The sequence below is a fragment of the Henckelia pumila genome, chromosome 1 (genome assembly GCF_033568475.1).
Source record: "Henckelia pumila isolate YLH828 chromosome 1, ASM3356847v2, whole genome shotgun sequence".
Taxonomy (NCBI): domain Eukaryota; kingdom Viridiplantae; phylum Streptophyta; class Magnoliopsida; order Lamiales; family Gesneriaceae; genus Henckelia; species Henckelia pumila.
In genome coordinates this window covers 133141026-133285204 of record NC_133120.1, presented here as the reverse complement: position 1 = coordinate 133285204, position 144179 = coordinate 133141026, and the positions used below count along the sequence as shown (strand labels likewise).

The 144179-nt window shown below is 36.8% G+C and overlaps 4 protein-coding genes, 1 long non-coding RNA gene and 1 other non-coding gene across 7 annotated transcripts; 2 read left to right on the top strand and 4 right to left on the bottom strand.

The window, feature by feature from the left end:
* Positions 1-10372: 10372 nt before the first annotated feature.
* On the bottom strand, positions 10373-15335 carry LOC140890391 (signal recognition particle subunit SRP54 2). Its single transcript, XM_073298153.1, has 9 exons — positions 14762-15335; positions 14381-14480; positions 14019-14172; positions 12971-13121; positions 12741-12889; positions 12160-12260; positions 11841-11998; positions 11121-11235; positions 10373-10882 (listed from the first exon to the last, which is right to left on the bottom strand). The coding sequence occupies exons 1-9, from the start codon at positions 14990-14992 to the stop codon at positions 10554-10556; spliced, it is 1488 nt and encodes a 495-aa protein (XP_073154254.1). The 5' UTR covers positions 14993-15335; the 3' UTR covers positions 10373-10553.
* Positions 15336-44041: 28706 nt separating this feature from the next.
* Positions 44042-50674, bottom strand: LOC140874033 (uncharacterized). The gene is made up of 9 exons (XM_073277313.1): positions 49772-50674; positions 49388-49664; positions 48766-48929; positions 48557-48670; positions 48248-48382; positions 47862-48142; positions 46355-46387; positions 46168-46236; positions 44042-44180 (listed from the first exon to the last, which is right to left on the bottom strand). Exons 1-9 carry the CDS (start codon positions 50672-50674, stop codon positions 44042-44044), a joined length of 2115 nt encoding a protein of 704 aa, XP_073133414.1.
* Positions 50675-51223: 549 nt separating this feature from the next.
* On the top strand, positions 51224-51330 carry LOC140876814 (small nucleolar RNA R71). Its single transcript, XR_012149046.1, has one exon. It is a non-coding gene; the product is annotated as a small nucleolar RNA R71 (small nucleolar RNA).
* Positions 51331-85848: 34518 nt separating this feature from the next.
* LOC140874032 (uncharacterized) lies at positions 85849-86283 on the bottom strand. The gene has a single exon (XM_073277312.1). The coding sequence runs from the start codon at positions 86281-86283 to the stop codon at positions 85849-85851; it is 435 nt and encodes a 144-aa protein (XP_073133413.1).
* A 7278-nt stretch (positions 86284-93561) lies between these two features.
* Positions 93562-105492, top strand: LOC140870028 (serine/threonine-protein phosphatase BSL3-like). 2 transcript variants are annotated; one of them, XM_073272996.1, is made up of 22 exons: positions 93562-94389; positions 94830-94890; positions 94970-95048; positions 95146-95222; positions 95362-95456; positions 95531-95630; positions 97708-97777; positions 98541-98642; positions 98749-98830; positions 98928-99107; positions 100213-100483; positions 100575-100809; positions 100903-101073; positions 101405-101643; positions 102456-102540; positions 102633-102731; positions 102814-103013; positions 103097-103172; positions 104397-104532; positions 104629-104768; positions 104888-104951; positions 105067-105492. In XM_073272996.1, exons 1-22 carry the CDS (start codon positions 93981-93983, stop codon positions 105078-105080), a joined length of 2985 nt encoding a protein of 994 aa, XP_073129097.1. In that variant the 5' UTR covers positions 93562-93980; the 3' UTR covers positions 105081-105492. The 2 variants fall into 2 exon arrangements, with proteins under 2 accessions (XP_073129097.1, XP_073129092.1); XM_073272991.1 differs by having other exon boundaries at positions 104888-105492.
* A 7503-nt stretch (positions 105493-112995) lies between these two features.
* On the bottom strand, positions 112996-113765 carry LOC140874539 (uncharacterized). Its single transcript, XR_012148139.1, has 3 exons — positions 113510-113765; positions 113399-113422; positions 112996-113054 (listed from the first exon to the last, which is right to left on the bottom strand). It is a non-coding gene; the product is annotated as an uncharacterized lncRNA (long non-coding RNA).
* Positions 113766-144179: the final 30414 nt, after the last annotated feature.

The following is a 144179-nucleotide window of genomic DNA, read 5'->3' as shown; positions in this document are numbered from 1 at the left end:
CTGATTATATATTTAATTATTTTTATGCATTGAAGTTATTTTAATATTTATATGTTAGTAAGAAATTAAATTAAATATATATGAAGGACACACATTTTATTCAAGTACATGCATTCATGAAATAATATTTTATGCATGATTTAATGTTTAAGGTTGAGCAAGTAAATATTTTATGTTGGAAGTTGAAGTAGTGTGACAATTTAAGGGGGGATTCGTCCCCATATGATTGAAGGGCAGTTTACTGCCAATTTAAGAGGTGATTCGTCACCGGCCACGTACGTTGGTTTCCACGCTGATCAGTATTTAATGTATGATTTAAGGTTACACTACGGATACAACCATGCGATGTTAGAAAATTAATTGCTCAACAATGTTATGTATTATGTTATTTAAGTTTATTTAAGTTAAGTTATGTTATGTAATTTTTAAGCATGCTCATTCATGTATATGTATGTATTAGTATTTAATTGTTTTAAATTATTTTAAACCCTTGTTATGTTAGCATGTTGGGCCTCTAGGCTCACTACACTGGTATGGTGCAGGTGAGTACGTTGAGGAGGACGTTGTACCCACCGGAAGCGAGGACGTATGAGCGGACATGCAGTGACCCCATGACCGTGATAGATGTCTGAGTCACGTGCATGTTTATTTATGTCAGCATGCTTCATTTTATATTATTTTTTCAGTGGTTGGGAATTTCGAATATTTTTATGGAATATTGTTAGTGCATGCAAATTTTAATCATTTTATTTATGCAGTATTTTTTTTAATTAAATATTTGACTCAGATATTTATTTTATTTTAAAGAATGCATTTTTTTATTTAAGTGTTTAATTGTTTATTTATTTATTTATTTATTTATTTTAAAACTATTTATTCTGTGCATATATGTATGGGCATATATGTACATATTTTATTTAGTAAGTATAAAAAAAAAAAAAAATTCCGCATATATATTTATTAATTATAGAGTTAGGGTCGTTTCATGCGCGGCTCTCTTCATCTTAGCGCTATATATAAGAGCTATAGTGCTTTCTTCAAACCTACCACGCATCTTCTTTTCTTTTTTTTTCTTTTCTTTTTTGCTTTTTATCCTTTCTTCCCTTTTTTCTCCTTTTTTCAACACCAATTTATTAATTCCTACATCCACACAAACAACAAAAACAAGGCATAAATCTGCTCGAAACAAAGCAATTAGCAATTAAAATCATAAACATATTAAGCGCATAAAATGCACTTATCAATAATGGACTGAATATTTGGTAAACTGATGGATAGAATAAGAGTCTGAATATATAAACTGATCTGATACATCAATTGTAGATGAAATAATATCAATATTCTTCTATCTTTGACCCTGGTTGTGCTGGCTATTGTGAGAGCTTTGGCCCTAATGGCCTGAAATGTCTCTTCTATGGTGACCCTGGTGACCTCTTCTAGACTGTTCTTAAACCCTTTTGGAAACACCAGGGGTAGAAACTAAAAAATGTTGAAGGGTATGGGACACCGAAGACATTTGTGCAGACAGTACATTAATCTTTGAAGAAAGAGTTCTCTGTATAGAGTTCATTTTGGCAGATACCACATCGACCTTGGTTGCAACTTAGTCTACTTTGAAGTTAAGCTCTTTTTGAGAACTGACCAGATGTGGAATTGAGGTAGTAGACTTGTTAACAATTTCAATAAGGAGTTCATCTTCCTTTGCAGTCTAGCAAGTTCCATAGTCATCGTATCTCGAAGAGTGTTAGGGCAATCATCACTCAGTTGCTGAGTTGTCCTCATAGATTGAACATTTGTAGAAATTACTGAGAGAATGGTTCATTTCTCTCAAGAAATTTATTATTGTTTAAGATATCATTACCGGTTTAAATATCTACCCAAAACTTCTCAACTTCAGTGATATTGATCTCAGGCAACTTCACAGATGTATATTTGCCAACAGTCTTGGATAATGGTTCATTGACCGTCTTATTCTCTAACTCAGTTTTGTTCTCTTCCTTAGCTTTGGTCTTCTCTATAGTTTCATCCTTCTTATCAGTTTCATCCTTCTCATCTTTTGTAGTTTCTACCTGAATATATGTTTCATTAACAGTCTTGGCCTTTAACTGCTAACTGGTTTCATTTTTTGTTTCACCAGACTGATTTAGGACTTGATCAAAAAATTGTTTCCAATATTTGCATTCATAGACTGCTTAGTAAAATCAATCAGCTCTTTGGGATTTAACCTCAGGTGATCGATTGTCTTCAAGAACTACAACCTTAGTTTGTGTTATTTCTGACTCCACATCTTTGATCTCTGGTTCCTTTAGAACCTCAGCCTCAATCTCCAACTCTTTTCTTGCGTCCATTTTGTTGAATTTAGTGGCAATTCCCTTGGTGACATTTTTGAGACGCATTAAGAGCTACTCCCATATCATAAGAAATAAGTGGACTATCCGAACCCAAATCCAAGGCATCCATCCATAAAAACCTCGGGGCTGAGCAACCCCTCTATAGGTAATATCAAGGTGTATGCTCAACGTGATAATGCATGTAGCGTAATAATCGTGAAATAATAAATGCACATAAGTCATGCCATATAACTCATGCAAATATAGAACATGCATACTCAACCAGGGTATCTCAGATAGTACGTCTGTACCTAAGAATAAGCAACCTAGCGATAATGGAACTCTAGTCCAAGCCTATAAGCAGACAATCACCATATCACTAAACATCCACAAAAAGTCTTAACTAGACTAATAGCTACTCGCCGAAACTAATTAGAGTCTAGTGGTATACCTGCGTCCGTAGTCAGCTATTTGATGGAGATGACCTCAAAACTTAGGCACAACTTCGTTACGATCCTGGTAGCTCCTTGCTATCGACTGGCCTCCGAAACGATGTTTGAAATATGCCTAAAACCGACTAGAACAGCCTAAAATCAAGAGAGAAACTGAATAAAGGAGTGAGGGAAATGGCTGCCTCGAACCCCAATTCATATACCTCAATCGGAATGTCCGGTCTCAATTTCAGAGCTTCCGAACGCACTTCGAAACTACCAATCTCCCTTCCGAACTCCCTCTACCGAACGCGTGTCTATGATTGGACAACGCACTGCTTCCGACACAATTTAGATCCACCGAACTCTGGTTCAGGACTTTCGAACTCTCTCAAGTCCAATCACCCAATCAAAAGTCGTGTCCTATCTGACTGACACAATAACGGAGCATCCAATCGCCAGTTCGAAGCTTTCGAATTGCTCGGTACGTCCGATCACTAACTCTGGCTTCCGAACTGCTCTTCGAAGCTTTCGAACGCTCTCAACACTAGAAGCCATCAGAACTATTTTTTTATCGTTCTGAATTCGATTATCAACTTCTTAAACTCAAATTATAATCCATTAATCATGTTTAGGCAGTAGATTAACTTAATTAGTAGTTGGGCTACTACAATAATAATATTTATAAAATAAATATTAATAGAGATCAAATCTTCATAACATGAGATTTAAACATCTACAACATATTTTGAAAATATATTAAAAATATATAAAGTACTCTAAACTTCTAATTCTTCATGTTTACGTCATATTTTTCAAGAACTTACTCCGTATCGGATTCAAATTCAAAATCCATGATTTTTTCCTCCTCTTCATCCGATACAAATTCTTCTTCGTAATGTTCTCATACATCTTGTCTTAGCCAATGCTCTTCCAAATCCACCCTATTTGTTGATATACTTCAACAACTCAACATTTACTACATCACTTTGGCTATCAATATCATTAGGAAAAACGATTCAACAGATGTAAAAAATACATCTGTGACCACTTCTTCGCTTCCTATGCTCCGGTCATTGAATGATTAATAAGGGTTCAAGAGGTAGGCGGCCAAATTTAGTGGAGTATCAAGCCTATTACGACTTTTATCATCAATAACATCGATAATCGGACGATAGTGAAGCTCTTTATTTTTTTTAATGTCAATCTTTCACTCTAAGTAATTCGCCATACAAAAAACTCATAGATGGTTTCTTATCCCCATTAAAAAGAGGAATCACCTTAACTAAAGGTGCAAACACCTTCAAGAAAAAACTTACCTCATTCCCAAAAGAGGCACTCAAAAAGATATTATATGTCGTATTTCCATTTACACCCTTTGAATGTTTGCACATTTCATTCTTCACTAGCAACTCATAGCTCTCAATTAACTTTCTTATCCATCAAGCTTTGCAAAGTTATAAAAGCGGTTGCAAATCTTGTTACTCCGGACCTCAGAGTTTTTTTTTTTTTTTGGTGAATTTCCTCATCATTGGCAATGTCTTGCGATGTGCATAAGTAAAGATGGTGACGCATTTTGCCTTCTCATTCACCACTTTGAATTTAGGTTGGTTCCCAATTTCTTGAAGCATACGATTCACCATGTGAGTTGAACATGAATTCCAAAATATATGTGGTCTTTTCTCCTTCAACAAATCTTTCGCCGCCATATTATTTGAAACATTATCCGTTACCACTTGAACTACATATTGTGGCCCAACTTTTTAAATACACTTATCCAAATATTCAAAAATATAATTCTCGATGTGTGCTTCATCGATTCTTTTCTAGAAGAAAGGAAAGTCATGTTTTCCTTACAATTGACAAACAAATTCATGATACGTCTTTTTATGTCGGTCCAAGCATCGGTCAAAATTGAGCAACCCTTCAAAACTCATTCTTCTTCATGATTTTTCAATAAATTTTTAGTTTTATCTACATCTTCCTTCAATAAGGGTTTCCTTAATAGATATTGAGTTGGAAGACGATAACCAGGGCCAAATTGACCAACCGCTTCCACAAACCTCTTGAAATTATCATTATCAATGGCATGAAATACAATACCTGGCTCACCCATGGAGTTAAATATTGGTGAGTAAGTGAGTTTCTTCATGTCCATAGACTCCCTTCTTCTTTCTCATATTCTTCAAGAACAACTTCTTCTCTCACTCCAAATTCATTTGTATTCTTTTGTTTCTTTTTTTTTTTCCCCTTCTTCAATTGCATTCTTACACTTTTCTTTATCCTCATCCGAAGATTACGGACACGGGACAACATTTCCCTTGATATGGGCAACATGTTTCATCCAATAAATTCCACCACTAGTAATTTCACCACACAACTTACATTTTAACGTATCCAAATATTTAGGATCCACCAAGTCTCCAAATTCCCATCCAATATCTTTCGAATTACTCTTCAAAGGGTTATCAATCTCGTGCATTAAATTAGATGCTTCAGAAGAAATAGTACCCGTTATTTTTCTTCACAAATATCACTTCACACCAAGAAATAACATACAAGATCTAATGTCAAAGAAAAAAAATATTGAAAACTACACTAACACAAATTCTATATTCAAATTTGAAATTTTATGAGATTGAATTCAATCATATTTCATATGAAAACAATATGCGATTAATTCAAATATTCAAGCCAACCAAATTTAGCCTAACTCAAATTTAAAATTCAAGAGAAAAACATATAAATCCTAGCCCAAAAAAAACAAAAGTATGAAGTTTAAGCAAAAAAAACTAACAATCTAACATTAGAACATAGTCACATAAAACTTTTCAATGTTAGAATTAAATCACCATAAAATTTGAAATGCTAGAATTAAATTGCGTTTCAAAATCCACAACTTACCCGAAAGATTTAAAGTTGTGACTGGCGGGGAGAGGGTGGCAACATGAAAGTGGCGGGGAGAGTGGAGATGGCCGACAACAAGAAGTTTGAAGATAGAAGACTGTCTATGTAAGGCACGAAAATATTAAATTATTAATTATGGGATTTGAGAATTAAATTTCATATTATGGGCTAATATTGATTTGAGCAGTTATGGAAATGATAGATTTAATTTCCGAGTCGAAAATATTTAATTTGAGAATTTACGGATTTTGAGAATTAAATTCCGAGAATTCTTAAATTAAAAGAATAAATATTCGATTTGAATATTTATGGAATTTAAGATTTACTTCCATGTTTCGAAAATTAAATAAGATTGATTTTGACAATGAAACCCGATCAGAGACTGATTTGCACATATCGAAGTTTGAAGGGCTAAAATGCAAAAGGCTGGGATTATTTAATTAATCCAAATTTATTTAATTTTAATCCGAGTATATTTAATTTGAGAATATTTAGAGTTTTGATTTAAATTCTAATATTCTTAAATTATTTAGGATTGAAATTGAATTAAAAAGAGGGCCGAGGACTGAATTGCAATTAATGAAGACTTGAGGGGTTAAATTGCAAATATGCAATACATATCCGATTAAATCAGATTTGTACGCATGTCACGTGTATGTTTGATATGGAATTCTGAAAATTGAACAGAGGAGCCGAAGCTTTTCCATTTCTTTTGATTTTTGATTTTCAAACGTCGATAACTTTTGATCCGATCGTCTGATTTTGATTCCGAAAAGTGTTCTGGAATCCTTGCAACGAAGCCTTCGATTTGATGTAAGTATTTAATCATCTCGGCAAGTTTTGAAGAATGAAATTTGGCAGAGATCAGTACTTTGATATAGTTTCATGTTCTTGATCTTATATGTGTTTCGTTATCGAGACCGGAACGATGATTTATTGTTATATGAACTTTTGAGTATTTCAGCATGTATTTGTATTGTTAGCATACGATTATAGCTGCTGATATGAGGAGTATGAATGATATGAGTTGATTAGAAGTTGGTAAGAAGTTAATAATGAATTCGATACCGAGTCGATTGCCGATTTTCAATCGCTACGCCGCCGGATCGGAATTTGTTAAACTTTTGGCATGCTGTTTGTATCAAGAATGACTTGAGCTTTTAGCTGATATGTTTAGTCTATGTATACCTCATTTTCAGATTGATAATGACGAGTTAAGACTTCGATATCACAAGTTTTGAACCGAGGAAGGATTCGATCAAAGTTAAAATTTTCTAGACTTGAAGTGTAGTTGGAATTTGTATGACAATTGATTGGTTGATTGAGTTGAATATGAGATGAGTTGTTGTTGATGTTTAGAACTTGTTATCACTTCATTTTCAGATTTATATTGATGTTTGATGACTTGAGAATGCAAACCTGGAATCGATTAAGATCATCTCAAGGTTTGAAGTTGTTCTACCTTGAAGATTGAATGTTGTTTGAATGAGCAGATTTTCTATGAGTTGTTGTACTTCCTGTTCAGATGTGGAACATCGCAAACTCGAGAATGACAGGTATAAGATGACATCGAGAGTCAGGGATTTGATACTCAAGAATGATACTTCTTGAGTTATCCCGAACAAATCACATACTTGTTTAAGTACTTGTTTAAGTACTTGTTCTTGAGGTAGAACTTATGTTATTGTCGATCCATCACAGGTAGTGGATCTTTATTGCTTTCGATATGATGTGATAATATATTGAATTGATTCTATGTCAAGGTTGCGATTAAACTTATTTTCTAGCCCGGAATGGCTACGATAGATGGATATCCATGTCAAGATCGGTTACGAATCTTGATGGCAATGACGTGATAAGAATCAATTCTTGAGATAAGCGCGCTATATAAATTGAAGTCTTGATTTGAAATTTGAGTCGATATATGCGTTATTTTTACTCTATTCTTGAGTTGACATGTTTAGAGTAGATATGAATTTATTTAATGCATTTATATGTCGATTATACTGAGAATGATTTCTCACCGGAGTTTATCCGGTTGTTGTTTTGTTTTGTATGTGTGCATCACAACAGATGGGGCAAGAGCTGGTCTGAGATGACATTGAAAGCTTGGGAGCGAGATTTAGCACGTGAGGACTCGGGTTTATAGCTGAACGAATATGTATTAGTGTACATCAAACCTAGTAGAAGACTTGAGACTTGAAGCTCACTTATGTCGTTGGTGTAGCTTGTGATTTAATGTCTTTTACGTTATCTATTTGATGTAAGAATTGTATGATTATATGCTCAAGTCGTTATATATGATTATATGCATGTTCCTAGATATTGTAGCATGCTTTTGGTGAATTAGATTGTTGGTGCACGAATTTGACAGCACCAAAATTCTTCTGAAACATTTTTTTTTTTTCAGAACAGAGCTCAAGGATCGATCCTGGAATTTCACAGGATCGATCCTGGCACAAAATGATGATGGGCAGAAACTTTTCTAAAGTCCCAGGATTGATCCTGGAAGTTCCTAGGATCGATCCTGACCAAAATTTTTTTTAAAAAAAATTCTGCTCTTGATTTATTATCTTTTAATTGTTTGATTAATTGTTTAATTAATCATTAGTTGCCCTAAGACGAGATTAGCAATCCGAGGTCCCCACAGTCTAGGCCGCTTGGGCTTTGTTTTCTCCGTTTCTGTGCTCTTCGTTCTTTTTGCTTCTATCTCACGTCTCTCTATTTTATTTTTTGATTTTAAAATATTTTTTATAATTAATAGTAACTGAATAGGCGTATTTATGCCCGCCTAAGCGGAGCCCAAGCCGTCGTTGCGACGCCTAGCAGGAAGGACACGTGAAAATCAAGTCGAGGGCTACGCGTCTAAGCGCGATACACAGTGCCAAAAAAAAAAAAGGAAATCGTAAACTAAAAAAGGAAGGATGAAATGTGTAGACTCTTGGGAGATACAAAAGACAAAAAATTAGGTTTTGTGGGAATTTTTTTGGACGGCTGCTTGATAGGATCGGGTGATTACATAGAAGGGTGGTTGAATAAACAATCACACTAATTATTCTATAAATAATTCAATTGGGTTAGTAAATAGAATTTGAGATTCTCATACAATATCAGTTTGGCTAACAAAGTAATTTTGTGCGGAAGGTAGCCTAACTAATAGATTTCTAATTGCAAATTGGCTTGTGTATGAAAATGAGATAGGCAAACTAAAAAATAATGAACACCAAATTGTTTCTAGATGTCCGAACATAGCTGTCCACTTAGGTTTCAAGACGACGTTGACAAATCACTGAATGCAAGAGTTTGGATCTTTCAAACTGGGTCGGATCGTCTGATTTCCAGGTCATAGTTTCTCACAATCAGTGCATGTGTTTAGGTTTTTTCTTAGTCCAGTGTATATTTCGAGTGATTTCAGCCATAATGTTGATGGTCAGTCAACAACGATGTGCTACCAGAGCTGTAGCGAAGTTGTGCTTGAGTTTTGGACTTCGACAGCAAAGGACTAGCAATGGACGCAGGCTTGGACCTAAACCCTATGCTTCAAGGATTGTTGAATAGAGGTAAAAAGTATTATCCGAGATATTTTGGTTGAGTATGCATATTCTATGTGTTGCATTTTACATGACATGTTTTTATTTGCATATCTTATGCCACGACTATTATGTTGCATACATTTCATGTTGAGCTTCCCTCATTGAAACAGTCTGTTAGTGAGAGTCTCTCAACCCTCCTTTCTTTGAGTGGATGGTCGAACCCATTAGTACGGGTCAGGTCATGAATATCCCATTAGTACGGTTCAGGTTATCAATATCCCAGATTATATGGTATGAGAACCACCTCCTTGTGTGACGGCACAGAGTGTTACATGCCATGACGTCTATTGACTGAGCAGCGTTTGATTGATCTTGATCCTAGGTAAAAAAAAAAAAAAAGATGGTCCTCCCTCTATGAATTTTTTGAACTGGTATAATGAGACTTGACCGGGTGGTCTGCACACATCCAAACAAGAAAGGTTAGTGGAACACGGAAAGATTTTTTGTTATGACCACTCCGATGCTCGATCTAATGAAGTAAGTATTCATGTAAGGTGACACGGGCTTGTAGCCCAATTGGTCTCACCTGTCCGTCAATTGACGTAGACTCGAGTTCGAGTCCTCCCCCTCCCCTTTGTATAAAAAAAATATTCATGCAAGGGAAAAAAGAAATATTAAAGAAAATAAATATAGCGCATTTGACAAAGTGAATACAAATCCCTAATTTTACCTTTGCTACGGGTATTTTTAGGTTTTAGGGTCCCAAAATCGATGACAACCCCGGGGAACCCGAGTAGTGGCCATGATGGAGGAACGTGGCCCATGTCCCGACCTTAGCGGGGTTGGTGAATATGGATAACGTATTCCCAAGTTATCAAAATACGGAGTCCATAATCAATCGACTTAGTCTTCATATGATGTCCGGCCAGGGACATGAGTCGGGGCTCATATTAGTCCGAACAGTTGGGTATACTTCCCAGGTCTACCTCGCCCTGTCCATGTTAATTCCAGACCTGTCTCTCTCCGGCCCACTGGAACCAGCATTGAGAGGGTCTTATCTTGACCTTTCCTCCTCCGCCCGAGCCCAAGTATGACTCAGGCCCTTTCCGGGACATAATGTCTATAATGGGTTATTATATACTTTTTATTCATAAAAATCTGGTCTGTGGATAAAAAAAAAGTCATATCTCAAAACTAACTCAAGACGTATAAGATAATTGTACATATACATGTACACAGAGTGGGGGAGAAAGAGAAGAATAGAAGAGACTTGGTAGAGCAGAACAGCGCAGTGTAGCTACAGAATGTAAACTCGACCCCTTTTTTTTTTTTTTTTGACATTGGTGAAAGTTCTATTTATCCCCACCACCAAACATGCCCATCATGTCCTTGGCAGAACCCATTTGCTTCATCAAGTTCTGCAATCCACCCATTCCACCAATTTGCTTCAGCATCTGAGGGGGAAGCACTTTGCTCATGTGTTGCGCATTCATGTTTCTCGATAAGGCACTCATTTCTCCCTTCTTTGGAATCTTGAGTCCCTTCATCTTGCTCCAAATCTTGGCCAGCCGCTTGTACTCTTCCAGCATTTCCATTACATCCCTCACAGGGCGACCACATCCTCTAGCTATCCGCATGATTCGTGATTCATTCATTAGCTTCGGATTGGAACTGTCCAACTCTGGAATATTTGCCATTGTGATATTAGAAAAATAGACTTGCAACCATTAAATTGATTCAAGTGTGGCATGGTGATTGGTGAGTTTTGCAGGAAAAAATAAAAGAAAATAGCTTCCGGTACAAATTATTTAAAAGTGAGTCAGATCATAGGTGTGCCAATTATAATTCTTTACAACTTTTACACTCAATCAACACCCATATAGATAATTTACATATATTATTTAAGGAATCACATTTACCTTCATTAGTCATCGAATCCATCATGGTCATGTATCTTTTAATCTTTGCCTGGCTTTCCTTCTCCTGGCCTTTGGGCATCAACTCCTGACTAAATCCTGGAAGCATAGAGAAGACCTAGAAAGAAACAAGCATGTTAGTATGTTTGGAATTGGTAAAGTTATTTTGGCTACATATACCCAGATGCATAAATATTTATGCATTAGGTACCCAGATGCATGCATGGAGCAGTTAAAGAAAAAGGATGAGTAGAACTACAGCAGTAAAAGAAATTCATTGGACCGATGAATGGCATTCAAAGAAGGTAACATCCATTCAAACAAAAGTCATGCCATCTTTTTTAAAACTATAAAGACTATATCTTGATAGTAATACTTAAGTTAACATCTCAAATTAAATGCCATAGACCATAGTGACCAAAATGTAGATCTTAAGGCTGCCACTTTAGAACCCTGTAAACAATCATAATTACGTATAATTAAAGAATACCATCAAGTGCACTCTAAAGCAGTTGTATGAACCAAAAATGAGAAGAAATTTATCGATGGTGGTATATCTGATATCTATCGAGACGAATTGAACATCGGAAAGAAGCTAAGCTAAAGGGACGAGTGATATAATTGATAAGAAAAAAATTAATAATCAATTTTTCTCTAGAGGTAGCAAACACTCCCTAAATTAACAAAAATCAATCAAACACAAATAAAGTAAAAATGACAAACCTGGCCAATTGGACCCATTTTTAGTATATTCTGAAATTGCTCGTACATGATCCTCAGAGTGAAGTTTCCTTCTGAAAGCTTCTGAAGGAGTTCAGGCTGTTGATCCATGGGAACGACTTCATGAATTTTGTCCATGAAACCAGACCAGTCACCCATGCCTGATAAAATAGATAATAGATTACTAATTGAAAAAAAACAAACAAACAAACAAAACAAAACAAAACAAAAAACAAAAATTCATTTTGCACGTATTATTAGCACAAATCCAATTAAAAGCAATAATATAGGAAATTAGGAACTATAATTGAGGGATGCAAACCTAAAAGGCGACTAACAAATGGTTTGACATCAAATACTTCAAATTCATCCATGTGTTCACCCGTCCCAATGAATATGACAGGACTTTTTGTTGCTGCAACTCTGCAAATTGAGAGGAAAGATCAATTACAGCCACATTACATGGTGTCATCATTATCGACTCCCGTGCAACATAGGAGTTTTATTCACCTATGAGATGAGATATAACTTAAATTTATCAACAAAGTCAAAGTCTTCACAAGAACAATACTTCAAAATTATTATGTCATCCATCTAAAATCAATAACAGCTGCATCTTGCTATACTTCTTACTACGATAAATCTAGCAACCTATACAATATATATTTAATAATACACATCTATAATTTCCCCACTTCCGAATCTTGAATAATTTGTGCTCATGGTACAAGAATCAATCTCTCCACACACTTGTATACTCTGAAAATACAGAAAAAACAGCCCAACCATTCAACAAAAAGATGCTAGAGTCCAGAAGCACGATACTAGATGTGCAAGCATCGATTCCAGGTTTAAATATATTGCTAGAACTAGAAAATTTAAAAGAATTATGTTTAAACTTACGCACTAAGCGCACCACCTCCCTTCGCATGACCATCCATCTTAGTGACAATCACAGCACCAACTGCAACACTTTGCTTGAATGCCTGAGCTTGATCAAAGGCGGCTTGACCAATGCTACTATCCATGACAAATATAACGAGATCTGGTTTCTGGAATGTTCAAATGGAAATGTGAGTAGAGTAAATAGAGACTCTGAACTAACAAAACAGGATAAGAACAGAAACACTAACTGTTGCTTCGGAAACTTGACGCATCTCTTCAAACAGAGCTGCCTCCTGTTTGTGGCGTCCGCTTGTATCAACAATTATAAGATCACAATTTTCTTTCTTAAATCTTTCAACTCCTTCTACAGCAATACTTACGGGATCTGACTCTGTATAGCTGTCATAGAAAATTAAGCCAAAGTACTATATGAATTAAAAATAACCCGTGATTCATGCATAAATTATAATCCATGCATAAAAATAAAGAAACATCAAGGTTCAGAATACATAATCAGTAAAATAAAACTGAAGCATCACACTGTTTCCCCACTGTTGATTGAAAGATTTCTTTTGAAACAACCACAGCGATCAACAATTCAACACAAACAGAACTAGACAAAGCACGTCTACCATGAAATATTTTTACGTAATTCAATATGGTATCCACCTTCCAAACCTACTAGTGCCTACATCGATCAAGATTTCGTATTTATTCTACCTCTGAACAAAGGAGAAAAACATAGAGCAGTAAAGAGTCTCAAGGCGTAAGGGAATAGGAGCCAAAATATTCTCTCTTTAAAGAAGAGTAACAAGAATACAAGGAGTGTTATCAACCAATTCGCAAATAAAGCATTACCCCAAAACCTTACAAGCAACTTACAACATCTACAGCCAAATTTCGTGCCAAATAATACAAAATTTAAGAGTATATCTCCCTACAGAAATTTTTTTTATTACATAAGCAAATGTAACCGGAGCTTTGTTAACGCAAACCTAGAAGAAATGACCCCCATATTTTCTTCATTTTCTGTGATACTTGCATTAGAAAGTCGAAACTGTCATAGTAATTTAATTGTTCAGTTCTATCAGTGGAAACAGGCAAACACATTTTCTTTCTAGGTAACTTCACAAAACAAACGTATTAATTCGTGTTATGTGTCACAATCTTTTCTGGAAAGGACTAATAACGGGACTTTCTTCTCTCTAGTGTCAACTAAACAATTTCAGAAAATCATGACATTTAGAAAAATTACAAAAAAAAACGAATCCATTAAATATTGAAGAAAAAAGGCACCTTCCATAAAAAGGAATTTTAGCTTTTGTGGCATTCTGCTTCAACTGGTCAAAAGCACCAGCCCTGAAAGTATCTGCACAGACTAGTGCAGGTTTCCATCCTTTCTTCTGGTGGTAGTAAGCATATTTTGTACATGTGGTTGTTTTCCCCGATCCTGTTAAAAGTACACATGAATAAGTAGATCCGGTTTCTCAAAAAGAATGGAAGGAAAGAGAGAGAGTGTGCGGTCAACCAACTAGGCTAAGTGGTGGAGCAGGTCCACAACCGTAAAATACGAGTGCAGATGACACATATTTAGTGCAGTAGCACCGATGCATAAAATCCCACAACTAACTTACAGTTACTCAAGTACAAGCATATACCTTGCAAACCAACAAACATAATCACGCTTGTTTTTCCTTTTTTTGGAGTGAATGAGGGCTTCCCAGGATCCAACATCTTGCACAGCTCATTAAAAATAGCCTGCACAAAAGCCAAAATTTTTTTAAAACAGCGAAGAAGAAAGAAAAAAAATGCTTGAGCTTAAAATATCATAGAACATCAGTGGATAAAGTCGAAGCAAATTTAGCAAACAACCACTCGTAAATACACCTTGCTCTTAACATCCCATAAAAATTCCACCTCCAAAAACATAAGACAAAATATTTCAAAGAGAAACAAGCCAAACATTTTTGTCAGCGAATTCCCCATTCAAATGCTTAAATCAAGGATTAACGAAAGCTAAATCCTATCTTTCAGTTCACCTGCTGGATGATTTTACGCTTATTATGGCCCGCAGCGAGATCATCGAGGTTGACAATCTTTTTAATATTGGTCTGCATATCACGGACGAGCTTGAACTGCACATCGGATTGAAGGAGAGCGCGCGTGATCTCGTTGAGGCAATCGTTCAGCACCTTCTCGTCAATGATGGTCGCATTGCTCATCTGCTGAAGAGCGCGGGAAATACTTCCACCCAACTGCGCGAGCACCATCTTTACGGCTTGTTGGCTCCTCCGTTCACTGTATTGATTAGCAAATAGGAGATTTGTAGAAGGGGCAAAATTAGGGCTTTGAGTTCGCCGATGGGTAATCAAAATCAAATGATTCCCAATTCTATTACAAATCGACGTCCAATTAACAAGGCCCCGAGTTCTGAAGGTTAACCGAATGACCGAACCGGGATCAGCAAAGCCGAACAAATCGTATGTCTGTTCGAACCGGGATCGGCAAAACCGAACAAAGCGTCTCTGTTTGAAGATGAAGAAGACGCATAAGTCGCAGACAATGTCAAAAAGAAGTTGGGTGGTACAAATCGGTTTTCTTCTTTGTTTAAGGCCGGTTGTTGCTCGTTACAACCACAGACGCCAAAAAATCTCAATTGAATAGTTTATATGTAATCATTGTTATTATTATTTTTTGGAAAAGTGCAATTTTGATTTGACATGTTTGTCATTGATTTCGATTCTTTATGTTTTTATATTTCAGTTTTAGTCCTTGTATGTTTTGATTTTTGACAATTTTAGTCATTTTACGATTTCGATTCTTTATGTTTTTATATTTCACTTTAAAACATAGTTTTTTTTCTCCAAATGGAAATGTATTTTTATGATATATTGAAAAGTATTCGAAATCATAACGATTAGCCATAATAACATCATCACACGCTATAGTTGATGCACGTCTTATTAACTCAGCAATATCTTTCTGTTTTTTGATGGTGCAAAGTGTTTCTACCGTTGGACTAAATAAAATTTCGAGACGTGAATGTGATGTTCTTCCGCCTTTAACAACAGCTTTTTCAGAAGTTGCTACTACAATTACAATTTTAACATTCTTTCTTAAATGAGCTAATATTGAGCGGTATGAGAATGTTTTTCCAGTTTTTCCTGACTGTCAATGAAAAATAATTTTGAATGATTGCTCATAATACTTTCAATGATAGAGCCAAACGACATCCTTTGTTGAGAATTCAAATGTTGAACTGATCTCAATTTTTGATCTGTAATTTGATTATATAGCTCATCCTCTAATCCGAGGGAGTGGGGGAGTGGCAAGGTATCAAGAAACTCTATACTTATTGACGTCAAGTCAAACTCTTCAAGTATCTTTTTATATTGATGCAACAATTTTCTTAACTCAAGCAACAATTTTTTTTGTAATGAAATAATGATTTGATGTTGTTGTGTCAACCATAATCCTCATACATGTATATTTGGAATTCATTCCAAAGTTTCGAACTTCTGTCGACTGACAAAACACTAATATTAAAACAAACAATCTGCATACTTATGATGACATTTTTACAAAACGTGATTTTTATAACCATTGACAAACATAATCATCATGCTAAAATAATCCTCGTCTTTCAGCTGCGTTTTTAAATGTAGGACATATGATTTCATCCATATTCTTCAATTCTTCAAAATACACGGGCCCTCTAACATGGTTTAGAATGATACGAAGATAGAATATTTCATCTTCAGATAGTGAAACGACATATATTCTCCCTATAAACTTACTCGAACCTGTTAGTGGAGCCCATTTATTTTAATTTTTTACCCATTGGTAATGTTGTTGGAATTAATGAAACAAATATTTTTTTCTCAAGGTAGGCTCACATTTGATGTTGGAAAATTACCTGAGCATGGTTTTTGAGTTGCCATCATCTGCAAGTATATCACTTACATGTTCACGTGAATTGAAAATAATTGACTATTGATTTGGTAATGTACTTGCAAACTGATTATACAAGGATGCATTACAGTACCCGACCTGGATCATTGATAAGCATAAAGAAATGTATATTTATGGAATGATTTATAAATATATTGTAGAATTTTGTGAATAACTAAATTTTATGTGTTTTATAATAAATTATATTAAATATAATATGTTGTGTAATTTTAATGTTTTGCTACAGGTTTGCACAATTTTACTTTGGCTTTGAAAATGAGAATGAGATGATTCTTATACCTATAAAAAGTTGATTTCAAGATCTATAATATTGGTGAAAAACATGAGATAAAAATATTCTCACAATTGAGATCAAATTAAGCAACAAGTAAAAGTTATACCGATGGAATTATGATTTTACCATGCTTCAGTATTTTGATCATATCTCTCAAATTACTTGATCAAATGGTACAAAAAATTACTACAATTCATAAAACTCAATTATCTACAAGTTTTGTTTTATGTGAAAGTTTAAAATCGGATGGAAAGATTGTCAAATGTGGAGTACAATATCACATAAATACTTGGACCATTTATGAAGACCTATATGTACAAAAAAATATTTTATTCGTTGTTGTCTCCCTAAATTTGGTTATAAATAGGAGTGTATGTTGATATATAAATATATCCCTCATTCTATGAACTAAACTTGAGTTCATATTTTTTTTTATTTATTCTTTTTCTAAATTCTTCACTTAAATATAATTATCATGTTAATTACATGCTCCAAGTGCTACACTTTCATTATGATTAGCTAATCTTCCAAAATTAAGATGAAAATGTGAAGCTCTTGGTATGATAATAAAGTTATTAAAAGATAATAATATATGCTTAATATTATTTAATCTTTATTTATTTCTTATGTTATATTTAATTTCTTTTATTTAGGCATTATTATACTCTACTTATAAGTGGGAGTCTTGATTACTATTGCTATATGTTACACAAAATTCTTGATACCATTAAAATGTTAGTTTGGTTTTACCAACAATTTAAAGTGGACACTTTGATTTATTGTATATGAATTATATCATAACATTAAATTCTTTGTACCATTTAAATATTTTCTCGGTGTTACCAGCAGTTTAAAGTGTGAACCTAGATTTGCTGTTAACAAATATATTTATATAGCACAATAAATACTTGATAACATTTATAAGTTTTGGTATATATAATATACTTATAAGAGGATAATATATAACATAATATAAATATTTTTTATTTAATATATTGAAACTATTTTATATCCTCTAATCTCGTTACTTACTTTAAAATGTGAATACATCATAATCATCTTTTAAGAAAACAAAGACAAAAATAATAATAGAATTTTAATAGATTTGTGATTTCCTTATCTTCCCTGTGGATACGACATTCGGACTCACGAATTATACTAATTGTGGACAACTTATTCTTGGGTGTGCAACAATCAAAGTTGAGGCAAGTTTTAGGCGTCGTTGCCGGATAAGTATAATTTAAATTCAAGTCTATTAGAATAAATTTTTATTTATTGATTTTCTTTGAATTTTTATTTTTATTTTTTTCTTCATTTTGTTTCTTTTGCGTTTGCATGAGAGTTTGGTCACGTTCTCTTAGTAGTCGACTCATTCGAAACAACCCTTTATCTTTACAAAACCTGGAGAACAAAACCAATCAATTTGAAAATGATGGAAACAATCATAATGAAATCATTCTTAACATGATCACGATAGACGGAGAACACTTAGAAAAATCCTATACGAACTAGTGCACCTTCATGTCTATTTTTTCTCCTGATGCATGTCATTTTAACTTGAAGTCTGGTATTATCCAAATTTTACCCAATTTTAATGGCTTAAATTCTGAAAATACATATATGCACTTGCGAAAATTTGAAGAAGTGTGTAATACGTGTAATGATCTAAATTGTAGCATGAACACCATCAGATTAAAGTTTTTTCCTCTTTTTAAAAGATAAAGCTAAAACTTGTCTAAAAAATCTTAGATCGGGATCTATTCGAACTTAGGATGAAATGCAACAATAATTTTGAAGAAATTTTGTCCATCTCATAGAACAAATTCTTTCAAAATAAAAATCAACTCTTTCACTCAAAAACAATGGGAAACTTTTTATCAGTGTTGGGATAGGTATAAAGAATTGCTTAATCTTTGTCCACATCTTGATTTTGAAACTTGGAAAGTTTTTCTGAATTTTATGAAGGTCTGAAACCTAGAGATAGACAAACTGTTGAGTTAATGTGTAATGGAACATTCGAGAATAAAGATCTAAATGAGGCTATCAAGTATCTTGAATCATTGAGTGAAAATGCGCAAAATTGGGACACCATAGGCACAATCGAACCATCAAACAAAACTCTCGCCTATTCCTGTATTTGATGAAAATAACTCTACAGGGCGAGAGCAAGAGCCACCAGTCAAAGACAATGATCCAACTAGAGACGTTGATGTTGTAATAAATCCTGAATATGAAGCACAACATCACCAAGATGCAAAATTCTTGGACCTTATTTCCGATGAAATAGAGATCATCCACTTGAATTGGTCATAGATGACCTTACTGCTCTTCTTAGAACTAGAAGACAAATGATTGATGAAATATTTGCATACAACATTCATTTCACAATTACGAAGATTGATGAAACATTAAAAGATGCAAGCAGGATTGAAGCCATGTAGGAAGAACTCAATAAGTTCACAAGAAGTGAAGTATGGCACTTGGTCTCTTGCTTGTTAGATCAAAATGTGACTGAGACCAAATGGGTGTTTTGCAAGAAATTGGATAGGAATGGCACTTTTGTAAGGAACTATGCTAGATTGGTTGCTCAAGATTATAGACAAGAAGAAGGTATTGAATTCGATGAATCCTTTGCACCGATCGCCAGACTTTAAGCTATCAGAATATTTATTTCATATGCTGCCTACAAATATTTTATAGTATATCAGATAGATGTAAAGTCAACCTTTCTCAATGGACTACTACAAGAAGAGGCTTTCGGTTGAACAATGTACCTCCATGTTTTGTCAATCTTACTTCTCCGGATTATGTTTTAAAGCTTGATAAAGCCCTGTATGGCTTGAATCTAGCTCCACGAGCATGGTATGAAACCCTTCTAAAATTTCTACTCAATCATGGCTTTGAAATAAGAAAGGTCGGCAAGACCTTGCAAATTTTCTAAAGGGGATCATGCACTGCTTGTGCAAATAGATGTTGATGATATCATTTTTGGGTCAGCTAATACCAAGATTTGTGTGAAATTTTCCAAGATAATGCACGAACATTTTGATATGAGCATGATGAGTGAGATAAATTTCTTTCTTGGATTGCAATTCAAACAACTCAAAAAGGGCATATTCATACATCAATCCAAGTACGTCAAAGAGCTCATCAAGAAATTTGGAATGGACAACTGCTCACTTGCTACCACCCCCATGAGCGGATCAACCAAGTTAGATAAAGATGAAGGGGAAATATCGGTCTAGGTAACTATGTATCATGGTCTTATAGGATCATTATTGTATCTCACTGTTGATCAACCAGATATCATGTTTGTAGTATATTTGTGTGCTAGATTTCAAGATGCACGAAAATAATAACATGAAACTGTGCATTACCAAATATCTCAAGTGTACCACTAACATGGGTCTTTGGTATCCCAAAAACTCAAGCTTTAATCCTATTGGTTATTCAAATGCAGATTATGCAGGTTTCAAATTTATAGAAAAAACACTAGTGGACCATGCCAATTTCTGGGAGATAGATTGATCTCAAGCTTTATCAAAAAGAAAACTTCAATAGCTACCTCGACCGCTAAAGCAGAATATCTAGCAGTCAATAGTTGGTGTGCTCAAATCTTATAGATTCAACAACAACTTCATGATTATGGGGTCCGGTCGAGTGAAACTTCCATTTTATGTCACAACACCAATGTCATTGCTATTACCTAAAACCCTGTGATACATTCTAGAACAAAACACATTGATGTTAGACATAATTTCACCCTGGATCATGTAATAAAGAAAGAGATCAAACAAGAATACATTTTCACTGATCAATAGGCAGCAAACATCTTCACTAAGCCTCTACCAGACGCTAAGTTTTCCTACTTTAGAAATATCATTGGCTTAGTTGATTTTTCTTAAAACTCTTGCATGTTTGTTTTAAAATATTTTTTAATTAAGGAAACATGTGACATGCCTGATAAATTAAGTGTCACCTGGTACAATGATTTCCTCACCCACCGGTCGAGGGAATTTTTGGAAGGTTGTGATTCCTCAATGGTTGTCATTAACTCCATTCATTAATATAGAAAAAATGAATTTATGGTAGTTTAATCGCTTCATTGTTTTTCATCATTACCAACATGTATTTTTGCTTAAATTTAGGTGATTAATTATCCTTAAGCATGCGGTTATAACTGCTTCGACGCCTATTTCAAATATTTAAAATTCAAATCCATAATCGTACTGCCACATGGACTTAAGAGATCGACCCATAAAATCATATATATTCTCTGTCAACCGTCTTGTTCATTCTTTACGCTCTCATATTTCCATTCAAGCCTTTGCAGACTTTGATCTTTCTTGCATTCATGTTCTTTCACTTGCTGTTTGCGATTTTCATCTCTCTGAGATCATAGAAAACATTTCAATCCAAAATACTTGTCTCGCATTCAAATTCGAATTTGTTCAATCAGTCAAGAATGGGGGTATCTCCAAGGTGCTTAACATGTTGAAAACATATGGGTTGAAGAAATTTTTGAGTTGAAGCTTTGTGATCAATTTGTCTATCATCAAGCAGTTCTTCGCCTTTGCTCTTATGGAGCATGGGAATGTGGTTTGCACCATGAATTGGACCAACTACTTATTTGATCAGAAGTACCACGGCAATGATTTCGAGTTTCCCACCAAGAGTTTGAGCAAATTCTCTGAGTTTCCCAATGGAAATACTGCAATATGGGCCACTAAGTTCACTCTGGATGGTTCTCTGATCAAGATACCAACGACCAAACTCAAATTGAAGGTGTCTTATCTCCTGTTGGACAATATCATGGCCAAAACTCTTCTCGCTCGAGCAGGCTCGAATGAAAAGTTGACTCTGGAAAAATTCCAATGTATGGTTGATATTGCTTCCAAAATCAATCTCAACATAATTTTGTATGGTACTCTCTGCGATATGACCAAGGGAAAAGGTCAATATGAAGGATATGCTCTACAAATCTACCACATACTAGGAATGCTCGGTGTTGATTTCTCAGAAACTGAGCCTCTCCATTCCTCCAAATGGCTCAATGTGGCAAACATTCAAAAAAATTTAAAGAAAAATGAGGCTACTACTGATGACCTTAGGGCCATCAAGAAAGAGCTTGGTTTTGAGTAGGAGGCTTAGGCCAAGAAGAAGAAAAAAGCCCCAAAACCACTAAAAAAGAAAGTAATTTTTGAATCTGGTGAAGACGAGGATTAAATGGACAAAAATCCTCTGCTTCAAGTGTTTGGTACCCCTTCGTCTGCTCAAGGGAAAGGTGTAGTGACCCATTCCGAAATCACTAACTAATCAAAGCTTAAGAATGCAAAATAACTTAAATACAATAATCAATTAAACCAGCGTAAACTTAAATAATTCAACTAAAACTACATACAAGAATACAAGCAGTCCCAAATACGAATAATGATAAATATTATACAACCCCATGGAAAGTAATACTAAATTCCACAAATGGAAACTTGGAACAGAACAATCCACCCTGCTGCAATTCAACGACCGCTACCTCTCGGTCCGACCAACCTAAGTCATGCCCAGTATAATGGTGTTAGGATCGAATATGTGTGTAGAGGGGGGTGAATATACACTTATAGTATTTTAAAAATATTCTTCAAAACTTTTTGCCAGCAGTCTTGATAGAGCTACCTATTAAGACTATTTTCTTTAATTCTCAAAAGCGATTGGACTAATAAAATAGTGCGATAAATAGTCCAAATAATTTTGTCATATTTTCAAATAATGAAAGATAATAAAGTAAATAAGCAGTTGAAGTTAATGAGACATGATATATGGATGTTCGAAGCAAACTACTTCTACATATCCCCTTCTTCCACTTAAGAGAGGAATTCACTAGAAGACTTTGGTTTATACACTCCTTTGTATACAACTCACTCCAACCATAGGACTTATCATTTGCCTAGATCGAAACTCCTAGTATCCAACACAACTTAAGACAACAAGTCTTAAACTCAAAACGTGAAGTAAATAGAGTCTGAATGAATCCTTAGATTCAAAAAAATTGAGAAACTCCTCTTTGACAAATCTGGAATCAGCAGTTTGGAGTTGACTCTTCGCCCTTTTTGATCCTTAGGAATTATTGAGCAGTAGAGATAATTATATGCAAAGTTCTCAGAGAGTATTTGATAGATTTTTGGTTGTCCGTATTTCTATCTCTTGTTGTTTGAAAGCTTCTTGCAACGTTCATCATTGATGACTCCATAATTGTTCTTCCGAACTATTTATTCTTCCAAGATTCTTCATAAGTGTCTGACTGCATGTCTTCATAAATGTGAGACAATATCTTTGACCAAGATGGATAATTTTAATTCTTGGGGCTCTTTAATGTATTTGACGACTTGTCTCTTTTATTGGTATTTGAGCTTTGTTTCTTTAGAGCAGTCTTGACTTTAATAGTCATATAGAATTTTTTCTTGGAATCTTTTCTCAGAAATCTTCAAATAATCCGAAAAATCTTCTAGAGCAGTTGAAGATTGATCTTTAAGCCTTTGAGCAGTTAAAAGATACTGTTGAGCAGTTCGAAGATCTGTTGAGCAGATCGAATATCTTTTTACCTGTTATACAATACTTGGAAGTTCATTTTGTAATCACCAAAACTAAGGGTCGAACAATTTATCCCTTTTTGATGATCACAAAACCTATGAAATCCTTATAAAAATTAAGATCTAAATAACAGTTCATTATAATAAATAAATTAGGTAAAATCAAGCAGCTTAAAATGTTATGACATCACAATGTAAAAACTCAGTTATTTTTGAAACCATGATGCTCCACTGCTTCCTGTTTTCCTTTTATCTACTTCATTTTTCTTTTTCTTTTTTCTTTTTCTATCCTCTTCATGAACCTTTTTTCCTGGATTCCTCTTCCCCCTTTTTGACATCATCATTTTGCATATTTAATATGATTACATGGAACTGGGTTCCAATCTTAGCTTCCATTTGATTTATCCTATCTGTAGTTCTTTTCAATGATTGATGAATTTGAGCGGATAAATCAGCAGCAGTTAGAACTGTTTGATTTGAAACTGTGTCAATATTTGCTTTAATATCAATTTCCATAGATACCAATTTGGACAAGTTTCTCATAGCATGAGAATCATAAGAATTTCTTGTTTTTGTATCTTTAACTAAAATTCGAATGGTTTCTAATTGAGATTAAACAGTAGCAATTGAAATTGGATGATCATCTGTTGAAGGGTCAGGATCAGAAGCATTTCTTGTTTCTGTATCTTTCACTAAGAGTTGGATGGTTTCCAATTGAGATTACACAGTAACATTTCTCGTCGAAAGTTCTCCATAGCATAAGAATCAGAAGCATTTCTTGTTTCTGTAACTTTCACTAAGAGTCGGATGGTTTCCAATTGAGATTACACAATAGCATTTGAAATTGGATGATCATATATTGGAGAGTCGGGATCAATTTCTATAAAATACGACGAGATAACAACTCTTTACCCGTCAATTTAGGTATTTTATCCTGAGTTTCTGATGTCTCTGGACTCTCTGGTTTTTTAAATTTATGAGGAGAAGAGATTATTGAAGAAGGATCCCTAGTGAATTCCGGTTCAAGAGAGGGTTCTTTTTCTGATTCAATTATTGGTGACTGAACGATCATTGATTCTTCAATAAACTTAACTGGACTGGATGGAGATATTTATGTTTGATTTTCATTAGAGATGAGAAACTCTTTCACTGTGTCTATTTCCATGTGTTCGGGCTGTTTCTCAAAGATCTCTAATTCGAAAAAAGATCGGACAACTTCATCAACAGAAGCCATAGATACTTCTGGAATAGATATCTCAACGGGAACTGTGGATGTACAAGCAGTCGTCACAGCAATAGTTGGAATTTCTCTATCAAGGAACTTTCACCAGTAGGAAGAATAATACATTTTTGAGGTGGAACATGTAACTGATCATCAGAAGTTGGTGGAGCAATATGAGAAGATCATAAAGATGCAGAAGGTGACCTGTGAGTATCAACAGTTGGTTATTCTTGTTCTTTTGATATAGTCTCATCAGAGTCAGACATCCCTTATTCAATTTCTTTCATCCTTTCGGCTCCTTCATTGTCTACAACTTCAAGATGTTTACCAATACGTGGATTTGGTAAATTTAGATCATTTCCCATCATCTGGATGATAGTAGATATGTGATGAGCATCCATTTCCATTTGAGAGATAACAATTGTATCATCGATAGCAGTTCGAGTTGTAGAGACAATTTTCTCTTTTATTTTGAATGACCATTATAAGAAGACTTTCTCTAAGTTTTTGGTAAACTAAGTCTCGTCTAAGCATAGCTTCTGCCACTTTTTGGGTTTCTGCCCATGTGAGCAACAGATCTTCTAGCTTACTTAGGCGACCAAGTAGCTTTTCTACAAGAATTGTTGAATAGAGAGTATTGTTCCTATGATCAACCCATGTATAGCGACATTCTCTTTTCAATAGACTTACCTATCAAAGAACATAGTAAGATCAATTGTTGTTTGAACTGTGGAGGTTTTGGCTGGACTATCTTGAAATTTTTCTTTGCCTTTGCCCTTTAGTTCTGGCAGTTCTAAGTCCATGGTGATGATATCTGATTCAAAAATCCTAATACCTTTTAGACTGGAACTAGAAGGAACAGGAGCATGTCTGATTGGTTCCTTTAGATGCTTGATCAACTTAAGCTTCTTGATGGATCTTTGAGGACTGGTTCAGTACCAATTGACTTTAGTGAGACAACTTCAGCTTTGGAAAGCACATCAACAGTTGCAGCAGTCTTCTGTGGTGTAGTGACCCTTACCCAGATCACCTACTAACAGAGCTTAGGCATGCAATTAACTTAATAAAACAGATATCAGAATAAACTGCGGAAACCATAAACATTATACAATCCCAAGTAAAGGAATCTGTAATTTATCCAAATAATATACAAACAAATCGAATAGCTGTATCAACCTCAAAACAACATAAATAAAACCTAGACGAAGCTCCAGCTGGTCAACCACTGACTAGCCCCTCTTGGATCCACCCGCCTCGTCCAATCGCAAACCTGCCCCATGGAATAGGGTGTCCAGAAACACAGAGTACGAGACGTGAGCATAAAACGCTCAGTATGAGAGTATGAGTATACATGCATGCAAAGTGAACTCCCTATAAACTCGAGGTCAAGGATCAGATAACAGAGATAGACCGGGCCCTGGTATGTAGCACGTTGTGCCGTCGCTTCAGGAGGTGGCTCTCATACCATAATACAAGTGGATATGCCGGACCCAAATCGATGGAAGTCCAACCACTAACAGGATAGGGAAAAACCCTACTAACAGACATCTCGAAGGAGATAGCTCAGTATGCTATTGAATGCAGCATAAATCAATGACATATGAATCATGCAGTCACATAATACATGCATACTCAGTCAGGATATCTCGAACAGTACTTCCGTACCTCAAAACAGTGCAAGCTCTACCAACTCTAGGTCCACGCCTATAGTCTGCTCTACACTGCCAAATGATACTACTATCATTATAGTGCTCTAAAAGCCTTAACTAAGCTATTGCATACTCCTAAATATTTATAGGAAGCAAAAGCTATACATTCGTCCGTCGTTAGCCCTTTGATGTCGATGCCTCCAGAACTTGGGCACAACTCTGCTACGACTTTTGAACGTCTCGCCGACCGCCGGGTCAAGCCTAAGAAGGCTAGAACAACTCGAATAGACTAGAAAGGAGAGGAAAATACTCGGAATTGGCAATTGGAAATGAAGCCTCAGCCCTCTATTTATAGACAACGATCGGAACTTCCGATCCTCGATCGGAATGTTCGAACCTCGATCGGAACGTCCGATCCTGCCATCGGAGCTTCCGAAGATCCTGATCTGCCACGTGTCAAAATATCACTTGTTGACTTCGGATAGGGGTGATTGGAGCTTCCGATCCTGATCGGAGCTTCCGATCTAGCCAATCGTCATGCCTGACGTAATATGATCGGAGCTTCCGATCCTGCATCATAGCTTCCGATCCTGTTCGGAACTTCCGAACCTACCTTCGGAGCTTCCGAACTCTATTCAAGTAATTATGATTAATTCCTTAATTATTGATTTTGGTTTCGGGCTACTACATTCTCCTCCACTTAAGATATTTCGTCCTCGAAATCAGATCTTAAGTACTGAATGCAATACAGAAATCAGGAACATTCTTTATTCAAATCAAACGTTTACAGAGTTTGCAACTGAATACAACTTAAGAATGAAATCAAAACAACTCAGGATGGTCTTCACGCATCCTGTCCTCAAGCTCCCAAGTAGCTTCCTCAGTGCCTCGGCGCTGCCACTGAACTAAAGCCAGAGGGATGACTTTGTTCTGCAAAACCTTATCCTTATAATCCAGGATACGAATAGGTTTCTCAACATAAGTAAAATCCTTGTTCACCTGAACCTCAGACCGCTGCAAAATATGAGATTCATCCGCCACATACCGTCGCAACAGAGATACGTGGAACACGTCGTGAATACTGGATAGATGCGGTGGCAAAGCTAGTCGATAAGCCAAATCGCCAATGCTATCCAAGATCTCAAACGGACCGATAAACCTGGGAGACAACTTGCCCTTAAGGCCAAATCTGAGAATCTTGCGGAAAGGTGACACTCTCAGAAACACTTTCTCCCCGACATCGAACTGCAAGGGCCTACGCTTGATATTAGCATAGCTGGCTTGACGATCCTGTGCAGTCTTAATCTGTTTCTTGATCTGATCAAAAATGTCTATCGCCTACTGGATAAACTCCGGTCCCTCAGCCTGTCTCTCCCCCACTTCTTCCCAGAAGAGTGGAGTACGAAAACGTCACCCGTACAACGCCTCAAAAGGTGTCATCCCAATACTAGTATGATAGCTGTTGTTGTACGCGAACTCAATCAACGGAAAATGATCCTGCTAGGCTGAACCAAAATCCATGACGCACACTCTAAGCATATCCTCCAAAGTACGGATAGTGCGCTCTGACTGACCATCAGTCTCCGGATGATAGGCAGTTCTCAAACTGAGAGTAGTACCCATCGCACGCTGAACACTCCCCCAAAATCTAGAAGTGAACCTGGGGTCCCGATCGCTGACAATGCTCACAGGCACTCCATGAAGTCGAACGATCTCCTGAATGTACATCCGTGCCATGCGATCCACAGAGTACTCTCGGCTATAGGCAATGAAATGCGCTGACTTGGTGAGTCGGTCCACCACAACCCAGATAGCATCACAGTTCCTCGGGGATACCGGCAAATGGGTCACAAAGTCCATTGTGATAAACTCCCATTTCCATTCAGGAATAGGCAGACTGTGAAGCAATCCTCCGGGTCGTCGGTGCTCTGCCTTGACCTATTGACACACCAAACATCTCGAAACAAACTGATAAACACTGCGTTTCATTCCCTTCCACCAGAAACGAGTACGTAGATCCTTGTACATCTTGTTGCTCCCAGGATGAATACTCAACTTAGTGCGATGTGCCTGAGACAAAATCTCCTCTCGCAACTCTTCATCCTGCGGAATCACAAGCCTACCAGACAAACACAGAAAGCCATATGACTGATAATGAAATCCAGACGAGCTACCCTCGTTAGCTAGACGAGCTAAACGCTGGGTTTTTGAATCAGACATCTGAGCATCTCGGATCCGCGAATACAAGGCTGGCTCAGATAATATCGCAAACATTTGGATACTCTGCATACCTTTCTTATGCTTGAAGGTATAACCTGAAGTACAACAGTCACTGATCGCACTAGACATCGAACAAGTTTGAAGTGCGGATAGTCGCACCTTGCGACTCAAAGCATCAGCGGTGAGATTAGCAGCTCCCAGATGGTACTTAATTTCGCAATCATAGTCCTTAAGCAAGTCCATCTAACGTCTCTGCCTCATGTTCAACTCTGTCTGAGTGAACAAATATTTGAGACTTATGGTCGGTGAAGATCTCAAATTTCTCGCCATACAGATAATGACGCCAGATCTTCAAAACGAACACAATGGCTGCTAACTCCAAATCGTGGACTGGATAGTTGTCCTCGTGAAGCTTCAGCTATCTAGAAGCGTATGCGATCACATGCCCATTCTGAGTCAGAACACAACCTAACCCCTGAAAAGAAGCATCAGTGTATACCACATTCCCTCCAGATCCTGACGGTAATGCCAACACCGGCGCAGAAGTCAACCGCCGTCGAAGCTCACAGAAATTCTCCTCACACTCGGAGGACCACTCGAAGTCCATACCCTTGCAAGTAAGCTGCGTCAACGGTCGAGCTAGTTGAGAGAAGTTCAGAATGAAGCGACGATAATACCCTGCTAGACCCAAAAAACTACGGATCTCAGCAATTGTCGTCGGACGCGACCAATTAAGTACCGCTTCAATCTTTCTTGGATCAACAGAAATCCCCTCCCTGGATATGATATGGCCAAGAAAGACCACTCTATCCATCCAGAACTCACACTTGCTCAGCTTGGCGTACAACTGCTCATCTCGAAGAGTCTGCAGTACCAACCGCAAGTGAGAAATATGCTCTTTCGTATTACGCGAATACACCAAGATGTCGTAAATGAATACCACGACAAACTTGTCCAAATACTCCCTGAAAACACGGTTCATCAGATCCATGAATATAGCCGGCGCATTAGTCATACCAAATGGCATTACTAGAAACTCGTAATGCCTATAGCGAGTACGGAATGCAGTCTTGGCTACGTCCTGATCACGGACTCTCAACTGATGATACCCAGATCTCAAGTCAATCTTGGAGTAAACTGACGTGCCCTGCAGCTGATCAAACAAGTCATCAATATGAGGCAATGGATACTTGTTCTTCACAGTGACTCGATTCAGCTGCCGATAGTCAATGCACAGCCGCATCGACCCATCCTTTTTCTTTACAAAAAGAACAGGAGCTTCCCAAGGAGATACACTAGGATGAATGTACCCCTGGTCCAAAAGATCCTATAGCTGATTCTTCAATTCACGCATCTCTGACGGAGCCAGACGATACGGTGCTCGAGAAATAGGTGAAGTACCCGGCATCAACTCTATGCCAAACTCGACTTTCCTAGCAGGAGGAAAACCCGAAATCTCATCAGGAAATACATCTGGAAATTCATCCACAACAGGAATGCTCTCTATCCCAATGCTTTCAGCGGACAAATCAACTGCATAGATAAGGTAGCCTTCCCCGCCAGACTCTAGAGCTCGACAGGCTATCAAAGCTGATACCAAAGGCATCGGAGGTCGCACTCCCTCACCATAGAAAAACCAGCTCTCACTCTCCTCCGGATGAAAACGTACTAATCTCTGATAACAGTCCACTGAAGCTCGATAGGTAGTCAGCATATCTATTTCCAGAATGCAATCAAAGTCGTCCATCGCCAGGACCATGAGATTTGCTAACAGAATGTTCCCTTAGAACTCTAAAGGGCAACCCATCACTAGACGCTTAGCCAAAGCAGATTGGCCCGTCGGAGTAGAAACAGACATCACTACGTCTAGTGCAATGCATGGTAACTTATGCCTCTTAACAAAACGTGCAGAAATGAAGGAATGAGATGCACCAGTGTCAATAAGTACAAGAGCAGGTATACCATAAAGCAGAAATGTACCTGCGATGACTTTCTCATTCTCTTCCACTGCCTGATCATGTCTCAGGGCAAACACCTGGCCAGAAGCTCGTGGCCTCAAATGAGAACTCCCAGCAGGCTGTCCCTGCGACCTCTGCTGTACGGTGGCCTGAGAACCAGATCCTGAACCAGATCCAGAACCGCCTCCCCCAGATAGTGGACAATCTCTCCGGATATGACCAGTCTCTCCACAACGGAAACAAGCTCGAGAAGCTCTACGGCACTTGTCGGATGGATGGTTCTTCCCACAGTGATTACACTTGTCCTTCTTACCAAAATGGACAACACCTCCAGAACCAGAGGAAGAAGTAGATCCAGAATTCTTGAAATATTGGGCACGGGGACCCAAAGAAGTAGCAGGCCTCGACTGAGGGAAAGACCTGTTCCGCCGAATGCTGTCCTCCGCCTGGTGACAACGGCTCACCAAACCCTCGTAGGACATGTCATCGCCAACCGCCACACGGTCATGGATCTTAGGGTTAAGGCCCTGAAGGAACAGATTATACTTCATCCCAGAGCTGTCAACAATCTCGGGGCAATAGGATAGCAGATCAAAGAACTTCTGCTGATACTCATCAATAGACATGGCTCCCTGTCGCAGACTCAGAAGCTCGCCTGCCTTCGACTGACGGAGTGCAGGAGGAAAATACAGCTTTTGAAAAGCTGTGCGGAACTCTGCCCAGGTGGCCACTCCTCTCGCCGCAACAAAAGGTGCAGAAGTAAACCTCCACCACCTGCGTGCACGTCCATCCAGAAGATAACCCAGGGTCTCCATCTTCTGCTCCTCGGTGCATTGAAAAGTCTGAAAATTCGTCTCCATGCGGTCTAACCAATCCTCCGCATCCTCCGGAGACTCACCTCCAACTAAGGGCTTAGGACCCATAGCTAAGAATCGACGCACAGTGAAACGCTCGTCGTCATGATGACGATGACACCGTTCTCGACGAGGCTCCCGATCGACATCACCCCAACGCCCACCAATACTGACATGAGAACTCCGGTCGTCACGATCTGCCATCTACAAAAGTACCTCACAGTTACCTTACGCAGAGTCTAAATCCCAAAAATACTATGCATGCTCTGATACCATAAATGTAGTGACCCTTACCCAGATCACCTACTAACAGAGCTTAGGCATGCAATTAACTTAATAAAACAGATATCAGAATAAACTGCGGAAACCATAAACATTATACAATCCCAAGTAAAGGAATCTGTAATTTATCCAAATAATATACAACCAAATCGAATAGCTGTATCAACCTCAAAACAACAGAAATAAAACCTAGACGAAGCTCCAGCTGGTCAACCACTGACTAGCCCCTCTTGGATCCACCCGCCTCGTCCAATCGCAAACCTGCCCCATGGAATAGGGTGTCCAGAAACACAGAGTACGAGACATGAGCATAAAACGCTCAGTACGAGAGTATAACTATACATGCATGCAAAGTGAACTCCCTATAAACTCGAGGTCAAGGATCAGATAACAGAGACAGACCGGGCCCTGGTATGTAGCACGCTGTGCCGTCGCTTCAGGAGGTGGCTCCCATACCATAATACAAGTGGATATGCCGGACCCAAATCGATGGAAGTCCAACCACTAACAGGATAGGGAAAAACCCTACTAACAGACATCTCGAAGGAGATAGCTTAGTATGCAAATGAATGCAGCATAAATCAATGACATATAAATCATGCAGTCACATAATACATGCATACTCAGTCAGGATATCTCGAACAGTACTTCCGTACCTCAAAACAGTGCAAGCTCTACCAACTCTAGGTCCACGCCTATAGTCTGCTCTACACTGCCAAATGATACTACTATCATTATAGTGCTATAAAAGCCTTAACTAAGCTATTGCATACTCCTAAATATTTATAGGAAGCAAAAGTTATACCTTCGTCCGTCGTTAGCCCTTTGATGTCGATGCCTCCATAACTTGGGCACAACTCTGCTACGACTTCCAAACGCCTCGCCGACCGCCGGGTCAAGCCTAGGAAGGCTAGAACAACTCGAATAGACTAGAAAGGAGAGGGAAATACTCGAAATTGGCAATTGGAAATGAAGCCTCGGCCCTCTATTTATAGACAACGATCGAAACTTCCGATCCTCGATCGGAATGTCCGAACCTCGATCGGAACGTCCGATCCTGCCATCAGAGCTTCTGAAGATCCTGATCTGCCACGTGTCAAAATATCACTTGTTGACTTCGGATAGGGGTGATCGGAGCTTCCGATCCTGATCGGAGCTTCCGATCTAGCCAATCGTCATGCCTGACGTAATATGATCGGAGCTTCCGATCCTGCATCGGAGCTTCTGATCCTGTTCGGAACTTCCGAACCTACCTTCGGAGCTTCCGAACTCTATTCAAGTAATTATGATTAATTTCTTAATTACTGATTTTGGTTTTGGGCTACTACATGTGGTGTCTTTTGTTTGGAGAAGACTTTGATAAGAGGAGTGATCGAGCAAATACTAACACTTAAAATCAATATAAATATCTCTCAATTATGCTCAAAATTATCGCAAGTGCACGAATCAAATTATAGTAAAGTGTACTGAGTACGAGTAATATCCTCAAGGACTATGTCACAATAATTCAATTATTTTATTTCTCTACCCAAAGTAACGAAATTTTGGTGAATGATTATACTAAAATGATAAAATAATAAATTCAACTTAAAATACTTGAACTAAAATAAATTAACCACAACAATTTTTAAAGCTGAAAATATAATATGAGAATGTTTTGTTGGAATCTCGGTTCACTTTCCCCTAATTGAACTAGACGATTGACATTCAATTTTATACAAATAAATTCGACAGGAATTCCTGAAATATTGACACTCTCTATCGAGTTAATGCCAATCTAATTCAAGTTAATAAAACAATTAATGAAACATCCTAGAACTTCTACATAATTTTTTTTTTTTTTTACTCTCTGATAATAAAACAATGGATATAAACATATATATATGCCCATACATATATATATCATACTTAAAAATAACTTTATTTAATTTAAAAATACAAATACACAAAAGATACAATAAAAGTACACGCATGCAATTAAATACTTAAAAATAATTACTAAATAATAATTTATAAGAATGCCATAATTAAACTCCTAAATAATATTTCTTTCACAAAAATTCATGAAAACTTAGAAAATAAATACTTAAATCTAAAATTCATGCATATACTGAAAATTTATAATAATAAAACATATGCGAAAATAAATGTTCTAGTCTCAACATAAAATTCATCTTAGAGCAATGGTCACGGGTAATAGCCGCCTGGATACTCATACTCCCTCGCCGCCAGTCGGGAACACATTAACTTCATTAACATTCTGCTCACCTGCACCATTTAAATCTAGTGAGCCTAGAGGCTCAGCACGTTCTATCCTTACATAACAAAATAAAACCACACACAAGCACACATCATATAAAATACGTGAATAATAATTATACGTGCATGATCTTAAAATTATATGAATATAAACATAAATAAATAATCATACTGATTTATCATAATGCTAAACATGTATCATCATACTTAATAAATCTCATAAAATAACTTATCATGAATTCTTAGTTCTCAACAGGTCGTATCCATGACGATGGCATCATACTGAGTGATTGATCAATCTATAAACCAACATACGTGGCGGTGAGATTTCCACCTCTGTGCTGCCACTTCACCAGCCCTCTCAGCTGGATCCATAAGTTCATCATACATAAACATCATTAGAAAGGTCACCGGACCCAGGTATCCCGGCCTCCAACCACATCACTTTCCACCTTCACTTCAACTTCCATAAAAATATATTTTTCTTAACATGCAATTAAACTTATCATAAAAATTCTTAATGATGCATGAATATAAAAATTCTCATTATTTCTTTATTTTCATGAAAATTTGTCCGTAAATATATATTTAATTTATTTTCTTAAAAATCATACTATATACCTAATAAAAATGCATGCATGAATTAAATATATATTTACGGACATTTATTTTTCCAAAGACTTGTTTGAGCTGCTGACCACTTAACTTAAACCCATAAATTCCTAGACTGACTCAAAAACCCAAAAGCCCAACCTGACCTGGCCCATTAAGCTTCATGGGCCCCCAGGCCCATGAGAAAATAATGGGCTCACTTAAAATATAAATTTAAGTTCATTAACTAATTAACTTAAAATTAAATTAATAAAATTATTAACTAACCATTAACTTATAAATTAGACCGATAAAATTACCAAACCCGACACAACCTGGCCCAATAATTCTCATGGATCACACGACCCATGACAAATTAGTGGGCTCACCTCAAAAATTATTAAAGCCCATTATATTCAATTAATTAATTTGTCAATCTCAACCCATTAATTAACTACTTAAACTCTTATTTAATTAAAATAAAATACTCAAGCCCAAATAATAAAAATCTAGACCCGGACTAAAATTATTTGATCCATTAAATTTAAGACCCGACCCGGACCCAAAAACAAAAGCCCGACCCGTTTAAAACCTAAAGAAAAGAAAAACACTACCTAACCCATTACATCTCTCATGAGCAGCCCCTTTCCTCCTTGCTACTGCCTAGTTCCGGCCACCCATGGCCGGAGAGCCACTGGAAGGACCTCACCAGGGTCCTGCCGGACCGACCAGACCATGCCCTGGTCCAGCCAGCCCCCAAACCGAGCAACCCGATCCCATCTTTTCTCCCTTGCTGCGCAGACTGCGCAGCCCACAAACCATAAAATTTATGACAAGCTCCGGCCACCACCGGCCGGAGCCCCGACGACTGGACCCTCCCAGGGTCCAGTCACAACACGTGACCTAGCCCTGGCCCGAGCCAAGTGATGCATGGCTCGGCCAAGGCCCCTAAATCCCGTATTAAAATCTGCTCGCCTAGCTGCTGTCAAAGCCCATTCTTGCATGGTTCCAGCTGCTTCCAGCCCTGAACCAGCCTTCCAAACCCGACCTTAAGGACCCAAGATCAGACCCCTAGCCCTTGGTCAGCCCCTCGAACCAGCCTTAAGCAGAAATCACAAAATAAACCGGCCATGCACATGAAAAACGTGAGTAACTTCATGATCTTCAAAGAACTTAGTTCAAAACATAAGTATCATGCATTAACAGAACATTCATGCTAAAAAAACATTGTATATGATTTAAACGGTATTCAAAGATGGATTCGAAACGTGCCTTGAGAATTATTTGGACGAACGACGTAAACGATGCGTATCGAGCTCGCCGGGACGAACGAATCTTCTAAATAACCCAAAAACTTTTAACGCTCAGCTATGGGGCTAAGAAATATCTGATGGAACAATGAATATGGTGGAGAAGAGGGTGATGGAGGCGGCGAGGGGATACGATCGTAGGTTTGGGAGGGATTTTGGGTAGATACTTAGGATAAACTAGGTTAATTAATTAATAAATAATTAGGATAGATAAATACTATAATTTAAACTTAAAATAAATACATGATAATTTGCTAAAAACTTAATAATCTCGAAATAATAAAATAGGAGATTTTTAAAGGTTAATAAAAGTAATTAAAATAACTTATTTTGGGTAAAAACTAGCACATAAATAAATATATATATAAATACCATAATTTTCTTCAAATTATACCTTAAAATAATATTTTAAGGCTCTTAAAAATCTCATAAAATATTTTGGGTGAAAACAACACCTCGTCCGTCCACGGTCCCGCCTACGCGATCATAAAATAAACTTTCTCAAATAAATTCATAAATCACATCATACAAATTTAAATGCCGAAATAATATTTAAAACATGCAAATAAATCAATTAATTTAAATAATCATTCATAAAAATAATTTAACACATTTTCACATTATTATAAAACTATAAAATCCCCTAGTTATGCATGCGAATTTACGTGACGAATTTCTGGGCATTACAATTCTCTCCCCCTTAAATGAAATTTCGTCCTCGAAATTGAAACAAACTCTAGGCAAGAACAAGTTTCCTCGTGTAGTTCCGAATCAAGCAATCCAAATGCGACAAATTTAATGCGTTAAATAAAATTACCCATGATGCGCAAAGTATTCGGTACTGCTTCCTCCGCCTGCATCACATAGACTCGTCCCGCAGCATTCTTCTTGGGACAGTGCAGCATAATGTGTCCCGGTTCCTTGCAATGGTAGCACATGCCTGATCCCTTCATGCACGGCCCTGGATGGGGCTTCTGGCATTTCTGGCAGAGAGGTAGTGTTTCTGCACGAGGAACGATAGATCCTTCCTGTCTCAGTGGATTTGGGCCCTTCGACGGCCCAATGGCCTGCTTCTTTGCATCTTGCTGTGGATACGACTCCTGGTACGATGGTTGGAACTGCCTCTTCCTCTGCTGCTCCCTCAAGATCTCCTTCCTACCATCCTCGGATTGTAGTGCCCTACTCACCGCTGCCTCATAAGTGGTGACGTCTATCATGCGTACATCATGCTTGATGTCCGCCCTAAGTCCATCAACGAACTGTCTCATCTTCTCCTGCGCACTATCAGCAATCAGGGGCACAAAATGACACCCCCTCTCGAACTGCTTGATATACTCAACCACCGTCTTGTCCCCCTGCCGGAGACTCATGAACTCCCGAATCATTCGGCTGCGCACATCCTTAGTAAAATATTTGGCGAAGAACATCCGCTTGAACTCCTCCCACGTCAAAGTCTGTGGGTTCACACCTCGAACTGCGCCCTCCCACCAAAGGGCTGCATCGTCTTTCATCATGTACACCGCGCACTTTACTTTATCGGCATCAGTGAGTCCCATATAAGCAAATATGGTCTCCAAGGAACGGATCCACCCCTCAGCCATGAGTGGATCAGTGGAACCAGAAAACTCCTTCGGTCCTTTCTTCTGAAACCGTTCCGCAACGTCCTCGTCATGTGTAAGTTGGGGTCGTGCTGCATGTTGCTCCAACAGTGCGGTGATCCCTGTCATCATATTAGCACTGGCCTGCTCCAGTGCTGTGAGCGAATTTTGCTGAGGAGGAGTTGGAGGATTCCCGCGTTGGTTCATCTGTCTAGGAGGCATACTGCACCACCACATATTTCCCCCCGTAAATCGCAATGCATAACTAATATTTTTGACTTTAAGACTGTCGTAACTTTAAATTCTATTTTTCATAAATCATTAAAAATATAACTCCTGTGCCCCATGCATAAATCATAATTTAAAACACTTAAAACTTACAGATTGGCAGTGCGGCTTCTGAGCTCCGAGAAGCAGACTAGTCACCCTCCAAGGACCATGGCTCTGATACCAAATGAAACATCCTAGAACTTCTACTGAATTTTTTTTTTTTACTCTCTGATAATAAAACAATGGATATAAACATATATATATGCCCATACATACATATATCATACTTAAAAATAAGTTTACTTAATTTAAAAATACAAATACACAAAAGATACAATAAAAGTACACGCATGCAATTAAATACTTAAAAATAATTACTAAATAATAATTTATAAGAATGTCATAATAAAACTCCTAAATAATATTTCTTTCACAAAAATTCATGAAAACTTAGAAAATAAATACTTAAATCTAAAATTCATGCATATACTGAAAATCTATAATAATAAAACATATGCGGAAATAAATGTTCTAGTCTCAACATAAAATTCATCTTAGAGCAATGGTCACGGGTACTAGCCGCCTGGATACTCATACGCCCTCGCCGCCAGTCGGGAACACATTAACTTCATTAACATTCTGCTCACCTGCACCATTTAAATCTAGTGAGCCTAGAGGCTCAGCACGTTCTATCCTTACATAACAAAATGAAATCACACACAAGCACACATCATATAAAATACGTGAATAATAATTATACGTGCATGATCTTAAAATTATATGCATATAAACATAAATAAATAATCATACTGATTTATCATAATGCTAAACATGTATCATCATACTTAATAAATCTCATAAAATAACTTATCATGAATTCTTAGTTCTCAACAGGTCGTATCCATGACGGTGGCATCATACTGAGCGATTGATCAATCTATAAACCAACGTACGTGGCGGTGGGATTTCCACCTCTGTGCTGCCACTTCACCAGCCCTCTCAGCTGGATCCATAAGCTCATCATACATAAACATCATTAGAAAGGTCACCAGGCCCAGGTATCCCGGCCTCCAACCACATCACTTTCCACCTTCACTTCAACTTCCATAAAAATATATTTTTCTTAACATGCAATTAAACTTATCATAAAAATTCTTAATGATGCATGAACATAAAAATTCTCATTATTTCTTTATTTTCATGAAAATTTGTCCGTAAATATATATTTAATTTATTTTCTTAGAAATCATACTATATATCTAATAAAAATGCATGCATGAATTTTCAAAGACTTGTTCGAGCTGCTGACCACTTAACTTAAACCCATAAATTCCTAGACTGACTCAAAAACCCAAAAGCCCAACCTGACCTGGCCCATTAAGCTTCATGGGCCCCCAGGCCCATGAGAAAATAATGGGCTCACTTAAAATATAAATTTAATTCCATTAACTAATTAACTTAAAATTAAATTAATAAAATTATTAACTAACCATTAACTTATAAATTAGACCGATAAAATTACCAAACCCAACACAACCTGGCCCAATAATTCTCATGGATCACACGACCCATGACAAATTAGTGGGCTCACCTCAAAAATTATTAAAGTCCATTATATTCAATTAATTAATTTGTCAATCTCAACCCATTAATTAACTACTTAAACTCTTATTTAATTAAAATAAAATACTCAAGCCCAAATAATAAAAATCTAGACCCGGACTAAAATTATTTGATCCATTAAATTTAAGACCCGACCCGGACCCAAAAACAAAAGCCCGACCCGTTTAAAACCTAAAGAAAAGAAAAACACTACCTAACCCATTACATCTCACGTGAGCAGCCCCTTTCCTCCTTGCTACTGCCTAGTTCCGGCCACCCATGGCCGGAGAGCCGCTGGAAGGACCTCCCCAGGGTCCTTCCGGACCGACCAGACCACGCCCTGGTCCAGCCAGCCCCCTAACCGAGCAACCCGATCCCATCTTTTCTCCCATGCTGCGCAGACTGCGCAGCCCACAATCCATGAACTTTATGACCAGCTCCGGCCACCACCGGCCAGAGCCCCGACTACTGGACCCTCCCAGGGTCCAGTCACAACACGTGACCCAGATCTGGCCTGAGCCAAGCCATGCATGGCTCGGCCAAGGCCCCTAAATCCCGTACTAAAATCTGCTCGCCTAGCTGCTGTCAAAGCCCATTCTTGCATGGTTCCAGCTGCTTCCAGCCTTGAACCAGCCTTCCAAACTAGACCCTAAGGACCCAAGATCAGACCCCTAGCCCTTGGTCAGCCCCTCGAACCAGCCTTAAGCAGAAATCACAAAAGAAACCGGCCATGCACATGAAAAACGTGAGTAACTTCATGATCTTCAAAGAACTTAGTTCAAAACTTAAGTATCATGCATTAACAGAACATTCATGCTAAAAAAACATTGTATATGATTTAAACGGTGTTCAAAGATGGATTCAAAACGTGCCTTGAAATTTATTTGGACGAAACAACGTAAACGACGCGTATCGGGCTCGCCGGGACGAACGAATCTTCTAAATAACCCGAAAACTTTTAACGCTCGGCTATGGGGCTAAGAAATATCTGATGGAACAATGAAGATGGTGGAGAAGAGGGTGATGGAGGCGGCTAGGGGATACGATCGTAGGTTTGGGAGGGATTTTGGGTAGATACTTAGGATAAACTAGGTTAATTAATTAATAAATAATTAGGATAGATAAATACTATAATTTAAACTAAAATAAATACATGATAATTTGCTAAAAACTTATTAATCTCGAAATAATAAAATAGTAGATTTTTAAAGGTTAGTAAAAGTAATTAAAATAACTTATTTTGGGTAAAAACTAGCACATAAATAAATATATATATAAATACCATAATTTTCTTCAAATTATACCTTAAAATAATATTTTAAGGCTCTTAAAAATCTCATAAAATATTTTGGGTGAAAACAACATCTCGTCCGTCCACGGTCCCGCCTACGCGATCATAAAATAAACTTTCTCAAATAAATTTATAAATCACATCATACAAATTTAAATGCCAAAATAATATTTAAAACATGCAAATAAATCAATTAATTTAAATAATAACTCATAAAAACAATTTAACACATTTTCACATTATTATAAAACTATAAAATCCCCTAGTTATGCATGCGAATTTACGTGACGAATTTCTGGGCGTTACAATTCTCTCCCCCTTAAATGAAATTTCGTCCTCGAAATTGAAACAAACTCTAGGCAAGAACAAGTTTCCTCGTGTAGTTCCGAATCAAGCAATCCAAATGCGACAAATTTAATGCGTTAAATAAAATTACCCATGATGCGCAAAGTATCCGGTACTGCTTCCTCCGCCTGCATCACATAGACTCGTCCCGCAACATTCTTCTTGGGACAGTGCAGCATAATGTGTCCCGCTTCCTTGCAATGGTAGCACATGCCTGATCCCTTCATGCACGGCCCTGGATGGGGCTTCTGGCATTTCTGGCAGAGAGGTAGTGTTTCTGCACGAGGAACGATAGCTCCTTGCTATCTCAGTGGATTTGGGCCCTTCGACGGCCCAGTGGCCTGCTTCTTTGCATCCTGCTGTGGATACGACTCGTGGTACGATGGTTGGAACTGCCTCTTCCTCTGCTGCTCCCTCAAGATCTCTTTCCTACCATCCTCGGATCGTAGTGCCCTACTCACCGCTGCCTCATAAGTGGTGACTTCCATCATGCGTAAATCATGCTTGATGTCCGCCCTAAGTCCATCGACGAACTGTCTCATCTTCTCCTGCGCACTATCAGCAATCAGGGGCACAAAATGACACCCCCTCTCGAACTGCTTGATATACTCAACCACCGTCTTGTCCCCCTGTCGGAGACTCATGAACTCCCGAATCATTCGGCAGCGCACATCCTTAGTAAAATATTTGGCGAAGAACATCCGCTTGAACTCCTCCCACGTCAAAATCTGTGGGTTCACACCTCGAACTGCGCCCTCCCACCAAAGGGCTGCATCGTCTTTCATCATGTACACTGCGCACTTTACTTTATCGGCATCAGTGAGTCCCATATAAGCAAATATGGTCTCCAAGGAACGAATCCACCCCTCAGCCATGAGTGGATCAGTGGAACCAGAAAACTCCTTCGGTCCTTTCTTCTTAAACCGTTCCGCAACGTCCTCGTCATGTGTAAGTCGGGGTCGTGCTGGATGTTGCTCCAACAGTGCGGTGATCCCTGCCATCATATTAGCACTGGCCTGCTCCAGTGCTGTGAGCGAATTTTCCTGAGGAGGAGTTGGAGGATTCCCACGTCGGTTCATCTGTCTAGGAGGCATACTGCACCACCACATATTTCCCCCGTAAATCGCAATGCATAACTAATATTTTTGACTTTAAGACTGTCGTAACTTTAAATTCTCTTTTTCATAAATCATTAAAAATATAACTCCTGTGCCCCATGCATAAATCATAATTTAAAACACTTAAAACTTACAGACTGGCAGTGCGGCTTCTGAGCTCCGAGAAGCAGACTAGTCACCCTCCAAGGACCATGGCTCTGATACCAAATGAAACATCCTAGAACTTCTGCTGAATTTTTTTTTTTTTACTCTCTGATAATAAAACAATGGATATAAACATATATATATGCCCATACATATATATATCATATTTAAAAATAACTTTACTTAATTTAAAAATACAAATACACAAAAGATACAATAAAAGTACACACATGCAATTAAATACTTAAAAACTATTACTAAATAATAATTTATAAGAATGCCATAATAAAACTCCTAAATAATATTTCTTTCACAAAAATTCATGAAAACTTAGAATATAAATACTTAAATCTAAAATTCATGCATATACTGAAAATCTATAATAATAAAACATATGCGGAAATAAATGTTCTAGTCTCAACATAAAATTCATCTTAGAGCAATGGTCACGGGTACTAGCCGCCTGGATACTCATACGCCCTCGCCGCCAGTCGGGAACACATTAACTTCATTAACATTCTGCTCACCTACACCATTTAAATCTAGTGAGCCTAGAGGCTCAGCACGTTATATCCTTACATAACAAAATGAAACCACACACAAGCACACATCATATAAAATACGTGAATAATAATTATACGTGCATGATCTTAAAATTATATGCATATAAACATAAATAAATAATCATACTGATTTATCATAATGCTAAACATGTATCATCATACTTAATAAATCTCATAAAATAACTTATCATGAATTCTTAGTTCTCAACAGGTCGTATCCATGACGGTGGCATCATACTGAGCGATTGATCAATCTATAAACCAACGTACGTGGCGGTGAGATTTCCACCTCTGTGCTGCCACTTCACCAGCCCTCTCAGCTGGATCCATAAGCTCATCATACATAAACATCATTAGGAAGGTCACCGGGCCCAGGTATCCCGGCCTCCAACCACATCACTTTCCACCTTCACTTCAACTTTCATAAAAATATATTTTTCTTAACATGCAATTAAACTTATCATAAAAATTCTTAATGATGCATGAACATAAAAATTCTCATTATTTCTTTATTTTCATGAAAATTTGTCCGTAAATATATATTTAATTTATTTTCTTAAAAATCATACTATATATCAAATAAAAATGCATGCATGAATTAAATATATATTTACGGACATTTATTTTTCCAAAGACTTGTTCGAGCTGCTGACCACTTAACTTAAACCCATAAATTCCTAGACTGACTCAAAAACCCAAAAGCCCAATCTGACCTGGCCCATTAAGCTTCATGGGCCCCCAGGCCCATGAGAAAATAATGGGCTCACTTAAAATATAAATTTAATTCCATTAACTAATTAACTTAAAATTAAATTAATAAAATTATTAACTAACCATTAACTTATAAATTAGACCGATAAAATTACCAAACCCGACACAACCTGGCCCAATAATTTTCATGGATCACACGACCCATGACAAATTAGTGGGCTCACCTCAAAAATTATTAAAGCCCATTATATTAATTCAATTAATTAATTTGTCAATCTCAACCCATTAATTAACTACTTAAACTCTTATTTAATTAAAATAAAATACTCAATCCCAAATAATAAAAATCTAGACCCGGACTAAAATTATTTGATCCATTAAATTTAAGACCCGACCCGGACACAAAAACAAAAGCCCGACCCGTTTAAAACCTAAAGAAAAGAAAAACACTACCTAACCCATTACATCTCACGTGAGCAGCCCCTTTCCTCCTTGCTACTGCCTAGTTCCGGCCACCCATGGCCGGAGAGCCACTGGAAGGACCTCCCCAGGATCCTGCCGGACCGACCAGACCACGCCCTGGTCCAGCCAGCCCCCTAACCGAGCAACCCGATCCCATCTTTTCTCCCTTGCTGCGCAGACTGCGCAGCCCACAAACCATGAACTTTATGACCACCACCGGCCACCACCGGCCGGAGCCCTGACGACTGGACCCTCCCAGGGTCCAGTCACAACACATGACCCAGCCCTGGCCCGAGCCAAGCCATGCATGGCTCGGCCAAGGCCCCTAAATCTCGTACTAAAATCTGCTCGCCTAGCTGCTGTCAAAGCCCATTCTTGCATGGTTCCAGCTGCTTCCAGCCCTGAACCAGCCTTCCAAACCCGACCCTAAGGACCCAAGATCAGACCCCTAGCCCTTGGTCAGCCCATCAAACCAGCCTTAAGCAGAAATCACAAAAGAAACCGGCCATGCACATGAAAAACGTGAGTAACTTCATGATCTTCAAAGAACTTAGTTCAAAACTTAAGTATCATGCATTAGCAGAACATTCATGCTAAAAAAACGTTGTATATGATTTAAACGGTGTTCAAAGATGGATTCGAAACGTGCCTTGAGAATTATTTGGACGAAACGACGTAAACGACGCGTATCAGGCTCGCCGGGACGAACGAATCTTCTAGATAACCCAAAAACTTTTAACGCTCGGCTATGGGGCTAAGAAATATCTGATGGAACAATGAAGATGGTGGAGAAGAGGGTGATGGAGGCGGCTAGGGGATACGATCGTAGGTTTGGGAGGGATTTTGGGTAGATACTTAGGATAAACTAGGTTAATTAATTAATAAATAATTAGGATAGATAAATACTATAATTTAAACTTAAAATAAATACATGATAATTTGCTAAAAACTTAATAATCTCGAAATAATAAAATAGGAGATTTTTAAAGGTTAATAAAAGTAATTAAAATAACTTATTTTGGGTAAAAACTAGCACATAAATAAATATATATATATAAATACCATAATTTTCTTCAAATTATACCTTAAAATAATATTTTAAGGCTCTTAAAAATCTCATAAAATATTTTGGGTGAAAACAACATTTCGTCCGTCCACGGTCCCGCCTACGCGATCATAAAATAAACTTTCTCAAATAAATTCATAAATCACATCATACAAATTTAAATGCCGAAATAATATTTAAAACATGCAAATAAATCAATTAATTTAAATAATCACTCATAAAAACAATTTAACACATTTTCACATTATTATAAAACTATAAAATCCCCTAGTTATGCATGCGAATTTACGTGACGAATTTCTGGGCGTTACAATTAAATCTCTTTAATCATTTATCATTACTGATTTCTTTGCGTTCTTTAAATTCCTACAACTTTCAACCTGGTGGTCTATGGTTATCAACATGTACTAAATATCATATCTCTGTGCATATTTTAAGTCCATGGATTGTGTCATTCGTCCTAATCATGAATTTATCTCTTGATAACAATTCACGACCTACGAATCTATGCTAAAGTTAGCTACTTCTTAACATAGAATAATCAACCATGATAAAATCAAATAATAGTACTAAGAAAACTCAATTCGTCCAACAAATTCAATCACACATACATGTTTTGGGGTTCGGATCCCCTAAATTCCAACAAAATAAAGTTTAGCTACTACAACTCATAATAAAAATCAAACTACAAATGTTTTCAACATAGAATTTCAAAGTTTGGAAGAGAAGAAAATTCAAAACAAGCCGAACAATCTTCCAACTCTACACAGCTGCCGTCCCTTGTTCTTCTGCGTGTCGAACCCTCATAAAGTCTGAAAATCTTCTATTTATATTACCCCACGAGTCCTTTCCTTTTGAAACACCTGAAACAATTATTTCCCAAAAATACGATGGTGCGCCCGAGCGGTAGAAAGTTGCAGCTCGGGCGCTCAGAATTCCACCAACTTACTGTCTTTGAATCTCTAGCTTGCCCTCGAGCGGTAATAAACTGCCGCTCGGGCACCCAGTTTCTGCCCCTCTTTCTGTTGTTTTCGTCATGCATGCGCTCGAGATGAAATATTTAGCAGCTCAGGCGCACCTTGTTGATTCCCAAAAATTACTTGATTCTTTTATTTTCCTGCCAATTAAACCATAAATTAGGAGGAGTGAACAAAACACAAGGGAAGGTACTAAATGCAAACAAAATGAAATTAACACGAACAAATTGACATAAACGAAAGAAAAAAACAAAAACAATCAAGCAATAAAACACGCAAAAAGGACTCCTATCAACCTCCCCAAACTAACCTTTTGCTCGCCCTCGAGCAAAATAGTTGACAACTAGAACGTACCCACAACACGAAACAGAAATAAAACAAAACACAAATGGATAAACTCATATTTTCCAAGCCTCAGATAATTCATTGTCTTGCATTAAAAATTATAGTGTGCCCTCCGAATCTCATGTGAACGTGAGTGTGTGGATAGTGACTCCAGTGTTATGCACCTCGAAGAGACTCAATTCACTTGGGCTATAAGATCTAAATGACACGTCAAGGTAAATATACCCCTTAAATACTCGTTCTCTCAGTTATGCCCTCTACCTTTTTACCTCATTTGGAATTTGCAAAAAAATAGTTACCAATGAATGATCCATAGATATCAATTACGCAACACTAGATTTTACATCCATTAAATTTTTAACCCCGTTTAACCCGCAGACTTAGCTATAACTTTGATAGGATTCGAATTTCAATCCCCTCTTCTATAGCCCGGATGGAGTATCTTTGTTAAAAATTCGGATTTATTTTTGCAAGAAATCAGTTTTTCATGCCCCATTAAATCCGCAAACTTAGTTGTGATTAAGGTATTAGAATTTCAATCCCTATCAAAGCCCGGATGGAACATAAAATAAAAAAATTACGGGTGCGCTATGAATCATTCAATTTTCCAAAATCATCAGTGCATTAGTAGTGTGACGTCCGGGGCTGAAGAGGCAGGGAGTGATCGCCGATGCCAAGAGGTTGCACGGACAAACGGCTCCTGGTAGGCTTCTAGGTGGAGGGAGACATGAATGAACCGATCCCATGCCGGAATGAGAGCGATTCTGAGACTATGTAGGTATGGGACTACATGGTTGAGGAGGGCTTAAAAGATTTCATATGTACTATTCATATCAAGAAGGTGCATCTTCTTTTCGAAAGCTCATCACATAAGAACTCCAAAGTTAAGCGTGCTTGACTTGAGGCAATTATAGGATGGGTGATCCCCTGGGAAGTTTTCCAGGGTCCGTGTGAGTGAGGACATAAGAACGATGAAAAGACTCGTCTTGATACAGTGGGGCGTTACAAAATCGATGGCGATCAAAATGTTTTTTTTTGTAGAAGAGTTTTGAAATGGTCCCATAAAGTCGACTCTCCAAACATCAAATATCTCACACTCAATAATATTATTCAATGGCATTTCATGACGGTTTGAGATATTACCTGTCCGCTGACATCTATCACACTCAATGACAAAAGACCGCGCATCTTTAAAAAGATTGGGCCAATAGAACCCACATTCAAGTACCTTAGTTGCCGTTTTGATTGGCCCAGCATGTCCACCTACCTCACGGTCATGACAATGACTGAGGATACTTTTCATATCTCCTTCTGCCACACATCTCCGGATCATAGAGTCAGCACACATTTTAAACAAGAAAGGTTCTTCCCAAAAATAATTCTTTACAGCTGACAGAAACTTTTTCTTTTGATGAAAAGACAAATTATGTGGGAGTGTGCCCGTGACCAATTAATTTGCAAAATTAGCATACCAAGGGGAGTTTTCTATGGCAAACAATTTTTCATCAGGAAACCAATAATCTATATCCTCAGTATCATTCTGTGCACAATCAAGAATGCATTCTAGTCTAGACAGGTGATCAGCTACAACATTTTCTATTCCTTTCTTATCCTTTATCTCTAAATCAAATTCTTGTAAGAGCAGGATCCACCTAATCAACCTAGGTTTTGCATCTTTCTTAGCCAATAGGTGTCTTATTGTAGAGTGATCAGTGTATACAGTGATTTTCAAAAGTACAAGGTATGAATGGAACTTGTCAAGTGCAAAGACTACAGCTAGAAACTCCTTTTTAGTGTTGGCATAATTCAGTTGGGCTTTATTCAAGGTTTTGCTAGCATATTAAATAGTACGTAATACCTTGTCTATTCTTTCTTCAAGTACAGCGCCAACAACTGAGTCACTTGCATCACACATGACCTCAAATGGGAGATCCCAGTTAGGTGATGTCAGTACTGGTGCAGTCACCAATATTTCTCTTAGAGATTCAAATGCCTGTAAACAATGGAAATCAAAATTAAAAGGTGTATCTTTCATCAATATAGGAGACAGAGTTTTTGCAATTTTTGAAAAATCTTTAATGAACCGCCGATAAAAACAGGCATGACATAGAAAACTTCTGACTCCCTTGATCGTCGTCGATGGAGGCAAATTATGAATGACTTGCACCTTGGCCCTGTCCACCTCGATTCCCTGCTCGAGTATTCGGTGCCCAATACAATACCTTCTGTCACCATGAAGTGTCACTTTTCCCAGTTTAGTACCAAGTTCGTCTCCTCGCATCTCATCAAAACAGTATTCAGATTATTCAGACATGCATCGAAAGATTGACCAAAAATGGAGAAATCATCCATAAATATTTCTAGAAAATTTTCAACCATATCATGAAATATAGCAGTCATGAATCTCTGAAAAGTTGCAGGAGCATTACAAAGACCAAAAGGCATACGTCTATAGGCAAACGTACCATATAGGCAAGTAAAATTTGTTTTATCCTGATCTTTAGGTGCAATCGCAATTTGATTGTATCCTGAGTACCCATCTAAAAAGCAATAAAATTCATACCAGCAAGTCTTTCTAGCATTTGGTCAATGAAGGGGATGGGAAAATGGTCCTTACGGGTTGCGTCATTTAATTTCCTATAATCTATACACACAAGACAACTTGTAACTGTCCTAGTAGGTATCAACTCATTCTGCTCATTCTTAATGATAGTTATCCTACCTTTTTTCGGTACACATTGGACCGGACTCACCCATGCACTATCAGAAATGAGATAAATAATACCTGCATCCAGAAGTTTTATCGTTTCAGCCTTTACTACTTCTTGCATCTTGGGATTCAATCTCCTCTATGGTTGGACCAAGGGGTTGATGCTCTTTTCCATTAAGATTTTATGCATGCAGATAGATGGATTAATGCCTTTGATATCTGCTACCTTCCAGGCAAACACACTCTTGTGATTTTTTAGAACATCCAGCAGTCTGGCCTCCATCTCACCTGTCAAAGAAGAAGAAATTATGGCAGGTAAATTTTCATTCTCACCTAGAAATACATATTTCAGATGGGCTGGTAGTGGTTTCAATTCAACAGTCGGTGGTTCTTCAAGACTTGGTTTCTGGAGGACTAAATCCTTCCGGTCACCAAAATCTTCGAGTCTGAGCTTGCCACCTTTTCGCCATGACTGGTTATCATTCAAGTAAGCAGTCATCTTTTCTATCCCTACATTGATTATGTCCTCATGAGGAGGAGATATAAGTGCAGCTTCTAACGGTTCCTAAAATGTATCATGCACATAATCATACAGAAGTGAGTCCACTGTATCTTACATTGTGAAAATTTAAGTTCATTAAACACATCAAAGGAGATTTTCTCCTCTCCCACTCTCAGAAGTAGTTCTCCCTTTTGGACATCGGTGAGTGCTTTTCCTGTTGACAGGAAAGGTCTTCCCAGAATAAGTGTCATGTCCAAGTCTTCCTCCATATCAAGTACAAAAAAATCCACCGGGAAGATGAATTTGTCGACTTTCACCAGCACATCCTCTATTATCCCTCTTGGATATTTGATTGACCTGTCCACCGATTGCAACGACATCCTGGTGGATTTCGGCTCTCCCAAGCTCAATTTCCTGAAAATAGAATATGGCATTAAGTTTATGCTAGAACCCAAATCACACAAAGATTTATGAAATTGCACATCATTAATAACACAAGGAATAGAAAAACTCCCTAGATCTTTTTGCTTAGGTGGGATCTTGTTCTGAACTAGTGCATAGCAATTTTCTGTCAGGCTGATCATTGCATGCTCCTCCAATTTTCTCTTGCTGGAGAGAATCTCCTTCAATAATTTAGCATAGCTGGGCATTTGCATCAATGCATCAGCGAAGGGGATGTTTATATTCAATTTCTTGAATACTTCTAGGAATTTAGCAAACTGAGAATCTAGCTTGACCTTCTTGAGAGCTGCAGGAAAAGGTGGTGGAATAATAATATTTGACTGTGATGTGGGTGGTTGTGTAGAAGTAGAAGACTTACCTGCAGTTTTATCTAATATTGATGGTTCTGGCTCTTTCTTGCCTTGTCTCTCAGGTTCGATTCTCTTCCCACTTCTCAATTCAACTGCCTTGACCTGCTCCTTTGGATTCTTTTCCGTGTCACTTGGCAAAGTACCCAGCTCTCTGCTGTTCATCGCTTTAGCTAACTTCCCTATTTGATTTTCCAAATTCTTAATCGATGCATCCTGATTCTGCATTTTGGTCTCAGTGGATGATATGAACTTCTGCATCATCTGTTCTATGCTTGACTTCTCCTCTTGAGGTTGTTTTCCATAGTTCTGATTCTCATAGGGCCTATTATTCTGTCCTCCCCACGAAAATTTTGGATGTTATTTCCACCCTGGGTTATATGTGTTTGAGAATGGATCATTCCCAGGGGGGTTTTGATTCCCACATGGTTGACCATGCCTCCCTCTGGTTGATATGATGGATTTCCAGTCTGACAATATTTCGTGAAGTGTTCGGCACCACATTTCTCACACCACACTTCTTGAATACACATCGCAGAATGCCCTAAAGTTAGCTCTTCAATCCTATTATTCATGACCTCAAGCTGATATGCTACTGAGGTGAATGCATCAACTTGATGAATTTCTACGGATCTCCTATCTGCACTTCTCTCAGATTGAGGGTGATAACTACTAGATGACATCTCCTTAATTAACTCATATCCTTCCTCTGGTGATTTTCGTAATAAATTACCACCTGCAGCTGCATCTAGCATGGTGCGATTAGAGTGAGGAAGACCATAATAAAAATTTTGTACCACAAGACCATCTGGTAATTGGTGGTGTGGGCATCTCCTCAATAGATCTTTGTAGCGCTCCCATGCTTCATAGAGTGTTTCCTGTTCTCCTTGAGCAAATGTTGTGATGTCAGCTCTTAGCTTTATCGATTTAGATGGTGGGAAGTATTTGGTGAGGAAAGCTTTCGCAAGATCATCCCAAGTGGTGATGGAACCTGCAGGTAGATTCGTTAGCCATGCTTTAGCCTTATCTCTTAATGAAAAAGGGAATAAACGCAAACGAATAGCGTCATCAGAAACTCCCTGCATCTTGAAAGTATCACAGATTTCTAGAAAATTTGTCAAGTGAGCATATGGGCCATCGATTGTCATCCCACCAAATTGGAATGTGTTTTGCACCATTTGAATGATAGCAGGCTTTATTTCAAAATGATTCGCTGCTATGGTTGGCCTGATAATGCTTGGTCTGGCATTTTTTATGGATGGCAAGACGCTATCCATCATGGATCTGTAGACTGGCGGTGCATTATTCTCAGCCTCTCCAACATTCAGCATCCGCTGCTCCTGTTCTGCCATTGTTTCTCTCTGTTGCCTTCTTCTCTTGCGAAAAGGTTCTTTCGATTTCAGGATCAAAAGGGATGAGTTCCAACTCAAATGGATGTTGCATGCACTGTAAGAGAACCCTGCAGTTCACAGATGGAAAAAGTGATTAAAATTGGTATAAAGAAATGTAAATAAAAACAAATTAAAGTAATCAATATCAACGGCGCCAAAAACTTGATCGAGCAAATACTAAGACTTAAAAAATCAATATAAATATCTCTCAATTATGCTCAAAATTATCACAAGTGCATGAATCAAATTATAGTAAAGTGTACTGAGTACGAGTATCGTCCTCGGGGGCTATGTCACAATAATTCAGTTATTTTATTTCTCTACCCAAAGTAACAAAATTTTGGTGAATGATTATACTAAAATGATAAAATAATAAATTCAACTTAAAATACTTGAACTAAAATAAATTAACCACATCAATTCTTAGAGCAGAAAAATATAATATGAGAATGTTTTGTTTGAATCTCGGTTCACCTTTTCCCCTAATTGAACTGGACGATTGACATTCAATTTTATACACATAAATTCAACAGGAATTCCTGATATATTAACACTCTCTCTCGAGTTAATGCCAATCTAATTCAAGTTAATGAAACAATTAAATCTCTTTAATTATTTATCATTACTGATTGCTTTGCGTTCTTTGAATTCCTACAACTTTCAATCCGATGGTCTATGGTTATCAACATGTACTAAATATCATATCTCTATGCATATTTTAAGTCCATGGATTGTGTCATCCGTCATAATCATGAACTTATCTATCGATAACATTTCACGACCTACGAATCTATGCTAAAGTTAGCTACTCCTTAAGATAGAATAATCAACCATGACAAAATCAAATAATAGTATTAAGCAAACTCAATTCGTCTAACAAATTCAATCACACATACGTGTTTCGGGGTTCGGATCCCCTAAATTCCAACAAAACAAATTTTAGCTACTAAAAATCATAATAAAAATCAAACTACAAATGTTTTCAACATATAATTTCAAAGTTTGGAAGAGAAGAAAACTCAAAACAAGCCGAACAATCTTCCAACTCTTCACAGTCGTCGTCCCTTGTTCTTCTGCGCGTCGAACCCTCATAAAGTCTGAAAATCTTCTATTTATATTACCTCAAGAGTTTTTTTCTTTTGAAACACCGGAAACAATTTTTTTCCAAAAATACGCGGGAGCGCCCGAGCGGTAGAAAGTTGCAGCTCGGGCGCTCAGAATTCCACCAACTTACTGCCTTTGAATCTCTAGCTTGTGCTCGAGCGGTAATAAACTGCCGCTTGGGCGCCTATTTTTTGCCCCTCTTTCTGTTGTTTTCTTCATGCATGCGCTCGAGAATTTAGCAGCTCAGGCGCACCCTGTTGATTCCCAAAAATTACTTGATTCTTTCATTTTCCTGCCAAGTAAACCATAAATCAGGAGAAGTGAACAAAACACAAGAGAAGGTACTAAATTCAAACAAAATTAAATTAACACGAACAAATTGATGTAAACGAAAGCAAAACACAAAAACAATCATGCAATAAAACACGCAAAAAGGACTCATATCAAGGAGTATTCTCAGAGTTTTGCTCGTCATCTGATACTATCAATGCAAATTTTCTTTTAACTAATATTTTTGGCTTTTGGCTATTTTCGAATGACCAGTTTGAATCGTGGACTGGGCAGTTTGTTTTTCACCTTCTTCAATTTTGACCTGAAGCAGTTCTTTAGTAGTCAAGTTATTTTTCTTGATAAAACTTGTAATAAATGCATCATTCATTATCTTGGCATGTGCATGTTGTTAATCCATAACCACATTTGCTCCTAATAATTTCAGCAAATAACATATTTGAATTTCAAAACTTTGAGATTGGTGCTTACCTCTCACCATTTCAAAGAAGATGAGGAACAAATATCTGACCAGTTGACTTGGATTTGAGAGGCAATCAAAACCATTTCTTGAAGTTTTTCCAGAGTAATTTTCTCAAACATTCCAGCTTTTGCCACAATGTTAGCAAGACATATGTATACCATCTTCAATTCCATCTTGTAGCATGGAGCTTTGAATGGAGCACATGTGAGAGAAAAGTTTTGCATCCAAATGCCCATGTTTCCATCAAGTACATCGGAGAATTTTTGCGCTCCAGCAATAGTCAACTCAAGATCATCTCCAAAGAATTTATGAGATATAGAGTGATTTGCTCCCAATACATTGCTACATACGCATCCATGTTGCTCAAAAGCATTCTTGAACAACTCAGTTATCACTTCAGTAGAATAATTTGATTCACGAGTCAGAAAATGTTTCAATCCAGAGGCTTCAAGCATTTCCAAGACATTGTTGTTGTTTTTATTCTGAACACTCCTGCTTCTTTCAAAATCAAAATAGAGGTCATTTGAGTGGAAAGCCATGGATAAATTCCTGCGACAAATTACGAAAGAGTGCACACAAAGTGTTTGATAATATGAAATTTCCAAGAGTAAGATTGCCGAGATAATAAGTTAGCGTAAAGAGAAGTTTAGAAGTCGTATTTAGGACTCTTTTAAGAACTTCAAAGATTTAAAGATGAATGGTTCCAATTCTTCATCGGGTGATCTTGCTGCTGCGTTCAACCAAACGCTCCTAGAAGGCTGAAAGGCTAGGTATCAAGAACTCGTATTTAGGAAGACAGTGCAAACATAGTTCCAGATTGAGAAGCTGTGAAGTTTCAGAACCATCCCTTTTCCTATGTTATCTCGTTCTATCACTAGGCCACTGGTGGCAAGAGAAAGAAGATTCAAGAGGTTGTTGGGCACTAATAATGCTGAAGAAATCTACAAGCCCAATGGTGTCTTGCTCCTGATGCACTTTTGAGAGAGGAAGGAGCTTAATAAAATTTGTGCCTCTGATGAATATTCCCAGTTTGCTCTAGGCTGTCTTACTACCTGGATGAACCCCATGAAAATTTAATGTGGAGAGGGCAATCTCCAGTATTTCTATTTAAATAATAAAATTTCCTTTTAAGGTTTACTGTTTGTGTTAATTTTTGCAAAGAATTTAAAGCAAAATTCCAGAGAACAGATAAAAGTTAGTTAAAAAATCAAGAGTAAGATATTCCCCCTAAGTTAATGCATATGACGATAAATAAATTAAAACAAGTGCATTTATAAAGAAAGAAAACTTAGCGTCTGGTAAGGGTTTGGTGAAGATATCAGCATTCTGAAGTTCGGTAGACATATGTTCCAGTTTGATCTTCTTTTCACGACATGATCTCTAATGAAATGATGCCTATATCAATGTGCTTAGGGTTTGGTGAAGATATCAGCAGTCTGAATCCCGTTAGACATATATTCCAGTTTGATCATCTTTTTCACGACATGATCTCTAATGAAATGATGCCTAATATCAATGTGCTTAGTTATTTAGTGTAATACTGGATTATTTGTTATGACAATTGCACTAGCGTTATCACACAAAATTTGAGTTTCTTTAGACTAGATTCCATAATCCCTTAACTGCTGTTGAATCCAAAAAATTTGAGTACAACAATTACCAGCTGCTAGATATTCAGCTTCAGCAGTTGATGTTGCGATAGAAGTTTTTTTCTTGCTAAACTAGGAAATTAATCGATCTCCAAGAAATTGACAAGAACCACTTTCCTTTTTTATCAATTCTACAACCTATATAATCTGCATCAGTGTAAACAATTAGATTACAACTTTTAACGCCTCAATTTTATCTTAATTGAGTTTATTTGAGATAATAAGAGATTACAGATTTGAAAAGCCGACTTGATTTTGATCAGGGTCTATTTTGCAAATTTTGGATTTTTCAGGGACTAAAAAGCAAAAATGGAGTTTGTTACATATTTATAGCTTGGATTGACTTTTACTTTACTCCATCATCCCCTCCAAGCCGCCTCCCTCCATTAGAGATGCCCCATAGCTTCTCCCAAGATTTGTGATTTTGGTTTCTGCTCGATCCGTCCGTTAGAAATTATTTCTGAAGGCAGATTAGCGATCACATCAGCGAGAGCTTCGTTCTATCGTAAGTATTTCTCCGATCAGATGTACTTTTATTTTTGGATGTTGTTAGAATCGATTGAGTTTCGGTTTTGTTGTTCTTGAACGAGTTCTTATCGTTTATTCTCAGTCGGTTTTGAATTAGAGCGTCGTTCGGAATTGTTATGATTTTTAGAAGCCTATTTCGGAAATGGGGATTTTGAGATGTTTTGGATTTGTTTTGTTGTTGTTGTTTTAGCATTGATTTGAGTTGTTTGCAATGCTGTACTGCTGTCTGCGTTTCCGGTTTGATCTTTTTATAGTCGTTATGCCGCCGGTTTGAGTTTTGAGATTTTGAACCGTTTGAATCGTATAACTTTGGCAAATGGATTTGTTCATCATTGTTGATCATCTTTTGCCTATGTACAGATTCTATTGGAGTTTGTCGAGCCCAGAGTTAGTAAAATTCGATTGTCGAAGAGTTGGACGAAGAGCGGTAAAGAGTTTACCTTGAGCGATGTTGTTGTTGTTTAGGTTGTATAGTTTTTGATATAACCTTTTATTGTAGCTTATCCAGAGTTGGAGATATTCGTATCGAAAGGTACAAGCAGTCATCATTTTAGCGGGATAGCACACTCGAGACAGTTGGTCCTTGAGTTTTCTTTAAATCACATACTTGCATCAATACTTTTTCTAGAATGTGGGACTTGTATTTTGTTGTTTGAGCTTTTATTATATGGTTTAATGCTTTATTTTTTCTTATGCAATCATCTTGAGCCAAACCTTTGATTTCAGCGGGCGGAATGACCCTTTTTGTTTAGATGATTTGGGGGCTATACTGTGAGTGGCCTGGGTTGTAGAAGTTCACCTAGCGTCAGCATACTCCTTATAGTCGCACCAATGTCTAGGGGATTGGGATACGTGGAACCACCTCGATTGGAAGAATCGGTGAGTCATTACGTGATCTCATCCTTGGGATCCCAAAAGCATTGCTGCAATCCCTTGTTTATCAAAGTTGATATCCCGATTTTAAATACATGCATTTCATTCGTGTTAACATTGAATATGTTGTTGTCTTGAAAGCATGTTGTTTTTATTTTACTTATTATTGCATGTTATGTTGCTTTTACTGGGAATATCATTCTCACCGGAGTTATCCGGCTATTGCTTTGTTTTGTATGTGTACTTGGCAACAGGTGGGACATGATCTAGTCAGAGGAGGCTTGGTTAGCTTCGAGATCAAGAGATAGAAGTGATACTCGATTTAGAAGTCGAATCAGCATGTCAATCTAGTATATGTATTGGAACATGTTTAGATCTCAAACTTCGTTGTTTATGTTGTATCAACTTTGCGGGTATTCAGGTTTGTATGTTGTCGTTCCATGTATTATGAACCTTGTTATGTTTTGAATGTATTGGACTTGCGCTTTGGCAAGTTTTCTGCTGTTTATTTTAGCTATGTTTTGTCATCGCTCGATCAATAGAGTTTGACCGATCGAGCGATGGAAATTGTGCCAAGTTTCTGTTTTGAAAAATGTTTGCCCGCTCGATCGGTTGAATCTTACCGATCGAGCGGCGCTGGATTCATCCGGACAGTGAGTACCGATCGAGCGAGGCAATGTTTATTTTTTAAAAAAATTCTTTATTGCTTTTAGTCTTGGATCTTGTATTCTTAATCATTGTTCATATTCAAAATTAGATGTTAGAACTGAGGTCTCATATTAAATGGTATCAGAGCAATAAGTTCTTGGTTGAACTAGAGTGAGCGGGGTAGTTCGAGTCCGCATGTTTTGGCTCCTCGCATGTGATTGAGTTTTTTGTTTGATTATTTAAATTACATGCGAGCATGCTTTATTATTTGAGAATTATTTGAATTGCATGATTATGTGATTTAATTTATAAAGCATTAACTATTTGAGATATAATTATTTTTGTTATCGACTGGTATCCGATTTTCTGAGAGGTTGAAAGGGCACCGATTTTTAGCAATTGAGATATATCGTGTCCTAACCTTTGATTATTAGATGGGTCATCGTCGAGTTATTAACAAAAACCCACCGTCAGTTACTCTTCCGAATGAGCAAGCTAGTACTGAAACTGATCAGATGGATGCCATAGCGATGCCTATAAAAACCTTGCTCAAGAGGTTTCAGTCGTTTAACCTGCCTTTGTTGCTGGGTACAGAGAACCCTGTTGACTGTGAGAGCTGATTGGACGATGACCACTTATTTCGGTATTAAAAATAATTACTGAAAAGCGTATCAGGTCAAGTTATAGTAAGTGGACAAAGAGTCCAAGTATCGATCCCACATGGACTGTTGTCAATTCTCAAGAATTAATTATTTTACTTAATCTAGACAAAATAATAAATAGGAGACAATAAATTAAATAAAAATTTAATTATTAAAAATAATAAGAAATAAAATAGCTGAAAGATAAATTTAATTAAATTGAGACACGAAGGTACCGAACAATGTATGCAAACAAGTGGCAAATCTAAGATCCAGATTTAATCTTAAATCACGGCGAATTATCCTATCTTGTTTAACAGTCTATTTCTAGAACATGTTAAACCTATTCAAGTTATGACAGATTAATTTTCTTAATTCTAATCAAACATGAATGTATTCAATATTTGTGATAATTTAGTTTTCACCTAAAACCGCATACTGAAACCGAATACTATTTCTAGTCGGTTTAACCATATGTCAATTATTGGAGTGATCAAAATCAATTCCTAACCTTTCGACTCGGAATTAATTAACAAGCAAGTAAATAATTGATCAGGTTATTCACAAGACAGAATTTAAATCCAATAATCAATAAATTGAAGAAAGATCTAAAAATCTCAAATCAAAATCCACATATTCAACATAAAATTGTTCGGCTCAATCTCGCCGTCTTGGTTGAAGAAAAACTAATCAATAAACGAAAAATATAGTTCAAAAAAAAAGTTTAATAATCAAAAGAACAAGGGAGGAAAAACTCGAATGGAGAGTTCTTCAATCTCCAAGCCTCCTAGACGCCGTCTATCTGATGCGATTCGAACCCCCCAATCTGATCTCAACTCTCCTATTTATATGTCTTTGAAAGCCCACGAAATAAAGCCCGGAAAGTAAGACTTTTAATTGCCGAAAATTTTATTTTTCTGATTCTGCGACATGCACCCACCTCCGGGTGCCCTCTGCCTCAAATTATTTTTTTCCCTCGCGACTTGTTCGGACCCCGTGCCACATCCGTGCATAGGTCCATGCATACATATGAGCCAGCGCGCAGTTTTTTTGAAAAAAATCATATCTTGAGTTCTAACCATCGGATCAAGCCGAAATTTGGACAGCAGCTTTAAAACATCTTGAACTTGATTTTGAACGGTGAAGATCGGATTTTATCTCTCTAAAATTAAATTTGATTTTTCAAACAAAGCTGCTCCGTAATTCACACTTCAAAAATCCATTTTCCTACAAAATCGACCCGAGGAGTGAAATACACACACATTCACTAAAACACATAAAAACACATAAAAATAATATGAATACACACAAAATAGACATAAACCTATCACAAAATAATGCATACAAAATGCACTTATCAACACCCCCATACTTAAATTTTGCTTACCCTCGAGCAAGTCAAACAATGCAACAATAACACAACAAAAACAACAAAAATAAACTAGGAAAAATTCATGAGAATTTGCCTCAGAGAAGTCACATGCCAAATTAAAAACCACAAACGCCCTCAACTCTTCACGATACACCTTCGGTTTAACGTGAACGTGTGTATGTGTAATGTTATTTCAGTTACATGCAACTTAAAAAGAATCCGTTTTAAGACTGCTTAGCGACCTATGACGTATCAATGCAAGTTTCTCAATCAAGTGTCTCTTCCTCCCAACAACCTCTAGCACAAAAACACCTCCCTTGAGAATAATTACGCACCGTCGGATTTTGCACCCGACATTTTTAAGTCCAAATAATTACCCTCAAACATAGCTATAACTTTGATAGGATTAGAATTTCAATCCCCTCGTCTATAGCATGGATGGAGCTACAATCCCATGAAACCCGCAAACTTAGCTATGGAAAAGTGATTAGGATTTCAATCATTATCCAAGCTCGGATGGAATTGTTATTAAAAATTCATGCTATCTTTAAGAGAACACCCCCATTTTATCCGCAGACTTAGCCATAGACTAGATAATTAGGATTTCAATTCCTAGTCCAAAACCCGGATGGAGGTGATTTTTTTTCATAAAGTTTGCCAATTTTAATTTTTCAAAAATTTAGGTGCGCTCAAGATCATAAGTGCAATGCTATACAATCATTGAAACTCAAAGAACAAAATCAAGATCAACAAACACTTATTGTCATGCAATGGTCAAACAAACACAACATCATCAATTATATCGCTACAATTCACCGGTCTAACATAAGTGCTTAAAAGAATATTCACGGTTCAACCTACGGTTTCTCATGTCAAGTCAAGGGCAAAAACAAAAAAAATTTCCAAAAATCATGACTTCATATCATCATTGGCTCCCATTCATTATCCTACTTAATACACATGCACACAACTACGAAAACGTTACGAATGCAACACAAACACGACAAACAACCACAAAAAACAACAAAGATGCAAACAGAAATGAAACAAGACAGATGCAACACAACACAAAACATTAAAATAAACTAGTCTATCCCCCCATACTTATCCAAAGCATTGCCCTCAATGCTTTAGAAACAATGAACAATATGCAAAAACGAACAAATGCAAAGAGGACAAACAAAAATACAATAAAAACAAAAATAACACTCCCCTGGTTTATGATGCATCTTCTTCCTCCATCTTCAAAATTTCACAGCAACTTTCCTTAGCGGGGCCACATACTGCACATATAAAAGAGACGGGCAAGGCATTGGATTGCAAAAAAAAAACAAAAAAACAAAACAAAACAAGAACAATAATAAAAAAAATTAAAGGAAAGAAAACACTGGGTTGCCTCCCAGTTAGCGCTAAGTTTATAGTTTATAGCCCGACTATGCAGAAGCAACAATCAAAGAGCGGCTGCCGCCCATAGTAAGAATCATACGACTCTACATATGGGTCTTGATTTCCTACGCCCTCAAGCTTGGCGTGATATTGACATTGAAAACTTGTTACTCCAACAACACTCGACATGAACTGATATTCCTCTTCATCATCAAAATTCACTTTTGTCTCATCTTCGCATGCGAGCTGGTGGGTAAACCTTGTGAAAATCCGTCGATTAACCATCTCCAAGTACCTCACAAGGTAAAATAAATAATTAAATAAACAAAAGGAAAATAATAATAATATTTAAAATAAGTCTAGACTCAAACAAATAATCTATCCTAATATTAACTAAATAGTCTCCGGCAACGGCGCCAAAAACTTGACCGCTTATTTCGGTATTAAAAATAATTACTGGCAAGCGTACCAGGTCAAGTTATAGTAAATGGACAAAGAGTCCAAGTATTGATCCCACAGGGACTGTTGTCAATTCACAAGAATTAATTATTTTACTTAATCTAGACAAAATAATAAATAGGAGACAATAAATTAAATAAAAATTTAATTATTAAAAATAATAAAAAATAAAATAGCTGAAAGATAAATTTAATTAAATTGAAACAACCAAGACACACGAAGGTACCAAACAATTTATGCAAACAAGTGGCAAATCTAAGATCCAGATTTAATCTTAAACCACGGCAAATTATCCTATCTTGTTTAACAGTCTATTTTCTAGAATATGTTAAACCTATTCAAGTTATGACGGATTAATTTTCATAATTCTAATCAAACATTAATGCATTCAATATTTGTGATAATTCAGTTTTCACCTAAAACCGCATACTGAAACCGAATACTATTTCTAGTCGATTGAACCATATGTCAATTATTGGAGTGATCAAAATCAATTCCTAACCTTTTGACTCGGAATTAATTAACAAAAAAGTAAATAATTGATCAGGTTATTCACAAGACAGAATTTAAATCCAATAATCAATAAATTGAAGAAAGATCTAAAAATCTCAAATCAAAATCCACATATTCAACATAAAATTGTTCGGCTCAATCTCGCCGTCTTGGTTAAAGAAAAACTAATCAATAAACGAAAAATATAGTTCAAAAAAAAGTTTAATAATCAAAAGAAAAAGGGAAGAAAAACTCGAATGGAGCGTTCTTCAATCTCCAAGCCTCCTAGACGCCGTCTATCTGATGCGATTCGAACCCTCCAATCTGATCTCAACTCTCCTATTTATATGTCTTTGAAAGCCCATGAAATAAAGCCCGGAAAGTAAGATTTTTAATTTCCGAAAATTTTATTTTTCTGATTCTGCGACATGCACCCACCTCCGGGTGCCCTCTGCCTCAAATTATTTTTTTTTCCTCGCGACTTGTCCGGACCCTGTGCCACATCCGTGCATAGGTCCGTGCATACATATGTGTCAGCGCGCAGTTTTCTTGAAAAAATCATATCTTGAGTTCTAGCCGTCGGATCGAGCCGAAATTTGGACAGCAGCTTTAAAACATCTTAAACTTGATTTTGAACGGTGAAGATCGAAGTTGATCTCTCTAAAATTAAATTTGATTTTTCGAACAAAGCTGCTCTGTAATTCACACTTCAAAAATCCATTTTCCTACAAAATCAACCCGAGGAGTGAAATACACACACATGCACTAAAACACATAAAAATAATATGAATGAACACAAAATAGACATAAACCTATCACAAAATAATGCATACAAAATGCACTTATCAACACCCCCATACTTAAATCTTGCTCGCCCTCGAGCAAGACAAACAATGCAACAATAACACAACAAAAATAACAAAAATAACAAAAATAAATTCATGAGAATTTGCCTCAGAGAAGTCACATGACAAATTAAAAACCACAAACGCCCTCAACTCTTCACGATACACCTTTGGTTTAATGTGAACGTGTGTGTGTGTGTAATGTTATTCCAGTTACATGCAACTTAAAAAGAATCCGTTTTAAGACTGCTTAGCGACCTATGACGTATCAGTGCAAGTTTCTCAATCAAGTGTCTCTTCCTCCCAACAACCTCTAGCACAAACACACCTCCCTTGAGAATAATTAAGCACCGTCGGATTTTGCACTCGACATTTTTAAGTCCAAATAATTACCCGCAAACTTAGCTATAACTTTGATAGGATTAGAATTTCAATCCCCTCGTCTATAGCCCGGATGGAGCTACAATCCCATGAAACCCGCAAACTTAGCTATGGAAAAGTGATTAGGATTTCAATCACTATCCAAGCCCGGATGGAATTGTTATTAAAAATTCATGCTATTTTTAAGAGAACACCCCCATTTTATCCGCAGACTTAGCCATAGACTAGATAATTAGGATTTCAATTCCTAGTCCACAACCCGGATGGAGGTGATTTTTTTTCATAAAGTTTGCCAATTTTAATTTTTCAAAAATTTAGGTGCGCTCAAGATCATAAGTGCAATGCTATACAATCATTGAAACTCAAAGAACAAAATCAAGATCAACAAACACTTATTGTCGTGCAATGGTCAAACAAACACAACATCATCAATTATATCGCTACAATTCACCGGTCTAACATAAGTGCTTAAAAGAATATTCACGGTTCAACCTACGGTTTCTCATGTCAAGTCAAGGGCAAAAACAAAAAATTTTCACAAAAATCATGACTTCATATCATCATTGGCTCCCATTCATTATCCTACTTAATACACATGCACACAACTACGAAAACGTTACGAATGCAACACAAACACGACAAACAACCACAAAAAACGACAAAGATGCAAATAGATATGAAACAAGACAGATGCAACACAACACAAAACATTAAAATAAACTAGTCTATCCCCCCATACTTATCCAAAGCATTGCCCTCAATGCTTTAGAAACAATGAACAATATGCAGAAACGAACAAATGCAAACAGGACAAACAAAAATACAATGAAAACAAAAATAACACTCCCCTGGTTTATGATGCGTCTTCTTCCTCCATCTTCAAAATTTCACAGCAACTTTCCTTAGAGGGGCCACATACTGCACATATAAAAGAGACGGGCAAGGCATTGGATTTCAAAAAAAAAAAACAAAAAAACAAAACATAACAAGAACAATAATAAAAAAATTAAAGGAAAAAAAAACACTGGGTTGCCTCCCAGTTAGTGCTAAGTTTATAGTTTATAGCCCGACTATGCAGAAGCAACGATCAAAGAGCGGCTGTCGCCCATAGTAAGAATCATACGACTCTACATATGGGTCTTGATTTCCTACGCCCTCAAGCTTGGCGTGATATTGACATTGAAATCTTGTTACTCCAACAACACTCGACATGAACTGATATTCCTCTTCATCATCAAAATTCACTTTTGTCTCATCTTCGCATGCGAGCTGGTGGGTAAACCTTGTGAAAATCCGTCGATTAACCATCTCCAAGTACCTCACAAGGTAAAATAAATAATTAAATAAACAAAAGGAAAATAATAATAATAATAATAAAAATAAGTCTAGACTCAAACAAATAATCTATCCTAATATTAACTAAACAGTCCTCGGCAACGGCGCCAAAAACTTGACCGCTTATTTCGGTATTAAAAATAATTACTGGCCAAGCGTACCAGGTCAAGTTATAGTAAGTGGACAAAGAGTCCAGGTATCGATCCCACAAGGACTGTTGTTAATTTCAAGAATTAATTATTTTACTTAATCTAGATAAAATAATAAATAGAAGACAATAAATTAAATAAAAATTTAATTATTAAAAATAATAAGAAATAAAATAGCTGAAAGATAAATTTGATTAAATTAAAACAACCAAGACACACGAAGGTACCGAACAATTTATGCAAACAAGTGGCAAATCTAAGATCCAGATTTAATCTTAAATCACAGCGAATTATCCTATCTTGTTTAACAGTCTATTTCTAGAACATGTTAATCCTATTCAAGTTATGACGGATTAATTTTCATAATTCTAATCAAACATGAATGCATTCAATATTTGTGATAATTCAGTTTTCACCTAAAACCGCATACTGAAACCGAATACTATTTCTAGTCGGTTTAACCATATGTCAATTATTGGAGTGATCAAAATCAATTTCTAACCTTTAGACTCGGAATTAATTAACAAGCAAGTAAATAATTGATCAGGTTATTCACAAGACAGAATTTAAATCCAATAATCAATAAATTGAAGAAAGATCTAAAAATCTCAAATCAAAATCCACATATTCAACATAAAATTGTTCGGCTCAATCTCGCCGTCTTGGTTGAAGAAAAACTAATCAATAAACAAAAAATATAGTTAAAAAAAAAGTTTAATAATCAAAAGAACAAGGGAAGAAAAACTGGAATGAAGCGTTCTTCAATCTCCAAGCCTCCTAGACGCCATCTATCTGATGCGATTCGAACCCCCCAATCTGATCTCAACTCTCCTATTTATATGTCTTTGAAAGCCCACGAAAGAAAGCCCGGAAAGTAAGACTTTTAATTGCCGAAAATTTTATTTTTCTGATTCTGCGACATGCACCCACCTCCGGGTGCCCTCTGCCTCAAATTATTTTTTTTCCTCGCGACTTGTCTGGACCCCGTGCCACATCCATGCATACATATATGTCAGCGCACAGTTTTCTTGAAAAAAATCATATCTTGAGTTCTAGCCATCGGATCGAGCCGAAATTTGGACAGCAGCTTTAAAACATCTTGAACTTGATTTTGAACGGTGAAGATCGGATTTGATCTCTCTAAAATTAAATTTGATTTTTTGAACAAAGCTGCTCCGTAATTCACACTTCAAAAATCCATTTTCCTACAAAATCAACCCGGGGAGTGAAATACACACACATGCACTAAAACACATAAAAACACATAAAAATAATATGAATGCACACAAAATAGACATAAACCTATCACAAAATAATGCATACAAAATGCACTTATCAACACTCCCATACTTAAATCTTGCTCGCCCTCGAGCAAGACAAACAATGCAACAATAACACAACAAAAACAACAAAAATAAACTAGGAAAAATTCATGAGAATTTTCCTCAGAGAAGTCACATGCCAAATTAAAAATCACAAACGCCCTCAACTCTTCACGATACACCTTCGGTTTAACGTGAACGTGTGTGTGTGTGTAATGTTATTCCAGTTACATGCAACTTAAAAAGAATCCGCTTTAAGACTGCTTAGAGACCTTTGACGTATCAGTGCAAGTTTCTCAATCAAGTGTCTCTTCCTCCCAACAACCTCTGGCACAAACACACTTCCCTTGAGAATAATTACGCACCGTCGGATTTTTCACCCGACATTTTTAAGCCCAAATAATTACCCGCAAACTTAGCTATAAATTTGATAGGATTAGAATTTCAATCCCCTCGTCTATAGCCCGGATGGAGCTACAATCCCATGAAACCCGCAAACTTAGCTATGGAAAAGTGATTAGGATTTCAATCAATATCCAAGCCCGGATGAAATTGTTATTAAAAATTCATGCTATTTTTAAGAGAACACCCTCATTTTATCCGCAGACTTAGCCATAGACTAGATAATTAGGATTTCAATTCCTAGTCCACAACCCGGATGGAGGTGATTTTTTTTCATAAAGTTTGCCAATTTTTATTTTTCAAAAATTTAGGTGCGCTCAAGATCATAAGTGAAATGCTATACAATCATTGAAACTCAAAGAACAAAATCAAGATCAACAAACACTTATTGTCGTGCAATGGTCAAACAAACACAACATCATCAATTATATCGCTACAATTCATCGGTCTAACATAAGTGCTTAAAATAATATTCACGGTTCAACCTACGGTTTCTCATGTCAAATCAAGGGCAAAAACAAAAACTTTTCACAAAAATCATGACTTCATATCATCATTAGCTCCCATTCATTATCCTACTTAATACACATGCACACAACTACGAAAACATTACGAATGCAACACAAACACGACAAACAACCACAAAAAACGACAAAGATGCAAACAGACATGAAACAAGACAGATGCAACACAACACAAAACATTAAAATAAACTAGTCTATCCCCCCATATTTATCCAAAATATTGCCCTCAATGCTTTAGAAACAATGAAAAATATGCAGAAACGAACAAATGCAAACAGGACGAACAAAAATACAATGAAAACAAAAATAACACTCCTCTGGTTTATGATGCGCCTTCTTCCTCCATCTTCAAAATTTCACAGCAACTTTCCTTAGCGGGGCCACATACTGCACATATAAAAGAGACGGGCAAGGCATTGGATTGCAAAAAAAAAAAAACAAAAAAACAAAAAAAGAACAAAAATAAAAAAATTAAAGAAAAGAAAACACTGGGTTGCCTCCCAGTTAGCGCTAAGTTTATAGTTTATAGCCCGACTATGCAGAAGCAACGATCAAAGAGCAGCTGCCGCCCATAGTAAGAATCATACGACTCTACATATGGGTCTTGATTTCCTATGCCCTCAAGCTTGGCGTGATATTGACATTGAAAGCTTGTTACTCCAACAACACTCGACATGAACTGATATTCCTCTTCATCATCAAAATTCACTTTTGTCTCATCTTCGCATGCGAGCTGGTGGGTAAACCTTGTGAAAATCCGTCGATTAACCATCTCCAAGTACCTCACAAGGTAAAATAAATAATTAAATAAACAAAAGGAAAATAATAATAATAATAATAATAATAATAATAATAATAATAATAATAATAATAATAATAATAATAATAATAATAATAATAATAATAATAATAAGTCTAGACTCAAACAAATAATCTATCCTAATATTAACTAAACAGTACCCGGCAATGGTGCCAAAAACTTGACCGCTTATTTCGGTATTAAAAATAATTACTGGCAAGCGTACCAGGTCAAGTTATAGTAAGTGGACAAAGAGTCCAAGTATCGATCCCACGGGAACTATTTTCAATTCTCAAGAATTAATTATTTTACTTAATCTAGACAAAATAATAAATAGGAGAAAATAAATTAAATAAAAATTTAATTATTAAAAATAATAAGAAATAAAATAGCTGAAAGATAAATTTAATTAAATTGAGACAACCAAGACACACGAAGGTACCGAACAATTTATGCAAACAAGTGGCAAATCTAAGATCCAGATTTAATCTTAAATCACGGCGAATTATCCTATCTTGTTTAACAGTCTATTTCTAGAACATGTTAAACCTATTCAAGTTATGACGGATTAATTTTCATAATTCTAATCAAACATGAATGCATTCCATATTTGTGATAATTCAGTTTTCACCTAAAACCGCATACTGAAATCGAATACTATTTCTAGTCGGTTTAACCATATGTCAATTATTGGAGTGATCAAAATCAATTCCTAACCTTTCGACTAGGAATTAATTAACAAGCAAGTAAATAATTGATCAGGTTATTCACAAGAAATAATTTAAATCCAATAATCAATAAATTGAAGAAAGATCTAAAAATCTCAAATCAAAATCCACATATTCAACATAAAATTGTTCGTCCCAATCTCGTCGTCTTGGTTGAAGAAAAACTAATCAATAAACGAAAAATATAGTTCAAACAAAAGTTTAATAATCAAAAGAACAAGGGAAGAAAAACTCGAATGAAGCGTTCTTCAATCTCCAAGCCTCCTAGCTGCCGTCTATCTGATGCGATTCGAACCCCCCAATCTGATCTCAACTCTCCTATTTATATGTCTTTGAAAGCCCACGAAATAAAGCCCGGAAAGTAAGACTTTTAATTGCCGAAAATTTTATTTTTCTGATTCTGCGACATGCACGGACCCTGGATAGGGGTCCGTGCCCACCTTCGGGTTCCCTGTGCCTCAAATTATTTTTTTTCCTCACGACTTGTCCAAACCCCGTGCCACATCCGGGCATAGGTCCGTGCTACATATGTGCCAGCGCGCAGTTTTTTCTTGAAAAATTCATATCTTGAGTTCTAGCCGTCGGATCGAGCCAAAATTTAGACAGCAGCTTTAAAACATCTTGAACTTGATTTTGAACGGTGAAGATCTGATTTAGATGTTTCTAAAATTAAATTTGATTTTTCAAACAAAGCTGCTCCGTAAATCACACTTCAAAAATCTATTTTCCTACAAAATCAACCCGAGGAGTGAAATACACACACATGCACTAAAACACATAAAAACACATAAAAATAATATGAATGCACACAAAATAGACATAAACCTATCACAAAATAATGCATACAAAATGCACTTATCATACGACATTGATCAGTTGTTCGATTCCCTTGATTATTTAGATGATCGTCGAACTAGGTTAGCCATTCATCAGCTTCGTGGTGTTGCTAAGAACTGGTGGATCACGACGAAGAGAGCCATGGAGAATCGAGGTACAGTTATTACTTGGACTCTTTTTAAATCTGAGTTTTATAAGCGGTTTTTCCCTATTTCGTATCGAAAGGACAAGGGAGCCGAGTTTGCCAATCTAAGACAAGGAAACTTGAACATCGAGGAGTATGTAGCCAAGTTTGACAGTTTTCTGAGATTTGCACCGCACATTGCCGACAATGAAGAAGCAAAAGTCGATCTGTTCATCAACGGCTTGAACCCCGACTTATCAACCCGAGGAGTGAAATACACACACATGCACTAAAACACATAAAAACACATAAAAATAATATGAATGCACACAAAATAGATATAAACCTATCACAAAATAATGCATACAAAATGCACTTATCAGATGACATTGATCAGTTGTTCGATTCCCTTGATTATTTAGATGATCGCCGAACTAGGTTAGTCATTCATCAGCTTTGTGGTGTTGCTAAGAACTGGTGGATCACGACGAAGAGAGCCATGGAGAATCGAGGTACAGTTATTACTTGGACTCTTTTTTAAATCTGAGTTTTATAAGCGGTTTTTCCCTATTTCGTACCGAAAGGACAAGGGAGCCGAGTTTGCCAATCTGAGACAAGGAAACTTGAACATCGAGGAGTATGTAGCCAAGTTTGACAGTTTGCTGAGATTTGCACCGCACATTGCCGAAAATGAAGAAGCAAAAGTCGATCAGTTCATCAACGGCTTGAACCCCGACTTCTTCACGTTGGTAAACATAGTTAGGCCTAATAACTTTGCAGATGCCATGAATCATGCAAAGGGAGCTGAACCAGGTTTGTGGAGACAGAGAGGAAATCATATGGTACCTCAGCAGCAGAGACAGTCTCAGAATCAACCGTCTTAGTATTAGAATCAGTCACCACAGTATCAGAACCAACCACAGAAGTACGAAGGAGGAAGCAGTGGGGGTAACATAAAGGATCACTTCAGAGCCAAAACAGTTCAAGAAGCAGTGGAACACTTCTTCTAGCTCTAGTGGCTCCAAACAGTTTGATTTAGGACAGAGTTCTGGATCTTCATCTTTGTTCTGCAACAAGTGTGGGGGTAGACACTCCCAAGATCAGTATGTAGGAGTTTTCGGGAACTGAAATATCTGTCAGCAGCAAGGACACTTTGCTAAGGTATGCCCTCAGCGAGGTAAAGATCGAACTCAGAGTGGGAGTTATTCTAGACCTGCAGCTCAGCCTGGGAGGCAGACTTCTGTTGTTCACTTCTTCCAGCCTCAAAATTAGAACAGGCAAGGAGGTAACCCGAGTGCGAACCAGCCTCCTAGACAGCAGGAACGAGTCTTTGATTTGACTGAGGACCAGGCTCATGCAGCACCTGACGATGTTATAGCAGGTAACTGTTTGATTTTTGGTTATTCTGCTCATTTATTGATAGATATAGGTGCTTCTCATTCCTTTATCTCTGAAAAATTTGTGTTGATGCATGTTTTTCCTACTGAGCTTTTGCCTACTGTAGTAGTTGTTACTTTACATTTGGGTGGAGAAATTGTTTCTGTCAGATTAGTCAGGAACTGTGAACTTTGTTTTGAGGAGAATTTGTTAGAATTAGACTGTATTGTGCTTGGGCTGTCAGATTTTGATTGTATTGTTGGTATAGATGCTTTAAACAAGTACAGGGCAACCATCGATTGTTTTCAGAATGTTGTCAGATTCAGACCTGAAATGGCAGACGAGTGAAAATTTTTTGGTAAGGGTTCTTGATCTAGAATTTCTTTGATTTTTGTGTTATCGATGACTCGTTTGTTACAGAGAGGTGCAGAGGGATTTTTGGTTTATGCAGTTGACGTACTGAAATCTAGCCCAGAATTGGTTGATATACCAGTGGTTAGAGAATTTGCTGATATTTTTCCAGAGGAGATTCCTGGATTACCGCCTGTTTGAGAAATCGAATTTAGCATTGATTTAGTGTCAGATACTCAACCTATTTCCAAAGCTCCTTATCATATGGCACCGGTTAAGTTGAGAGAATTGAAAAAACAACTTGAGGATTTGATTGACAAAGGATAAATCAGACCTAGTGTATCGCCTTGGGGTGCTCATGTTCTCTTTGTTCGAAAGAAGGATGGTTATATGCGACTCTGTATTGATTACCATCAACTGAATCAAGCGACGGTAAAGAACAGGTATCCTTTACCCCAAATAGATGACCTTTTTGATCAAATGCAGGGTTCTTCTATCAATTAGAAGATTTATCTGAGGTTGGGTTATCATCAGCTGAGAGTACGTGGGAAAGATGTTCCTAAGACCGCATTCAAAACGAGATATGGTCATTTCGAGTTTATAGTCATGCCGTTCGAGTTGACTAACGCTCCAATGGTTTTTTATGGGTTTGATGAACCGTATCTTTCAGTGCTATTTGGATGAGTTTGTTATTATATTCATCGATGATATTCTTATCTATTTGAAGATCTGTACTGACCATGCAGAGCATTTGAGGATCGTTTTGCAGATTTTGCAAGTTGAGCAGTTGTTTGCCAAGTTATCTAAGTGTGAGTTCTGGTTGGATTGAGTTGTCTTTCTCAGTCATATTATTTCCAGAGATGAGATTTCTGTCGATCCTAGCAAGATTGAAGCGGTTATGAATTGGCCTAGACCGACATCAGTGCCTGAGATCCGAAGCTTTATGGGTTTAGCTGGTTACTATCGCCGATTCATCAAGGGATTCTCAGCTATTGCCAAGCCAATTACTCAGCTGACTCAGAAGAATGCGCCTTTTATCTGGACTGCAGATTGTAAGGCTAGCTTTGTTGATCTGAAGAGAAGAATAACAAGTGCTCCAATTCTATCTATTCCATCGTTTTTGCTTTGAAGATTTGGCGTCACTATCTCTATGGTGAGTCTTTCGAGATCTTTTCTGATCATAAGAGCCTTAAGTACTTGTTTTCACAGGCAGAGCTGAATATGAGACAGAGAAGATGGTTAGATCTGTTGAAGGATTTCGATTTTGAAATCAAGTATTACCCGTGAAAGTAAAATGCAGTTGCAGATGCCTTGAGCCGAAAGGTTTGTTCTTTATCTCTTTCTACTATCGGTGTTTCTCAGTTGATCGATGATTGTTGCACTTCTGGTTTGGAGTTTGAAACAAATAGGAACACTATCAGAGTATTTGCTATTCAAGCCGAGCCAGAGTTGTTTATTTTGATCAAAGAAGCACAAAAGTCTGATCCGAGCACTCAGATTTCAGTAGAGAAAGTCAGATCAGGGCATCAGTATAAATTCCAGGTTAGAGATGATGTTTTGTTTGTGAATAACCGTATTGTTGTGCCTAATATTTCGGATTTGAGGCAGCGTATTCTCCGAGAGGCACATTGCAGTCGGTTCAGTATTCATCCTAGAGGCCGTAAGATGTATAACGATCTAAAGAATCAGTTTTGGTGGAAGAGAATGAAGAGCGATATTGCGAGGTTTGTATCTCGATGTTTGAACTGTCAGCAAGTGAAAGCAGAGAGGAAGAGACCGGGTGGTCTGTTGCACAGTCTATCTGTTCCTAAATGGAAATGGGATCACATTTCCATGGATTTCGTCACTAAGCTACCGCGATCTGTTCGAGGATGCGATGATATTTGGGTAGTGATCGACAGATTGACGAAGTCTGCTTGCTTTATTCCGTATAGGATGACGTATCATCACGATCAGATGGCTGAGTTATATGTTAGCAATGTTGTGAGAATGCACGGTGTGCCGAAGTCGATCGTATCAGACTAATACCCTAGACTCACTTTGCACTTTTGGCACAGTCTTCAAGAGGCACTTGGTACTCGATTGTATCTGAGTACAGCTTATCATCCTCAGACCGACGGACAGTCAGAGCGGACTATCCAGACGTTAGAGGATATTCTTCGAGCAATAGTGCTAAACTTTGGCACTAGTTGGCAGGATTCTTTGCCTCTTGTCGAGTTTTCTTACAACAACAGTTATCAAGCGAGTATCGGTATGACACCTTTTGAGGCTTTGTAGGGTGAGAAGTGCCGATCTCCTTTGTTTTGAGACGATGTGTGCGAGTTACCTGATTTGGGACCGGATATGCTTAGAGACATGACAGAGCAAGTTAAGATCATTCAGACTAGAATGAAGTCAGCTCAGGATAGACAGGTAAAGATGCAAATATCAGACGCAGACTCTGAGTTTCGATCAGGGAGACCGAGTATTCTTGAAGATTTCTCATTTCAGAGGCACTGTTATATTTGGAAAGAGAGGGAAGTTATCTTCGAGATTCATCGGACCGTACGAGATTCTCGAGAAGTTAGACGATCTTGCCTACAGGCTTGCACTTCTTCCATCTTTATCTGATATTCACGACGTTTTTCACGTCTCTATGTTGCAAAAGTATCATCAAGATCCTTCTCATATTCTTCAGCCTCATGAAGCCGAGCTTGACGAGACTCTAAGCTACTTTCAGCGGCCGATTCAGATCCTTGATCGGAAGGAGAAGCAGCTCAGAACCAAGTTAATTCCTTTGGTGAAAGTGCAGTGGAGCCGTCACGGAGTCAAGGAAGCGACTTGGGAGACAAAATCTGACATGAGATAGCGTTTTTCTGAGTTATTCGGATGACGTGAGTCCTTCTTACTGTCTTTTGTTCTTTATTCTATCTTATGTGATTGACTCTTATTGATTTCGAGGACGAAATCTCTTCTTAGAGGGGGAGAATTATAACGTCCCAATATTATCTTAATTGAGTTTATTTGAGATAATTGGATATTAAAAAGTTCAAGAGCCGACTTGATTTTGATCAGGGTCTATTTTGCAAATTTCGGATTTTTTAGGGACTAAAACGCAAAAATGAAGTTTATTAGATATTTATATCTTGGATTGAATTTTTCTTTACTCCATCATCCCCTTCAAGCCGCCTTCCTCCATTAGAGATGCCCCATAGCTTCTCCCAAGCTTTGTGATTTCGGTTTCTGCTCGATCCGTCCGTTAAAAATTATTTCTAAAGGCAGATTAGCGATCACAGCAGCGAGAGCTTTGTTCTATCGTAAGTATTTATCCGATCAGTTGTACTTTTATTTTAGGATGTTGTTAGAATCGATTGAGTTTCGGTTATGTTGTTCTTGAACGAGTTCTTATCGTTTATTCTCAGTCGGTTTTGAATTAGAGCGTCGTTCGGAATTGTTATGATTTTTGGAAGCCTATTTAGAAAATGGGGATTTTGAGATGTATTGGATTTGTTTTGTTGTTGTTGTTTTAGCATTGATTTGAGTTGTTTGCAATGTTGTACTGCTGTCTGCGTTTTTGGTTTGATCAGTTTATAGTCGTTATGCCGTCGGTTTGAGTTTTGAGATTTTTAACCGTTTGAATCGTAGAACTTTGGCAAATGGATTTTTTCGTCGTTTTCGATCATATTTTGCCTATGTACAGATTCTATTGGAGTTTGTCGAGTCCATAGTTAGCAGAAGTCGATTGTCGAAGAGTTGGACAAAGAGTGGTAAAGAGTTTACCTTGAGCAATGTTGTTTTTGTTTAGGTTGTATAGTTTTCGATATAACCTTTTATTGTAGCTTATCCAAAGTGGGATCTATTCGTATCGAAAGGTACAAAAATTCATCGTTTTAGCGGGATAGCACACTCGAGACAGTTGGTCCTTCAGTTTCCCTTAAATCACATACTTGCATCAATATTTGTTCTAGAATGTAGGACTTGTATTTTGTTGTTTGAGCTTTTGTTATATGGTTTAATGCTTTATGTTTTCTTATGCATTCATCTTGAGCCAAAACTTTGATTTTAGCGGGTATAACGACCCTTTTTGTTTATACGTTTTGGGGGCTATACTGCGAGTGGCCTGGGTTGTAGAAGTTCACCTAGCGTCAGCATACTCCTTATAGTCGCACCAAAGTCTAGGAGATTGGGATACGTGGCACCACCTCGATTGGAAGAGTCGGTGAGTCGTTACGTGATCTCATCCTCGGGATCCCAAAAGCATAGCAGCAATCCCTTGTTTATCAGAGTTGATATCCCGATTTTAAAGACATGCATTTCATTCGTGTTAACATTGAATATGTTGTTATCTTGAAAGCATGTTGTTATTTTACTTGTTATTGCATGTTATGTTGCTTTTACTAGGAATATCATTCTCACCGGAGTTATCCGGCTATTGCTTTGTTTTGTATGTGTACTTGGAAACAGATGGGGTAGGATCTAGTCAGAGGAGGCTTGGTTAGCTTTGAGATCAAGAAATAGAAGTGAGACTCGGTTTAGAATTCGAATCAGCATGTCAATCTAGTTTATATATTGAAACATGTTTAGATCTCAAACTTCGTTGTTTATGTTGTATCAACTTTGCGGGTATTGAGGTTTGTATGTTGTCGTTGCGTGTATTATGAACCTTGTTATGTTTTGAATGTATTGGACTTGAGCTTTGGCAAGTTTTCTGTTGTTTATTTTAGCTCTGTTCTGTCATCACTCTATCGGTAGAGTTTGACCGATCGAGCGATGGAAATTGTGTCAAGTTTCTGTTTTGAAAAATGTTTGCCGGCACGATCGGTTGAATCTTACCGATCGAGCGGCGCTGGATTCATCCGGACAGTGAGTTTGGAATTTCTTGCTCGCTCGATCGGTTGAGTTCTACCGATCGAGCGAGGCAATGTGTATTTTAAAAAAAAATCTTTATTGCTTTTAGTCTTGGATCTTGTATGCTTAATCATTTTTCATATCCGAGATTAAATGTTTAGAACCGAGGTCTCACACAACTTGAGTCTTTGGGATACCAAAGACCAACGTTAAATTTTCCTTTTAAATATCTCAAGATACGCTTAGCTGCAATATAATGAGATTGTTTTGGAGCAGTTTGAAAACGAGCACATAGGCAAACTACAAACATGATATCAGGACGGCTAACAGTAGATAAATTAATGAGCCTGTGATTCTTCAATATATAGTGACGTCAACTGGTGTTCTTCCTTCATCTTTATCCATTAATAGATGCACTCATAGGGGTACTAGAAGATGAGCAGTTTTCCATTCCAAAACATTAGATAAGCTCTTTGGAATATTTGGACTGGTTGATAAATATTCTTTTATCAAGTTGTTTTACTTGCAGTCTTAGAAAGAATGTTAACTATCTCATCATACTCATCTCAAATTTGTCCTGCATGAGTTTGGAAAACTTTTTACTTAGTTTGGTGTTAGTTGACCCAAATGTGATATCATCAACGTATATATGAACAATTAAAGTGTGATCTCTTTTAGCATATTTAAAAAGAGTTTTATTAACAGTGCCAATAGTAAAGTTATGATCAAGAAGAAATTTAAGTAGGGTATCATACCAAGCTCTAGGAGCTTGTTTGAGACCATATAAAGCTTTATCGAGTTGAAAAACAAAATGAGGATAAGTAAGATTTATAAAACCTGGTGGTTTCTCAACATATACTTTTTCTTGAAGAAGGCCATTTAGGAAAGGAAACTTGACATTCATTTGATAAAATTTAAAATCCTTGAAGGTAGCGTAGGCAAGAAAAATTCTTATAGCTTCCACTCTTGCAACTGGTGCAAATTATTCATCAAAATTGATGCATTCTTTTTGCATGTAACTTTGTGCAACAAGTCTTGCTTTGTTCCTAACCACCGTTCTATTTTCATCCAGTTTCTTTCTGACATTTTTCTTTGTGAGTCGAGGAACTAGATGTCATACTTTATTGCGTTCAAACTGGTTGAGTTCTTCTTGCATTGCTTCAATCCACCTTGCATCAGCTAAAGCTTCATCAGTATTCTTAGGATCCATTTGTGAGCTGAAAACTGCATTTAAAAATTCATCTAAATTCTGTCTTTTGGTTCTAATAGGAGCAGTCGGATCACCTATAATTAGCTCAGGTGGATGATCCTTATTCCATCGAATATTTTCTTCAATAGGATTATTTATAACAGGTTCCTCAATTTGAACTATTTTTTCTACTTCAATAATAACTGGTTCATCAATCTATGGTTGTGGAATTTCTTCGACTGTTTCATTTTCAACTGTTGGAGTAATAATATCTTGATATAGTGGTTCTGAACAGTCTTAATCGTCACATTCATCTATCATAGTGTTTTCCAGTCTGTGACTTAGCTTGTTCATATTTATATCTTTTGATGTTGTACATATATAAGATTAATCAAATACAACATGAATGGTTCTTCAACAGTTAGAGATTTCTTGTTGAAAACTCTATAAGCTCTGCTAACTGCTGAGTAACCAATAAATATACCTTCATCAAATTTAGCATCAAAAGAAGTCAAATGATTTTTACCATTATTGTGAATATAGAAAGTACACACAAACACTTTGAAATATGAAACATCGGGTTTCTTGCCAGTCCATATTTCATAAGGAGTTTTGTTGTGTTTCTTGTTAATAATAGATCTATTTTGAGTATAACAAGTTGTATTAACTGCTTCTGCCCAGAACTTTTGAGAGACATTAGCGTCAGTAATCATTATTCTAGCTGCCTCTTTAAGAGTTCGGTTTTTCCTTTCTGCTACACCATTTTGTTGAGGAGTCCGTGATGTTGATAACTCATGTTTAATTTCATGATTATCTAAGTAAGAAGTGAGGGTTTTATTTGTAAATTATATACCCCTATCACTTTTGATTCTATTAATCATATTAGATTTTTCATTTTGTGAAAGTTGCAAAACTTTGATTAACTGGACACTTGTTTGATCTTTTGATGATAGAAAAATTAATCAAGTGAATTTTGAATAATCATCCACGATTACGAGAGTATATCTCATTCTCCCTAAGCTCTTTATAGAAATAGGACCAAAAAGATTCATATGTAGCAATCCTAAACATTGAGAGGAATAGTTATAGCCCTTATTTTTTAAAGTAGATCATACCTGCTTTCCTAACTGGCAGGCTGTACAAATATTTTCCTTTAAAAAGTTTCCTTTGGGCAGTATAGTAACCAAGTCATGTTTACTCAAACTAGATATTGATTTGAAGTTCAAATGATTCAATCTTTTGTGTCATAACCATTGTCTATCATTTTTAGCAACAAAACATATATGATAGAAATATTGATTGTTTTCCCAATTTATTCTGTAAGTATTTTTATCTCTCGAACCAGTCAACATGATATCACCATTTTTAGACTTAATCATGCAAGTTTGTTGATGAAATTCGACAGCATAATCATTATCACATAATTGGATAACGCTAATCAAGTTGTAACAGAGATTTTCAACGAGTAATACATAATTAATAATGATATTACCATGCATAATCTTACCTTTACCCACGGTTCTACCTTTAGGGTGTTCACCAAAATTAATTTTTGGACCTTTGATTTCAATTACTTCAGTGAGAAGTTCTTTATTTTCAGTCATATGTCTCAAGCATCTACTGTCTAGATACCAAATAGTTTTTCCAACCTGTTATCAATAATAAACTTTGGTACTCTTATCTTGTTTGGGTCCTGATAGATTAGTCCTTTCGAAACCCATACATGAATTATTTTAATAGTTCAAACATTATTTGTATTAAAAAAATTTGTGAATTTATTTTCTTTTCGGATATACGTTTCCTTAGATTTAACCATATGTTGTGCGGGCCTTTTATTATTACTATTCAGTTTATACCTCTTTTGAACTGACCTGCAATTAAAGAACTATCTTTTATATCCCCTTTGAACATTTGGTCTAGATTGGGCTGGTTTCTTCCATGACCAGGTGGAACTTGACTGATTACTTTTATAAATCCCATGTGGTCTTGAATTAAACCGAATCTTTCCAGAAGAGATGTTTTTGGGTTCTTCATAGCCTATTCCTTTATGCTTAGCTTTGTTTTCATGAGATATTTTTTGATATGTAATTTTTTGGGGCATATCATGATCATATATTGTACTGGATCTAAGAAAATTTATCATACTGACATTTTCCTTGTCCATTTTCAGTTTAGTGCTTGTCTCAGTAACGGTGCATTCATTTGAATCAAAACCCAGGTCAGTCTTATCACCTGCCTGCTTCTGATTATCTTGCATTTTACTGAGTGAGACAGAAGACTTGTTCCAAGAATTTATAGTTGTAAGCAACTTTTGGTTTTCTTTAAATGTAGCTTGGAACATTCTTCTCATGTTATTATTCTCAGTATCCAACATGTTTAACTTTACTCTTAGACTGTCAGGTTCTTTTCATTGCATGCAACTTGATTCGCTTGAATTATCCTTGAGCTTAGTATTTTATGTTTTCACTTCCTCGAATGACTAATATAGTTTCATATAATATTTAGCCATCACATGTAATGCATTTACTAGATCTTCACGAGTAAATTCAGAGGAGCCAAAATCGAATACCTCATCATTGTTCTCTTCTTTTTCCAATTCGACATTTGCCATTAAACATTGAACTTTTTCATCTTTGCTTTCACTGGAAGATTCCTTATATATGCTTGATTCAGAGTCTGGATCATCCCATTTCTTGATCTCTTCCGCCATTAGCATTTTTTTATCTTTCTTATTTTTGAAGTGCTTCCTATCATCTTTGGACTGTCTTTTCTCGAAAGACTTCTTCACGTCTATTCTTGGCCTAGTACAATCTGCAGCAAATTGTCATAGTTAGAACATGTAGTACCATCACTTGTATGGTCCTTTTTATTATAGGGTTTTGAAAATTTAGATTGATTTTTTCTCATAAATTTATCAAATTTTCTTACGAATAGAGACATAGCTTCATTAATGCTTTGCTCATCAGTCTTCTTTCCAGACCCTTCTTCAACCATTGGAGCAACAGTACTTGCAGCCAAAGATTTTGTTGTTTGAGGAGTTGATGGTTCTTCTTCAGTGCAAATTCTTAGCTCAAACTCATAAGCCTTTAGGTCAGCAAACAAATCATGCAGTTCAATTTTGCTCAGGTCCTTAGACTCTCGCATTGCTACAGCCTTTACATCTCATTCCCTAGTCAAAGCACACATAACTTTCATAAAAAGTTCATGATTAGAATAAACAATACCTAGAGTAACATGTTCAGATATTAGGCTGCTGAATCTTTCATCAAATTCTGCCATAATTTCTCCTGGCTTCGTTTTGATTTTATCATATTTTTTAATAGCCACCGTGAGCTTATTATCATTGGTTTGTTCATTTCCTTCACATAGCTGAATAAGCTTTTCCCATACTTCTTTGTAGTTGTACATGTCTTGATTTTGTTGAACATGGTTTTGTCCAAATTTTTGTACATAATATCTTTGGAAACATTATCTAGATTTGTCTTTTTTTGTTTTCAGTGGTCCATTCAGATATGTGTTTTTCAACAATATGAGGTTCACCACTTGTCATAGCTACGTCAGTGTTGATCTTTGTGATTTTCATGGGACCATCTTTGATAACAAATCACATATCATCGTATTGAGCTGATAGATGTGTCTGCATACGAATTTTCCAATTATGATAGTCTTCTTTTGAGAACATAAGAATTTTATTGAAAGCAGATGCCATTTTTAGAGTTTAAAAGATATCAACGAATAAAGAAAAACCCTCTCTGATACCACTTGTTAAGATCGAATATGTGTGTAGAGGGGGGGTGAATACACACTTATATTATTTTAAAAATATTAAGCAGTCTTGATAGAGTTACTTATTAAGACTATTTTCTTTATTCTCAAAAGTAGTTTGGACTACTAATATAGTACGGATAAATAGTCCAAATACTTTTGTGATATTTTCAAATAATGAAAGATAATAAAGTAAATAAGCAGTTGAAGTAAATGAGACAGGATATATGGAAGTTCAAAGAAAATTGTTTCTACGTCTCCCCTTCTTCCACTTAAGAAAGGAATTCACTAGAAAGTATTGGATTATACACTCCTTTGTATACAACTCACCCAAATCGTAAGACTTATGTTTTGCCTATATCGAAACTCCTAGTATCCAACACAACTTAAGACAACAAGTCTTAAACTCAACACATGAAGTAAGTATAGTTTGAATGAATCCTTAGATTCAAACAAATTGAGCAACTCCTCTTTAAAAAATCTGGAATTAGCAGTTTGGAGTTGACTCTTTGCCTTTTTTTGATACTTAGGAAGATATGATATGTAGCTTGTATGTGTGGGCTTATTGAGCAGTAGAGATAAGTATATTCAAAGTGATCATAGAGTATTTGATAGCTTTTTGGTTGTCTGTATTTCTGTCTTGTTGTTTGAAAGCTTGCTCTCTTTATATAGTCATATTCTTGCAGCGTTCAACATTGATGACTAAGCGTTCTTCCGAACTGTTTATTCTTCCAAGAATCTTCATAAATGTATGACTGCGTGTCTTCATAAATGTGAGACAATATCTTTGCCCAAGATGGATAATATTAATTATTGCGGCTCTTAATGTATTTGACGGCTTGTCTCTTTATTGGTCTTTGAGCTTTGTTTCTTTAGAGCATTCTTGACTTTAATAGTCATAAAGAATTTTGTCTTGGAATCTTTTCTTGTAAATCTTAAAATAATCCGAAAAATAATCTAAAGCAATTGAAGAATGATCTTAAGCCTTTGAGCAGTTTGAAGATACTATTGAGTAGTTCAAAGATCTGTTGAGCTGTTCGAAGATCTTCTTACCTGTTTTACAATGCTTGGCAGTTCATTTGTAATCACAAAAACTAAGGGTCCAACAAATGGGGTGTCCAGAACTAAAATCGAGAAGTGAGCTAACAATGCTCAGTACGAAGTATGAGTAGATACATATTATGAATGCAAAATGCAAATGAATGGGTACCAAAAATCTATCACGGTAGAAACTCATGCTCAAATAATGACGTCATGGTATGTATCACACTGGGCTGTCACATCAGGAGGTACTCTCATACCATAAGAAATAAGTGAAAGTATCCATACCCAAATCCATGGAATTCATCCACAAAACATCGGGCTGATAAATCCCTCTAATGGTAGTATCAAGGTATAGGCATGCTTAAGGGTCCCGACGGTCCGGTTCTGGCCGGTTCCGGTCCTTTCGGTCAAGGAACCGGTCGGAACCGGTGATGAACCGGTCCGGTTCCGGTTAGCTTGGAACCAATTCGAACCGGAACCCCTTTCTATGGGTTCCGGGCCGGTTCCGATCCGGTTCCGGCCGGTTCCAGACCAGTTCCGGCCTGTTCCGGCTTGGTTCCGGCAGGTTTGAACTTTTTTTTAAAAAAATATCCCAAAGTTTAAATTTTTATTTAAGATTATTTGTTTAATTTTTGAAAAAAACATTGAATTAAAAATTTTATTTAATCAAAAAAAAATTCAAATGTTATATACGCATTTTGAATTTTCAAACACAAATTTATTCATTTACAAAGTAATATAAGTTTCGAATTACATAATTTAACATCTAAAATTCATCATGATTAACTAAAATATACTTCGAATACTCCGGATCTTTGTCGGAACTTGAACTTTGAAACTCGTCGAATGCTCCAGTGGTCCTATTCTTTTTTCCGCTGCAAACCAATCTTGGAGGCATGTCAACATACTAAGTGTTTCTGGCTTTAAATTGGTTCTTTGATCACCAATTATTCTTTCACACACTGAAAATGCCGATTCAAAAGCAACACTAGAACTTTGAACGGCTAGGACGTCATGTGCAATTGCCGCTAGCACTGGATAAAGCTGAGAATTTACTTTCCACCAATTTATAACATCAAAAGTCTCAGTAGTCTCAATATATTTGCTCAGATAAATTTGGATCTCATTGTAATTAGTTGTTGTAGTTTTTCCCTTCAACTTTTGTCTTTTCAAACTTTGAAAGAAGTTGATTGCTCCACTTTTGCCTATCTCCATCGGTCTCTCATCCGACTGTGCACTCGGTTCACCCTGTTCTCTTGCATACAAATCAAACAATTCTTGGAGAGAATGTGTTATTGACTTCTTCTGATCGTCAACATTCTTCCAAAGAAATTTAGCGTAATATTCAAAAAATATGTCTAACCCACCTTGGCTTTGACTAGGATCAAGTAGTGTTGCTAAACCATGCGAAATTGGGATATTCTCCCAATATTTCAAAAATTTATCTTCCATGTTAGAAATAAAATCATGCATAAATGAATCACCACAATGTTCCATAAATTTAAAAATCATATTGAAAATCAAAGGCAAAAACATGGGAGAAGTGGGGTAGTGAATGCCAGAAAATTTTTTGGTTGCTTCTTTAAAAATTTTTAACAAAGAAACAACATGACTCAAAATATTCCAATCATCGTCAGTCAAGACTAAAGCATTTGCAGCAATATTATTATAGTATGGAGTAACTAAATCTTTAAAACGTAATAAAATTTGAAGCAAATGATATAAAGAATTCCATCGAGTGTCAACTGGTGCAGGAAATTTTTTAAATCTAATCCCATTTGATTCCACTAGTTTTTTCCAATCACGTCCATATATTCTTTCACGTAATAATTTTCCACATGTTTTGAATTTTTCTATTATAGTACACAAGCGATCATCCAATGCACATTTAACACATAAGTTGATAACATGACAAGCACATCTAACATGAAGCAACTTTTCATCTAAAATTGGTTTTAATGAATCCTTTATGTATCTAATTGCAAGAGTATTGGCACTCGCATTATCTAATGTAATAGACATTATTTTATTTTGTATTCCATAAGTCTTAGCAATATTAAAAACATATCTAGCTATAGTGTATGCATTGTTTGACGATTCTAAATAATCGAGTGATAAAATTATTTTTTGCATACACCAAGTTTCATCAATCCAATGACATGTAACAACAAGATAAGATTCAAATTTAATATTAGTCCAAATATCAGTTGTCAAACTAACTCTACACGAAATATTTGAAAGATGCGATTTTAGTGTTTCCTTATACATATCGAAACAATATTTTTTAAGTGTATGCCTAGAAATATTATGAAAACCCGGTTGAATAGTACTAGTAAATTCAACAAAACCTTTTTGTTCGGCTAGTAGGAAAGGTTGACAACATTTCGTAACAAATTTAACAATGGCTTTTCGAGAAATATCTTTAGTAATCGTAAAAGCTCTACCACTTGAAGGATTAATTTGTTGTTGAGTTGGTTCTCTACCGAATGGTTGTAGAGTATCCGGGTCAAGTTTATGTACCTTGACTAAATGTTTTTTCAAAGTACCAGTACTACCGGAACCACCGCCAGTTTTGTAAGAATATTTGGTTTTACAAATTTTACATACGGCAAAAGAGTTGTTCGTACCTTGTTGTTTGATATCAAAGTGATCCCAAACTTTACTTTGTTTTTTCTCGGGTTGTCGTCGTACTCGTTGAAATCGTGTTGCTTTCCCGAGCGGAAGATGGTGTCCCGGCATCTAAATTGGGGATTTGCATTGCTTCTTCCTCCTCGTTCTCAGGTTCGACTTCATCAAAGTCGGGTATATAGGGAAAATCTTGATCAAGATCGAAGACACGTTCACCACCACGACCACCACCACGGTTTGAAGATGATGCCATTGAATGTAGAGAAAGTAAAATTTAAATAAATATATATTTGAGATATAATTATAGAGAAAGTAAAGTAGAGAATTGTGAGAAAATTGTTGTGTCAAATTAATGAAAACTATCTAGTATTTATAGAATTTTTTTGGGTATAAATATAATTTATTTTTTTAAAATGGCCCCCTAATTTGGGGGCCAATTTGCAATTAAACCATGCAGTAGCCATTGAACGGCTACTGCATGGTACACAATTGACAATTGTCAATTGTCAATTGCCAACGGATACAATGTATCAGTTGGCCAACTTTTCTATTTTTTTTATTTTTTTTTAAATTTCCGGTTCCGGATCCGGTTCCGGGTAGGATCCGGTTATATCCGGATCTGGTTCAGGAACCGGAACCGGAACCGGATGAACCGGTTCTAAAAACCCTGAACCGGTTCAATCCATTATTAAATGGATTGGACTCGGTTCCGGGCCCGGTTCTTCCATACCGGGTTCGGTTCCGGGTTTATTGGGTCCGGTTCGGTTCCGGGCCGAACCGGCCCATTAAGCCTGCCTATCAAGGTATATGCTCAACGTCATAATGCATGCAACATAATAATCGTGACATAATAAATGCACATAAGCCATACCATATAAATCATGCAAACATAGAACATGCGACTCAACCAGGATATCTAGGCACCTCAGAATAAGAAACCTAGCGATACTAGCTCTCTAGTCCAAGCCTATAAGAGACAATCACCGTATCACTACGCGTCTACTAAAAGCCTTAACTAAACTAATAGTTATTCACTAAAGCTGATCAGAGTCTAGAGATATACCTGCGTCCGTAATCAGCCCTTTGATGAATATTTCCTTAAACTCAAGGCACAACTCTGCTAAGATCTTGGTATCACTTCGTCACTGCCTAGCCCTCAAATACATCGCCCGTAAACCCCTAAAAAATTGCTAGAAACTAGAGAGCTTTGATAAATGAGTAAAGAAAGTAAGGCTCTTGACCATTATATATAGACCTCGATCGGAATGATTAGGTTGTAGATTAGCTTAAATTAGGAGTCCGACTACTATATTCTTCCCAACTTAAGATATTTTGTCCTCGAAATCCAAGCTAGGATAATCAGAACAATTAACACTAAACAACCTCATAAAAAAAGTGCAGTTTCAAATACAACTACTACTCAAATAAACAAAATACAATCAAAATAACTCTGTATGCTCGAAACGCATACGACTCTCTAATTCTCAAGTCACTTCCTCGGTGCCTCGACATTGCCACTAAGACATAACTAGAGGAATGCATTTATTTCGAAGTACCTTATCCTTCTTGTCGAGAATCTTAAGCGGTCTCTCCACATACGACAAACCTTGTTCTAGCTGGACCTCTGTCGGATGCAAAATGTGCGACTCATCTGCAATATACTGACAAATTAACGATACGTGGAACACATTGTGAATGCTAGAGAGATACGGTGGTAATGCCAATAGATATGCCACATCTCCAACATTTTCCAGTATCTCGAACGAACCAATGAATCTAGGTGTTAACTTGTCCTTCAGACCAAATCTCATCACCTTCCAGAAAGGCGATACTCGCATGAAAACATGTTCTCGCGCCTCAAAATGTAATGGTATGCACTTGGTTTTGGCAAAACTATCATGCCTGTCTTCAACGGTCTTGATCTTTTTCTCGATCAACTCAACCTTTTCCATGATTTGATGGATCAATTTCGGTCCTTCAACCTGTCATTCCCTTACTTCATCCCAAAATAAGGGTGTCCAATGACAACGACCATAAAAGGCTTCGAATGGTGTCGTGCCAATACTACGATGATAGATATACGCGAACTATGTCATTGGAAAGTGATCCTACCAAGATAACCCAAAATCCATCACTGAAGTCCTCAGCATATCCTTTAATGTCCGAATAGTCCTCTCGAATTGACCGTCAGTCTCTAGGTGATATGCAGTACTCAAACTCAAAGTAGTTTCCAAATATCGCTAAAAGCAACCCCAAAAACATAAGGTGAACCGCGGATCTCTATCACTGACTATGCTCAAAGGAACTCCATGCAATCACGCGATCTCCTGGATGTATAACATCGCCATGAGATCAAAAGAAAACTCGTGGTTATACGGAAGAAAATAAGCGGATTTGGACAATCTGTCCACCACAACCCAAATAACATCACACTGCCTGTAGGACATTGATAAGTGGGTGAAAAATCCATCGTCACATGCTCCCACTTCCATTCTGGTCACAAATTGCTAGTCTATTGACGCAGTTGACAAGGAAGGATGTTCCTTTTGTCTGATCGAGCGAGTGTGAGCAGAGCTTCAACGAGTTAAGGAGTCAATTGACTACCGCGCCTGTTTTTGCGTTACCATATAGACCCGGAGGCTATGTGGTTTACACCAATGCATCTCTTCAAGGGTTGGGCTGTGTGCTAACACAGAGAGGGCAAATGATTTCCTATTCTTACAGACAGTTGAAAAATCACAAAGGAAACTATCCAGTGCATGACCTAGAGCTTGCAGTGATCGTATTTGCACTGAAGATTTGGCGTCATTATTTACATGGCTAGTGGTTCGAGATCTTTTCGTACCAAAAGAGTTCGAAGTATCTGTTCACTCAGGCGGAGTTGAACATGCGACAACGTCGTTGGATGGATATTTTTAAGGACTATGATTGTGCGATAAGTAACATCCAAGTTCTGCGAATCCATTAGGAGACACACTTAGCCGTAAGGTGAGTGTTAGTGCTCTCCGCACTAGTGCAGTGGCTAGTACCGTTCAAGAGTGTTGTTCTTTGAACTTCATTTTCCAGCAGAATAAAGTACAGCAGGGAATCTGAGTATTTTCAGTACTATCTGAGCCATCATTGTTTGCCCACATCCAAAAAGTACAATTTTCTGATCCGAATACGCAAAGGTTAGTGAGACATGCTCAGGGAGACAACACTTCAGGTTTCTATTTCCAGACAGACTGATTGTTGTGTTTGTTTGGTAGGGTGGTGGTACTCGATGATTCGACCTTGAGAGATGATATTTGTCTCAGGCACATCACAGTAGATTCACCGTTCACCCAGGCAGTGTTACACCCTCTCGAGAAATGACATGACCAAGGAATACCACTCCGACTATCCAAAACTCGCACTTACTGAACTTGACATATAACTGATTCTCACGGAGAATCTGTAGTACAGGCCTCAAGTGCTGCGCATGTTCGTAAATACTACAAGAGTATACCAAAATTTCGTCAATAAAACCACGACAAACTTTTCCAGATAATTGCAGAAGACTCTGCTCATCAATTCCATGAACACTGCAGGTGTGTTCGTTAGTCCAAAAGGCATCACTAAAATCTCATAGTGACCATAATTGATGAAACATTGAATTCAAGTCAAACTTGGAATACGAATAGGTACGTACCCTGAAGTTTGTCGAACATATCATCAATGCGCGGCAAAAGATACTTGTTCTTAACCTCGATTGGTTCAACTATCTATAGTCAATACAAGGACGCATGGAACCATCCTTCTTCCTGTTGAAAAGTACTGGCACTCCCCATGGTGAAACGCTCAGTCGGATATATCCCTTATCCAACAAATTCTGCAACTGCTGCTGCAACTCCCTCATCTCTAAACCTTATATCAAATCAAACCAAACATCACCAAAGTACCATTAATTAAGAAAATACATTTCTGAATTACAATAGACGATTTATCAAGAGATTAACAATCTACCAAGAATTAAACGAGACATATAAAATATGCAACCAAAATATTCCAACAACTTTTGAGACAATTTTACAAAACAAAAAAGTACCCCAAAAAAGATAGAAAATCGCGCATATCAAACCCAAAATATCGTTCTTTGTTGATAGAATTTCTCCACTTGTGCATCTTCTAAGATATCATTCCATTCCTGTAAAAACAATAATAACATGATTTGCAAGAAAGTTTGATAAGAAACATGGAAAAAATTCATGAACACTCGAGACATAAATCTTCATGAAAATGACACATTCTCGAGAAACCCAAAAACATTCTCCACATAAAGAAGAAAACCCTATAAGAACCAAAAGAGTGACCAAAGAAAGAAAATTCCATGAAGTGAGAGTTCATGGTAGCCATGAAATACGTCACCCTACTACTCATCCTCCTCTTCTCCTTCTTATGTCACTCCCTCTCCATACGCTTCATCAACCAAGTCAACTTCCTCGTCAACTGCCCTCCGAGGAACCAGCTGGCAGCTGAACATGGTGGGGGGGGGGAAAGCCTCCCAAAGCAGCCCAAAACAGCCCCCATCACTTCCCAAAACCACTCCAAACAAACTCCAAAACCACCGCCTAAAAAGCCCCAGAACAACCTCCAAACAACCCTAAAATAGAATCCAAACACCCTCCCAAAGCAGTCCAAAACAGCCCTCATTATTGAATTGGCTTGGATTCTCAGCATACAAATCATATACAGCATGTACCAAATCTATAGGTTCCTCAGCAAAAGATTCGTGTTCTTTTTGACCTGCTCCATCATTACCGTTCATTGAGTTCATTGTCATAGATCTTTCCCCATACCATATTCATGTATGATATGTCAAATTTATACCATTATAATACAAATGCGCACTTATAGTTTGAACATTTTTCTTCTTCAAATTACCACATCTTGCACATGGGCAAGGAATTGCATAAGGATCGTTAGCATTGCTCATTGCAGATTGCAAGAAAAACTTTACTCCGATATCGTATTCACGTGATAGCCTATCATTACACATCCATTCTTTGTCCATTGTTGACACAGTTGATCACCCAAAAATTAGCTAATACCTACCTTCAAAATAATTTGTAGGTCGTACAATAAAATCTTAACATAACCCCAATTATAAATAGTAATCAAATAATCATAAAAGATTTTGTGACACAAAGCAGTAGAAATAAGAAAATATAATATATTTTTTTTAAAAAAAAAATAGAGCATGAGCATGAAATAAAATAAATTACACATATATATGATTCAACTTTAAGTCCATGAAATCGACTAACAAAAACTATAACTTATGAAACTATAAGAAAGCCTTTAAAATTTATAATCTTATGTATTATAATTCCAACTTGAACACAAATTCGCACAAGATTTGATTGAAAAAACCCATTACAACTTCATATTATTAACTTCAAAGAATCCAAGGTTTGAAATTGACACAGTCCTTTCCACTTTTCTCGAAGTTGCTGCAACCAAGATCTTTCTCCTTTTAATTAACAAAATTAATTATCAATATTAGTATGATAATCGTGATGAAATCGAATTATAATTGAATGAGTAACGTTTTATTTACAGGCAGCTTACAATAACTGAAGAAATGAGCTGAAACTAAGCTTTAAATGTCCATAAACTTCAGGCAGCACGATCTGGATATCAAATAGCAGGGGTATTTTATGAGAACCTACCCAAAATTTATAAATCATTTTCCAGTGCACATATATCTTTTTTTCCTAATATGCGGACCCATATGATATGTATTTCATGTGCAGGCCTAGCTTTCTTATGTGGTATTGCTGTATATTAAATTATTGTTTAATTTTGATTAAGTGAAAAAATAAATTTTTTATTTTATTTCTTTATTAATTTATTATACTTCGTTAAATTAACTTGTACTATATTAAAATATTATCTTTTACTTCTATATTAGAAATAAATGATGAAATAATATAATTAAAATATTTTGACAAATTAAAATTGTGGCGAAGTAGAAAAAAATATTTACTTCGGAACATTTCATAAATTTGTGAAGTTGTGAAGTCGTCTATAGCAATTACTTCGTTAAATTGAAACTTTGATGCATTAATATATGCAAAATTACTTCTATATTCAACGAAAATATAGTTTTTATTCTCCAATATTGACAAACTGTGAAGTCATATATTAATTGTACTTCGGCATTCTTGTAAAATGTGAAGTAATACACGATCAACTTCTTCGATAATTGGAGAAAGTTACGAAGTAAAAGACGATTTTGTACTTCGGCATCGGTCCAACTTCGAACCGGTTTTGCCTCCTTGGACCGGACAAAGACTTCGCCAATTTACTAGATAAGACTTTGGTTTTAATGCGAATTAAAAAAAATTGAAAAAATGTGTTGTATACGCAATTTGTTAATTTTAAGTTAGTGTTGTCCTCGAAGGTATGATATTTTAAGGAATTAAAATTCTTTTCAAAGATAGTCTATTACTTTACTGGCGTTTACTTCGATAAATAACTATTACTTCAGGTAATCTCTGAAGTATATTAGAGAAATTCTAAATGTCATTTACAATTGGTCTTTTTTATCTTTCGTTTTTTTATTTATATAATAATTCATGATACAATCATTTGATAAGTTATTTAATATATTATTTTTGATATATACAATCAAATATATATATCACTATCAAAGACAAATTAGATAATGTTAAAAGCTTATTAATTCAATTTATTTTAATTATATTAGTGGAATGAGGAGACTAAACTCAAAAGATGAGGTTCTCCTATTTCACATCAATAATTTTCTTTATCAATAATTGATCATCAAAAGGATATCGATCTCTTGGACAAAAGAAATTAACATAAAGAAAGAAAGAGAGGTAGCTAATTCATTTTCTTTATTCCACCAACACACATTTCATCTAATCCAAGAAACTTCATGAAATAACCATTCAAAGACGCTTTTATAAAACCATCACCCCTTAGAAGTCAATATGATCATGCCATTTTACAATACAAAATGAAAAAAATTTCGAAACAGATTGTTATTTTTGCCCTTGTACTATTATATGCATCACGTGTTACCGCAAGAATTTACGTACAAGTGATTAATAGGTTGGAAAATGGTCGACACATGAATGTGCATTGTCGATCAAGAGACGATGATTTGGGATATCATCTGGTGGAAGAAGGCGGCTCCACGGTGTGGAGTTTCAGTGTGAATTTCTGGGGCACGACTCTATTCTATTGCGATGTACAATGGGGAGACTCAAAATGGTACCATTTTGATGCATATGATGCTAAAAGAGATAACAATAGGTGTCGTTCACTTTGCAGATGGTTGATTTCGAAAGAGGAATTGTTGTATGGTTATGATGAAGAATCTGGTTTGTGGGAATTGTTCCCTCTGATTTCTATTACATGAAAAGTTTAAAATTCGAGTTGCTTCTTCTTTGTTACATTCATACATGTAATTTTGAAATGAACGATTTTAGAAATATCTTGTTATTGAATTTCGGTTTTATTGCATAATATTTTTACATGATAAATTATATTTTGTATATTTATATCTTAAAGATGGATTTATCTATAATTAATATATTTAGAAACTTACTCATCGTGTGGTTGACAAAATTAAGATTCCGTCTCCACGTTATTTGAGTGGTCTTGTGTGGGGACTGATCACCTATCTGATCAAAATATTTAGAAGACAGCTAATTTTTTCATATTTTATGTTTTATAGGTTAAAATGAGGATATATTACATAATTTTGTGCTTAAAATTAAGCATATAGTTGTACTTGCATGTGCGTATAAAATGATATTTGCTATTTCTTTCATGTAAGTTTGGCGCGTTCAAGCCTTAATGATAGATACAATCTAAAAAATTAAAAATGTGGTCATATATTTATATTAATAAAATAAAAATAAAAAGAAGTATTAACTTTATACTCATAAAATACCGAATTTAACTCTTACATGATATTTAGGGATTCTCAAACGTTTTAAAATGCATCTTAATAGAATCAAACCACACATAATAATTTTAAGGGTAATGCTACATGTACAAAATAATTTTAAAGTTATCATGATACTTATATACATTTAATTTGATCACACGTACGTTACATATTACTTTTGAAATTATAAAATTGTCAAATGTACACTACTAGAAAGATATCTTCATTGGAATAGTTTTGTAACTTCATAGATAACATGTAAATGAGTATATAACCAAACATGTACATTAACATTTTCCATAATTTTTTAAGGAAAATTGCAAATTGATCTTGTAATTTTGTAATTTTGGTTATTTATGTTTTTAGAATTTAGTTTTAGTCCTGCATGTTTCGATTTTTGAAAATTTTAGTAATTTTTCTTCAAAAATGCTGACGTGGCACATTCACGCCAGCTCCACATCAACGTCACGTCGGAAAAATGACTAAACTTATCGAGAAAAAACAAAGAAAACGGACTAACATTGAAATTTGATAACACAAAAGACCGAAATCGCAAAATAACAAACAAACGAGACAGAAAAAACAAAATTTTCTAATTTGTTTACAATGATTGAAAATGTTTTTTATACCACACAACATGGAATGATACATTAACAATGTAAGAGAAAAACTATATTGACCGATCACACTAAATAGAGGAAAAGTTCTCAATCAATTACTCTTGATACATTACAATGATGTATTATTCGTTTTACATTTGACTTAAAACTATCAGACAAAACCTAGATGCCACATTTTTTTTAACTCATGTTTGCACATTAAAGAGGTTGTTATTGAATAATTTTTTTTTTGAAATTGTTATTGAATAATTTATTACCAAGTAAATTAGTAAAATGTAACCATTTAAAATTTTTGTTTATTCTTTGCTCATACTTTCAAGTATTTGTTAGGAACCAAATGCTTATGGAATATCTAATGGTTAATTTGGAAATAAATTTTTTAGGAGATTTGTTTTCTCTACAAAATATTTGGCTTTAATTCTTGATTATTGCTTTATAAAATTTTATTCACTCTTGTAAAGGTTGTGTAACAGTTCGAAATCGTTAAAATCGTATATTAAATTATATTTTAGAAACAGTTTTTTAGAAAATCCTTCATAACTGAATTTTTACATGGTCATTCTATTTGAATTTATGAAATAATAATAATAAAAAAAAACCAAACTGCATGGTCCCTAGAATATAGGCATGAAGAAAAAAAATTAGGAGACAAGTACGTTGGTTGGAATTACTATTTTACCATTCATTCCTTAAATTTCGTGACACCGCCGCCGTGTTGAACGGTGGTGGTCGGAGTGTTAAAAAGCCGTGCACACAATTTTCACGCACACATACAACAGAAACAAACCGAAGAAAACTGAAAATTTTGCCCACCTTTTCCTCCCAAAGCACACACGGATACATACATACACATACCTCTATACATACACATACGTACATATACTTTGCACAATTTTTTACACACACAAACGATTACGATTCGTTGTTTTGTATTCATCTTGTATATATGTGGATAGCGGCAGAGGAAGGGAGGAGATAAGTTTCTGGGATAGGGTAATTCGAAGATGATTGCTGAAAATGCGGGTTGCTGACAAATCAAGCTCCGATCTTGTTTTAGGGTTTCGAAATTTACGGGTTTTGGGTGGAAATGGAGGTGGATTCTTCCATGGGGAACGAGCCGGATCAATATTCTTCCGACCGGCCCTCCACTGCTAATGATGCGGACGCGCCGTCCCAATCTCAATCCTCAGGGCCGCAACAGGAACATGGTAATAGGAGCGTTAATGATATTGGCAGTAATGCTTGTGGTGTAGGGGAGGGGGTGGCGGGGCCCCGTTTTGCGCCTAAATACAGAGTAGTTAACGTCAATATCGAGAAGGAGGATGACGGCCCAGGACCGCGGTGTGGTCACACGCTGACGGCTGTTTCGGCTATTGGGGAGGTGGGCAGTCCTGGGTACATTGGGCCTAGATTGATTCTGTTTGGTGGGGCGACAGCGCTGGAAGGGAATTCTGCAGCATCGGGAACTCCTACCTCTGCCGGAAGTGCAGGAATTAGTATGTTTGTTGTATTCGGAGATTCATGATGTTATGAAGATTTCGATTATTATTTCTAGTATTCTTTCCCTTTTCCTTACTTGAATTGCAATTTTTATGGGTATGTTGTCTGAAGTACTGGGCAGTAATCTTGCAGTTTTCAAGCATTTATAAACTCTCTTCTCTTTAGAGAATGACTGGAAGTATAATTAAGCTGAAATATATGTGAGTAGCATCCTTAAAGTTTCTTAATAAAGGAGTACGGGCAATGCCGCAATTTGCGGTTCATATTATATGGTACAAAGGAGATCATTTAAGTGATCTATTCAACTATGCAATTCTTATCATTGAAGGAGGATGGTCTGATTGTGCTCACTGTTCTTTAATTTAGCTGTGAAAAATGGTTTTTTTTACTCATGACCTATTATTGACATTTAAGCATGCGTCAAATTTGATGACAGGGTTGGCTGGGGCCACGGCCGATGTTCATAGTTATGATGTGTTGACAAATAAGTGGTCTAGGTAAGCTAATTGTGACCGTGTGTCAAATTGAATCTTTATTTGGTGGTATTGTAATAAAAAATTTTAATTTAATTGTCAGACTTACCCCAATAGGAGAACCACCCACGCCTAGGGCAGCTCATGTTGCCACCGCTGTCGGTACTATGGTCGTTATTCAGGTGAGTTGACAAATGACCTTTTCTTCTAAAGTTGACAATTCACATTTATGACTTATGAGATTTGAATATTTATGTCTTTAATGTTTTCTTATCATAGGGTGGGATTGGTCCGGCAGGTTTGTCTTCAGAAGATCTTCACGTTCTGGACCTTACTGTACGGCCTAGGTGGCACAGGTTATTCTCTTAATAACAATAAATACATGTACATATTACAGACTTTCCGTGTGCAAAATGTTTTACCGTTGCACAAACAAACGAGTTGTATATTTCTTGTCGTTTTCTATCGACACAGAACTGAATACCTCTCATTTAGGGTTGTTGTGCAAGGTCCCGGACCAGGGCCACGCTACGGACATGTCATGGCTTTGGTTGGACAACGTTATCTCATGGCAATTGGTGGAAATGATGGTTTGTTTGATCAATTGTTCTTTCTTGGTGCATTATGTTATTTTTGTTGGCGTTAATTTGTGAATGCTTTTCAGGAAAAAGAGCTTTAGCTGATGTTTGGGCGCTAGACACTGCTGCAAAGCCATATGAATGGCGGAAACTGGAACCAGAGGGTGAAAGTCCTCCTCCATGCATGTAATTTTTCTCTAAACTCACAGCTAATAGCATTATATAAAAGAAATTTGTTTCCCTTTCATGTTCTTTCCTTCTGAATTCTCAGTTTCCTTTTCTCTGTTTTTCCGCCTTGTCTTTTTTTGTTCTTCCAATAGACAATGAGCTCAATTAGGGCTTCATAATTTTTTCTTTCCTTTGCACTGACTCATCTAATAAATGGTCTTGACGAAACGTTGTGGTACATTTGTGCTGTTTGGGAGGATTTTACATTTTATTAAATTAAATTAATGAAAAGTAGGAAACTTTTTCATAAAAACTGCTTGCCTAAACTTACCTGTTTTAGGGTTTCCATGGTGCTATCTTGTTGTGCGTGTTCGCATTTGTTTGGTCCTTACCATGGAAAAGTTTTTCCATACCAGAATGTCTCATTAGATTATCTGGCTTGATACTTGATTGAAAGAAAATATGTGTTTCTTTTCTCCCTTTGGGCCCAATGATTTTCTTTCTTTGTTTTTGTGGACGAGCTATTTAGTTGTGTACTCTACTATCTCCATTTCAGAAGAAATATGAACTCTCCTTTCTATTTTTCCTTCTATTTTTCCTCATTCTCCCTTGGAATCTTCTATTACTTTGTTCTCCCTTATATTTTTTTCCATCTAATTTCTTAGGAACGTAGTGCTAGATTGAGTCCTGAAAGTTGGCAGATTTGTTCCTTTAACATTCTAGTGTACAATACGTTCACGCGTTATAATTAAAAAAAAAAAACATTCTGTTGTACAAAACACTGTTCTTTGAACCTGCCAGATCATCACTCTTGTTTGCATGCACAGAATTCTGTTACAGTTCTCGCAAATTTGAAAGATATTTACCTTGTTTTGAACTTATGTGCTGAACCATCTAGGATTGGTTTGGATGGTTAGTTGAATAAATCTTTCTATCTTAATGTACTTTTAGAATTATACTTCATGTTCTATGTGGAGCATAAATTAACGTGATTATGAACCTATTTAAGACAGATAGTAGGGAAAATTTAAAACTTGTCTGGATATGATTGTGAGAAATGATTAATCATCTACTTTCCTTTATTCGATTAATTTATTAAGCCTTAACATTTTCTCTTCTTCCACTCTCTTTTCTATTGTCTTCTCCCTCCATTCCTGCATAATTACTATTCAATCACATTCATAGCTTGATCAGCATGGTTATCATGAAGACTTATGTTTTGGCATAAAATATGTGCAAATGCAGCTTGGCTCTCTCTTTCAGTTCCATGTTTGATTTTGTTTTCGGAACTATGCGTTCTCTCCATAAATAAACTAAATGTACCTCATATTCTACAATAGACCAATACAATTCTTAATGTCTCATTTCCAGAGTTTCCAACATAGTTATTGTTTTTGATTTAATTTTTTACGCTCCTTTTAAATAATCCATGGAATATGTTTGAACTCCGTATGTTATATTCTAAAATTTAAAATCACACAATATTAAAAATGCTATAAATTTTAAGATCACACACAATGTAAAAAATGCAATAAATCTCTGTTTGTGTATGTTGTGACATCACAAACCCGTAATGTCCCTGCATGAAACGACACCCATGTTTTTGGTTTCATATGTTTCATGTTTTACGAATTACGTAAATTGAAGTTTCAAAATTAGTTAAGCCAGGTTTCTGTTTGCTACTGAAATGTATATTGTAATTGTAGTGTGATGATGTGGGTTTGAGTTGGATGAATCTTGGATGTGACAACTTAGTCTAGGAGGCAAGAATTTACCGTGTAGATGCTACTCCTGAGTAAATACCAAAGTGTTCTAAGATTGGATTCTGTGGATGGGTTTGAATTAATGTTTGCCAGCATTGATTTGGATTCATTCTGAATTTTTCTTTTGTGCTGCCTTGACTGGATTTCTCCATCTCAGTTTTATGAACTAGAATTGGCTCTTAAAAGTGGCCTTATTTCATCATTTTGCTTATACTGAACAGATCCACTAAATTTGTGCTCGAGAAAATTTGAAAATTTCATGACATCTCGTGTTTTTCTGAAATTGCAGGAATATATCCTATTTGATATTTATCATGATTGTCTGCTTGCAGGTATGCAACAACAAGTGCTCGCTCTGATGGTCTTCTTCTGCTGTCTGGTGGGAGAGATGCGAATAGTGTGGTTAGTGGGAGTCCTATGGCAAATGCATTGTGCATGATTTAAGACATGCTGAGATCCACTTGACCTTGTTTTATTGATTCTTTTTGTCAAAGGATTTATTACTCTCTTTTGTAAAGAAAATAAATTAAGCCTGTTCTTTTATGGAATCCCAGCATTATGCTTACCTGTTCAGCGTCTTTGACGTTTGGTTACTCAAATGATAGACAGAAGCGGTTTTCTCATTCTTTTTTTAGTTCTCCAAACTGCATTGGGAATGGTGGGAGGGAAGGGATGTATTTGAGTTCTTAATGGTTCTACATTGCTGAAGCTATTCATAAAAAGGTTGTACCGAAGGGTAACATATTCCGAGACATTATGAGTTTAATGTAAAAAATGAGGACCTTAGTGTGTGACTTATGGTGCTGTCCACTTCCATGTTTTATCTGTCATCAAGGACTACCGAATTTCTAAGTTGCATGATTTATTTATATGAACACCTAATGCTAAATCTCTTATGAATCAGATTTTTATCTGGTGATTCATTATGGTATTAAATGTTATTGTTAGTAATGTTGAGTATATTCAATGATTTGATTGTTTTTTTTCCTATTTGACTCTTCTTCCTATTTTCCGTATTTGATTATGCACCAATAAGAGTTGGTTTTATCATTGCATCTAGGTTTCAATTGTTTGTAAAGTGAAGAGTTTGGTCGTCTGCTGTATTGGACATTCTTGATTGCTTTAAGAGTATTGTAACTGCTTTTGTTAAAATGATCTTTTACAGCCACTAGCTAGTGCATATGGTCTTGCAAAACATAGAGATGGCAGATGGGAATGGGCAATTGCTCCTGGTGTCTCACCATCTGCCAGATACCAACATGCAGCAGTAAGTTCTTCATGGATTCTTGATAAACTCTCGTGTTCTTATTTTGTCAAATTAATCATTGCCCCTTTCCTCTCGTGTGAAATCCTAAAGTTTATTGTCTTTATAGGTTTTTGTTAATGCACGACTGCATGTATCTGGGGGGGCACTTGGCGGGGGACGAATGGTGGAGGACTCCTCGAGTATAGCTGGTATGTTTCCTTGTTGAATTTTCTAGTTCAATTTCCTTGTACGTACCAGAAAATTGCGTTGCTCCAAAGAATAACTTCGTTTTTGTTCTCTATATAGTTTTGGATACAGCAGCAGGAGTATGGTGTGACTCAAAGTCCATTGTTACAAGTCCAAGAACTGGAAGATACAGTGCTGATGCTGCTGGTGGTGATGCAGAAGTTGAATTGACAAGGCGCTGTAGGCATGCTGCTGCTGCTGTTGGTGACTTGATCTTCATCTATGGTGGTCTACGTGGTGGTAAGATATGATACTGCCACATTGGAATGTGTTAGTTTTATTGAGGTCGTTCCAGTGATTAAATAAGAGGTTTTCTATTTTGTATCATCCCTATTTTGAAAAATTGCATTTTCTGGAATCTTTTGTTTCCAAGTTATATATGATTTGACCTGGTTGATAACTTGGAACTAATGAGGACATCATCAAACGGAGTTTCTTTGTGTTATCATAAATGATTGGAACATTGCTATGAGAACAGCTAAACTGCACAAATTTAAGCATGATGAATTGGATAGGAGTTTGCCATTGTAGATTTTACTTGCACTTATTTCCTCAGAAAAATAACACAGTAAACTTCCCAAATTATCCCCCACTTCCTGAAATACTTCCTTGGACATACTTTATCTTCGAACTGTAACAGTAATTTTTAATATCCTTACTATATTCCTTCAAGAGAAATTTTAGGCAAGCTGAATACAGGTGTTTGATGGACACATCTACTTAGGTAGTGTTTGAGAGAGCTTCTAGTAAGCACTTCTCAACTTTTTATTCACTAAATTAAGATGAGCAACAATTAAGATCTCGAGGACTGACAAGTGTTAAGTCATTGAAACCAAAAGATACAAGAGTGAGGACTGATTGTATGTTAGAAGCTAGATATTTATTTTCTCAGTTGACGATTCAGGTTATTAATTTTGTCCCGTTTTTGTTTTGCTTCCTGAATTATATACGCAAATAAGAGATGCAAATTAAAAACCTTTGCAAGTGTTTTTAGAATTGAGCATGGAGTGTCTACTGAAATATAAGTTGGGCAGATTTGCCAGTACCATTCGTCAATACCATTTTTTGTAACATCATTCCTATTTCCTACCTCAATTCTATGAATATTCTCCTTGTGTATTTTTACATGCTTCTAACCTGTTACTTGTTCTTCATGGTTTCTCATGGGCAGTCTGTCGCATGCTACTTTAAAGCTTGTTTCTCTGTTTCTTTAAATCTTTGATGTAGATCTATAGATTAACACCACAAATGAGTTGATAACTCAGAGTTATCATGGAATTGGATATTATAACCGCTTTTTTTTTTTAAAAAAAAATTTCGACACTTTGAATGTTTGTCACTTTAGGGGTGTTGCTTCGCGACTTGCTTGTTGCTGAAGATCTGTCTGCTGCTGAAACAACTAGTGCAGCTTCTCACGCAGCTGCAGCAGCTGCTGTGTCCCATATGCAGCAGGAGAATGCACAAGTTAGATACGGATTTACTGATGATGGGACTAGGGCGCCATTGCCCGAGACTGCTGCTGATGGTGAAGTCTTGGTTGGGAGTCCTGTTACCCCTGTCAACGGGGACATTTTTAGAGATATGAGCACTGAAAATGCAACACTTCGAGGTTCCCGGTATATTTTTCATTGTGGTTTGTATGTTGCAATACAACTTACCTTTTGTGTTGCTTGCTTCAATTCTAATGATAAATATCTGCAATCGAAGACTGGGTAAAGGCACGGACTACTTGGTTGAGGCAGCAGCAGCAGAAGCTGAGGCTATCAGTGCGACATTAGCAGCTGCAAAAGCTCGACAAAATAATGGAGAAGTTGAGCTGTCAGATAGAGATCGTGGGGCAGAGGCATCTCCTAGTGGAAAACAGATATCTACCCCGTTCAAGCCTGACTCTGTGGTGCCAAACAATTCTTCACCAGCTGGAGTCAGGCTACATCATCGTGCTGTCAGTATCACTCTAATATATATTTCATGACCTTAATATCTCAAGTATAACGATCGTGTGTTTTGACATTATTTTTTGTTAATACATTTTCAGGTTGTCATAGCTGCGGAGACTGGTGGTGCTTTGGGTGGTATGGTCAGACAACTTTCAATAGATCAGTTTGAAAATGAAGGCAGGCGAGTCAGTTACGGAACTCCTGATAATGCAACTGCGGCTAGGAAACTATTTGATCGCCAGATGTCTATTAACAGTGTGCCAAAGAAGGTATCCTCTTGCACACACTGGAGTTGTATTTGCTCAGGTTTTAGGCGATAAGGATGAACGTTGTTGATGAGTTCTAAAATCATTCTATTTCTTGCTCATGCTTTCTTTTCGCCTTATGTCCTCATGTTGCTCATCAATATGGGTGAATGCTCAGGAATCTGATAAAAAAGTTATACTTTTCATGTTTTTTGTTATTCTGATTTTGTTTCGGTGGTACATATACTATATCACCCAAGTTATCCTACTGACCATCGCAATTTTTTTTTAGATTTTTGTCTATCCAACACATGTTTTTCGAATAGCACCTTATGGACTCTGTCCTGTCTCCCAGGTGATTGCTCATCTGCTGAAACCTCGTGGTTGGAAGCCTCCTGTCCGCAGACAATTTTTCTTAGACTGTAATGAGATTGCAGATCTATGTGATAGCGCTGAGAAAATATTTGCGGGTGAACCTACTGTACTGCAGCTGAAGGCTCCTATTAAGATATTTGGTGATTTACATGGGCAATTTGGGGATCTTATGCGGCTTTTTGATGAATATGGATCCCCTTCTACTGCTGGTGATATAGCGTAAGTTGTAGAACTTATAACATTTTCGGTGCACACGAAAATTCTTGATCAGTTGTTATTTTGTTAGATGCAAGCTTGCTTCTTTTGTGTGGCACACACTTTTGACACACTGGCCAAATGACTTTATGAACTTTATTTTCATTTCCATAGGAGCAATAAGCACCGTCTAAACCTTGATGTTATCCAATCTTTGAATTCATTTTTTCGCTTCACTGCAGAAACACCTTTGTGTGTTGTTGCATTAATTGGCTTATAATTAGTGGGAGTGTCTGAACTATTTAAATGGATGTCAGTTATTGTTTGTTTACCCAGGAAGGTTTAACTCATTTCTTTCATTTGGCCAAGTGGAGAGAGGATTTCAGGATATGAAATTGATTTTATTTATGTTCTGTTTTTTTTTTATCTGATGGACCTAGGTTGTTTTTGCTTTAAACCTTTTATTTTCTGAAAGAACTATGCAAATCGTCTGATATTGAATTTTTTTTGTGGTCCTCCCTCATTGTTAATTCCATTTTTCTCTCATTATTGTTTCTATTGAACTTTCAAAAACTGTTTTTTTTTTTCTTTTCCCTTTTTTACACTGATTAGTATGCGAAACTTCCACTACATGATTGGGTTGTTCCAGTAACTTTAAGAAAATTGTTACCATGGTCATCATTGGTCACGATATTGTCTTGCGCTAACCAATCCCAACTATTACTAGAACCTCGTAGCGAGGAAAGAACTCCTTTTACCAATGGGCATAATGTAATTAATTGAATGTCAAAAGTTAGGTTTTCGTACTAGAAACTGATTTGCATCATTTCTGTCAGATATATTGATTATCTCTTCTTGGGAGACTATGTTGATCGTGGACAGCACAGCTTGGAGACAATTACTCTTCTCCTAGCTATGAAGGTATTTTTCCCTTCTGTTTGCTAGTACCATTATCCCCCCACCCCCACAAATTAGCTGATGACTAGTGCGTGAGTGATATATGTGATTTGTAGGTTGAACATCCCCATCAAATACATTTGATTCGTGGTAATCATGAAGCTGCGGATATCAATGCCCTTTTTGGGTTTCGAATTGAGTGCATTGAGCGTATGGTAATACATAAAATAATTGTATTCGTTGGTGGTTTTTGTTATACGGAATAAAGTCATGGACCTCAGGATGTTTTCTGTATAGGGTGAGAGAGATGGAATATGGACATGGCATCGGATAAACAGATTGTTCAACTGGCTTCCTCTGTCTGCATTGATCGAAAAAAAAATTATTTGTATGCATGGTGGTATTGGTAGATCTATAAACCATTTAGAACAGATTGAGAATATTCAGCGTCCCATTGCAATGGAAGCGGGATCAATTGTTCTCATGGACTTGTTGTGGTTAGGGCATACTTGTTGTCTTCATGTTTTTAGTTCTTCTAATCCCCGGAACTTATATTCTTGATATTAATATTTCCTTGTAGGTCTGATCCCACCGAAAATGATAGCGTAGAAGGATTACGGCCAAATGCTAGAGGTCCTGGATTGGTTACGTTTGGGGTGGGTATTTTTTTCGAAGTTTCTTGCAAACCACCACCTTTTTTTTAATAATACATCTCTCTAATGTGCTTATTGACTCAGATGCTTTTAAATATTTTCTTTCTTAAAAGCATTTGTGTGTAATTGCTTTTCCTTTTCATTTTGGGCTGGCCTTGTGTGGTTAAGGCTAGGGGCAGTGTTTTAGCCGCACATTGTCCTAGACCTTGGGTTCAGTTATTTTTTAGATCACAGTTATGTTTTAGTAGATGTACTTGCAAAAGAACCACAGTTGGCAAATCAAGGATAGGAGCAGATTAAATATTTATAGCTATGTAAGAGTCCAATTCCTGTTGGACTATTGAATTCCAATGTGACTTTTATTTTTCCTTGATGGAATGGTTTTGTCTGGAATTTAAAGATATGTTCAGTGTGGTGCTTGGTTGGTAACATCTTATAAGCTCCAAAATTCTTATGAAATGTAAATTTACTAAATAAGCTCAGTCAAACACTCTGAGAGTGTCTCGAAGTATGCAGATTCCTTCACCACAGGAAAACTAGGATTCTGTTTTGTTTTTTGTTTGTTCATTAAAACCTAAGTTGAGGTTGTCTCTGAGCCAATCGGTCAATTGAGATTTCCTGTGTTGATGGAGACAAGATGGGTTGTTATTTTTCATTGTGAAGAACATCCTCAAGAGCTGTGGACTGTATGTACTTGTGAGTTTTGTGAAACGACCGTTGAAAACAGAATCTAATTTTCATGTTTCTTTTAAGATTCTTTTCTAAAACAGGGTTGGTTGTCCTTAAACGTTTCCTGTTTAGCATCTCGAGTCTGTAAGCTCTGTTCAACCATCTGACACAGTTTTTAGGTGCATAAATCAACATCTCTTGGATTCTTAGAAACGAAGTCGAAATTTTCTTCCCTGGCCTTACAAAAGAAGGTTTATGTAGAACTTATTGAGGACTGAAATATTAGTATTATATGTTTCAAAAAAAAGAAAAGAAATAATATTATTATATGAATCATGATCATAAGCTAGCTAATAATTGTCGACCAAGGTTCTGAAGTCTACTTGTTTCTAGCATGCGTGAAAATAATTACTTATAAAATCAGTTTATGTGATGTAAAGCAATTATTTATGAAATGTTTTAAATGCTGGTTGTGTATTCTAAGGTGAGGTTCATTTTATTTTCTAATTATATTTTTGGTGAGAATTTTCTAGAGTTAATGTTTCATCGTCATTGCAGCCGGATCGCGTTAAGGAATTCTGTAACAACAATGATCTTCAATTGATTATCCGGGCACATGAATGTGTGATGGATGGATTTGAAAGATTTGCTCAGGGACATTTAATTACACTGTTTTCTGCCACAAACTACTGCGGTATGTATGGTTGGCCAGGATCCCTCCACTTATTTGTCACAATATTTATTTTTTTGAAGATTAGCTGTTCAATCTTCTTATTTTTCATTTCTGCAGGTACTGCAAACAATGCCGGTGCCATCTTGGTTGTGGGTAGAGATTTAGTAGTTGTACCTAAACTAATTCATCCATTGCCACCTGCGATATCTTCTCCAGAAACCTCTCCTGAGAACCATACAGATGACACGTGGATGCAGGTACCTACAATTATTTCCTGCTTTTCGTTTTCGAATGCGATTCTTAGTCTCATTTTTTGTCTTGTACTCAATATCAGTTATTTTTCCTCCCTCTGCTTGTTTTGGTTATATATTTGCAGGAGCTCAACGCTAATAGACCACCTACGCCAACTAGAGGCCGTCCCCAAGTTGCTAATGACCGAGGTTCTCTTGCTTGGATTTAGATATGCTATTTTTACCAATCTTCCTCCTGTACCTTTCCTTGGCTTGGGCTAGTGCCTTTTAACTTCCAGTGATTTGTTCGTGGTCCATTGCATAGAACGAATTCGTTGAATCGATCGGTCTCACGGTGGAGTGACATCCGCACAATGACGAGGCATGTTTGACCAGAAAGGTGTACAGTTAATTTGTTGCTCTGAAAAGGAAAAAAAGAAAATTATGAATCGAAAATGGCATCTGTACATGAGACTTGAAGGAGCACAGGTAACAGGTAGAAGTTACACAATGCTTGGTTTCTGCTCGAACAGGCATGTTGGTTTTTTTTTCTTCCCCCAGTTATTATTAATTTCAAGTGTTATGTATGTATTGTTTTTTGGTTTCTTCATTTGGGTTTTTGTTGTATTTGTCTAGTTTAAGAGAACGTAAGGTACTTTTACTTAATTGGTGGGATGTGTCATGTTGAAATTTTCTTGGGCTTCATTTGTACAACCAAATACAGTAGTTATTTGTTGATTAAATTTGTTTCTTTTCGAGCTTCATTTGAACCAATTTGGCAGATATCCTATAGCTAATCTCTCTCGAGCAGTTTCCTCTAGAAGTGACAATTGCTTGCGTTACGATCATTTTAATTTTTTTTTGTGACGTGGGAACCCGCAGCCGCTACCTTTCGGTGCGCTCTGGATAAACCCCCGGACTAACGCAATAGCTTGCAAACTACGCTAATCAGGTAAATCACACTAGACAAGCCCTGTGTGACAGGCTAGTTCAAGAAGGTGTTGGCAGGGGAATCGAACTCATGACTTATGACCAAGAGTTTATCTACTTCACCAACTTGGACACTCCACCCCCTCAGGGGCATCATCATTTTAATTTTGGTGACAATTTGGTCGGGTATACACTGATTTTGTAAAAATGTCGTCAAATTGTGTGTTTTTTTTTAAAAAAAAGAATAAATTGAGTTTATAAAAATGACAAATGATTTAAAAATCCCTATCAACCACCCGAAATTTATCTTGACTCTTTAACCTCAATTTTTTTTGTTTCAATTTCTTAGTGGTTTTCATTTTTGAATTAAATATTAGTTAGTAACTAATCTTTTGTACGTGATATTGTTATACCTATAGAACCAGTCTTGGCCATGTCGGACTATCGGTTACGCAAGGTTTTCAATCGATATACAATTGATTAGGCGTTCAACATGCTTTCGTAAGATAAATTAAATTTAAATACCTCTTTGACCATAGTGTTGTCGGGTCATACATGTCGAGTTTTACGAAGTGCTCCTCACACTCAAACCACGCAGTCACAACAGATGTTTCTGCACAAGCTCCTTCAACGACAACTAGCACAACCTTAATTCGTTTTTTACTTTAAGGCGTATGATATATATAAATTTAATTATAAGTTGTGAGCATGTAAGGACAAGAAACTTAAAGAAATTTATTCAGACATATTATTATTACATAAATCACTTTCTTTGAAGAGGAAGAGTCAACTTGTTTAGCTACTCATGGTAGCCGTGTTCTTGAAATACATAATATAGAAAACTTATTACAAAACTTAGAAAGAGAAATACAATAATTTTATTCGTAAGAAAACTGAAGGAAATGCTCGATGTCTTCAGCTTCCTCAAATGCCCGTATTTATAGCTGTAGTTTCACTTGTTTCACCGAGAAACTTCAGGGAATCTTACAATTGTCTTGTATTTTTTATGTCATTATTGAAGACATCTTTTACTAGTGGAGGAGTCATATATATGTCTCTTCCTTTTGGCTTTATTATCCTTACATGTCTTCTTTATTGTTGTCGGGACATCTTTTGCTTTTGAAGTAGGCCCTTGTGAAAATGCGTCTCTAGTGGTCCCTGTCCACCTTTGCTTGTCTCGAAAAAATCCTTCCGATCCGTTCGGGATCTAAAGATTTTTCCAAATTCTGGCTCATTATGATTTGGAAATTCTGGGCAGATATTTTCTGACCATCGTCCGATATGATCCATGTTACCAAATTTATGGCGAGTTTCTTTATTTCCCGGCAGCTTGTTGTTTCACAAAAGGTTCCTCTTCTTTTCGAAGAGTTCGTCCGCGAAAGTCGTAGTTTTCCCTGTCATTGTGTTTAACAAGAACGATCCATTCATAGAATTCAGATAAAATTTGAACGGAAACTTGACTTTGTCCATCTCGGTAAGATAGACCCAAATACCCCATGCCCTTCTAGTTGAGATTTTATTTTCTCCGAAAGTGGACACCAAGGGTATTTCTTCATATTTAGGATCCTTGATAATTTTTTGACTATTTATATCAGGTCTCCTCAGATTGATGAAATGAAAGGGTTCGTGTGATCCTTTCCCTGTTGGTTCTGGAGCTGCACTTAAAAATATAACTCTAGCACATCTTCTCTAGACAAATGATCATTATTTTCCCATGTTTCTTGAACTGCTTCCTAGATCCATTTTGATAACAGTGATATCTCCGGAAAACCTAGTGGCATTGTATAAACCGAGGCCAAAGCCCCAAATTTATACCAAAGCTTTACATCTTTAGGATTGACATTATTTTTTAGCCAAACCCTTGGATATATTCCTACAATATCAACCCTACAAGTGTTCGGGTTGATTTTACTCGTAAATTTATCCCGCTTTTGTTGATAAACCTGGAATGAATAAATAATAACTGGATTAGTACAATCTTAGATTTTCCCTTGCCTGTGTTGGGCTTAAGATTGATCTCTTATTTTTTTTTATCCTAGAAGCGGAGGGTTGACTTGATGAGTTTTGCTCATCAATTGTTGCTTCATCCAATTCATCAAAAGCTGATGATAGATTTGATAAGTGCATTTTGTGCACTTAATTTGTATATGGTTTTACTTGACTTTTGGAATTTATTGGTAGATATTGCGTGAAATTGTTGCTGTTTTTGTGTTTGTAGGAAGTTATGGACTTCGATGTGTTCAAGTGGAAATAAACTTAAAAGATGGAAGTTTACAGGGAAATTCAAGAGTTGGAAAAGAGAAGAAAAATACTGAGTTCGAAGTTAAGGGGCGTCCGCCCTATTCATAGGCGCGCCCGCGCTGTTATTAAAGAAATTGGGAAGAAATCTCGAGCTTAAGGCGCGCCCGCGCCGATGAAGAAATTCTGAAGTTTGTTTTGCGAATTGGAGGCGCGCCCGCGCCGTCGTTTATATGGAAAATTAGAGTCCGATTGTTTATGGAAACTTTGGGGTTTTATTGGGTTTATTTTGGACGATTGTTAGGTCATATAAAAAGGGGTTTTTCTGAGTCATTAAATGATCTATCAGCCGCCAATACACACAATATTCTGGAGAGCACTTTTGTGAGTTTTTGAGTTGAAGAATTGAAGATTGCTGGGAACGAAGACGAAAAATTTTCGACCGGACACGGAAGAAAGACTACCGCTTTGTTTCTTCTTTTTATTTTATTTTGATTGTTGAATTATGTTTGATATATTAAACATGATTTGGTTTTTATTGAATTTGAGCATGAACTAAACTTTTCTAGTCTAGAGGTTGACGTAGCTTGGTTGAGACATATTCATGAATCTTTGATTTTAATAAATTGAATTTTTATAGATTAATTGTGCTTCTAGAATTGAATGTCTTCTTAATTTACTGGCCATAAATTGAGTTGTTATATTTACTTAGAATCATTGCTCGGGAGAGGGGATTTTGAGTAGGATCAATAGGAACTACACTGTTAATTGTTTATATAGCTCGGGAGAGTATATAGCTTTAATAGAACCTTTAAGGAACATCATTTTACACATATCACTACATCTAGATTTTTAATAGAGATATTGAAATCGAACTGTAGTTGATACACTCTATTTGTTGCTCGGGAGAGGGGAATAGAATAATCTAAGTGTTCTTGGTTATTAATCGAAGGAAATTCATAAAATAGATTAGTTAGGATTGAATATTGTCGAGACCAAGTGAAATCAAAACCTCTGGACTATTTTTATCTGATTGATAATTCCTCGAAATTTGTGTGTGTGTGAGCTTGATAATTCCTCATTATTTATTTTATTTTTTCTGCAAAATTCTCGAAGTTTGATTTTCTAGATAAAATTAAGACTATTTTAATTACAAGTATTGAATATTTTCATTTTACTCCCTGTGGGATCGACACTCTCTCTTTCACTATACTAAAACTTGACACTCGTACGCTTGCGAGTAAATTTTCACGACAAGATTAGCACTTGTTTCTTGGGTTTTAGAATCCCCAACATTTTGTTCTACAACCAGTGGCTGTATTTTTTCTTCTTGTAAAACCAATGGTTTTATCATTTTTTGTTTATGAGAAACCAATAGTTTTTCTATAGCCTTCACAATTGGCCCTTGAATAGCAACCCATAGTTGAGTTTGAGCTTGCAAACATCCTGTAATTCGATTGGATACTTTTATCCGATCAACTTGCTGTAACCTACCAGCCATTTCAGCATTAATGACTAACTGGTTGAACTCGGTTTGAAGCAACCCAAGGTGTTCCCTGAGATGCCTCTGCATTTTCATGATGAAATCCATGTCACTGCCTTCCATCTCTTGTTAAAACATCTGCAAGAATATTTTCATGAGATTTAATAATAACAATATCAAAAATATAATTTTGACATAAAGCTTGCCATCTTAATAATCTAGCTTTCTCTGGTTTAGATTCAATCTTATTTCTTAAGAAATATTTTACCTGAGTATTATCAACTTTTAAGGTAAATTTTTTAGCAAGTAAAAATAAAGGCCATTTTTCAAAAGCATTTTTAAATGCGTAAAATTTCTTTTCGTTGATATGCCATCTGATACCCTCAGATTCTGTAAAAAGACCGCTGCAGTATCTGCATGGTACTTCCCCATCTGGACTGAGCTTAGTAAGGACTGCTGCCCACCAATCATCGCTGACATCTGTAAATAACACCAAATCATCCTCATTTACGGGTATAACCATTTTTGGGATTTTTTTTACATATCTCCTTCAGTTGATTTACCCTTTTAGTATGCTCATCCGTCCATATAAACCTTGCATCTTTTTTTAACAAAGAACTGAACACCTTCCTATAAATTTCTAGGTTGTTTATGAACATCCCTATAAAATTAACCACTCCGAGAAAACTTTGGAGTTGTTTTACATCTTTGAGTTTATCTGAAAAATTCTGTACCTTTTCCACAATATGGGGCTGTAGAATTATTACAGATTCATCAATCTCAATGTCAAGGAATTTGATTTTCCTTGTTGCTATGACTGCTTTCTTTTCAAATAAAACCAGTCCTTCTTGTTTACATATTTTAGAGAAAATATCTTAATGTTTAACATGTTCGTCTATATTTTGGATGCTATAAAAATATCGTCAATATAAACAAACATGAAGTTAAAATAATCTTTAAAAAGATTATCCATCTTTCTTTGAAATATTTGAAGTGCATTAGCCAATCCCATATGCATAATTTCTCAAATATAATGTCCTTGTGGTGTAGAGAAGGTAGTGAATTTCTTACTACCTTCTTCCATCCGAATCTGATAAACCCAGATTTGCAATAAAATTTTGAGAACACTCTTGCATTTCTGACACAACCGATTAAGTGTTCTCTACCGGGTATGAAATACCCATCGATCTCCAGAATTTTATTAATACCTTGGTAGTTAATAACTAGACTGAGTTTACCTCTCTTTATTTCCCCATGATTTCTGACAAGGAAACCTGGGATGTTGTATGGTGAAACTCCTTATTTTATTAGACTAAGTTCCAAATGTTCCTTGATAATTATCCTCACATCCCTTTGATCTGTTATGTTCATTGGGATAGACTTATATCTACCGAATTCATACTTTTTGCCTTTTTTTAAAGTAAAGCTGACTTTGAGTTAATTTCTATCCCACCATGCCAAAGTATGCTCATTATAACTTTCTTTGAGCTTCTTTTTGACATATTCAAGGGATACCTTGTTTTCTATTTCTATATCTCTATGGAATAGAGTTACCTTGAGAAGATCCATATCCTATGTTTGGAGTTCTTGTTCTGTTGTTATTTTTAACATGGTTTCTCCAAACCTCCTAGAATCTTTCGTCTTTGGGTGTAAAAGTTGTCCTTTATCACCATGCTGGCTGCGGAAAATTATCGGCATCTGTCGTTAAAAGGCAACCTTGAGTCTTTGAACGACAATTTTATGATAACAAATCGTAGTGAACATAAGCCGTCTTGACTCATTGTATTGTGTTTACTTCTTAAACATTTATAAAAAGGTATTTCCTAACAGGATATCAGCTCCGGTATCATGGAAAACTCCTTGAGATCTAAGTTTTCTCATTATAGAAAACTCCTTTTCTTCTGGTAGAATTTCTTGTATAGGATACTTTTCCCATCTTCGACTCGTCATTCGGTCTTCCTGGAAGGATAACCTTCGGGGTTATATTTTAAGATCTTTGTATAGAACTGCTTTGTCTTGAATCTGGATGCCTGTTTCCTGAATTAAGGGAAAATATATTCTTTCTGGGTAGATTGCTTGAGCAACCTTTTCGAAAATCTCTGGGATTTCAATAAACTCATTTCTAATAGCGTCTTGGATAAATTGTAGGCTACTCTTGGATAAATAACTTCTACAATTTTTCCTGCACATAAATTTCCTGATATAGTTCCCAGAATAGCGTCTTGTTATTTCCCATTCTTTTATCGCATACTACGTACGATGTCTATGGGTGAATCTATTTATTCTTTGAAAGTAGCTTTGATCATTATTTGGATTACTCCATTATGAATTTAGGACATCGTTCTTGCTACTTCACTTTTCAGCTTTTGCAATACTTTTCTTATTTCTTCAAAAGGAATTAATTGCATCTCAATCTGATTACTAGTTAATTTCATAGGGATCGCCATTTCCCTTCAGGATATCTTGTAAATCAGATTGTACCTTCTTTGTCTAAGCCCCAAGTTTCCTAAGACTCTTTCTGTGTGGGCCCGTGCTCCTGATTAATGTTTAATGACCAAACAACCAGGATTAATTATTGTAAACTGCAAAAACAAGTAAAAATTTTCCTTTTTGGGCCTACAGAAATTTCGGCATGACCTTCCCGTAAATAGGACATCCCGAAAAATCCAAACAACACAACACAACACAACACAACATTATATACTCGAAAATAGAGTCATATTCCACAAGCACAATTCCTACAGCCGCACTGGCCAGGACTAAACACAAGCAGAGCCGGCAAGACTCGATCACTCCACAATCAAATCAAACCAACAATAGAGTATATAGTACAACTACTCGGGGCATCTCCCCGGCAGAATACCAAACCAAACACAATACATATAAGTATATCTGGGAACATGACAACTACAAGCCGTCACTGGGCACCGCTACCTGATGCTCCAACAGACGCGTCAGAAGTCCATGGAAATCCTGTCATGGCATTAAAAACAACCACGACATAAAAGAAAAACAGGGGTCGGACCCCAGTACGACAAACCAATAAATTGCGATGTAAATAAATGACATATAATAATACCAAGTAAATGAAATGAAATGCTATGCAATGCGTGAACGGTAACAAATGGAATAACGGATACCAAGTGGAATACCAACAAATAAGGTCAGCAATAGTGGCCACCCGTGCCAGGAATATAGCATCAAATCATCGCTCGTCCATGCACGTAGCTCTAGGAATGCGGTTTGCAAGGCCGCTCTTCCCGAGCTGTCATCTGGGAATGTGACTAATCCTATCCCACTCGTCCCTCTGATGACTCAACATACATCTCAAGAGTCCAACAAAATAGACGTCAAATGAGTCAAGACTCAACATGCTATGCCATTCGATTAATGTGACTAGTTGACGAATATCCCTTTTTATTTATTTAAAAAGAAAAGATATTATTTATTTAAAAATAAAAACTAGGATAATTACTCAACTCAGCACATAATCTCAATTTATGCATGAATGCACATATAGTCATCCAAGACACATAATAGCAATTAACAACACTTAATACAATTACATGACTTCATAAACATCGTAAGATACCGTTTTGAGCGTACCTCACTGAACACTTAAATTTACCACAATTCTTAAGGACTTTCTGAAGACTCCGAACCTGTGGCAAATATTATTTCCGAAATTAACTTTTATAAAATTCCAACAATTCAACATTTTAGCCTAAACTTCCAAAATAATTTCCAAGGCTAACATATGACAATCCTAAGGCATAATATGATCGAATAACCAATTTATACAACCTTAGAATTTTTGAAAACCCAATTCATACTATTCTGAATTTTTCAAAAATTCCACAAAATTCATAAAATTCATATTTACACTTTCTAATACTTCTAATCATCCAAACATAATTTATTAAGCACTAAAACTCGACAATTCCCAATTAATAAATCTGAAAATTTTGAATTAATTCTTACATAAATTCCAAAAAATAACCAATACCTCAATTCGGCTCAAATATAGCACCTACAACCAAGAATTAAACTTATATCAATTATAGGAACTCGATTGAACCAAAATACTCAAATTAAAACCCTAGTTCGAAAATTATACCTCAAGGCTTCAAACTACAGGTCCAAACACCCGAAACAACCCTCCTCTAGACTCCGGCGGCGGTCGACGGCAATAGGGGCGGCGAACGGCGCTAGCTGCCCGAAATGGGTTCCGAAAAACGAGCTCAAAAATTGGGGAAATTGGTACCAAAACGAAGATCTCGTCGCGAGGATTCCGGAACTATTTTTGGATTTGAAATCGGGCGACTGACGACGAAGATATCGCCGGTCAAAGGAACGAAAATGGAAATGGGAAAAGGAAACATAAACGGGGCTTGAATGGTGGAGGAGGAGAGAGGGAAGGAATAATATTATCTTGTATGCATATGTGTGTGTCTATTTATTTAATTGAGTCCAGACTTGACCCAGTCAATTTTATTCCAACTCCTGTGTGCCATAAAAATTAAATATGTACTTTTATATCGTCTATATTTTGATATTTACTAATACATATTTTTAACACACAATTATTTATTATTTGGCCTAATTATTCTAATTTAGCACTTTAAAATAATTATTAATAAATCTGGCCAAATAACAGAGTAATTAGCATCGGGTCCTTACAATTCTACCCCACTAAAAAGAGGATTTCGTCCTCGAAATTAAACACACACAAGGCAACATACAAAGTGGTTTAAGCATCTACCACTGATAATACACAGGAAATTCAGAGTACAAGGAGTAATTCATCACACTCTCAAATAAATGAGGTCATTCCTGACGCATTCTAGCCTCTAACTCCCAAGTAGCCTCTTCTTTCCCATGTCTACTCCACTGAACCAAAACTAAAGGAATCATCTTGTTCCTGAGTTATTTCTCCTTGCGATCTAAAATCTGCATTGGCTGCTCAACATAGCTAAGAGAATTGTCCAAATCCACATCTTTGGTCCTCAAAACATTAGATGGATCTGGCTCGTACTTTCGCAACATAGACACGTGAAATACATCATTTATCAAGGACAAACTCTGCGGCAAGTCCAAACGATAAGCCAAAATACCAATCTTCTCAACAATCGCATAAGGGCCGATATAACGAGGAGCTAACTTTCCTTTACGCCCAAATCTCATGGTACCACGAAATGGTGATACTTTCAAGAAAACAAAATCGCCAACTTGAAATTCTAAAGGTCTGCGCCTTTTATTAGCTTAGCTGGCTTGACGATCTTGAGCTGCTTTCATCCTTTTTCTGATTAACTCAACTTTGTCTTTCATCTCTTGAAGAAATTCTGGTCCCGACATCAGTCGTTCTCCTATCTCTTCCCAACATATCGGAGACCTACACTTTCTACCATACAAAGCTTCAAATGGTGTCATTCCAATTGATACTTGGTAACTATTATTATAAGAGAATTCTACCAGAGATAAGGATTCTTGCCAACTACCACTGAAATCCATTACAACAGCTCGCAAAAAATCTTTGAGTGTTTGAACGGTTCTCTCAGACTGACCATCTGTTTGTGGGTGATAAGCAGTACTCATTGCCAACTTTGAACCCAAAGCTGATTGCAGACTACCCCAAAACTTTGAAGTAAACCGAGGATCACGATCTGATACTATAGTCACTAGAACACCATGCAATCTCACTGTATGATCAATGTACAACCTTTCCATTTTCTTATAGGTACTAGTACCATCATAAGGAATGAAATGGACTGATTTCGACAATCTATCAACAATCACCCAAATTGCATCACAACCACGACTGGAACGAGGCAGGTGAGTCATGAAATCCATAGCAATGTGTTCCCAATTCCATTGTGGAACTTCCAAACTATGTAACATACCACCAGGTCTCATTCTTTCAGCCTTAACTTGTTGGCACGTCAAACACTTAGCCACAAAATCGGATATCTCTTTTCTCATACCTTCCCACCAATAGTGAGATCTCAGGATATGATACATTTTTTCTGATTCCTGGGTGCACGCTATGACGACTACAATGTGATTCTTGCAGTAAAGCTTCTTTCAAATCTATCAAATTTGGAACCATAAGTCTTCCATTATAGCGCAAACATCCATCTGAAGAAACATTGAACTTGTCTGACTTTCCTGTTTGATCTATTTCTTTCAATATGTGGATGTAAGGATCAGTCCTCTGAGCTTCTTTGATGTTAGAAATTAACTGTGATTCGACTTGGATAGATGAAACTATAAAGTAGTCACCACTCGGTTGATACGTCCATCCCGAAGTACCCAAATGTTCGTGAACCATGTAGATGGTAAGAGATGCCAACATAACATTCTGAAATTTTCTGCTGGAGCATCTGCAACTTGATTCATTCGCCCTGGCTGATATTTGATCTCACAATCAAAATCCTTAAGTAATTCCATCTATCTACGCTGTCTCATATTCAAATCAGACTGTGTGAAAAGTTATTTCAAACTTTTGTGATCAGAATAAATCACAAACTGTTCACCGTACAGATAATGACGCCATATTTTCAGTGCAAACACAATGGCTGCCAACTCTAAATCATGAACTAGATATCTGGTTTCATGTGACTTTAATTGACGGGATGCATATGCAATCACTCGTCCGTTTTGCATCAATACACAACCCAGTCCATTAAGAGAAGCATCTGTACACACAACAAATCCACCTGAGCCTGAAGGTAAAGCTAACACTGGAGCGGTGGTCAATTTTTATTTCAGAGTCTGGAAACAAGACTCACACTCCTTAGTCCACACAAAACGATGATCCTTTTGTGTCAGTTGGGTCATAGGCTTGGCTATACTAGAGAATCCTTCAATAAAACGTCTATAATAACCAGCCAAACCCAAGAAACTACGAATTTCAGAAACATTGCTCGGTATTGGCCAACTGATGACAGCCTCAACTTTACTAGGATCAACGGAGACTCCTTGAGCTGATATAACATGACCTAAGAACACCACTATTTCCAACCAAAATTCACACTTTGAAAACTTTGCATACAACTCAGCTGCCCTAAGTGTTTGCAGGACAAGTTTTAAGTGCTCTTTGTGTTCCTTTTTCGACTTTGAATAAATCAGAATGTCATCAATAAAGATGATAACAAATTTGTCGATGAATTCTCGGAACACACGGCTCATTAAGTCCGTAAAAACATCCGGCGCATTAGTCAAACCAAAAGGCATGACTAAAAACTCAAAATGTCCATAACGGGTCCTAAAAGCTATCTTAGGAACATCTTCTTCTCTAACTCTGAGCTGATGATAACCAAAACAAAGATCAATTTTTGAATACACCGATGTACCCTGTAACTGATCGAACGGATCATCAATACGTGGTAGAGGATATTTATTTTTCACTGTAGCACGGTTCAACTTCTTGTAATCGATACACATTCGCATTGTTCCATCTTTTTTCTTTACAAATAAGATTGGAGCTCCCCAAGGCGACATACTGGGTCTGATAGCCCTTCTCCATAAGATCCTGCAATTGCTTCTTAAGTTCTTTCAACTCAGCTGGGGCTAAACGGTGTGGTGCTATAGAAAGAGGATTCGTTCCTGGCATTAAATCAATGCTGAAATCTATTTCTCTTTGAGGCGAAAAGCCTGGAATATCATCTGGAAATACATCAGGAAAATATCTAACAACGGGAATGTCTGACACTGTCAATCCTATTTCCTGGGTTGTGTCAAGAGCATAAATCATGAACCCTTCATTCTCAGCTGATAACAATCGGAACATTTCCATTTCCGATACAAATGGTATACGAGACTGCAAATCACTACCATAAAAATTCTATTTACTACCATAGAACGACCTGAATCTCACAACTCCGTGAAAACAATCAACGGTAGCTCGATAATTAGTCAATGTATCCATACCCAGAATACAATCAAAATCGGACACAGATAATTTGATTAGATTAGTTATCATAATATTTTCATCGAATCTAATCATGCAGTTCAAGGCTATCTCATGAGACCTCAAATAGACGCCAACAAGAGTAGAAATAGACAAGGTATCCATCAAAGACATAGTAGCAATCTCATACTCATCGATGAAATTATCAGATAAAAAAGAATGAGATGCCCCAGTGTCTACTAAAATACGTGCAGGGTGATCAAAGATATAACAAATACCTGCAATAACACCTCCTGCAGCATCTCTAGCTTGGTCTTGCGTCAGTGCATGCACTTGAGCCTGCTGTGGCCCTGGAAATTGCTGCTGATAGGGACCTCTAGGTGGTGGATGGCTGGACTGATGTGATGACTGAGCAGGAGCATATGGTCTGACTGCTGGTCCTCTAGGACCCTGACTATACTATGGATTCGGGAATTGTTGTTTCCCACCATTAGGACAGACCCTAGCATAGTGCCCTGTCTGACCACAAACATGACAAGTCCCCTGGACTCCAACACACTGAGCAGTGAAGTGCTTACCACCACAACGGTCACAAAACACATCATTAGTTCTTCCAACTGATCCTCCAAATGAACCTCCTCCACGACCACTAGAGCTTGAGGAACTGCTTTGAGATTTCTTTTTAAAGTGTTTTCCCGTGGCTTTGAATTTCTGCTGCCTCAGCATCTGAGATGGTTGTGAAGGTGAATATGCCAATAAATGTCGGTATAGAGGCGCACCTGACGACACTGAAGCATTGCCCCCAAAGTTTTGAAGATACATAGGATTATGCTGGGGTTCTTCCAATAGTAAACCTTCCTCTATTTCCTTTGCACTCTCAACAGCAGCAGCATAATTAGTAGGCTTACTAGTCTTCACCAAGGTGTAAATGGTTCGGTTGAGCCCTTGCATAAATCGTGACAACTTGTTCTTGTCATTTGATGCAACATGTGGTACATAAGTAAGAAGATATGAGAAATTCGAGTGATACTCCCCCACCGTGGAGTTCCCCTGAACTATCCTGTTAAACTCAGTTTCTTTGGAAGAGAAGTAAGACGGTGGTGCAAATTCTTGAAGGAACTGAGCACAAAATGATTCCCAATTTATTTCCTGACCTGCACCAATCAAGGCAGCTTCTGTAGCTTCCCACCATAGTTGGGCTCTGTCCTTGAGCTGACAAATAGCCAAATTCAGCTTCTCCTCAGAGGTATATCCCATCACTCTAAACAGATTTTTCATGCCTTTCAGCCAACCAGCAGCTTTCTCACCATCTTCAGTACCAAAAAATCGAGCTGGACGCATACTCTGAAATCGTGCCATCATCAACTCCATTCCCCCAATTCTTCTAGTCAAAAGCTCCACATTGTGATCAAGTTCAACATTTTTGACTTCTTGTCTTGCTCTAGGGATATGTGGTACTTGCTCAACTTCAGCCTCTTCAATCACAATATGAGCTGCCCCACCAGCTGGGCGACCACGCTTTCCCTTGACGATATCATCCAGTGCCCTGAAGTTATGAGCTCCAGATTCTTGCACCACTTTCTTGCCTTTACCACCTCTCATTCTAGGCGCCATCTAAAAGAATACAATGGTTAATCCTAAAACAAAAATGACTAAAAGCAGATCTTAGTCTAATAAGGAAAAATACTAAACTAAGAATTAAAACTTAAGTCAAATACTAGCTCTGACTATGCTGGGTCAATTACTATATAAAAAATAAGCAGTCAAGAGCAAGTAATCAGTCACATGCGCAATCATTTATACGTTCTAGACTCGAGTGTCTTAGACTCTAATTCGAGCATATCCCAGTTACGCTCTGATACCAAATGTGAGGGCCCGTGCTCCTGATTAATGTTTAATGACCAAACAACCAGGATTAATTAGTGTAAACAGCGAAAACGAGTAAAAATTTTCCTTTTTGGGCCTACAGAAATTTCGGCATGACCTCCCCGTAAATAGGACATCCCAAAAAATCTAAACAACACAACACAACTTTATATACTCGAAAATAGAGTCATATTCCACAAGCACAATTCCTACAGCCGCACTGGCCAGGACTAAACACAAGCAGAGCCGGCAAGGCTCGATCACTCCACAATCAAATCAAACCAACAATAGAGTATATAATACAACTACTCGGGGCATCTCCCTGGCAGAATACCAAACCAGACACAATACATATAAGTATATCTGGGAACACGACAACTACAAGCCATCACTGGGCACCGCTACCTGATGCTCCAACAGACGCGTCAGAAGTCCCTGGAAATCCTGTCTTGGCATCAAAAAAAACCACGACATAAAAGAAAAATAGGGGTCGTACCCCAGTATGACAAACTAGTAAATTGCGATGTAAATAAATGACATGTAATAATACCAAGTAAATGAAATGCAATGCTATGCAATGCGTGAACGGTAACAAATGGAATAACGGATACCATGTGGAATACCAACTAATAACGTCAACAACAGTGGCCATCCGTGCCAAGAATGCAGCATCAAATCGCCGCTCGTACATGCACGTAGCTCTAGAAATGCGGTTTGCAAGGCCGCTCGTCCCGAGATGTCATCTGGGAATGTGGCTAAACCTATCCCACTTGTCCCTCTGATGACTCAACATACATCTCAAGAGTCCAACAAAATAGCCGTCAAAGGAGTCAAGGCTCAATATGCTATGTCATTCGATTAATGTGACTAGTTGACGAATATCCCTTTTTAATTTATTTAAAAATAAAATATATTATTTATTTAAAAATAAAATCTAGGGATAATTACTCAACTCAGCACATAATCTAAATTTATGCATGAATGCACATATAGTCATCCAAGGCACATAATAGCAATTAACAACACTTAATACAATTACATGACTTCATAAACATCGTAAGATACCGTTTTGAGCATACCTCACTGAACACTTAAATTTACCACAATTCTTAAGGACTTTCTGAAGACTCCGAACCTGTGGCAAATATTATTTCAGAAATTAACTTTTATAAAATTTCAACAATTCAACAGTTTAGCCTAAAATTCCAAAATAATTTCCAAGCAAAACATATGACAATCCAAAGGCATAATATGATCGAATAACCAATTTTTACAACCTTAGAATTTTCGAAAACCCAATTCATACTATTCTGAATTTTTTCAAAAATTCCACAAAATTCCTAAAATTCATATTTACACTTTCTAATACTTCTAATCGTCCAAACATAATTTATTAAGCACTAAAACTTGACAATTCCCAATTAATAAATCTGAAATTTTCGAATTAATGCTTACATAAATTCCGAAAAATAACCAATACCTCAATTCGGCTCAAATATAGCACCTACAACCAAGAATTAAACTTATATCAATTATAGGAACTCGATTGAACCAAAATACTCAAATTAAAACCCTAGTTCGAAAATTATACCTCAAGGCTTCAAACTACAGGTCCAAACACCCGAAACAACCCTCCTCTAGACTCCGGCGGCGGTCGACGACAATAGGGGCGGCGAACGGCGCTAGCTGCCCGAAATGGGTTCCGAAAAACGAGCTCAAAAATTGGGGAAATCGGTACCAAAACGAAGATCTCGTCGTGAGGATTCCGGAACTATTTTTGGATTTGAAATCGGGTAACCGACGGCGAAGATATCACCGGTCAAAGGAATGAAAATGGAAATGGAAAAAGGAAACAGAAACGGGGCGTGAATGGTGGAGGAGGAGAGAGGGAAGGAAATATATTATCTTGTATGCATATGTGTGTGTCTATTTATTTAATTGAGTCCAGACTTGACCCGGTCAATTTTATTCCAAATCCTGTGTGCCATAAAAATTAAATATGTACTTTTATATCGTCTATATTCCGATATTTACTAATACATATTTGTAACACACAATTATTTATTATTTGTCCTAATTATTCTAATTTGGCACTTTAAAATAATTATTAATAAATCTGGCCAAATAACAGAGTAATTAGCATTGGGTCCTTACACTTTCCACTTGTCGTGCCGAAAATCCTTGATACTTCTGTAGAGTAGGATTTTTTCTCATAATTCTTTGGATCATATTATGAGATATAGTAGTTTGACTAAAAAACCAGCCAAAATTTCATGTTTCATGTCGAAATACTTCTTCTTTAGTCTGATTCTGATTCTGATTCTTATTCTGATTCTGATTCATCATCAGATTCTTTTTGACTACATAGTATTTCTTACTCGTATATGCTTTTGTCTGAGGGTATATCCTCAAACTGATATACTTGGACAAGATCATGAAAGAATACCGCATCATCCATGTCAGGTGTTGCTTCAAATATTTTGACTCCTTCTCATTTTCTGTACAATTTGTTGAAATATGTCCCCTTGTTCCGCATGTCAAGCAGTTACAGTCTTTAAAACTTTCACTTGCTCTCGTATGAGTTCTCCTGAAAGTTCTTCTGGATGGTATTCTTCCCCTGATTTGAGATGAGCTTGTTGCTGGGGATGTTCTTTTAGGTCCACTTCTTTTCCCTGATCTATAAGATCTGGCCTTTTGTTTGGACCAAACTGTTCTTGGTTTTCAAGAACCTCTCATTCTTTTATTATAGGGATTATTTCTGAATTTCTTCCTTTTAAATCCATGTGATCTATTCTCAATGATGGTTTGGAGATAATTTTCTCTACAACATAAAGAAGTACGTTTATTTATACCCCTTATCTTTTTGTAGTTTTTTTGTAGTGCTGTCATGTGACACCATTCTGCCAATTTTCCTTTCAAAAAAGAGGCGCGTCTTGCCAATATATCTAGATTACCTAGAACGTATTCTTTTATCAGCATTTTTCTCCAAGGACTTAGAATTTTTGTGAAAAAAAGCTGAATAGCTACATTTTCCTAGACTACCGAACTCCATCTGTATTTAGTGAATAACATAATGTATTCATCAACTAAACAGATATCATGCAACTCAAGACTATATAGAGCTTGAGTATATCTTCTCTTCTTCTCTGTATCTTGATTATTGAAATAGTCCACCCCTATAAATTGTGCTTTAAATAGGGTGGTCATTCTTCCTCCAATCTCGCTGAGTGATTCTCCTGCTAAGACTAATTCTTTAGTCTCTGACATAGTCATTTTCCAAGTGATCTTAACATATCCCATTAGACTCATTTCTAGGAGTTTAATGAATCCTTCTTTATTGAGATCTAATTTTCTTGCAGCAATTCTCATAACTGACGTCCAATCATCTATGAGATCTTCTATGTTTTTGTCCAGAACATCAAGGTTTAACATAACCTCATAATGAGTATATGATCTAAAACAGTTTTTCCGTAAGGAGTTTGATGGAGTGGAATTTTACTTCTTCTTGTCCTTATTCCTACTGGATGTGAATTTTCTCCAGCCTGAAATTCACTATATGGTTCTTCTGTTTTAACCACATATCTCGAAGGATTCCCAGTAGGTTGTTCACCTTCAGGAGAATTCATCTTTAGATCTACAATCTTAAAATTTGCAAATGAATCTGCAAGATCTTATAGATCCTAGAGATTTAATCTTTCTAAAATAGTCATGAAATAGTATTTCTCTGATAATGCTTTTATAAGATTAATAATTATCTCTTCATCAGTTAAAGGTTTTTGTACCATTTTGGTTTTACCTTTCTGATGTAACAAAGGTTCAGTATCAAACGAGAGTGGTAACCTTTCTCCTTTCCTAGAACTCGATGTTTGTTCTAGATTTTGGATTTTCATTTGAAGATCCCTTAGAGTTACAAGAATTTCTTCTTGTTTTCTAAGGATTTCTTCAATTTGTTGAGATATTTCATACATGTGATTGTTGTAATATTGTACCGTCTTTTGGATTTCTCTAAGATCTCCTGAGGGCTTAGAAGAATATGGTGTAATCTTTAGAAATTGGGAGTTAGAAATTATATTTATTAATCCCTCCAGAGCTTATAAAGAGACCCGATCTTCTCCCGTGTGATCTAACGCGGAGCCTTGTGTTTTGTGGGGAATCTATTTTAACTAAATTCAATTTTTCATAGAATTTCATATAGATGAAATTCACCTGGTTCAAACTTTTTTTTGAATTCATGGTTTTGTTAAAATCTCTTCTTCAACAAAGAAAAGCATGATTTAAAGAATAATATTATGTCTGAATAATTAACCTAAGCTCTGATACCATTTTATGGATAATTTTTTGTACCATAAATGAACACAAAATCTCCAGATTCTAGCATAAAACCTTTAGATTTCAAGCATAAATTAGCAAAAATAAAGTACAAGAATTAAACATTATAATATTCAAGTTTGGTGGTCCTAGGGAGTTATTGTAAAAAATCTTTTGGTTGGGGAGTTAGAATATTATGATGGGTATTGACTATTGGGGATTTAACTTCAATTTTCTCTTATAAAAATATGACTCTTATAGTTTAATAAATTGACATATGTTGATTTTGGTGACCATTTGGTGGTATATACATTGATTTGTAAAAAAAATGTTTTCAAATTGTGTTTTCGGAAATTTAGTTCATAAAAATGATTATACAAGTATATTTTTAAAGAGATTTGTGCAACGTTTGTCCGATTCTAAAATATCGAAAAAATGGATGCAATCATAATAACATTCATTAATTTTTCAGTATGTGATTGTATATGATTTAAAAATATAGTGTTCTTGGGTTAGTACCGTTGTTTTTTTTTTTTTTTTAAGAGTCTTTTTGAATCAAACTCCTCATTTGAAGCGTGAAATATTGAAAATCCATATTTTCCTCTACAGAATACTCCTTTCCTACCCAGAAACAATGTTATATTGGAGATGTAATCAAATCTTCATCCAAATCATTCCAAAAAATTCAAATTCGTGAAAATAATTTTTGGAAAATTTTCAGAAAATCATCTTCAAGGTTGCTAGTTCTTGCTTATTTTTCTTGAATGAATCTCACTTCGTTTTCAACACAAAATTTGTTCAAAATATTTTCTAATTTTAAAATATGTCACCCGATCATCCAAAATATTTTCGTAAGCACTTTGTTTGGCGACCAAAACTAGCTTGATCATCATTCCGGTTTTCAAAATCTAGGAAAAATCGGTCAAGAATTTTTAAAAAAAGTGTTCAACATGAAAATTTTAGATCATTCAAAATTACATCACCTGCCAAAGCCCGGCCGTGCGTGGCAATTTTAATGACTACACGCGCCACCACTCGCGCGCCTCCCCGTTCCGGCAGTTATCAGTGGCCGAATTTTTCTGCACTATTTTAGACATTTCGGGAAAGTTTGGTGATCGTTGGAATTGTATTTTAATTTTTATGAATTTTGAAATTTTTAATCAAACTTTTTGGTACAAGTTTTGGCCAAAAATGAGTTTTAAATCGTTTCAGCATTCACTAACGATCCTAACCAGTGGAAAACCACTCAAATTATGTTTATAAGAATTTACATTGGCCTGGGCTCATCAACTGGTTCGGAATATTAAGTTGTTGAGGTGAGATTCACTACCGATTTTTTCAAAATTATTCTTTGGCATATGGCTCGAAATTTATCATAAAATTTCGTAAACTATGATTTATTCATATATTGTATCATCTCGGGAATTTCTCGTTCCATTGATCATATTGTCCTGCATATTTGATCTCTGGATTGTTATTGGTTTCTGACTGATTACCGATTGGTTATTGACTACTGACAAAATGAATGATTGAATGAGTAAATGTATTGAGTTTGGACAATAGTCAATGTACCAGATTGCTAGTCCATTGAACAACGTGATTTCGATCTGAAATGTGAGTTCACATTGGCTCATAAATGATCGATTGCACGGACTACTTGAGTAATTAGGAAATAGTGCTACACCGAATTTTTGTGGGAGCCACCTCTTTAGCCTATGATATTCACTTTAGAGTCCTGAATTGTCACTGCATTTGACCTTACAGGATACTTCGTACTAATGCGTTATTACTAATACACGGCATCTGATATTGAAATACTGCAATGATATCGTTTGTTTTTTTATAAATGTATAAATTCAGTTTATTCACCTAGCAATTCCATATACAAGATATATGACCTCGAGTAAGAACAAATTTATAGAAAGTTAAATGTTGTTTTAGCGACCGTGATGACATGAGTTCCTGTGATTGTATTAGTAATTTGGGTATCATTTGTGTATGTTTAAGTATTATGACTGTGAAATTAAGTACCATCCAAGAGCTGCTAATCTCAATGCTGATTCCTTGAGTCGCAAAGTGCGAGTGCCCGCACTTCAGGCTTGTTCTGTGGCAAGTGCACTTTAAATTTTTTTGTTCTTCAGGGTATACCTACAAGCATAAGAAAATTATGAAGAGTATCCAGATGTTTGCGATCTTATCTGAGCCAGCTTTGTATTCTCGGATTCGAGATGCTCAAATGTCTGATTCGAACACCCAACATTTGGCTAGTTTAGTCAGGGATGATAGTACGTCTGGATTCCACTATCAGTCAGATTGTTTTCTCTGTTTATCTGGACGTATTGTTGTTCCAGATGATGATACTCTGAGGGAGGAGATTTTATCACAGGCTCATCGTTCTAAGTTGAGTATTCATCCGGGAATTAACAAGATGTACAAGGATTTGCGTACGAGATTCTGGTGGAAGGGAATGAAGAGGAGTGTGTATCAGTATGTTTATAGATGTTTTGTGTGTCAGCAGGTCAAGACAGAACATCGACGACCTGGAGGGTTGCTTCATAGTTTATCCATTCCTGAGTGAAAATGGGAGTTGATCACGATGGACTTCGTGACCCATTTACCCGTGTCCTCGAGGAATTGTGATGCTATATGGGTTGTGGTGGACCGACTTACCAAGTCTGCTCATTTCATTCCTTATAACTGGGACTTAAGTTTTGATAGGATGACACGTTTGTACATCCAGAAGATTGTTCGATTTCACGGAGTTCCTGTGAGCATAGCCAACGATCGAGATCCCAGGTTTACTTCTAGGTTCTGGGAGAGTCTTCAGCGCGCTATGGGTACTACTCTCAGTTTGAGTACATCATATCACCCATAGACTGATGGGAAGTCAGAGCGCACGATTCGTACTCTTGAAGACATGTTGCGAGCATGTTCTTTGGATTTTGGTCTATCTTGGCAAGATCAGTTGCCATTGATTGAGTTCGCATACAATGACAGTTACCATAACAGTATTGATATGGCTCCATTTGAGGCGTTGTACGGACTAAATGTCGTACTCCATTGTTCTGGGAAGAATTGGGGGTGCGACAGGTAGAAGGACCAGAATTAGTCCAGCAGGCTGTTGATATTGTTGGATAGATCAGGAAGCGAATTAAAAATGCACAGGATCGACGGGATAGCTATGCGAATGTCAAGCGTAGACCTTTGCAGTTTGAGGTGTGCGAGAAAGTGTTTCTGAAAGTCTCACCATTTCGCAGGATTTTGAGATTTGGTCTCAAGGGTAAGCTATCTCCTAGGTTCATTGGTCCATTTGAATACTGGAAAGCGTTGGAGATCTGGCTTACAGGTTGGCTTTATCGCCGTATTTTTCCAGTATCCACGATGTGTTCCATGTTTTACTGTTACGATGGTATATGGCAGATGAGTCTCATATCTTACAATCGTCTGAGCTACAGTTGGATACGGATTTGACATACCTGGAGAGACCGTTGCACATTATAGTTCATAAGGATAAGGTATTATGCAGCAAGACCATTCCTCTTGTTCTAGTTTAGTGGCAGCGCCGAGGCACTGAGGAAGCCACTTGGGAACTTGAGAGTCGTATGCATACAGATTATGCAGAGCTGTTTTGAAGATTTGTATTTCAGATGTACTTTTCAAATTGTCCAATTTGAATAAAATATGTTTATTCAGTATTTTACTGCATTAAGTACTTAAGATTGATTCGAGGATGAAATATCTTAAGTAGAGTGAGAATGAAGTAGCCCGACTCTATTTTACATGATTAATTTAAGTAAAAATGGTTAAACATGGATTAGGGGCTTAATATGGAATTAATTGGACAGTTTATGAAAATTTAATCAAGGTGGGTTCGGACCGTCCAAACCAGAAACAGAGGATCCGAACCACTTTGGAGGCTTGAACCAAGGATTAGAGGCTACGGAGGGATCTAAACCATCCGAACCCAAGATCGGACCGTCCGAACTCAATTAGGCCATGCAAGTGTGAGGTGTCAAGACTGACCAAACACGTAGCTAGATCGGACCGTCCGAAATCCCAGATCGGACCATCCGAACTTCGCCTATAAATAGATTATTTCTGGGTAGATTGCTTGAGCAACCTTTTCGAAAATCTCTGGGATTTCAATAAACTCATTTCTAATAAATAATTTTGAATGGTGGATATTAGAAAGAGCATATGAAATGTGATGTAACGTCAAGGCACGACTAAAGTCTCAGTCAGCTAAATTGTAGGCTATTCTTGGATAAATAACTTCTACAATTTTTCCTGCACATAAATTTCCTGAGATAGTTCCCAGAATAGCGTCTTGTTATTTTCCATTCTTTTATCGCATACTACGTACGATGTCTATGGGTGAATCTATTTATTCTTTGAAAGTAGCTTTGATCATTATTTGGATTACTCCATTATGAATTTAGGACATCGTTCTTGCTACTTCACTTTTCAGCTTTTGCAATACTTCTCTTATTTCTTAAAAAGGAATTAATTGCATCTCAATCTGATTACTAGTTAATTCCATAGGGATCGCCATTTCCCTTCAGGATATCTTGTAAATCAGATTGTACCTTCTTTGTCTAAGCCCCAAGTTTCCTAAGACTCTTTCTGTGTGGGCCCGTGCTCCTGATTAATGTTTAATGACCAAACAACCAGGATTAATTATTGTAAACTGCAAAAACAAGTAAAAATTTTCCTTTTTGGGCCAACAGAGATTTCGGCATGACCTCCCCGTAAATAGGACATCCCAAAAAATCCAAACAAAACAACACAACACAAAACAACACAACATTATATACTCGAAAATAGAGTCATATTCCACAAGCACAATTCCTACAGCCGCACTGGCCAGGACTAAACACAAGCAGAGCCGGCAAGACTCGATCACGCCACAATCAAATCAAACCAACAATAGAGTATATAGTACAACTACTCGGGGCATCTCCCCGGCAGAATACCAAACCAAACACAATACATATAAGTATATCTGGGAACACAACAACTACAAGCCGTCACTGGGCACCGCTACCTGACGCTCCAACAGACGCGTCAGAAGTCCCTGGAAATGTTGTCATGGCATTAAAAACAACCACGACATAAAAGAAAAACAGGGGTCGGACCCCAGTACGACAAACCAGTAAATTGCGATGTAAATAAATGACATATAATAATACCAAGTAAATGAAATGAAATGCTATGCAATGCGTGAACGGTAACAAATGGAATAACGGATACCAAGTGGAATACCAACAAATAATGTCAACAACAGTGGCCACCCGTGCCAGGAATGCAGCATCAAATCACCGCTCGTCCATGCACGTAGCTCTAGGAATGCGGTTTGCAAGGCCGCTCTTCCCGAGCTGTCATCTGGGAATGTGACTAATCCTATCCCACTCGTCCCTCTGATGACTCAACATACATCTCAAGAGTCCAACAAAATAGACGTCAAATGAGTCAAGAATCAACATGCTATGCCATTCGATTAATGTGACTAGTTGACGAATATCCCTTTTTAATTTATTTAAAAATAAAATATATTATTTATTTGAAAATAAAAACTAGGGATAATTACTCAATTCAGCACATAATCTCAATTTATGCATGAATGCACATATAGTCATCCAAGACACATAATAGCAATTAACAACACTTAATACAATTACATGACTTCATAAACATCGTAAGATACCGTTTTGAGCGTACCTCACTGAACACTTAAATTTACCACAATTCTTAAGGACTTTCTGAAGACTCCGAACCTGTGGCAAATATTATTTCAGAAATTAACTTTTATAAAATTCCAACAATTCAACAGTTTAGCCTAAACTTCTAAAATAATTTCCAAGGCTAACATATGACAATCCTTAGGCATAATATGATCGAATAACCAATTTATACAACTTTAGAATTTTTGAAAACCCAATTCATACTATTCTGAATTTTTCAAAAATTCCACAAAATTCCTAAAATTCATATTTACACTTTCTAATACTTCTAATCATCCAAACATAATTTATTAAGCACTAAAACTCGACAATTCCCAATTAATAAATCTGAAATTTTTGAATTAATTCTTACATAAATTCCAAAAAATAACCAATACCTCAATTCGGCTCAAATAAAGCACTTACAACCAAGAATTAAACTTATATCAATTATAGGAACTCGATTAAACCAAAATACTCAAATTAAAACCCTATTTCAAAAATTATACCTCAAGGCTTCAAACTACAGGTCCAAACACCCGAAACAACCCTTCTCTAGACTCCGGCGGCGGTCGGCGGCAATAAGGGCGGCGAACGATGCTAGCTGCCCGAAATGGGTTCCGAAAAACGAGCTCAAAAATTGGGGAAATTGGTACCAAAACGAAGATCTCGTCGCGAGGATTCTGGAACTTTTTTTGGATTTGAAATCGGGCGACTGACGACGAAGATATCGCCGGTCAAAGGAACGAAAATGGAAATGGGAAAAGGAAACAGAAACGGGGCGTGAATGGTGGAGGAGGATAGAGGGAAAGAATAATATTATCTTGTATGCATATGTGTGTGTCTATTTATTTAATTGAGTCCAGACTTGACCCAATCAATTTTATTTCAACTCCTGTGTGCCATAAAAATTAAATATGTACTTTTATATCGTCTATATTTTGATATTTACTAATACATATTTTTAACACACAATTATTTATTATTTGGCCTAATTATTCTAATTTAGCACTTTAAAATAATTATTAATAAATCTGGCCAAATAACAGAGTAATTAGCATCGGGTCCTTACAATTCTCCCCCACTAAAAAGAGGATTTCGTCCTCGAAATCAAACACACACAAGGCAACATACAAAGTGGTTTAAGCATCTACCACTGATAATACACAGGAAATTCAGAGTACAAGGAGTAATTCATCACTCTCTCAAATAAATGAGGCCATTCCTGACGCATTCTAGCCTCTAACTCCCAAGTAGCCTCTTCTTTCCCATGTCTACTCCACTAAACCAAAACTAAAGGAATCGTCTTGTTCCTGAGTTATTTCTCCTTGCGATCTAAAATCTGCATTGGCTGCTCAACATAGCTAAGGGAATTGTCCAAATCCACATCTTCGGTCCTCAAAACATTGGATGGATCTGGCTCGTACTTTCGCAACATAGACACGTGAAATACATCATGTATCAAGGACAAACTCTGCGGCAAGTCCAAACGATAAGCCAAAATACCAATCTTCTCAACAATCGCATAAGGGCCGATATAACGAGGAGCTAACTTTCCTTTACGCCCAAATCTTATGGAACCACGAAATGGTGATACTTTCAAGAAAACAAAATCGCCAACTTGAAATTCTAAAGGTCTGCGCCTTTTATTAGTATAGCTGGCTTGATGATCTTGAGCTGCTTTCATCCTTTTTCTGATTAACTCACTTTTGTCTTTCATCTCTTGAAGAAATTCTGGTCCCGACATCAGTCGTTCTCCTATCTCTTCCCAACATATCGGAGACCTACACTTTCTGCCATACAAAGCCTCAAATGGTGTCATTCCAATTGACACTTGGTAACTATTATTATAAGAGAATTCTACCAGAGATAAGGATTCTTGCCAACTACCACTGAAATCCATTACAACAGCTCGCAAAAAATCTTCGAGTGTTTGAACGGTTCTCTCAGACTGACCATCTGTCTGTGGGTGATAAGCAGTACTCATTGCCAAATTTGAACCCAAAGCTGATTGCAGACTGCCCCAAAACTTTGAAGTAAACCGAGGATCATGATCTGATACTATAGTCACTAGCACACCATGCAATCTCACTGTATGATCAATGTACAACCTTGCCATTTTCTTATAGGTACTAGTACCATCATAAGGAATGAAATGGGCTGATTTCGACAATCTATCAACAATCACCCAAATTGCATCACAACCACGACTGGAACGAGGCAGGTGAGTCATGAAATCCATAGCAATGTGTTCCCAATTCCATTGTGGAACTTCCAAACTATGTAACATACCATCAGGTCTCATTCTTTCAGCCTTAACTTGTTGGCACGTCAAACACTTAGCCACAAAATCGGATATCTCTTTCCTCATACCTTCCCACCAATAGTGAGATCTCAAGATATGATACATTTTTCTGATTCCTGGGTGCACGCTATGACGACTACAATGTGATTCTTGCAGTAAAGCTTCTTTCAAATCTATCAAATTTGGAACTAAAAGTCTTCCATTATAGCGCAAACATCCATCTGAAGAAACATTGAACTTGTCTGACTGTCCTGTTTGATCTATTTCTTTCAATCTGTGGATGTGAGGATCAGTCCTCTGAGCTACTTTGATGTTAGAAATTAACTGTGGTTCGACTTGGATAGATGAAACTATAAAGTAGTCACCACTCGGTTGATACGTCCATCCCGAAGTACCCAAATGTTCGTGAACCTTGTAGATGGTAAGAGATGCCAGCATAACATTCTGAACTTTTCTGCTGGAGCATCTGCAACTTGATTCATTCGCCTTGGCTGATATTTGATCTCACAATCAAAATCCTTAAGTAATTCCATCTATCTACGCTGTCTCATATTCAAATCAGACTGTGTGAAAAGATATTTCAAACTTTTGTGATCAGAATAAATCACAAACTGTTCACCGTACAGATAATGACGCCATATTTTCAGTGCAAACACAATGACTACCAACTCTAAATCATGAACTAGATATCTGGTTTCATGTGGCTTTAATTGACGGGATGCATATGCAATCACTCGTCCGTTTTGCATCAATACACAACCCAGTCCATTAAGAGAAGCATCTGTACACACAACAAATCCACCTGAGCCTGAAGGTAAAGCTAACACTGGAGCGGTGGTCAATTTTTCTTTCAGAGTCTGGAAACAAGACTCACACTCCTTAGTCCACACAAAACGACGATCCTTTTGTGTCAGTTGGGTCATAAGCTTGGCTATACTAGAGAATCCTTCAATAAAACGTCTATAATAACCAGCCAAACCCAAGAAACTACGAATTTCAGAAACATTGCTCGGTCTTGGCCAACTGATGACAGCCTTAACTTTACTAGGATCAACGGAGACTCCTTGAGCTGATATAACATGACCTAAGAACACCACTCTTTCCAACCAAAATTCATACTTTGAAAAACTTTGCATACAACTCAGCTGCCCTAAGTGTTTGCAGGAAAAGTTTTAAGTGCTCTTTGTGTTCCTTTTTCGACTTTGAATAAATCAGAATGTCATCAATAAAGATGATAACAAATTTGTCGATGAATTCTTGGAACACACGGCTCATTAAGTCCGTAAAAACATCCGGCGCATTATTCAATCCAAAAGTCATGAATTAAAGCTCAAAATGTCCATAACGGGTCCTAAAAGCTATCTTAGGAACATCTTCTTCTCTAACTCTGAGCTTATGAGAACCAAAACAAAGATCAATTTTTGAATACACCGATGTACCCTGTAACTGATCGAACGGATCATCAATACGTGGCAGAGGATATTTATTTTTCACTGTAGCACGGTTCAACTGCCTGTAATCGATACACATTCGCATTGTTCCATCTTTTTTCTTTACAAACAGGATTGATGCTACCCAAGGCGACATACAGGGTCTGATAGCCCTTCTCCATAAGATCCTGCAATTGCTTCTTAAGTTCTTTCAACTCAGTTGGGGCTAAACGGTGTGGTGCTATAGAAAGAGGATTCGTTCCTGGCATTAAATCAATGCTGAAATCTATTTCTCTTTGAGGCGGAAAGCCTAGAATATCATCTGAAAACACATCAGGAAAATCTCTAACAACGGGAATGTCTGACACTATCAATCCATTTTCCTGGGTTGCGTCAAGAGCATAAATCATGAACCCTTCATTCTCAGCTGATAACAATCGGAACATTTCCATTGCCGATACAAATGGTATACGAGACTGCAAATCACTACCATAAAAATTCTATTTACTACCATAGAACGACCTGAATCTCACAACTCCGTGAAAACAATCAACGGTAGCTCGATAATTAGTCAATGTATCCATACCCAGAATACAATCAAAATCGGACACAGATAATTTGATTAGATTAGTTATCATAATATTTTCATCGAATCTAATCATGCAGTTCAAGACTATCTCATGAGACCTCAAATAGACGCCAACAAGAGTAGAAATAGACAAGGCATCCATCAAAGACGTAGTAGCAATCTCATACTCATCGATGAACTTATCAGATAAAAAAGAATGAGATGCCCCAGTGTCTACTAAAATATGTGCAGGGTGATCAAAGATATAACAAATACCTGCAATAACACCTCCTGCAGCATCTCTAGCTTGGTCTTGCGTCAGTGCATGCACTTGAGCCTGCTGTGGCCCTGAAAATTGCTGCTGATAGGGACCTCTAGGTGGTGGATGGCTGGACTGATGTTATGACTGATCAAGAGCATATGGTCTGACTGCTGGTCCTCTAGGACCCTGACTATACTGTGGATTCCGGAATTATTGTTTCCCACCATTAGGACAGACCCTAGCATAGTGCCCTGTCTGACCACAAACATGACAAGTCCCCTGGACTCCAACACACTGAGCAGTGAAGTGCTTACCACCACAACGGTCACAAAACACATCATTAGTTCTTCCAACTGATCCTCCAAATGAACCTCCTCCACGACCACTAGAGCTTGAGGAACTGCTTTGAGATTTCTTTTTAAAGTGTTTTCCCGTGGCTTTGAATTTTTTCTGCCTCAGCTGCTGAGATGGTTGTGAAGGTGAATATGCCAATAAAGGTCGGTATAGAGGTGCACCTGACGACATTGGAGCATTGCCCCCAAAGTTCTGAAGATACATAGGATTATGCTGGGGTTCTTCCAATAGTAAACCTTCCTCTATTTCCTTTGCACTCTCAACAGCAGCAGCATAATTAGTAGGCTTACTAGTCTTCACCAAGGTGTAAATGGTTCGGTTGAGCCCTTGCATAAATCGTGACAACTTGTTCTTGTCATTTGATGCAACATGTGGTACATAAGTAAGAAGATATGAGAAATTCGAGTGATACTCCCCCACCGTGGAGTTCCCCTGAACTAGCCTGTTAAACTCAGTTTCTTTGGAAGAGAAGTAAGACGGTGGTGCAAATTCTTGAAGGAACTGAGCACAAAATGATTCCCAATTTATTTCCTGACCTGCACCAATCAAGGCAGCTTCTGTAGCTTCCCACCATAGTTGGGCTCTGTCCTTGAGCTGACAAATAGCCAAATTCAGCTTCTCCTCAGAGGTATATCCCATCACTCTAAACAGATTTTTCATGCCTTTCAGCCAACCAGCAGCTTTCTCACCATCTTCAGTACCAAAGAATCGAGCTGGATGCATACTCTGAAATCGTGCCATCATCAACTCCATTCCCCCAATTCTTCTAGTCAAAAGCTCCACATTGTGATCAAGTTCAACATTTTTGACTTCTTGTCTTGCTCTAGGGATATGTGGTACTTGCTCAACTTCAGCCTCTTCAATCACAATATGAGCTGCCCCACCAGCTGGGCGACCACGCTTTCCCTTGACGATATCATCCAGTGCCCTGAAGTTATGAGCTCCAGATTCTTGCACCAATTTCTTGCCTTTACCACCTCTCATTCTAGGCGTCATCTAAAAGAATACAATGGTTAATCCTAAAACAAAAACTACTAAAAGTAGATCTTAGTCTAATAAGGCAAAATACTAAACTAAGAATTAAAACTTAAGTCAAATACTAGCTCTGACTATGCTGGGTCAATTACTATATAAAAAATAAGCAGTCAAGAGCAAGTAATCAGTCACATGCGCAATCATTTATACGTTTCTAGACTCGAGTGTCTTAGACTCTAATTTGAGCATATCCCAGTTACGCTCTGATACCAAATGTGAGGGCCCGTGCTCCTGATTAATGTTTAATGACCAAACAACCAGGATTAATTAGTGTAAACAGCGAAAACGAGTAAAAATTTTCCTTTTTGGGCCTACAGAAATTTTGGCATGACCTCCCCGTAAATAGGACATCCCGAAAAATCCAAACAACACAACACAACTTTATATACTCAAAAATAGAGTCATATTCCACAAGCACAATTCCTACAGCCGCACTGGCCAGGACTAAACACAAGCAGAGCCGACAAGGCTCGATCACTCCACAATCAAATCAAACCAACAATAGAGTATATAATACAACTACTCGGGGCATCTCCCCAGCAGAATACCAAACCAGACACAATACATATAAGTATATCTGGGAACACGACAACTACAAGCCATCACTGGGCACCGCTACCTGACACTCCAACAGACGCATCAGAAGTCCCTGGAAATCCTGTCATGGCATCAAAAAAAACCACGACATAAAAGAAAAATAGGGGTCGTACCCCAGTACGACAAACTAGTAAATTGCGATGTAAATATATGACATGTAATAATACCAAGTAAATGAAATGCAATGCGTGAACGGTAACAAATGGAATAACGGATATCAAGTGGAATACCAACGAATAACGTCAACAACAGTGGCCATCCGTGCCAGGAATGCAGCATCAAATCGCCGCTCGTCCATGCACGTAGCTCTAGGAATGCGGTTTGCAAGGCCGCTCGTCCCGAGCTGTCATCTGGGAATGTGGTTAAACCTATCCCACTCGTCCCTCTGATGACTCAACATACATCTCAAGAGTCCAACAAAATATCCGACAAAGGAGTCAAGGCTCAATATGCTATGTCATTCGATTAATGTGACTAGTTGACGAATATCCCTTTTTAATTTATTTAAAAAGAAAATATATTATTTATTTAAAAATAAAAACTAGGGATAATTACTCAACTCAGCACATAATCTCAATTTATGCATGAATGTACATATAGTCATCCAAGGCACATAATATCAATTAACAACACTTAATACAATTACATGACTTCATAAAAATCGTAAGATACCGTTTTGAGCGTACCTCACTGAACACTTAAATTTACCACAATTCTTAAGGACTTTCTGAAGACTCCGAACCTGTGGCAAATATTATTTTCGAAATTAACTTTTATAAAATTCCAACAATTCAACAGTTTAGCCTAAAATTCCAAAATAATTTCTAAGGCTAACATATGACAATCCTAAGGCATTATATGATCGAATAACCAAATTTTACAACCTTAGAATTTTCGAAAACCCAATTCATACTATTTTGAATTTTTTCAAAAATTCCAAAAAATTCCTAAAATTCATATTTACACTTTCTAATACTTCTAATCATCCAAACATAATTTATTAAGCAATAAAAATCGACAATTCCCAATTAATAAATCTGAAATTTTCAAATTAATGCTTACATAAATTCCGAAAAATAACCAATACCTCAATTCGGCTCAAATATAGCACCTACAACCAAGAATTAAACTTATATCAATTATAGGAACTCGATTAAACCAAAATACTCAAATTAAAACCCTAGTTCAAAAATTATACCTCAAGGCTTCAAACTACAGGTCCAAACACCCGAAACAACCCTCCTCTAGACTTCGGCGGCGGTTGACGGCAATAGGGGCGGCGAACGGCGCTAGCTGCCTGAAATGGGTTCCGAAAAACGAGCTCAAAAATTGGGGAAATCGGTACCAAAACGAAGATATCATCGGGAGGATTCCGGAACTATTTTTGGATTTGAAATCGGGTGACCGACGGCGAAGATATCACCGGTCAAAGGAATGAAAATGGAAATGGAAAAAGGAAACAGAAACGGGGCGTGAATAATGGAGGAGGAGAGAGGGAAGGAATAATATTATCTTGTATGCATATGTGTGTGTCTATTTATTTAATTGAGTCCAGACTTGACCCGATCAATTTTATTCCAACTCCTGTGTGCCGTAAAAATTAAATATGTACTTTTATATCGTTTATATTCCGATATTTACTAATACATATTTTTAACTCACAATTATTTATTATTTGTCCTAATTATTCTAATTTGGCACTTTAAAATAATTATTAATAAATCTGGCCAAATAACAGAGTAATTAGCATCGGGTCCTTACACTTTCCACTTGTCGTGCCGAAAATCCTTGATACTTCTGTAGAGTAGGATTTTTTCTCATAATTCTTTGGATCATATTATGAGATATAGTTGTTTGACTAAAAAACCATCCAAAATTTCATGTTTCATGTCGAAACACTTCTTCTTTAGTCTGATTCTGATTTTGATTCATCATCAGATTCTTCTTGACTACATAGTATTTCTTACTCGTATATGCTTTTGTCTGAGGGTATATCCTCAAACTGATATACTTGGACAAGATCATGAAAGAAGACCGCATCATCCATGTCAGGTGTTGCTTCAAATATTTTGAATCCTTCTCATTTTCTGTACAATTTGTTGAAATATGTCCCCTTGCTCCGCATGTCCAGCAGTTACAGTCTTTAAAACTTTCACTTGCTCTCGTATGAGTTCTCCTGAAAGTTCTTCTGGATGGTATTATTCCCCTGATTTGAGATGAGCTTGTTGCTGGGGTTGTTCTTTTAGGTCCACTTTTTTTTCCTGATCTATAAGATCTGGCCTTTTGTTTAGACCAAACTGTTCTTGGTTTTCAAGAACCTCTCATTCTTTTATTATAGGGATTATTTCTGAATTTCTTCCTTTTAAATCCATGTGATCTATTCTCAATGATGGTTAGGAGATAATTTTCTCTACAACATAAAGAAGTACGTTTATCTATACCCCTTATCTTTTTGTAGTTTTTTTGTAGTGCTGCCATGTGACACTATTCTGCCAATTTTCCTTTCAAAAAAGAGGCGCATCTTGCCAATATATCTAGATTACCTAGAACGTATTCTTTTATCAGCATTTCTCTCCAAGGACTTGGAATTTTTGTGAAAAATAGCTGAATAGCTACATTTTCCTAGACTACCGAACTCCATCTGTATTTAGTGAATAACATAATGTATTCATCAACTAAACAGATATCATGCAACTCAAGACTATATAGAGCTTGAGTATATCTTCTCTTCTTCTCTGTATCTTGATTATTGAAATAGTCCACCCCTATAAATTGTGCTTTAAATAGGGTGGTCATTCTTCCTCCAATCTCGCTGATTGATTGTCCTGCTAAGACTAATTCTTTAGTCTCTGACATAGTCATTTCCCAAGTGATCTTAACATATCCCATTAGACTCATTTCTAGGAGTTTAATGAATCCTTCTTTATTGAGATCTAATTTTCCTGCTGCAATTCTCATAACTGACGTCCAATCATCTATGAGATCTTCTATGTTTTTGAAGTCCAGAACATCAAGGTTTAACATAACCTCATAATGAGTATATGGTCTAAAACAGTTTTTCCGTAAGGAGTTTGATGGAGTGGAATTTTACTTCTTCTTGTCCTTATTCCTACTGGATGTGAATTTTCTCCAGCCTGAAATTCACTATATGGTTATTCTGTTTTAACCACATATCTCGGAGGATTCCCAGTAGGTTGTTCACCTTCAGGAGAATTCATCTTTAGATCTACAATCTTAAGATTTGCAAATGAATCTGCAAGATCTTGTAGATCCTCAAGATTTAATCTTTCTAAAATAGTCATGAAATAGTATTTTTCTCTGATAATGCTTTTATAAGATTAATCATTATCTCTTCATCAGTTAAAGGTTTTTGTACCATTTTGTTTTTACCTTTCTGATGTAACAAAGGTTCAGTATCAAACTAGAGTGGTAACCTTTTTCCTTTCTTAGAACTCGATGTTTGTTCTAGATTTTGGATTTTCATTTAAGGATCCTTAGAGTTACAAGAATTTCTTCTTGTTTTCTAAGGATTTCTTCAATTTTTTGAGATATTTCATACATGTGATTGCTGTAATATTGTACCATCTTTTGGATTTCTCTAAGATCTCCTGAGGGCTTAGAAGATTCTGGTGTAATCTTTAGAAATTGGGAGTTAGAAATCATATTTATTAATCCCTCCAGAGCTTATAAAGAGACCCGATCTTCTCCCGTGTGATCTAACGCGGAGCCTTGTGTTTTGTGGGGAATCTATTTTAACTAAATTCACTTTTTCATAGAATTTCATATAGATGAAATTCACCTGGTTCAAACTTTTTTTTGAATTCATGGTTTTGTTAAAATCTCTTCTTCAACAAAGAAAATCATGATTTAAAGAATAATATTATGTCTGAATAATTAACCTAAGCTCTAATACCATTTTACGGATAATTTTTTGTACCATAAATGAACACAAAATCTCCAGATTCTAGCATAAAACCTTTAGATTTCAAGCATAAATTAGCAAAAATAAAGTACAAGAATTAAACATTATAATATTCAAGTTTGGTGGTCCTAGGGAGTTATTGTAAAAAATCTTTTGGTTGGGGAGTTAGAATATTATGATGGGTATTGACTATTGGGGATTTAACTTCAATTTTCTCTTATAAAAATATGACTCTTATAGTTTAATAAATTGACATATGTTGATTTTGGTGACCATTTGGTGGTATATACATTGATTTGTAAAAAAAATGTTTTCAAATTGTGTTTTCGGAAATTTAGTTCATAAAAATGATTATACAAGTATATTTTTAAAGAGATTTGTGCAGCGTTTGTCCGATTCTAAAATATCGAAAAAATGGATGTAATCATAATAACATTCATTAATTTTTCAGTATGTGATTGTATATGATTTAAAAATATAGTGTTCTTGGGTTAGTACCGTTGTTTTTTATTTTTTTTATTTTTTTAAGAGTCTTTTTGAATCAAACTCCTCATTTGAAGCGTGAAATATTGAAAATCCATATTTTCCTCTACAGAATACTCCTTTCCTACCCAGAAACAATGTTATATTGGAGATGTAATCAAATCTTCATCCAAATCATTCCAGAAAATTCAAATTTGTGAAAATCATTTTTGGAAAATTTTCAGAAAATCATCTTCAAGTTTGCTAGTTCTTGCTTATTTTTCTTGAATGAATCTCACTTCGTTTTCAACACAAAATTTGTTCAAAATATTTTTTAATTTTAAAATATGTCACCCGATCATCCAAAATATTTTCGTAAGCACTTTGTTTGGTGACCAAAACTAGCTTGATCATCATTCTGGTTTTCAAAATCTAGGAAAAATCGGTCAAGAATTTTTAAAAAAAGTGTTCAACATGAAAATTTTAGATCATTCAAAATTACATCACCTGCCAAAGCCCGGCCGTGCGTGGCAATTTTAATGACTACACGCGCCACCACTCACGCGCCTCCCCATTCCGGCGGTTATCAGTGGCCGAATTTTTCTGCACTATTTTAGACATTTCGGGAAAGTTTGGTGATCGTTGGAATTGTATTTTAATTTTTATGAATTTTGAATTTTTAATCAAACTTTTTGGTACAAGTTTTGGCCAAAAATGAGTTTTAAATAGTTTCAACATTCACTAACGATCCTAACCAGTGGAAAACCACTCAAATTATGTTTATAAGAATTTACATTGGCCTGGGCTCATCAACTGTTTCGGAATATTAAGTTGTTGAGGTGAGATTCACTACCGATTTTTTCAAAATTATTCTTTGGCATTTGGCTCGAAATTTATCATAAAATTTCGTAAACTATGATTTATTCATATATTGTATCATCTCGGGAATTTCTCGTTCCATTGATCATATTGTCCTGCATATTTGATCTCTGGATTGTTATTGGTTTCTGACTGATTACCTATTGGTTATTGACTACTGACAAAATGAATGATTGAATGAGTAAATGTATTGAGTTTGGACAATAGTCAATGTATCAGATTGCTAGTCCTTTGAACAACGTGATTTTGATCTGAAATGTGAGTTCACATTGGCTCATAAATGATCGATTGCACGGACTACTTGAGTAATTAGGAAATAGTACTACACCGAATGTTTGTGGGAGCCACCTCTTTAGCCTATGATATTCACTTTAGAGTCCTGAATTATCACTGCATTTGACCTTACAGGATACTTCGTACTAATGCGTTATTACTAATACACGACATCTGATATTGAAATACTGCAATGATATCGTTTGTTTTTTTTATAAATGTATAAATTCAGTTTATTCACCTAGCAATTCCAGATACAAGATATATGACCTCGAGTAAGAACAAATTTATAGAAAGTTAAATGTTGTTTTAGCGACCGTGATGACATGAGTTCCTGTGATTGTATTAGTAATTTGGGTATCATTTGTGTATGTTTAAGGATTATGACTGTGAAATTAAGTACCATCCAAGAGCTGCTAATCTCAATGCTGATTCCTTGAGTCGCAAAGTGCGAGTGCCCGCACTTCAGGCTTGTTCTGTGGCAAGTAAAGTTTAAATTTTTTTGTTCTTTAGGGTATACCTTCAAGCATAGAAAATTATGAAGAGTATCCAGATGTTTGCGATCTTATCTGAGCCAGATTTGTATTCTCGGATTCGAGATGCTCAAATGTCTGATTCGAACACCCAACATTTGGCTAGTTTAGTCAGGGATGATAGTACGTCTGGATTCCACTATCAGTCAGATGGTTTTCTCTGTTTATCTGGACGTATTGTTGTTCCAGATGATGATACTCTGAGGGAGGAGATTTTATCACAGGCTCATCGTTCTAAGTTGAGTATTCATCTGGGAAACTACAAGATGTACAAGGATTTGCATACGAGATTCTGGTGGAAGGGAATGAAGAGGAGTGTGTATCAGTATGTTTATAGATGTTTGGTGTGTCAGCAGGTCAAGGCAGAACACCGACGACCTGGAGGGTTGCTTCATAGTTTATCCATTCCTGAGTGAAAATGGGAGTTGATCACGATGGACTTCGTGACCCATTTACCCGTGTCCTCGAGGAATTGTGATGCTATATGGGTTGTGGTGGACCAACTTACCAAGTCTGCTCATTTCATTCCTTATAACTGGGACTTAAGTTTTGATAGGATGACACGTTTGTACATCCAGGATATTGTTCGATTTCATGGAGTTCCTATGAGCATAGCCAACGATCGAGATCCCAGGTTTACTTCTAGGTTCTGGGAAAGTCTTTAGCACGCTATGGGTACTACTCTCAGTTTGAGTACATCATATCACCCATAGACTGACGGGAAGTCAGAGCGCACTATTCGTACTCTTGAAGACATGTTGCGAGCATGTTCTTTGGATTTTGGTCTAGCTTGGCAAGATCAGTTGCCATTGATTGAGTTCGCGTACAATGACAGTTACCATAACAGTATCGATATGGCTCCATTTGAGGCGTTGTACAGACGAAAATGTCGTACTTCATTGTTCTGGGAAGAATTGGGGGTGCGACAGGTAGAAGGACCAGAATTAGTCCAGCAGGCTGTTGATATTGTTGGATAGATCAGGAAGCGAATTAAAAATGCACAGGATCGACGGGATAGCTATGCGAATGTCAAGCGTAGACCTTTGTAGTTTGAGGTGTGCGAGAAAGTGTTTCTGAAAGTTTCACCATTTCGCAGGATTTTGAGATTTGGTCTTAAGGGTAAGCTATCTCCTAGGTTCATTGGTCCATTTGAATACTGGAAAGCGTTGGAGATCTGGCTTACAGGTTGGCTTTATCGCCGTATTTTTCTAGTATCCACGATGTGTTCCATGTTTTACTATTACGATGGTATATGGCAGATGAGTCTCATATCTTACAGCCGTCTGAGCTACAGTTGGATACGGATTTGACATACCTGGAGAGACCGTTGCGCATTATAGTTCATAAGGATAAGGTATTATGCAGCAAGACCATTCCTCTTGTTCTAGTTTAGTGGCAGCGCCGAGGCACTGAGCCATTTGGGAACTTGAGAGTCGTATGCATACAGATTATGCAGAGCTGTTTTGAAGGTTTGTATTTCAGATGTACTTTTCAAATTGTCCAATTTGAATAAAAGATGTTTATTCAGTATTTTACTGCATTAAGTACTTAAGATTGATTCGAGGATGAAATATATCTTAAGTAGAGTGAGAATGTAGTAGCCCGGCTCTATTTTACATGATTAATTTAAGTAAAAATGGTTAAACATGGATTAGGGGCTTAATATGGAATTAATTGGACAGTTTATGAAAATTTAATCAAGGTGGGTTCGGATCGTCCAAACCAGAAACGGAGGATCCGAACCACTTTGGAGGCTTGAACCAAGGATTAGAGGCTACGGAGGGATCTGAACCATCCGAACCCAAGATCGGACCATCCGAACTCAATTAGGCCATGCAAGTGTGAGGTGTCAAGACTGACCAAACACGTAGCTAGATCGGACCGTCCAAAATCCCAGATCGGACCATCCGAACTTCGCCTATAAATAGGCCTTCCGAAATTAAGAATTCTCACACAATTTCACACTCTTCTCTCTCTATATTTAGGCCTTCTAGGTGTTTTGGGGTGTTTCCATCCTTCTTAGGCTTGGTCCGAAGGTTGGCGAGGCGCTCCGGGGTTGCTGCGGGGAGGTGCCCAAGTTCTGGGGCAGTCGTCATCAGTGGTCTGACGATGGACACAGGTATAGCTTTGGCTGCTTATAGTAAATAGGGAGTATGCTATAGAGTATTTAAGGCTTTTAGAATAAGGTTTTAATGCATGAGTACTTTGCATTGTAATACGGACGATAGGCTTGGACATAGAGCTGGTATAGCATTACCTAGTGTATAAGGTACGGAAGAATTATTCGAGATATCCAGATTGAGTATTCATGTATTATGTGTTTGCATGGATTATGTTATTGCATGTTTATATGCCTTTATATAC

Bases quoted from the DNA above. Each gene is read 5' to 3' on its own strand.
- LOC140890391 (XM_073298153.1), bottom strand. From the start codon at position 14,992: ATGGTGCTCGCGCAGTTGGGTGGAAGTATTTCCCGCGCTCTTCAGCAG. The intron at 13,122-14,018 runs GTGCCTTTTTTC...TTTCTATGACAG, and splicing joins AAAATTCCTTTTTATGGAAG to CTATACAGAGTCAGATCCCG. The intron at 10,883-11,120 runs GTAAATGTGATT...CAAATATTCCAG, and splicing joins GGATTCGATGACTAATGAAG to AGTTGGACAGTTCCAATCCG.
- LOC140874033 (XM_073277313.1), bottom strand. From the start codon at position 50,674: ATGATGCAGAAGTTCATATCATCCACTGAGACCAAAATGCAGAATCAG. The intron at 48,930-49,387 runs GTGAGATGGAGG...ATTGCTTTTTAG, and splicing joins AATTTCTTCTTCTTTGACAG to ATGGGTACTCAGGATACAAT. The intron at 48,143-48,247 runs GTATTACGTACT...GCACTTGACAAG, and splicing joins TTGAAGAAAGAATAGACAAG to TTCCATTCATACCTTGTACT.
- LOC140874032 (XM_073277312.1), bottom strand. From the start codon at position 86,283: ATGGAAAAGGTTGAGTTGATCGAGAAAAAGATCAAGACCGTTGAAGAC.
- LOC140870028 (XM_073272991.1), top strand. From the start codon at position 93,981: ATGGAGGTGGATTCTTCCATGGGGAACGAGCCGGATCAATATTCTTCC. The intron at 100,484-100,574 runs GTATATTTTTCA...CTGCAATCGAAG, and splicing joins GCAACACTTCGAGGTTCCCG to ACTGGGTAAAGGCACGGACT. The intron at 103,173-104,396 runs GTGGGTATTTTT...TCGTCATTGCAG, and splicing joins CTGGATTGGTTACGTTTGGG to CCGGATCGCGTTAAGGAATT.